Source organism: Phyllostomus hastatus, unplaced genomic scaffold (genome assembly GCF_019186645.2).
Source record: "Phyllostomus hastatus isolate PE091 unplaced genomic scaffold, TTU_PhHast_1.1 phas_contig_86, whole genome shotgun sequence".
In the NCBI taxonomy this organism is placed as follows: domain Eukaryota; kingdom Metazoa; phylum Chordata; class Mammalia; order Chiroptera; family Phyllostomidae; genus Phyllostomus; species Phyllostomus hastatus.
In genome coordinates, this window is record NW_025333977.1 from 76878965 (window position 1) to 77023143 (window position 144179).

General features: G+C 36.0%; 1 protein-coding gene across 1 annotated transcript; it reads left to right on the plus strand.

The window, feature by feature from the left end:
- The first annotated feature begins 2287 nt into the window (after positions 1 to 2287).
- On the plus strand, positions 2288 to 110039 carry DZIP3 (DAZ interacting zinc finger protein 3). The gene is made up of 32 exons (XM_045851904.1): positions 2288 to 2378; positions 4783 to 4880; positions 7556 to 7625; positions 17238 to 17393; positions 22271 to 22387; positions 24184 to 24264; positions 25230 to 25354; positions 28330 to 28444; positions 33470 to 33589; positions 34818 to 34919; positions 36300 to 36392; positions 37177 to 37229; positions 45615 to 45691; positions 47340 to 47957; positions 50284 to 50316; positions 51393 to 51562; positions 52370 to 52414; positions 55399 to 55418; positions 58450 to 58618; positions 60101 to 60196; positions 60359 to 60486; positions 68703 to 68771; positions 71454 to 71550; positions 72947 to 73050; positions 74850 to 74937; positions 79172 to 79273; positions 83281 to 83406; positions 87335 to 87474; positions 88839 to 88959; positions 107881 to 108024; positions 108105 to 108206; positions 109800 to 110039. The coding sequence occupies exons 2-32, from the start codon at positions 4849 to 4851 to the stop codon at positions 109908 to 109910; spliced, it is 3624 nt and encodes a 1207-aa protein (XP_045707860.1). The 5' UTR covers positions 2288 to 2378; positions 4783 to 4848; the 3' UTR covers positions 109911 to 110039.
- Positions 110040 to 144179: the final 34140 nt, after the last annotated feature.

Consider the following 144179-nt stretch of genomic DNA (forward strand, 5'->3'; position numbering starts at 1 on the left):
TTTTGTGCAGAGAGAAGTCCTTTATATGTCTCATTTTAAAATTTCTGGTCTTTCAGAAAGTAGCTATTATCAAGTTCATGAAATGGGTAGATATCTATTCCATGAATTAAAATGTGAAGATGTTTTCTAAGACTGTGGAAAGAGTGTGCACATCTGAAGATATTTGAAACTGTCTTTCAGGGCGAGGAAACAAATATTAGAACTTACTTATTTTAACCTCATTCTTTTTAATATTATAGCTAAGTTACATATAATTCACAAATGAGTTACTATTCATATATTTTCACTGTATTCTCAGGTTAACTGCTTTAGAGATATGTGATAAACATAACTGGATACTTTCCCCAAATCTTTAACTTTGACAGAGTATTTGGACAAGGATTATTATTCATTTTTGTACCACATGTAGCATCTGGCATTGTTCTGATTGTTTTGTTGAACAAATGAATTCTCTTAGCGAAAACTAATGTGAATAGTATACTATGAAATATTAAGATGGCATGGTTAATTTTTATAGTATCGTTTACTGACCAGTACAGTCATATAAATAGTGTTATTTCTGAGTGTTCATCTGTGATTATTATCTAGTTCAGTTCCTAATTGTACACTAAATTTATATAAAGTCAAATATCACACTTAATGGGACATAGTAGAAAGAGTATGGAATTTCAGTTGGTGGAACTTGGGCATGAATTTCTCCTCTTATTGATGTCTAAGGTTCAGTTGCTTAAGTTTTAAAGTGGAACATAGTAATGTTTATCTTTCAGAGTTGTGTGAACATCGAATGTGTATTGTGTATGTAGATACATAGCCCAGAGCCCAGCATATAGGAGCTGTTGAGAATTAATCCTATTTTCAATGAAACCAAGTTAATACACCCAGTTAATTTTATATGAATGGAAACTCTTCATAACTAACAGCTTGATGTACCTTCTCACCTAAACTCTTCTTACAAACGTATGTCTTTCTAAGGTAATGGGGGGCAGCACTTTTCTGATATGGGTGGATCAAGTTGGATTTGGTAGGATAGGCTTTGTTATTGGTGGTGACAGAGTCAAGCACATATTATGTCCTCTGTTTCCTGATTGATTACCATCTCTACATGTGTCATGCCTCAGCATCCCATCTTGTTTTCCTTATTGTCCAAAAACTGTAATGACAACATAATATTTTTAAGTTGCTGAAAATGTTTCACTTTTGGAGAATTTGCTTAGAGGTAACATAGGCTCCTTCCAACAGTTCCTAGCTAAAAATGTATAGGACAACTTCCTGTAACCAAGATTTATCTAGCCCAAAATGTCAGTAGTGCTGAGAAAGAGAGACCTTGATTTTAGTGGGTATAAGAAAAGTTCTCCATAACTAAATTCCTTTCCTGAAAAATATCAAGTATATCATTTTGTTTTCAAGCTAATAGCATTGAGAAAAGTAAATTTCCTTTGTTTTCCTTTACACATTGATATTAACTTTTCTGCTTGGCATTGTGTTATCTATAAGTGCCAGAGCTGTCAAGGGTCGTAAATTCATGGGATATCCTCCCATGCATTGAAATGTAAACTTGTTGGCCAATCAGACCCTCGGCATTGGTCAGGTGGATTTAAAAACAATGTGCTTATATACAATTTAGGGATGTGTTAGGAGTCTTCAAGGTAAATGTTTAAATGAATGATAAAAAAGTTATAAACAAGAGCTGTACCTACTTTGATATCGCTAAACGCAGCTTTATAAATGGGGGGGACCTTTACAATAAAAGAAAAGTTTGTTATAATTTAGTACATAAGAGGAAAAACGGGAGCTGGGAACTCAGAGCAGTAAAAATAGGTATTTCACTATTATCATGGTATGGATGGTAATATCTTATTTTTCAAACAGACTGCGAATAAAATAATGTTGGTTGGTAGATAAAGATGTGCTATAACTTGACGCTGAATTTCAGCTTGCCCTCTGGTTGACCAGCCAGAATCTGAATAGATTCTAGTAGAAGAGCAGTTCCTCAGTTCCAGGAAGGCAGAGTCAGGTTTTAGTTTCCTAGTGATAGGAAAAGTCTATTGAAATGAGTATACCGGGGATAGCAGATTCACCCTTTTGCCCATGTTGGAATTTAAAGGTTCAGCTTAAAGGTTAGCTTAAAGGTTATCTTCAGCATCTAGCTATGGTAAAATCCTTTGGATTATTTTAGAAGCACCGGGGTAATGTTTCAGGCTTGCTACTTCCTTTCTGTTGCTAGGCGCTTACACCTTCCTTCCCAACAGAGGCTGTAAAGTGCCTCCGCCGCCGCCGCCGCCGCCATAGGGTTTGCCACACAGTCTGCTCAGCTCCAGGGAAATGGTGGGATTGATGGTCTCTCCTGGAAAACCTTTCATCACAGAGATTCATCTCAGGTTGTATTTTTAAGAAAGCTGAAAAAGAAAGCTATTAGCTTTTTTAAACTCTTAATTCAGAATCCAAATATCTTCTGATTGACTAATTTTACACCCTTTTATTTTTTTCAAACTAACTACTGAGTAGCTTAACAGAGGCCTTCCAGCCTCTGTACCCTGTGGCCAGAGGATTTGCCTCCAGTCTTCTTATCCTCCCTGTTATCTGTATAAACAACTACTGACTGAAGGCAGGCTCATCAGAGAGGGGAGGTGTTCGTGTCTGAGCTTTTAAATTCTGGAAATGAAGGGATTGTTTATCTAGAGAAGACTTACATTTGTTTGCTCTGAGTATGAAATAATACCTATTATTTTTTATTAAAATACCCAGGGAGGTTATAGAAATCATAAAAGACAGTTTGATTACAATCCTAAAATTCTCAAAGGCATGTGCTTTTCTAGACCTCTGTATTAAAGAAATGAAGCAAATCTGATTTAGTGTGAAAGAAAAAGGCGTATCCAGCCTCTCTCTGCTTGTTATTAGCTTTAGGTTGTATCTTTCATTGGTATTTGAACAGAATGGAAATTTAAATAGGCATATGTCTTTGCTTATCAAGGTATTAAAATAAGAATAAAACTACAAATAATTTACCTAGGAGAACTAGATTCTGCATAGGTTAATACTGACAGCAATAAGTGTTTTGTTAGTGATGGGCAAGAAACTAAGAGGTGTTTTAAATGAGAAGATTTAGATAGAAGTCAGCATGTGTGTGAATCTTTGCATTTGTATTTTGACTGAGAAGTATCAGCTAGCATGGAATTACCTTTGTCTCAAGACTTTCTGTGTAACTTAGAGCTGGTATGAGTCAAATACAGAATATAGATAGTAGTATATAATTAGGGATACTTGTTTTGCAGATGATCCTTTCAGGGCTTTTTTTTAAGATTTTAGACCAGGATACTCAGACCTAAAGGCTTTGAAGGTTTACTTGCTTTTTCTTCTCTAGGTGTTGTCTTTTTTTGGCTGCTGCTGGGAGATTGGACATTTTGTAAAAGCATTGTTTCTTTGAGTAAATATAATCTGAATTCTTAATAAGTAGTTTACAGATGATCTTGTGGAATATGTCTTCTTGATTTGGGAATTTCCTATGCTGAATTGCCTTTTAGTGATGGGCCTCCAAAAGCTCTACTAATCTAATTTATGGGCATATATTAAATATACTTTTAGAGAAACTAGCTATTCAGTTACTGAGATAAGTAAGCAGTCCAGAGGCAACAAATGAGAAACTTTACCTAGTGTTGTGCTTGGTAGCAAGCCCAAGGCACATAAGGTCTGCTTTATTTGTTATCGCTGCCATATTCTTTTCTTTTTCCTCATCATTTCTTACCTTGCCCCAACACACTGAAAAGTAGTTTACATAATGTTTGCTCCAGCAGTTCTTGGGCTTATGTACAATGGGATCAGAACGGTAAGTCAGGCTAGCAGAATGCAGTAGAGTCTGGAGGCTTGAACTCTGAGTTGAAGAGATCATATGGGACTAAATTGGGAAGGGTTGGTCTTGGGATAGTTAAGTAGAGAGAGAAATAAATAAATAGATATACTAATGATAATATTCTATACTATCTAATATTCTAAACTAAGGGGATGATATTCCCCTTTTGTTTTCACTTGTGTTGCCTCAGTATTTTTTTCAGGAAACATCCACAATGTCTATTGATATTTGAACCAGAAGTATGCACTAGTTCTTGACATGCCACCTTTCTTATTTGATGGAGATTGCAATTATACAACTTTGGGAAAAAGTTGAAAACTTTTTTCCAAACAAATAGCACTATTGAGATTGTGTTAAATAAGAACCTTTTTACCTATGGGAAATGACAGTACAAACCTTTTTGAAGGCCATTTAGCAATGTACATGAGGCTTAAACTATTAGTGTCTTTTGACGTAGGAATTCTACATCTGAGATTTTATTATAAGGAAATAATCATAAATATAGAGAAGGCCTTTTGAGAAGTAGAGTTTATCAAAATACTATTTATAATAAAACAATGAGAAACAATATAAATGTCTTACTATTAAGAAATGGTCAAAAAAACCCCAGTCAACCAATTATTGTGTTGCCATTGAGAGTGATTGCTAGAAATATAAAATAACAAGAAAGATGCTTTTGATATACTGTTCATTGGTGATGTAGTGTTCAGCATTGTCTATCAATATGATTATAAATTGGTAAAATATACCTATGTTTGGAAGAATTAAGTATATTAAAATGTAAATAGTGCTTTATTTTTGAATGATGAAACTGATTTTTATTTTCTTTTATAGCAGTTTCAAAATTTTCTTTAATGATCATACACTACTTATACAGTAGGGAAAAAGAATGTAATTCTCCTACCTTTCCATTAAAAATACTACTTTCCTTACAGATTTAAACAGCAATAGTAAAAGTCAGTGTGCACGCATTGAACTTTTGCAAAAGAACATTGCGCATCATGGATTCTCTACTAGAAGAATTTTTTATGAGGTAAGGGATGGATTGACAAAAGCCAACTGCATTTGTTGTATTCCAAAGATATATCAATGATCTCTTCCATATAATTTTGGGAAGCTAGTTTGAATGAGATACCCTTATACTTCAGTTCTGATTAGTGGAGGATGTAGGCTGGGTGAAATACAATTTTAGAAAAAATTTTTAAGGACCACACCCTAGCTGAAGAGCTAAGAATTGAAAAATGTACCACAGCCTGTCATATTCGGGGCATCTCAACAGAGTAATATTTTATTTATCATTTAACAAGCACTTACAGAGATTTACTTTTTCCCAAGCATTTTTAAAAGTACTTTTACCAATGTTAACTCATATAAACCTCATAACAACTCTATGAGGTAGATACTATTATTACCCTCATTTTATAGAAGGGAACCTAAGCATAACACAGAAGACTCTACTGAAGGATTCAGCTGGGTCCAGGCCAAAAGTGCATCTGTCTCCTCCAATCAGGGCAAGTTCAGCCTGCCATACCTCTCCTGTATAATACTAAACAATAGCTTAGTATTGGAGATCTCCCTCCCATCTATAGCTATCTCATATAGTAAGCAATATGACCTTTATTTTACAAGCATTTACTGACCTCCTTGGTATTTAGGGAATAAAGACCAAATAAAATTTGTGTGGTTAGAATTATAATATAGTAGGAATATATTTAAAAAGTTATTTTACATTTAGGCAAAATGCATACACAAGTGTTATATTAGAGATGTTGAACCTATATATAGAAAGGAACAATAATTTTTGAACTGGGGTGGAGTAGGTTTTCACAAGGTGATTTTTCAATGGCACTTTAATGGATAAGAAGTATTTTGATGAGTGTAAAAGCAGAGCAAATAGGAGGTCATTTGGCTAAAGAAATGGTAAGAAAAAGTACTTAAGACAAATTTTGGGGGAGCATTTTGACTGTCCTGCTAAGGGGTTTAGCTTTATTTTGTGCAGAGCCATTGGCGTTTTAAGAGCAGAAATGAAATCTTACACTATATTTTGGAAAAACTACCTCTCTTGATAGTGGAAAGAAATGGGATGACAAAATACACTTGTAATTGCTGAGGAAGAAGCTGATAGAAGCTTGTAATAGTAAGAATAGGAAATGCTAGTAAGAAAGGAGGGATTTATAAATTAGAACTAACAGAATTCTGTGACTACTTAAATATGAGAAAAGGGAAAAGAGAAGTAAAGATGGCTCAAAGGTTTCTAATAACCAGAAGGAAATTGTACCATTAACTAAGATGGTATGTGTGAGAAACAGAGAGGACGGATTATGAGTTCAGTTTTGGACATGAAGAGATTGAGTTCCTGCTAAGATATTTGTTCTTTAAAAATATATTTTATTGATTATGCTATTACAGTTGTCCCATTTTTCCTCCTCTTTATTCCTCTCCACCCTGTATCCCCCTCCTACCATCTTTCCCCCACCTCAGTTCATGTCCATGGGTCATACATACAAATTCTTTGGCTTCTCCATTTCCCATACTATTTTTAACCTCCCCCTGTCTATTTTCTACCTACCATTTATGCTTCTTATTCCCTGTACTTTTCCCCCCATTCTCTCCTCTCCCCTTCCCTGCTGATAACCCTCCATGTGATCTCCATTCTCGTTCTAATTGTTTGCTTAGTTCCCTTTTTCTTTTAAGGTTTGGTCCATTGATAGTTGTGAGTTTGTTGTCATTTTACTGTTCATATTTTTTATCTTCTTTTTCTTAGATAAATCCCTTTAACGTTTCATGTAATAAGGGCTTGGTGATGATGAACTCCTTTAACTTGACCTTATCTGGGAAACACTTTGTCTGCCTTTCCATTCTAAATGACAGATAGAGTCTGTCAAATGACTCTTTGCTGGATAGAGTAATCTTGGATGTAGATCCTTGCCTTTCATGACTTGGAATACTTCTTCTAGCCCCTTCTTGCCTATGAGGTTTCTTTTGAGAAATCAGCTGATAGCCTTATGGGCAGTCCTTTGTAAGTAACTGACTCCTTTTCTCTTGCTGTTTTTAAGATTCTCTCCTTATCTTTAACCTTGGGTAATGTAATTCTGATGTGCCTTGGTGTGTGCTTCCTCGGGTCCAACTTGTTTGGGACTGTCTGAGCTTCCTGGACTTCCTGGAAGTCTGTTTTCTTTGCCAGATTGGGGAAGTTCTCCTTCATTATATTTTCAAATAAGTTTTCAATTTCTTGCTTTTCCTCTTCTCCTTCTGATACCCCTATGATTCAGATGTTGGAATGTTTAAAGTTGTTACTGAGGTTACTAAGCCTCTTATAATTTTTTTTGAATTCTTATTTCTTCATTCTGTTTTGGTTGAATGTTTATTTCTTCCTTCTGCTCCAAAGCATTGATTTGATTCCCAGTTTTCTTCCCTTCACTCTTAGTTCCCTGTACATTTTCCTTTATTTCACTTTTCATAGCTTCACTTTTTCCTCTGTTTTGCTAACGTGGTCAACCATTTCTTTGAGAATCCTGATCATCAGTGTGCAGGGCCTTAGGTATTTGCAGCAGAGGTGGGGCAACAGTCTTTTAACAGTATTTGACACAGTATTTACATTTCTGAAGCTTTCAGACAAAATTTCACTTGAGTTTTTACTATGAAATTTAATTGTGTTTTTTGTAAGGAGATGCGCTGGATATGCCTTTCTTTTTTTATTTAAAATAGGGATTCTCCAGTGGAGGAGCAGACTAAGGAGAAGATTGAGAATAAGGTAGAAAAATCAGTGGATCAACTGGTAAGAGAAGATTTAATTTTCACTGTTAGTTAATTAGTGACTGATTATATAATACTAAATATAATTAGGTTAATTATTTTAAATTTGGGAGGTAAGTTCACATTTGTACCTTAATAAGTAAAACTATGGTCAATTAATTAAAGCTTTTAATTGACACCTATGTCTGAAAGTTATCATTATACGTACCAATCCTCACTGTAAGGTAAAATTAATAGACAGTTGAATTGACTTGCTCAGAAACATCCCAATAGTCAGTTTTAAGGCATCTCTTATTTATCTTTTAAAAGCAAAATTCAAGCAAAGTAAAAACGATATACATACCAAGAAAAAAAATACACGTACACAGAATTTTATTTAGTGAGAAATTCACTGAGTTGTTGCTGAAGTTAATTATTTTCCTTGTTTTTGTCATTTTTACTGTTAGAATGTTCAATACTCAATGACTGAAAAGAAATTATACATTAAGGCTTTTATTGCCAGTGATAATATACTTTATGGTTGATTAAATAGGAATATCACATGTGTATATTTAATGAAGTCTAGATGAAAAGGTATTGTTAGGTTTTGCTCAAGCAATTTTTACCTTCCACATAGTTTTATATAATGATTGTTATCTACTTAATAATGTTTATAAAGTTTATTCAGTAACTTATGAAGAGAAAATATATAAACATAAAATGACCAGAGTATTTACTTGCATTAAGTTATCACTATAAAAATTTTTGCAGAGTAAACACAATATATGCAAATATACATAGGGATGCACAGTTGAACCAGGGCGGCTAGATTCAGAAAAGGCATTTCAAGGTACAGACTTGGAATACGGGAAGCAAGAGAGGTAGGAACTTTGACCTGAATTTGGTTTAGCTGCTAAATCAATTTTGCAAAAATGAAGTGAGCATCAAATATGTTGACAACTGCTTTATTGGAAGATGGTGGCAAGGTAGGTGGGGGCTGAACCAACTTGCTGGTACACCCAACTGGAACACCTAGCCGATCTGAGGAACAGAGTGAACAGCCACTGGAATCCCAGATTATATGAAGTTTGGAAGCCAAAATTGTAGAGGATGTTGAAAAACAGACGGTAAGGAGATTGCATTGGGATGGTAAGGTGCCTGGGACCAGGCACGGGGACCAAGGCTCTGGCCTGGCACCAGGGTCAGTGACTGCTGCAGGAGCTTTAGAGGAGAGCCCAATTATCGTTTGTAACTCTGCAGCTCCCTCCCCTACCAGAGCAAGGAAGGGAACCTCGCACCAGGAGACACCTGGACACTTGACGTTGCTGGCGGGAATAAAAATAAAGTGGAAGATGCACAGAGACAGTGTTCCCCCACTGGGACTGTGGTCTCAGGCTAGGACGCTACCAGAGAAATTATGGAGCTGGATGACACCTGGAGAAGGGAAAAAATTTGGATTGTGAGGAATCCTAACCCAGATGGTCTCCACACTGGTCAGAGATTTGGGCTTTGTGAAAAGCCAGGCACTTGTTAAGAATGGCAGGCTTAAACAAGAGGAATTTACTAAAAAAAAAAAAAAAGTCAGCTGCTGTATAAGGAACCCTTGTGCAGCGGCTGGACCAGCAAAGAGGGAGGAGGAGAGGTGCAATTTGCACCAAACCAGGGCACCTCATGGACTGACCAAAGTGGAGCAGCAGGGGCTCAGAGGGATAGTAGTCACCAGAGATACTTAATCTAATAGGGGAACTAAACCACCTAGAAGGGACTTTGAGAGTGTGCAGCACCCAGGCCAGCAAAGAGAGAGGAGGTGGGGTGCAAGTTGCTTCTAATCAGGCACCTCCAGGCAGCACAACTGATGGATTAAAATTGCCAGCCTGGTGCACATGGACAGTGAGGGCTCAGAAGTGCACAGAGGACCTGGGCTGGAGGCTGGGCACCTGAGAATATTGTAGCCTAGACCTAGCCCCATCCTAGCAAAACCACAGGTCGGGAGAAAAGTAAAGCCCAGCTCCCCTCTGTCTGCAGCAGCCAGGAAGACTAGCAGAAGTCGCATAGCAGGGTTAAATTCAGCAGGAATCTTTTTTTTTCTTTTCCCAAGTGTGAGACAATAAGGCCTGGAGCTGTGAAAGAACCAAAGATAGATCTAGAGAGGGATCACAAGGCTAACACCAAAAACTGAGAAACTGAGACAAATTTCACCTTGCTATCCTATAGAACTTACATGTTATTGTTTATGTTTATTGTTATTATTTTTCAATATTTTTATTTCTTTTATTTGATTATATTTTTTTATTTCTCCTCTGTCTGTTTAGTTTTCTTTGTTTTATGTTTATTTAATTGCATTGTGTGACTGGTTTTCCTTGTTCTTTCTTTCAGATTGCATTTTACTTTTTCTTCTTTCAATTCACTGGTATTTCAGTAATACACTACTCTTGGTCTTTTACTTTGTTCCTTTCATTCAGACCATATATTTCTTGTCATATTATTGTTCTTCCAATATTATTGTAAATAATTGTTGTTCTATATTATTGTAAATACTGTACAGCACTCCTCTCTGATCTTGGTTCATTTCATTATCTTCCTGAGCTTCAATACTGTTGTGGTTGACTCTGTTCTCTACCACACCACACCTAGTTTGTATCCTTTGCTCCCACTGTATCTTACTATCTAACCTTGCACATGTGCTCTGTTTTCTGGATTCAGCTCACATACTTTCTCCCCTCTAATCAGAGTCTTATCTTTTTTTCACCTTTATCAAAGTGTCTAATTGGGTGAAATATCATGGTTATTACTGTGCTTCTCAAAAGGATCTCCAATCTGTTTTATACTTGTTGGTATTTTAAATCCCATAGAATACTCTCCCACTGTCTTAATCCATTTTGCCTTCACCCTGCCACTAATCACATACAAGATAAAGTGGGAGTTATGAACACAAGTGAACCTGCTGGAGGAGAGAACCCACCAACAAAGGAACCACCAACAGGTAAAACCCAAGTACAATGAGAGAGCTCACACAAGTAGAAGAAAGAGCAACCCTAGACTATCCAGACAAGGAGATCAAAGAGACAACACCACTGAATCCCACAGAACTACTACCATAGAATTTCACCCTATAAAGACAGCTAACAAAGCAGAGCATCAGGAAGTGCAGAAGCAAACAAAAAGAGTCACCTAAATGGGGAGACAAAGAAAAAACCTGCAATAAAAAGGAATGGATGACTCCCCACTAAAAGAGCTAAATGTAATGGAGGCAAGCAAACTAGCAGATATAGAATTTAAAAGAATGGTTATAAGGATGCTCAAGGAATTCACAGACAACTACAAGGAGCTGAGTGAGAACTACAACAGTATGAAAAAGGAAATAGAAACTATAAACATGAACCAGGAAAAAATGAAGAATACAATTTCTGAAATAAAAAGCACACTAGAAGGAATTACAAGCCGGCTGGATGAAACAGAGAACCAAATTAGTGAGCTGGAAGACAAGGTAGAAAGAAACACCTCAGTAGAGCAGCTGCCCTAAAAAAGATAAAAAAAAAATATGAAGATAGCTTAAAGAAACTCCAAGACAATATGAAATGCAACAACATTTGAATCATAGGAATATCAGAAAGAGAAGAAGAGTAAGGGATAGAAACCGTGTTTGAAAAAACATGGTTTTTGAAACAATTTTTTTGAAAAAATATTCTGTCATATTTAAAAAAAATGACAGAAAACTATCCGAACATGGAGAGGGGAAAAACAATGCAAGTTCAGGAAGTTTAGAGGATTCCAATCAATATGAACCTAAAGAGGTCCATACTACAAGACACATCATAATTAAAATGCCACAATCTAAAGACAAAGAGAGAATATTAAAAGCAGCCAGGGATAAACCAGAAGTAACATAAAAGGGGAGCTCTGATAAGGCTAGCAGCTGATTTCTCAACAGACACACTTCAGGCCAGAAGAGAACAGCAAAAAATATTCCAAGTAATGAAAAGCCAATGCCTGCAATCAAGACTACTCTACCCAGTGAGGTTCTCAATTAAAATGGAAGGTGAAATAAAGAGTTTCTTAGACAAAAGAAGGCTGAAAGAATAGACTTCCACTAACTAGCACTGCAAGGTATTTTAAAAGGGCTGCTATAAGAAGAGGAAGGAAAAGAGTGAGAGAGAGAGAGAGATAGGAACACAGGTATAAAGGGGGGAAAAGGAATAAATACTTGTCAATAATAACTTTAAATGTAAATGGATTAAATGCTCCAATCAAAAGACATACAGTAGCTGAGTGAATAAGAAAACATGGCCCACACATATGCTGCCTACAAGAGACCCAACTCATAAAAAAAGACCTACACAGACTAAAAGTGAAGTGTTGGAAACAAATATTCCAAGCAAATGGATAAGAAAAAAAAGGTGGAGTAGTAATACTTATGTCAGACAAAATAGACTTCAAAACAAAAGTCATAAAGAAAGACACTGAAGAATCCATCAAGAAGACATAAACATTGTAAGCATATATGCATCCAACATAGGAGCATCCAAATATGTAAGGAAAATCTTGGAGGACTTCAAGAAAGTTATAGGCAGCAACACAATTGTAGTAGGAGATTTTAACACTCCACTGTAAAAAATGGGTAGACCTTCCAAACAAAATATCAACAAGGATATTGTGGCATTGAACAATGCCCTAGATCCAATGGACTTAATAGTATATATATATATACTATTAGATATAGTATATACTAGTATATACTATATACTATTATATATACTATTATATAGTATATATAATAGTATATACTAATTAAAATAATAATTATATATAGTAAAGTAAATAATAATTATATATAGTATATATAATAGTATGGTATATACTATACTATTATATAGTATATATAAATATACTATATTTATATATATATAAACTTTCATCCCCAAAAAGCAAAGTACACATTTTTTTTCAAATGCACATGGAACATTTTCAAAGATAGACCACATAATAGGACACAAAACCAACCTCAACAAATTCAAGAAAATTGAAATCATATCAAGCATTTTCTCTGACCACAAGGGACTGAAATTATAAACTAACCTCAAAGGAAAAACTCAAAGACACTCAAATTTATGGAGATTGAATAGTATGCTATTAAACAATGAATGGTTTAATAATGAGATCAGGAAGAAATCAAAAAGTTTCTGGAAACAAATGAAAATGAACACACAACAGTCCAAAACTTATGGGACACAGCAAATGCAGTCCTGAGAGGGAAGTTCATAGCATTACAGGCCTACATAAAAAGGTAGAAACATTTTAAATAAATAACCTAACCATGCTTCTACAAGAACTGGAGGAACAAAAACAAACAAAGCCCAGATCAAGTAGAAGGAAAGAAATAACCAAGATCAGAGCAGAATTAAATGACATAGAGACTAAAACAACAATCCAAAGGATCAATAAATCCAGGAGTGGGTCTCTGAAAAGAGAAACAAAATTGACAAGCTTTTAAGCAGACTCATTAAGAAAAAGAGAGAGGACACAAATAAACAAAATCAGAAATGAAAGAGGAGAGACTAAAACTAATACCACAGGGATACAAAGGACTGTAAGAAATTACTACGAACAACTATATGTCAAGAAATTTGAAAACCTAAGTGAAATGGACAAATTTCTAGAAAAATGTAATCTCCCAAAACTGAGTGAAGAAGAAGCAGAAAGCCTGAAGAGACCAATAACAGCTGATGAAATTGAAGCACTAATCAAAAACCTCCTGGCACACAAAAGCCCTGGACTAGATAGTTTCACAGGAGAATTTTACAAAGTATTTATGGAAGAGCTAACCCCTATCCTTTTCAGACTATTCCAAAAAATCCAAGAAGAGGGAAGATTCCCAAACTGTTTTTACAAAGCCAGCATTATCCTAATTCCAAAACCAGATAAAGACACAACAAAGAAAGAAAACTACAGGCCAGTATTGCTGATGAACATAGATGCTAAAATCCTCAACAAAATATTGGCAAAGCAAATCCAACAGTACATTAAAAAGATCATACACCATGATCAGTAGGATTCATCCCAGAGATGCAAGGATGTACAACATTCACAAACCAATAAACATAATACATCACATAAACAAAAAGAAAGACAAAAATTACATGATCATTTTAATAGGTGCAGAAAAATCATTTGATAAGGTACAGCACCCATTTATGATAAAAACACTTAGCAAAGTGGGAGTAGAGGGAGCATACCTGAACATGATAAAGGCTATATATGAGAAACCTACAGCCAACATCATACTCAACAGGCAAAAACTAAAAGCTTTCCCATTAAGATCAGGAAGAAGACAAGGATGTCCACTTTCACCACTTCTATTCAATATAGTATTGGAAGTCCTTGCCTCAGCAATCAGACAAGAGAGAAATAAAAGGCATCCAAATTGGAAAGAAGGAATTATAACTGTCACCGTTTGCAGATAATATGATAATGTACATAGAAAATCTTATAGACTCCACCAAAAAACTGCCTGACCTAATAAGTGAATTTGTCAAAATAGCTGAGGTCAAAGTCAATATTCAGAAATCAAAGGCATTTTTGTATACCAACAATGAAAGATCAGAATCAAAAAACAGGAAAAAAGTCCCGTTTGCTATATCAAGAAGAAAAATAAAGTACCAGGAATAAACCTAACCAAGGAAGTGAAAGACCTGTACTCAGAAAACTACACAACACTGAAGAAAGAAATTAAGGAGGACATAAATAAATGGAAACATATACTGTTTTCATGGATTGGAACAATTAACATCATCAACATGTCCATATTACCCAAAGCAATTTATAGATTTAACACAATCCCTATTAAAATACCAATGATGTATTTCACAGATATAGAACAAACATTTCAAAAATGTATACGGAACTGTAAACAACCCCAAAAGCTTTGGCAATTTTGAGAAAGAAGAACAAAGTAGGAGGGATCACAATATCTCATATCAAACTATATTACAAGTAATATACTTGTATTCAAAATACAAGTAATTTGTAATTTGATTACCACTGTAATCAAAATAACATGGTACTTGAATAAGAAAAGACACATAGACCAATGGAACAGCATAGAGAGCCCAGAAATAAACCCAAGTCTCTATGGTCAGTTAATATTTGGCAAAGGGGGCAAGAGTGTAAAATGGAGTAAAAATAGCCTCTTCAACAAATGATGCTGGGAGATATGGACAACTACATGCAAAAAATTGAAATTCGATCACCAACTTACACCATACACAAAAATAAATTCAAGGTGGATAAAAGACTTAAAAATAAGTCGTGACACCATAAAAGTCCTACAGAAGAACACAGGCAGGAAAATCTCAGATATTCCACATAGCAATATTTTTACCCATTTATCCCCTAGAGCAAGAGATGTAAAGGAGAGAATAAACATATGAGTTCTCATGATAATAAAAAGCTTCTGCATGGCTAAAGAAAACAGCATTAAAATGAAGAGATAACCAGCCATATGGGAAAACATATTTGCCAATGATACCTTAGGCAAGGGTTTGATCTCCAAAATATGTAAAGAACACACGTGACTCCACTCTAGGAAGACAAACAATCGAATTTAAAAAAGGGCAAAGGACTTGAACAGACACTTCTCTAAGGACATACAAAGTGCCCAGAGACATATGAAAAGATGCTCAGCATCACTAGCCATCAGAAAGATGCAAATTAAAACCACAATGAGATACCACTTCACACCAGTCAGAATGACCATCATAAACAAATCAACAAACAAGTGTTAGTTTGTGGAGAAAAGGGAGCCCTAGTACACTGTTGGTAGGAATGCAGACTGGTGCAGCCACTGTGGCAAATAGTATGGAATTGCAACTGCCTTTTGACCCAGCAATACCACTGTTAGGATTATACCCTAAGGATCCTGAAACACCAATTCAAACCTGAACCTATGCACCTGAATGTTCATAGCAGCAGAATTTACAATAGTCAAGTGCTGGAAGCAACCTAAGTGCCCACCAGTAAATGAGTGGACCAAAAAAATGTGGTACATTTACACAATGGAATACTATGCAGCAGAAAGAAAGAAGGAGCTCCTATTCTTCGTGACAGCATGGATGGAACTAGAAAGCCTTATGCTATGTCAAGTAAGCCATGCAGTGAAAGACAAATATCACATGATCTCACCTATAAGTGGAACCTAATCAACAGAACAGAAAAGTAAACAAAATACAACCAGAGAAATAGAAATAAAGAACAAACTGACAGCAGAGAGGAGGAGGGAGAGGGATAATAGGGGAAGGGGTATCAAGGAGCATGTATAAAGAACACATGGACAAAGCTAAAGGGGGATAGGTTCGAGGGTGGGAGGTGGGGATGGGTGGATTGGGGGTGCGTGGTGGGGTAAGAATGGAGATAACTGTACTTGAACAACAATTAAATAAATAAATAAGGAAAAATATTTTGACAACTAACGTAATAAAAATTGTAATTATAAGATATATTTAATAAGCATGATGCTTATAGCATCCCATTGAAAAAAATTTATTTATGTCATAATCTTGCTTGTGTATCAAGTTAGTAATTAGGGCTAGATGATTCCGTGGTGACTTTTGATTGCAGAATTGACCTTTAGTTTGAAATATATGCACTACTGGTAGTCATTCTTTATCAGGGCTTGTCCTAGTGACTTTATGGAAGTTATTTTTTTTAACTTTATGAAAAATTTCAAACCCACCAAAAAGTTGCAAGAATAGTACAACATACACTTATACACCCTTCACTGAGAAAAGTGTTTTCTACATTTTTGGATATGATTTTCTTATAATGAAGTACTATAAAGTATAAGATGTATTCGTTGGATATTGTTGAAGATGGATGAATCTGAATTGAAGACTCCAACTCAGAAGGGATGAGTGGACAAATAGTTCTGCAATGGATTTTATTGGCTCCTAGTTATAGTCAGAGTCACCCGACACCAGGGCATTTTCAGTGACTCAGGCCCTCTGTGGCCTCTGCAGTAATAAGCTGTTCTGATATTCAGAGATCAGCAGAAAAATATTTATACTTTCAGAATTTCAGCAGGGTATCTTATTAAGGTTGAAGGAAGGCCATCATTCATCTGCTCTGGGACCCTTAATCATTTCTATTGCCCACCCATTCCTCACAACTAATGTAAAAACCACTATTAGAAATTGTTTTCATATTATGAGTAAAAGAATTTAATATTTTAAAGTTAGCATTTATTATGCTTTAAATGGAACAATTCAGTGCATACTTGGTAATTCTCAAGAGCAACTGTTTTTCAAGGCCTCACTCACATTTAAGCCTAACATTGTTTATGTTTCCTATCCCACCACTCTGCAACAAAAAAAGGTGTCATTATTCCCATCTTTGAATTTCTACTTTGTTTATAACTTTGACATGAATTTATAATGACATTCCTGATATTAAAGCTTCTTGAGTTGTGGCCTTAAAACTTACTGCAATGTTTTAAGTTCCTTGAGAACAGGAAGAATGTCTTAATCTTACTGGAATTTTCTGTAGTCTGTCACAGTGCTCTACATACAGTCTGTAAAGGCACTTTGTTCATTTTTTAAAATACTTTGGCTGATTTTATTATTAGCCAAATATAGTTGTGTAAATTTTTAATAATGTCTTCTAGGATGAACAGGAAAGGGACACACCTGCTGATCTTGTCCCTGTTAACCTACTATCGGAGGTGAAGAAGTTATTGACTGCAATTAATACTCTACCAAAAGGTGTGGTCCCTCACATTAAGAAGTTTTTACAAGAAGATTTTTCCTTCCAAAGTATGCAGGTAAGATCATAATTTGTTCTTGAGGAAGTATAGCTTTCTGTATGTTAGTATCTAGGAATACACTTTATGTTCCCTTACTCTCAGACTGTTACTACACTCAAAACACTCTGACACTAGTAATGTGGGTACTAATAATGTGGGTATTCCCACACTGATAAATTCTCTAAGGCCAGCTGTGTGTTCTACAAGTCAATTCAATTTTGACACTATCTATTTGGAGCCAACATCAGATCCCACAAGTTAAAGACATAGTACCACAAGACCACCCCCACTTCCGAAGTCATTTGCCAGTCCTAGGTTGTCCCCAGTACTTCTGATCAACTGCCTATACATTGGGCTTCTAACAATTCCCTCTTGGTTGCAGTGATTTTCTAGAATAGCTCACAGAACTTGGGAAACACATTTACCATTTTATTATATAATATAGCATATAATAAAGGATATAGATGAACAGTCAGGTAAAAGTCTGGAATGGCCCTGAGTGCAGGAACTTCTGTCCTAGCGGAGGGGACATATACCACCCTCCTGGCCCATGGATGTGTTCACTAAACTGGGAGCTCTCCAAACCTCTTACTTTTAGAATTTTTATGGGTGCTTCATCATGTAGGCATGGTCAATTATTCAAATTCTAGTTCTACTCCCATCTCTGGGAATGGTGGATGGGACTGAAAGCTTCAAGTTTCTAATCTTGGTTTGATCTTTTTAGAGACTAACTCCTATCCAGGAGTCCACCAAAAGTCACTTCATTAGAACAAAACACACTTCTATCACTCAGAAAATTCCAAAGGTTTTAGGAGCTCTGTGTCAGCAGCTATGGTCAACGACTAAATATTAGCAGGAAGTAGGAGCAAAGATCAATATATATGTTTTTTTATAATAATTCTTTTTTTTTAACCATAACAGTGCAGCTACAGTCTTGAAATCTCCCTCTTACTGCTTATGAAGGGCTTAGTGTGAAGCTTGACTATAGACTTTCATTAATTAAATAGAGTTAGTCAGTGCTAGCCTCTGAAGAATAATGGTAGGAATGTTGATTAGTAGTTTGTAAGCTGTTGACAACAAGGTCTAGTATTTATTCTAATTCTATTAATAATGCATAACATAGTACTCTGGGATAGGGGACTGCATTCAGTTTTCCTAATTTTTAAAATGTGGATGAATTTTTCAAAAATGAAAAATAAAAATGATGTTCAAAATGTTTAGATTCATGAGTGAAATAAATATTCTAGAGAATATATTGTAGATTTCTATCTTACAAATAATGGTTTCCCTAGATAATAGTTTGTGAAACTTTCTGAATAAGATGTGTATCAGTTTTTAAATTGAGTTTTCCAAAGTTAAGGAAAGTGATCTGCTATAATTATCTTTGTAGCAGATAACTGGGGAGAAAGGAGCAAAACACCATAGGTGTCTTGAAAAGGCCACATTTGCCTTTTCTGTGAAAAAAAATCATTAATTATTTCCATGAAACAAATTAATACTATTATGATTTAAAAAGCCAAACAAACTTTGAAAATGCCCAAAGACTTTATATACAATTATAAACTTAACTGAGATGATTGTATGAATCTTGTTTGGACTTGATGAAGTAATGCTACTATTTTCCTCTTACCTTTTGGAAATCACCCAAAACAATAATAATAAATAGAAACCAGTAGCCCTTTTATGCAAACAGTCAATTATAGGTAAAAATGAAAGAAAAGTACTTATTTATAATATCAACAAAACAAAGTAAAATACTTAGAAAAACATCTAAGAAATATATAAAATTATAAACTAGTGCTTCTCAAAGTTTTTCCTAAGCCACCTACCTGAGACTATCTGAACCTCATACTAGTCCCAAAGGATCAAAATCTTTGGGGGTAGGTCTGGGAATGTGCAATTTAGCAAGTAGGTACCCACACACAGTGATATTCTTTACATTAAGTTTAGAAATCAATACTCTATTAAAACAATAGATTAACATCTCTAAAAGAAAAGAAGACCTTAATCAAAAGTAGTATGTATAGGAAGATAAAATTTGATAAAGCTGTCAATTTTTTTCTGAAATTGAAATATATAAATGTCATATAATTCAATAAAAGTGACAAAAAGAGTTTTTATTGTTATTACTAAAAGCTAATTCTAAAGTTTAAATGGAAAATAAAAGGACGAATAGCCTAAAAAATTATGAAGAGAAGTATAGAGGAGAAGGGCTTATCATTTACCCACTTAGATATTAAAACTTACAGAGCTTTAATAACTAAAAAACTGTGTTACTTGCATTTTACTCTATAGACAAGTCTAGAAAATAGTCTAGAAGAGAAATTGCAAAAGTAGACCCAAATGCATATACAACCTTTATGTATAATAAGATGACAAAAAGGATAATAGTAAAGGAGAAATATATAAATCAATAATCCAAGTAGGAAAATATAACAAGTCTTTGAATAACTGATAAAACATGGATACAGAATTAGTAGAGTTGTTGCAAACGTGCCATAAACTGATGTGTGTGTGTGTATACACGTCCCCTAGAATACAGATAGAATATACATTCTTTTTAAGTGCACACAGATCATTTTTAAAAAATGACCATATACTAGGTCACAAAGGAAGCCTAATCAAATTTCAAAGAATAAAAACATACAGAGCATGTCCTCTAACTATTGTATAATTAACTTAGAAATCGATAACCAAACGATAAACTAGAAAGCCATTGTTTCTAAGTTAAAATATATACCTCTAATCTAGGTAACCTATGGGTCAAAGAAGAAATCACAGTGAAAATTAATAAATTTTTGAACTGAATAAAAAGTATATATCAAAATTATGTTATTAGGTAAAAGCTGTGCTTTTAGGAATATTTATAGATTGAAATGCATATATTAGAAAAAGATGCAAGGTTGAATACCAATCATTTAAATACAAAGTTCAAGAGGTTAATGGAAGAACAGCAAATTAAAAACAAAGTCTAAAGAAAGATATAGTAAAATTAACTAAAGTAATAAAATAGAATAAAACACATAATAGAGAAAGTCAATAAAGCCAAAACATGTTTTTTGAAAAGAACAATAAAATTGATAAATGCCAGGTAAGAATGTTCAAAGAAAAAGAAACAGGGCAAAAATAACCAGATCGTGAATGTGAACATGAAAATATTAATGTAAATTCCACAATCATCTAAAGGAAAATATAGAATTCTGCTACTTGCAGTGGCTGCCTGGATTGGTTTACAGTATCCTTCCTTTCAGAAGAACTGGAAAAACTGGGCAAAATATTTCTTAGTAATTCTTGTGCTTTATCGGCAGATCAGTTTATTCAGCTAGGATTGAGATGATTTTAAACTTTACTTTTGTTCTGTGAAGAAGGGTCTATTTATGGTTTACCCTTCATAGCAGATACTGTCAGCACCCTGCCCATGCCCCTTGACTTCTGTTGTTTCAGTGCGCTCTGCACAATTTCCAGTTTTCAGTGTCTACATCTGTCTGTATGACTCAGACCTTTGTTTCCCTGTAACAGCAGAGGGCTGTACTCTCATGGCAGTTCAGAAGTTTCAAGGGATTAATACTTGCTCTTCTCCCCAGAAAGCACTCTATTAATAAGCCTTGGGAGTTGTTACATAAATATCCTAGTTACCTTTCCCTTTAAGTTGGGTAATATTGAAGTTTGTATTTTTACTCTTTCTCAGTTTCCCTGTTATATTAACCCCAGTCGCCCTCCGTGGGTAACTGCTCTAATAACACATCCAGTGCTTTAAAGCCTGCTTTCCCTTCCCGGTGTCGCTTCTCCATTCCCCTACCAGTGTTCTCTGCATGTCCCAAATAAACTATGTGCATTCAAATCCTGGTGTTAGGGTCTGCTTCCAATTAGAACCAAAATAGACACTCTTTGGGAATATTTCTTCAGATTTTCAACCAAAAGAATTAGGTTTTTACCAGGGGCCCTCTTCCAGCTTTTCTAGTTTTTGTCATTGAGAGGATTGATCTGAAACTATCTGGACTTTTTGGCAGAGGTGGAACTTCAGCGTTATGTTTTATATGCCTTTTCAAATTCAAGAGATACAGCTGAATAAGTGGTTGGATATATAAGTCTGGAATTCTGGTGATAGTTCTGAGCTGGAAATATAAATTTGGAAACTGTATGTAGACATTGTTTAAAAACATGACAGTGGATTACTTTATCTTGAAAATGTGTTGACGGAGAAGCTCATTAAACTGCAAGCTAGGGAGAGTAAAATAAAGCATCTAGTTAGCTAGGAGAAAAACAAGAAAGTATTGTATACTGGAAACCAAGTTAAGAATGTGTAAGTTAAACTTGCCACACAGATAATACTTCATGACACAAATAATGTAATTTAAGCCAAGCACTTGTGGGCACAAGACATTGGGGAATAGACACAAATATAGGACATAGTCCTTCCTTTTATTTCATCCATGTAAGTGTCAAACTATGGTACATAATAAATTATATATTAGCTTGGTTCCAATCACATTGCAGCGTAAGATGATTTACCTTGGTGTTGGTATTAAAGCTAGCTTCCTGCTTACCACACATTCAGAGTTGGCAGGAAGATTTTAGTTATGTTAGAGAACAGAGAGAATGAGAATGAAATGGAATTGCCTCTTCTCCTAAAGTAAGAGTGGTGGAGGTTGCCAATCCCTCGGCAGATATAGGAATACTTTTTAGTGTTTTGAGGAAATACTGACAAAGATTTGCCAGACTACTTATAAACACATGAATATAAGAAGAGTTGTATCTGGTAGTGTGGATTTTTTAAAAACCATCTTTATATCTATATTCCAAATTTTCAACAGTGAACATATATTATTTGTATAGTAAAAATATGTAGATTTTTTCTAACTTAAGGACATTTTCAACTGAATAATTTTACATAGAGAGAAGTTGCCTCTAACAGCCAGAATGGGGAGGAAATTGTTCCTGCTTTGACTTTACGTTTCTTGATAACACAAGTGGAAGCAGCACTTAGGAACATTCAAGCTACTAATTATACTGTAAGTGTTTTCTTTTTGAAAGTTTGAAATAATGGACTTGGACAACATTTTGCAATGAGAAATGACTAATGCATGCTAACTTTAAGGTGTAGGTCAGTTTCTATTTTCCTCTTTTACCTCTAGAGAAAGGTACATATAAATTGATTTCCTTCTTTTGTCTTGTACTTTCTTATGACTGTGTTTCTTTAATGAGCCTATTCTAGTCCCCTTCCCTAACATAAAATTTTGTTCATTTTAGAGAGAAACTTGAACTAGTAAAAATGAGCTTTCTCAATTAGAAATGGAGAGTCCTTCCTTTCTTCCTAATTACTAATCAGTTCCCCTTTCTTCTGATATTTTTGTATTTGTAAAAACTGGTACAGCTGTTATCTGTCAGTGTGAGATAAAATTGATAAGATATAATTACATATCTTACCAATTTGACCTTGTTCAAGGTCAAATGGTACTGTAGAAATAAATAGAAAAGTCTGAGAAAAATAAATCTTGCATCAAAAATTAGAACCAGTAGTACAACATGGTGAAAGGAAGGATCAGTTATTTGAATAATTTGGATCAGTAACATAAATTAAGTTTTATACCCATATAGGTGATTAGGATTATAGCCATATAGGATTAGAGTTATCTTCAGGAAAGGACTACCTAGGCAATACACAAAGTAGCATAAGACACCAAATTCCATATTATAATGACTACAAACAAGCATGTGAAAAAATCACTCCTATTTAGGACTCTGAGGACGAGGGCTCTAGAAGGTGGTATACACCACCCTAAAGAAGTCCTACATGGAGTCAAAAGAGGGGCAACAAAAACACAACATGTGAATGTGTATGATATTTCTGCCCAGGAAAGCCTAGTAGAGACTTGGTGCCCAAGGTTTTTATTAGGAGTTGGTCAGGTAGGTACCCTTTGCCTAGCATGTATAAAAATTCCAGACTCCCAGAAGGAACTCTCAGGTTTTCAGCATAAACCACATTTTTTGCATAACAATTCAGGCACAGTAAGTCACCCTTGTCAGTCAGAGGACAGTGGGAACATTTGTGAAATCTAGGTTCCCAGACACCAGTAGTGGGTCAGTCTTGCATGCAAGGCCTTTCAAAGGATAGCAGTCTCAGGCCAGCTATGCTAACTTTTATGCATGGTGCGTATAGTTCTATGTCATTTTATTACAGTAAGTGTTTGTGTAACCACTACTGCAGTCAAGATAATAGAACTATCACATCACTACAAAACTCTTTTACGCTATCCCTTTATAGTCACATGCACCCCTTGCTTTCCTTTCGCTCCCTACTCACTAATCTTTTCTCCATCTCTATAATTTGGCATAGACCATTTTTAAATGGAGGGAATATCCTCATATTTTAATTTTCATTGAAGAAGTTACAGGCTTTATGTTTATACTATTATAACAAAATACATAAATGGACAATAAAAGACTGATTTAAGAGATCATTGAATTTTTGAAGCTGGATGGTGGATACCTGAAATACTATAAATTATAGAGAGAGTGAGAGAATTTTTGAAAGGTTTAATATAACAAATCATGGTGGTATTTGCTTTCACTTTTCTTTAATCAAACTCTCATTTTTTTCTCAGGATTATTGACTATCTTCTTCTGGGTCAGATTATCAAATACATCTAAACTGCATTCTCTATAGTTGTTATTAGATGATTGATAACACAGTGATAATTTAGATAATGAGTATTATTAAATAGACCTAGGATATGTAATGAATTTTGCTAAAGTTAGAAGCAGCTTAGTCTAAATAATGAATTAAATATATATTTTGTCTTTATAGGCACATCAGATTAATATTGGCTATTATTTGACATTACTATTTTTGTATGGAGTAGCACTCACTGAAAGAGGAAAGAAAGAGGTATGTAGCATTTGTTGTTATTTGCCCATTATAAATCTTTTTACATTATATACTGGCCTTATTTTAACAAATTAAAATGTTGATTTTTTTAAATTCTCTAAAAATTGAAACTGTTCAGTGACTTTTCTTTCATATACTTATAATATAGAATAATTATGCCAGAGACTATTTTGTGAAAATAAAGAATGTTGGTAGGGGAAACATAATTTTAGCATAGAACTTCAGGTATTTTATTTATTCTTTAAACACTACTTGTGTAAAGCAGAAAATTGTTTAGCTTCTTTTACTTATACAATACATTTTAGTCCATTTTTCTAGTGTAGTTTAATCTCTCTGGTCCTAATCTTACTCCTTTTGTAAAATATGAGTTTTATTTCAGATTCTTTCTTTATTTAATAAAATAAAGTGCAAAGATTAAAATCTGGAATTTAGGTGATTTCTAAGGGTCCTTTTGAATCTAGCATTCTCTTTTTATGGTTTTTAATGATTTCTCATATTTTCTTTGCAACATTGATATTTCCTTAACTTTTTATCTTCAGAACTCTATACTCTTTACTTGCTATTTGAAAAATTAGGAAGCTTTGTGTTCCAATTAGAAAGAAAAATTAGCAAGAATTATAAAGACATACTTCCAGTAGTCATCAGAAAAGCCCTTATTTTACCTAGTAATATTTGTCAGTTTTAGAACCAAAAATTATTGTTGTTGTTTTAATGTTCACTTTGAAATTTTAGTCAAAGAATATCTTAAGTTATATTGTAAATAAATATTTTAAGTACTGAATACATTATCTATGCAATCACATACAGAGGTGCCAGGATTAGAGATGTGAATAAATGACCAAAAGACTGGATTAGCATTAACTGGATCAGTATTCCTCAGCTTCTCTAATTTGGGAAATACTTGTTTATTGTACAAGAAAAAAAATGTCTTTACATTAGCCAAACCCAGTGTTATGTTACTACAGGACTATATAGAAGCTGAGAATAAATTTCTGGTGATGAAGATGGTGACCCAAGAAAATGAAAGTTGTGAAAACTTTATGTCCTTAGTGTATTTTGGACGTGGTTTGCTCCGATGTGCTCAGAAAAGGTAAGGATTCCAAATAATGGGTAAATCTTCCCTGTCAACTACTCTCTTCATTGTGAAATGAGAATAAAGATTGCACAGTATACTAGGGATAATGACGTTCATGCTGGACTGATTTTTTTTTCTTTTTCACCTATTTTTATAGATAATAATTTCTTTACCATACTTGAGAATATTAAGTATTAAACTTAATAGGTCATGACAGTAAGAGGCAGTATAGCATAGACATTGAAACATAGGCTGACAGATCTGGAGCTTGACAGACCTGGATTCAAATACATTTTCTACCACCTGCCTAATCTTTGATCCCAGGAAACTTAATTTTGCTAAGCCTTATCTTTTTTCCTGTGTGTAAAATAGAACTAATAGTAGTACCCACTTTACAAGGATGTTATAGGTGATTAACATAGTGCCCAGGACACAAAAATGCCATTCGTAATAAATAAGTGATGGTTATAGTTACTAATACTATCACCAGTTGGAATAGGTGTTTTAGGTATAAATGAACTCACAAAGCATTGAAAGGGTCCAAATGCTGAGTTTTGGAAGTGTTGGGTATAATATATTTAGTGAGATTGTACAGGGAAACTATGTGGATTAGGAGTCTGTTCACTCTCTATATGGGGATCCTTAGCCATTTGTAACATCATTCATTTTATTTGCTAAACATTTGTCATATTCTAGAGACTGTGTTAGATTAGGGAATACAATTTACAGAATAGACCCTGTTCTCATGAAATTGATAATATTATAGACATTAATCAAATAATCAGTTATGCAAAATAATTATAAACTGTGATAAAGAACTGTGAAGGAAAAGGTAATGAACAATAAAAGACTACTGGAGCCTCAGTCTGGTTCTGGGAATCAGAAGTCTGAGGAAATACTGTTGGGCGGAGATCTGAAGGATGAATTAGACAAAGTTTACTTGTGCACATCTTTATGAAGGATTACTGCTTAGGCCCAGCCATTGGATCTCTAAAAGCCTCACTACCTGGTAGTTCCCTGATGTTTTGATTTATCTTCTATCCTTTGGCATGCTTGTGTTTTACTAAGGTATCCAGAAGATTTCTCACTTTCTGTTCACTAGTATGATGTTATCAATAATACTAGTAAACAATGTGATGTTTTTCAGAATGTCAGAATGATCAAAATCCTTTTAATCTATACTGTGGAGAAAATTAACGTAGCTCTGAGACAAACAAAGAATGTGTACTGCTGCCTTTCCCTCAGATATGTGAACTACTTTGTATTCTCTTTACTAATGGGCATTGGAGAGAATCTATTTTCCAGATCATTGACACTAGAAAGTCCAGTCAGATGGCATCATTTACCTTCATCCCTGACCTATAGAGAACAGCCACCACTGAGCTGCCCTACTCTGTATTTCTTATTTGTACTATGGATGGAGTTTTATCTAGGTCTTTCCAGGGCACACTTTCTAGTGGTGGGTTCTGTAGTCTTATGTATTATGTCCTTTCTGACATCCTCACCTCCCTGAGGTTTCTTTTAATACTCTGCCAAGAAAGTTCCAGCATTTCCACCTTAGTTACTATAGGCCATTGTTATGGCCAAGCCTCACATAATCTTAGCAAGATGTTGGGGCTGCTTCAGGTCTCCTTGCTAGGAAATTAAATCTTGAATTATGGAAAAGTTGTCACATGTCATTATACATTTCCTATGCAGCTGTATATTTGTCCACTCGTTCAGCACTCTTTTTTTATTATATTTTATTTTATTTATTTTTAGAGAGGAAAGGGAGGGAGAAAGAGAGAGAGAGAGAAACATCAATGTGTGGTTGCTGGGGGTCATGGCCTGCAACCCAGGCATGTACCCTGACTGGGAATCGAACCTGCCACACTTTGGTTTGCAGCCTGTGCTCAATCCACTGAGCTATGCCAGCCAGGGCTCGTTCAGCACTCTTAAGATCCACTCCCACATGTGTTCCTGCCAGTACATACAAGTCAAGTTCTGCAATTCTTATGATGAGTACACTTTTTCTTCCTGAACAGAATAAGTTCTGTTTTCCCATTTGGACTTTGCTTTTACCTGATCCTAAATGTATTAGTCTGGAAGCAATGAGTGGAGATAGGCAGGATCTTGGGAAGGAAGGCATCTTTTGAGACTTGTACCTCCGATGATATTTTTGTATGGTCCCTAAGTAAAGGGAATCTGCCCTGCTCTAGCAAGGAAGAGGTCTTTGTCAGCCAGAGGGCTCAGGGGAATTTAGAGTTTCATTGTTTCTGAGCATGTTCACCTAAATGTCCCCATTCCAGGTCTCAGAATCTACCTGTTACCTGTCAGCCCTGATTTTCACATAATGGTTCTGTTGAGACTGTGCTTTTGGTCTTTGCTGTTACTCTACCTTTATGATTAAATACTGGGCCTCATTTTCAACATAGTTTGTCCTTATGTTTAAGGTTGGTAAAGATTCTTTTTACATTACCACAGAGGCCTTTTATCCTGAGTTCATAGTAGTAGTCCTGCCAAGGTTATGCAATTCATCTCTTTTATGGTTTGTTGCACATTGTGATTAAATACGGGCCTGCTTTTTAACACAGATTATGTTTATGGCTACAGAAAATGAGTCTCTTTAAATGCTGCCATAGAGGCCTCTGTCTTTCACAGTGTGTCCTGAGTCCATAGTTGGCTGACCTGTGCCTGTCATTCTCTTTCTTCAAAGCTTCCAAGACAGTAAACAAAAGCCAACCAACTCTACAATCCCTTTAATTACCATGATCCCCATACTTTTCAGGCTTGAGCTACTATATAATCTATTGTCTCCCTTTCTTGCTGTATTTCATCCCAATCTACCACAGGTGAGAGTCCTAGTATTTGCATTTTTATAGCATGCCAGAGGTTATCACTACCCTGCTTAACCACACACATACACACACACACAATGGGTTACTTGTCTTATTTGTAATATTTAGTTACAGAGTCATGTTGAAACTGACCTTATTTAAAATGCATTCTAGATATAATGGAGGACTGCTAGAATTTCATAAAAGCTTACAAGAAACAGGAGATGCAGATGATCATTGGTTTGACATACAACCTATGGAAGATGAAGATTTGCCTACAACTTTTAAAGTATGCAGTTATTTAAGGATAACATTTCATCTCTGACTAATCAGAATCATTTTTTATAAAGTGCAGTTTACGTTAACTATGTCATATTCTACAGCAAGCACATTGTTTAACTGGACATTAGTGTTGTATATAAGAAACAACCTTGATTTCATTACACAATATGGAATGTGAGTGTGATTCAACAAGTAGAAGTGAGTTGGCTGTGTTAGCATTTCCAAATAACAAGATTAAAAGCTTTACTAGTCTAGTTAACTTCTTTTTTCAAATTATACTTACCATTACTTTGTTTTTGATTTAAAATTTAAAAGTACTAAATGCTTCAAAAAACTTGAAAAATGTAAAAATGCCTGAAAACTAAAATTTGTTCATATTTTTTCTTTAAATGAAAAAAACATTGTTAGTATTTTCATTTATATCTTTCCATATGCACATCCTGCTATTGGATATTTAGTTTATTCTAAACATTCCAGTTTTTCACTATTACATAGTCATCTTTGTATATTTTTTTACATTATTTTCTTAGAATGAATTTTTAAAAGTAAAATTATGAAGCAAATGTTCGCACACTTTTAAAGTTGTTGATAATGTATCTCCATATTTTCTCTTGGAAAGGTTCCAGTTTATATTCTTAAGACATTCCTCTTTCTTAACTTTTATTTTAAACCTTTCTGGATCTTTGTATTTTAGCCAACTTTAAGGCCAAATTGACTTCTCAAAGTAAAGAGAGACATTTCATTAAAATACAAAATTCGATTTTCCAGGAAGCTATAACAACTCAAAATTTGTATGTACCTGATAACATCGCCTCAAAATAGATGGGACAAAAACTGATAGAACTGGAAAGAGATATAAAAATCTCCTTATCACAGTAGATTGTTTTAATGTACCTATCTCAGTGATCAATAGAATAAGCAGGCAATTTGTGGCACTTGTCAGGATAACCATATAATTTTTAACATTGACTTAATAAACTAATAATTTTATATATTTTTAAAAAAATATTGAACTTCTGTGCTTATCTAAAGCAATCCCCATTTGAATTTGCTTGTTTCTTCTTTTTCCTCCTCACTTTAAAATATTTTTTTATTGTCCAAATTTTTTAGTGAAGTTTTATACAAAGTAATAAATTTATAGTTTGTCAAATAATATTAAAATGCTTACATATTAAAAGTCTGTATTCCATCATCTCTAATTATAGTTTCTAACTGGAAGCAACTTCTTCCAGCTCTCTAGGCATTTTTGCTTTGATATTTACCTCTATATTTTTTTTAAAGATGTATTGCTATTTTAAGAATTTCTCCATTTTAGCTAACTTCTGACTTCCCTCTGTGGAAGATGAGGGATTAGTAGCTTTCCTATACATCCCTTTAATGCACACACTTCCCTTTCCCCATCCTACTAATAGGTACAGTTTATCTAATTGGCCTTAGGGTTTCCTCTTATTCCTGGGAATATCATTCACCTCTATCCTGTGTAGAATCCCTGTTTCTTGGATCTCAAGATTTCCTCTTTCTAGATGTACTCTCTTGTTTTGGTGTTACAATTCATCCAGTAGCTTCTTAGGAAAGGGTGTTTGCTTGGGAGATAAATTATTTTGAGATGTTTCAAATCTCTAAATAATTTATCCATTGTATACTTTACTTATATCTTGCTTGGGCATAGAATTATACGTTGAAGATCACTTTCCCTCATTTTTAATACAACCAGAGATACTGCAGTAAAGAACAGTCTGACAGTAATCAGAGAGGAAGAGGGAGAGGGATGATACGGGATAATGGGGGAGGCCATCGGGAACGTGTATGAAGGGACACATGAACAAAGCCAGAGGGGGTGGGTTCAGGGGTGGGGAAGTAGGATGTGGTGGGTGAAAATGGAGACAATTGTACTTGAACAACAATAAAAAAGACAAAATTAAGACAAAACAAAGAAAAAAATAAAAGTGTATTTTTATTATCTTCTAGCTTTTGGTAATACTTTGGAGAAATCTAATGTCATTCTGCATCCTGTTTTGCTTTTAACCTGTTTTATTCTTTTCTTTCTGGAAGTTTTAGAATATTATGTGTATCCCTAGTGTTTTAAACTTATGTTTTTTGGTTCTGGGACATTTTCCTGATTTATTTATTTGTTGAGTTTTTCTACATTTTCTCTTTCTTTCTGAAATGTTTATTACTCAGATGCTTGACATCATGGACCAAACCTCTGACTTTCTTATTTTTTCTTTTTTTTTTTTAATATATATTGTCTTTTTGTTCTACTTTCTAGGAGATTTTATAACTTTATCTTTTTGCATAATGCTGTTATTCAGCTAGTATACACTAATGTTATTTATTACAGTGTTAAATTATTTCTATACTGTTTTGAAAGTAGTTGCTGCCATGAGTTTCTTGCCTACCTAGCCACCATTCCAGCTGCCCTGGACTCTGCCAGCCCTCTCTCCCCATATGTCTCTAAAATCCAATAACTAAGGTTTAATGTCTAATAGAGAAAAAGTGCTTCCATGATCCTGCTGTGGCTCTAGGCCAGCATGTTCTTCTCAGTCTGTGCCTGTCAGTCCATCAAAAGTCCTACTTCCCTGACATTGTGATTAGTGTTTTTTAAAGAACCTACAGGGCTAGTCTGTAACCCTTTATCTGACGCTAAGGAATTAATTCCAAGTGGGTACCACCAGAGGACTGCTGTGCCCCAAATGTTTCTGTCCTCACGTGTCTCCTTAAATAGACCTACCCTGGTGGCGGAAGATTGTACCCCTGGAGATGCTAGCAGGGCAGTGTCCCTTCAGTGTTATTATTTTTAATATTACCCTCTTCCTATCCTTCTATTGAACTTTAATTTCAATGGTCATGTCAGCTGTTATCCACCAAAAGTTTTTTTTAAATGATCTTTAAAAAAAAACATCCAGTTCTTTTTTACAAGAATGCGTAATATATTAGCGGTAAATGTAAGCCATGTCATGGAAAGCCCTAAAAGCCAAGTAAGGGGCTCAGGTTGGATCTTAGGGTAATATGAAACCCCTGAAAACTTTTAAACAGTGGGATGATATAATCAAATTATAATTAAATAAGAGTTATGGAATTTATGACATTGAATAGTTTCTGTTTTTAGGGTAAGAAAAGAGTTAAGAAAGTGAAAAAACAAATAAAATTTCAAATTGCAGTTAGTGTTCTAAAGAACAACAAGGGGCTGTGATGGAGAAAATGGAGAACACACAGACACATACTCCTATACCTGCATATCCCCATATTTATCTATGTATATGTATGCATAAATACGTATGTATCTGTGTGTGTGGTAGGTAGGGAAAGCTTCCCTGAGAGGTGATATTTAAGTTGGAAGCAGAGGGTTAAGAATGGAACTAGTTCTATAAAAGAGTAGGGGGAAGAGCATTCTAGGTTAATGGAATAGAGTGCTGAGTTTGAGGAACTGAAAAAAATAGAACTATGAATTTTATAGTGAGTGAGGCTAGAGATGGATTCGAAGAGATGTATCACAGATGGGTAGTTATACTGGGTTGAGATTTTGCAGCAGCTGTAGGACCTTGCAGTCAGTCCTTAGTAAAGGTTCTGGATTTCGTTTTAGGTACACAGGGAAGCCATTGAAGGGTTTTAAGCAAGGAACTGACATGATTGTTTGCTTTTGTGCAGTGCTTTGGAGCAGAGTATTCAGAGAATAGCTGGGACCAGTTAGGCATCTGTTATAGTCATTAATCTAGGTAAGACACCGAGCGATAGCAATGGAGATAGAAATAGAAGAATTTGCCTTATATTTTGGAAGAAGACACAACAGTACTTGCTGATATATTGCATATAAAGGGTGATAGAATCCATATGCAGTGATGACTACAATACTTTTTTTGGCTTGAAGCTGAATGGATAGTGGTAGATGAGATTAATGTCTGAGTGGTAAGTATTAGCCTGCAAAGTTCACTGGTGTATCCGTAACACCCATAGGATACCTTAACATCCATAACAACCTGGCCCTTAACTGGCACTCAGTAAATATTTGTTGAATGAATGAATGCCAGAGACTGGGGGCAGGTGATGAAGAATAAGGAACAAGGATGAGATTTGGCAGGAGAATTAATAGATCAATGTTGAACTGTATTAAGTTTGAGATCTGTGAAACTACAGTAGTTATATACACGCTATGAGTCTTATTCTTTCGTTTTTGGCATCTCCTCTTGGCTATTGGTTGTACTGACAAGATCTACTACTTTGACACTGATAGGCTGGCCCTGGATGCTTCTCTTTCTTTTCTCTATTTAATGTTGATATTTGATCAATTTAAAAGTCAGGATGCCATTGAAAGAATGTTACGAATGATGACCAGATTCATGAAATAGTCTATAGAGGCTTATTTATCATGTTACATACCTTCAGTATATTAGAAATAATACTATTTGAAATCTTGTAACACTACCCCTCTGATAGATAACTAGTAAGGACTTGGTCTAAGGACCAGTTTGACTTAGATTTGATGATGTGTTTCACCTGCATTTAATCAGCATTTTGATATAGAAACTTGTATTCTGAGTTGTAACTGTGAACATAGGAAGCATGTATCTGTACCCTACTCTGCTTATTAAGACAGTGAGTGCCATAGTGCACCACTGCAGTACTTCGACTGCCAAATATTCTCCTGATTTCTAGTGATTTCTTGTCTTTCTGTATATAAATATCAGAGCAGGTAATTCCTGACAGCAGCATGCCAGGTGTATGCTATAAGTTAGGATGTTGATGTGAGGTAGAGCTTCATATATAGACTTTTTTCCTTTTTCCATGTTTATATTTAGTAAGAAATCCAGTACTGTATTTCTATAGTAGCACCTTCTTCTCTATTGTTTACTTTGAATGAAGAAAATACATTCTATTACATTTTTTTACTTTCTTTTTAAGAAAAAATAGAATACCTTCAAACAGATTATCATCAATTCTGAAATCATTTAAAATTATATAAGGTAAAATATTAGAAGTGATATAGCACTATTAGGACTAATTCATGAGCTTTATTTTTATTTTTAAAATCTAGGATCTTCTCAATAATTTTATCAAGACAACTGAAACTAATATAATGAAGCAGACCATTTGCAGTTATCTAGATTGTGAACGATCTTGTGCAGCTGATATTTTAAGGAACACCAATTATAAGGTACTATAATTATTAATTAACTGAATATTTTTAAAAATATAATTATAAAATTAAACTTAGATAAAATTATGTTATCATGTATCACAATAGTGTTTAAAAAGAGTACTTAGTTTAATTACAGCAGTAATGCAGTTGAGAAGTTGAGTATCTCTGAGAATTTAGAATCATAATGAGCTAGAATTATGTATACTCTGAGTCTATAAAAGAATAAACTGGTTTTGCTAAGGTTTTTGTAATATTCACATGTCTCTGAAGTTATAGTTAATATTCCTGCTATCATACAGTGAAAATTATCTAAAATATCCTTTATAGTTAGACATGTTATTTTATGTTTACTTATTTTAAATTTATTTTACTAAGGAGAAAGGTTGTCACTCCTCAAGAATACTGTTGCCGAGTAAGTGATCATTATCTCTGCTATGGGCCTTGGGGGAGAAAAACATATAGCCAGCCTTGATTTGAAGAAATTCAACAATCAAAGTATTTCTAGTCTAGTTCTCAGTGAATCTATCAGAATAAAACTGTGGGAAATCACAAGATAAAATGAGATGTGGTTATCAGTGCCACTCTGATACCAGTTCTATGAGATAATGGAAATCTCAGTTGAAAGGCCTGGATTTCCAGAATGAAGCATGCAGTGGGGAGGGCTGCCTGAAAAACATCTGTTTGTGGGAATGACAGCGGGGAAAGTTTTTATGTGTTTTTTGTTTTGTTTTTGTAAAAAGGAAAACTCAGAAAGACTAGAAGAATACATTTTATATATGGGTTTTTACAAAGAAAGATGGCTATTTATAATGAAAAAAAAAAAAGAAAGGCAGGATGCATATTAAAATAGAGTAAGTGGGAGAGGAGGAGAAAGCCAAGCTCTATTCATTAGGGTAAATTAGGGAGGTGGGCCTGGTGAGGTATAGTGCTTATGGTGAGGCACACTCAGTGTTGGATTAGGTGACATGGTGATATGGTTGTGGTTTTCTAGGGAGGCCTGAGGGTTTCAATCACATGAACAGCATGCAGCGGCAGGAAGTCCTGGCCACAGAATTTATGTTTTTTTGTCATCCGATCAGTCTGCCTGTTTAAAGGAAGCATATCAGTAGTTCCAAGGGAGGACACGCTGGGAAGGACACACTGGAAACCTGTAAAGTTAAAAGTGATTTAAGGTGGTATTTTCTATATACATATACATGAATTACTATGTCCATGTTAATGGCTTACTTTTATTCTTTTCCAGGGATTTTTTCAGTTAATGTGCAGTAAAAGCTGCTGTGTTTATTTTCATAAAATTTGTTGGAAAAAGTTTAAGAATTTAAAATATCCAGGTGAAAATGATCAGGTATTTTTTTTCCTTCAAAACTTTACTACAACATTTCTTTCACCACCCTTTTCTTCTCTTTATTTCTCTTTTCCTTTCACTTCTTCCTGTTAGCATCCTCCTCCTCTATTTTTCTTCCACCATTTTTTTCTCTATTTCCTTTGATGCTTTTCTCTTTACTATTCCTTGTTCATCATCACCATTTACTAAACAGATCTTTGTAGGAGATACTTGATAGTTGCTTTGCTTAGTGATTTCTATCAATTTGTTCCTTTCCCTACTCTTAAGAATAGAAATAATTGTTGCATATATTCATATGAAATACATAGAATCAAATAATAGAATTGCTTAATAAACAAAGGACAATTATATAATTTTAAGGATAGTTTCTATTTTAAGGATGGAGAACAATGATAAATTTTATAGTTTTCAAAACATACTTGTGATTATTTATATTTACCTCGAGTCATGTAACTAAATTGAATTCTTTGCCACTAAAATTAAAGTAAAAATCTGAAACCCATTCTATATTTATTACTCTTTAGTGTGATAATGATCCTAAGTTAGGTCTGTAATATTTAGTTCCATTGTGTTTACATTGTGCAAACAGAAAAGCCCATTAAAGCCATTGTGGTATACAAAAAGCATTCCTTGTGTATGGAGTCTGGATATCTGGATTCAAATCCAGATTGAGCCACTTACAGTCTTTTGTTTGTTTTTACATTAGGCTGATAATTTAACTGCTCTGAGGCTCATTTTTCTAAACCATAAAGGGAAGATAGTAATATCTACTCCATAAGGTTGTTTTGAGGATTAACAGATAAGAAAGACATGAACTTGCATTGTGTTACACTGTAAAATTCATTGTAAAATAAAGCATTATTATTCATTTGTTTAGGCAGTGTATATTTTTTACTTTCTTTGATTGTTAGAGCAATCAATATTGCTCAACTTTAGAAAGAAAACTAAGTAACTTAATAGGAGGAAATAAGGAAAGAACCAGAGAAAGGACTCAATATTTTTATTCTTTCCTTTTTACAAAGTTTGGTATCCCTTTATATGCTTACCTAATTAGTACATTTTACTTGAAGTTGCTTTTCTTGTGCATAGTGACTACATCTTAGGCTGTAATACAGCTACTTGAGGATTTTGAAGTACAGTGATGAGAAAAAAGTGTGATCATACATTTTAAATAGGAAATCTATTGGTACATAAGATGGACTGTTATTGAACAGCTAACTCTCAAATGTTTATTTGCATCTTTTGTTTTACCGTTGAGCAACATCTGCTTCTAACTTTTAAATATAATTAGATTTGCATATCAGTAATTTTTTCTTTTTTATTGTGTGTATTGTTTTTTTCTTTTGATAATTGATTGTTTTTTCCTATTGATAACTTTAGAGTTTTAGTGGAAAAAAATGTTTGAAGGAAGGATGTACAGGTGATATGGTAAGGATGCTGCAGTGTGATGTACCTGGAATTGTTAAAATTTTGGTGAGTATCATTTTCTTATTTTCTTGCTTTTTTTCATTGGAATGATATTTTCTACTTCAGTGCATTTGGGAATCATAATAATAGTATTTTAGTCATATTCTTTTTGATGGTGACTAAATTCCCTGACCTTTCTATTACTTTGATTTCTCCAAAGTAGTATCTAAGTGGCCCTTAAGAATCAGATTTACAATATAAAAATGGGCGCACACGCACACATACCCACCACACACACAGACACAGACAAAGCAGGCCCTGCCTGTACCGATGGGAAGTCCGTCACGAACCAAGGATTATAATCTATCTGTGCCACCTAAGGTTAAGAACACTTTTAGAGTTTCTGAGCCCCTTTTAATCTGTAAGCATCTTCCTATGAAAATATCTATAGAACATATAGTATCTGTTATGTAAAATGTGCTCAAGTGGTATTCATTTTATTTTTTAAATTAATGAAATGTTTGTTGAATTTTCAGTTTATAAATAAATAGACCATAATTATAAATAGAAAGATATATCCTTTCTTTCTATATATCTTTAGTTATGCTCTTTTCGTATTTCAGATTTGGCATTTAAATCTGGTGCTGATGTAAAGTAGAATTTCTTTTTAAAATCAACTCTAGTTTATTATTTGATTAAGATTGTTTAATAGCTCACCATATCACTTGTTTGGTTTTATATTTGCTATAGCTTCATTCTCATCTTTTTTCAAATGTTAAGGATAACTAGTAACATTAAAGAATTTTGAAAATTGAACTACTTTAGGGCTATTTTTTCCCATCACTTGCAGTTTGAAGTTGTGAGAAAGGATGAATATATAACCATTGAAAATTTAGGAGCAAGGTAAGCTTAAATGAAATATATTATGTTTTTTTCTGAGCATGTATATATTTTTCAGTTGCTTCTTCTGTGTTTCTGTCACCTTTTAGAGCTTCATTAAATTTAAAGGTAGTATTAATTCTGTGAAAAAAATACATTTAACTGACATTTATCTCCCCCCTCCCTGCTTTGTGGACTTTTAAATTCTAAAGCAAGAAAGGAGAAATTATGTGAATACTTTTTCCTTAAGTATAAAAATAATCTTTTTCTAAAACCAAACATGTTTTTAAGTTATTTAATAGGTTCTTAAGATATAAAAATTCAGTCAGGCTTCTAAGCTTGTCTGACAGTCAGAATCGTCTTGTTGATTACACAAGAAAACTGGATTGCAGAGGGATGCATAGTATAAACTGGGAATTCACAAAGGTTTAGAATGTACTATTGAAATGAGAAATTTCAATATAAATAGTTCTTCTAACCCATTGATTCTTTTTTCTTTGGTTTAAAGTATAAATGTCTACCATTTTTCAATCTACCAGGGATATTGCATTGATATCTAAGGCACTAGTTTTCTGTTATAATCTAATGAAACCCAAATCTTTATCTCTAGCATAGATCTCATTCCTAAAATGTGGATCTGTTTACCTGCTTGCCAAAGATACCCACTTTTATGTTTCAAAAAGATCTGTAGTTCAGCATGTGTGCAACTGGACTTGGAATCTTTCTTCCCAACACTGCTCTGTAACATTTTGGAAATCCAGTCAATTCGACTTCTTAGATGTATGTATTGTAAATGCCTTCTCATTTCTGCCTGTGCACTTCCATTAAACTAAATGAAATATTATTTCTCACTTGCAATTCTGAAATAGCTTCTAAACTGCTCTTTCTTATGTTTATTCAGTCTGTTGTTTATGTAGACATTAAGAGCACTTTTCCAAAATGAAAAATGAAATATATATATCATTTTCCTGCTTGCAAATCTTTCAGAGACTTCTCATTGCTCTTCATTAAGTTCAGACTACCTAGCTTGGCTCTTTAGTCACTTTGGTTCCTGCTGACCTCACTACTGTCATCTCTTGTCATTCTTTTCTTGCTGTATATACACCAACTGTTGTGGGCTGCTTTTATTCTTGACTGTGCCATCCATTTTACCTCCAAGCCTTGGCTAGAATACTTTTTGGCTTTGCCTGTTTAAACCTTCTGGAAAGACTTACTTACATTAGATTAGGTGTTTCTGCCATGTATTCCTTCTACTTTAAAAAAAATTATTTATTTATTTTCGGGCAGAGGGGAGGGGAAGGAGAAAGATAGGGAGAGAAACATCAATGTGTGGTTGCCTCTTGCGCATCCCTTATTGGGGACCTGACCCACAACCCAGACATGTACCCTGACTGGGAATCAAACCAGTGAAGCTTTGGTTCTCAGGCTGGTGCTCAATCCACTGAGCCACAGCATCCAGGGCTATTTCTTCTACTTTCGCTATTAAAACATTTAGTAAGTTTTATTATATTTTCTTGGCTATCTTCTTCATTTAACTATAATCTCCACAAGGGCAAGAACTTTATCTTGCTGTAATCCCAGAACATAGCATAATGCCTGGCATACAGCATGTATCCAACAAATACAGGACAGATGTAAACATTCTGAATTCCACTATTTTGCAATGGTATGTTATTTTTGTTTTGACAGGCAGTTAACTTGGTTAGATATGAACTGTGAACCCCCTTTTTTGGGTGGTGGTTCCATTCTCAATTTAGATCTTTTGCCTTTAGCTGAGCTGCTTTGGATGAACACATGATTCTACACATGTGTGGTTCATCAGTCAGTCAGAGCTATCACTAGAAAGAATGTGAGATCTCTCTTTCCTTTCTGGAATTCCCCTGCTCTCTTTAGCAGCCATAGTTCCGAGGCTTCAGTTTTCTGGTTCCTTTGGCCAAGGAGACCTTTGTTCTTCCCCAGGTCATACTCACCCAGGCTAATCGCTCTAGTATCGGTGAACTTACAAACTTACAGTGTAATTCTTTCCTCTGAGCATCTGCCCCACCATCAGAGTTGGTCTGTTCCTTCCACACTCTAGTGCCTTCAGGGAGTTGCTTTTTGTAATTTGCCTAGGTTTTATCATTATTTTTGGGGGGCAGATTCCTCTGGTAACTCTTGTGGCTTGTGGTCCCACTCAATCAACTCTTGGGGCTTGTGGTCCTACTCAAGTTAACAAGTAGAATTTTGCTGTCACTCCAGAAGCACTCAACGTGCCACTCTGCCCAGCTTCTCTTCTCCTTAGGTAACTGTCATCCTCACCCTCTATGTTTATAAACTACAGCTTGAGAAACCTAACCTATAAAAAACTTCAGTGTTTAAAAATACTTTTATAATTAGTACATTTATAAAGAACAGTATGGAAATTTCCTTATAAATGTATTTTTAAACACTGAAGTTTTTAATAGGTCAGATTTTTATACATTTGAGTAATCACTACCATAATCAAGATACAGAGTATTTCTGTTATCCCTAAAGGTTACCCACAAATTATTTCTGAAGTCATTTCCCTCCTCCAATCTCCAAACCCCAGTAACCCCTGATATGATTTTTGTTCTGATAATCCTGAAACAAACCCTGATGCTTCTTCCTGACTCTCTTATAGTAGGAAAGCATTTTGCATTCAGATTTTTTTACAAAATGCATAATGTTTTTGAGATCCATCTATGTTATTATTGCATGTGTCAGTCACTCATTTTTATTTGTTGCTGAGTATTTTATTGTACATATAGATGCACAGTTTATTGATTCAACAGTTGATGATGTTTGACTTGCTACTTTTTTTGGCTATTTTGAATAAAACTGCTACACATATTCATATATTACTCTTTGTGTAGACATACGCTTTCATTTCTCTTGGGTAAGTTCCTAGGAACAGGATGGCCGAATCATATGGTATGTATTTAATATGATAAGAAACTGCCAAACTGTTTTCAAAGTAGCTGTACATTTTATCACTCTTTCCAGTATCGGAGAGTTTGAGTTTCTCTGCATCCTCTCCAGCCAGCACTTGGTATTATCAATTTAAAAGATTTCAGCCATGTTACTAGATTTGTAATGGTATCTTATTATGGTTTTAATTTACACTTACCTAATGATTAATGTAGTTGAATATCATTTCATGTATTTATGTGCCATCTGTATATCTTCCTGGTGAATTACCTGTTTAAATCTTTTGCCCATTTTTTTCATTGGATTGTCGTATTTTTGAGTTGCAAGCTTTCTGTATGTATTCTGGATACAAGTCCTTTATCTAATATGTATTTTTAAAATATGTTATCCCAGTCAGTGTCTTGTCTTTTTATTTTCTAAAATGTATCTTTCAAAAAGCAGATATTAATTTTGATGAAGCCTGTCTGATTTATCAGTTATTTCTTTTATCCTACATGCTTTTTGTGCTCTATTTAAAAAAAAAATGTACAGCCCAACATCACAAAGGTTTTCTCCTGTATTTTCTCTGAAAATTTTTATGGTTTTAGGTTTCACATTTAGATTTATAATTCATTTTGAGTTAATGTTTGCATACAGTATGACATAGGGTCAAGGTTCATTCTGTTCCATATGGATATACAGATGTTCTAAAATGATTTGCTGAAAAGCTAATCCTTTCCCTGCTGAATTACCTCGACACCTTTGTTGAACATCACATGACTTTATAACATACATATGCAGTCTATTTCTGAATTCATTTTTCTGTTCTATTCATGTATATACCTGTGCATTCATCAATACCACACTGTCTTGATTACTGTAGCATTGTATTATCATTTTTTTGTGAGCCACATATATGATTTTATTTATTTATTTTGAAATTAGATGATGCAGGTTCAATTTTCTTCCTATTTTTTAAAACTTTTTTTCTGCTCTAATTCCTTTGGTGTTCTTAGAAACAAATAAATCTTGAAACACCTTATCATTTTCTCCACAGTTCTTGCTGGGATTTTTATTGGAATTGTGTTGACTCAATAGATAAACTTGAGTGTGATTTACATCTTAATAACATTGAAGATTTTCATCCATGAACATGGATTTTAATTTCATTCAATTAGATATTTTTAAATGTCTCTTAGGAATGTTTTGTAGTTTCCTGTGTACAGTCTTGTAATATTTTATTAGATTTTTCATATGTATTGGATTTTTTTTGCTTTTGTAAATGATATTTATGTTATATAGAACTGGTTTCTGTATATTGAATTCTTGTATCCTGTGACTGGAGACTTAATAGTGGTCATATCATTTTGTAGATTGTTTGAGGTTTTCTATAGATTCTCATTTCACTGTGGACAAAGATAACTTTATTTTTTCTAATTGATATGTTCTTTATTATTTTTTATTGCCCTGGCTATAATGTCAGATACAAGTGTTAAGAGCAGACATGTTTGTCTTTTCCAGATCTTAAGAAACCTTCAGCTTTTCACCATATAGTATGTTGTTAGCTGTAGATCTTTTGTAGATGCCCTTTATCAAGTTGAAGAAATTCTTTTCTCTTCCTACTTTTCCAAAAACTTTCCTATGAATGCATTTTGAATTAATGTTTTTCTGCATGCATTAAGATGATTACATGGTTTTCATCTTTAATCTGTTATTATGCTGAATTACATTACTTTTAAATGTTGAAATTAATCTTTCTTTTCTGTAATAAATGACAGCTGGTCATGATCTATTTTTCCATATTGCTGCTGTTTTCTTTTTCTAACTTTATTGAGATATAACTGACATAATACTTGTAACTTTAAGGTGTACAACATGATGAATGGATATATGTACATACTGTGAAATGATTACCATAGTAAGGTTAGTTATTGCATCCATTAACACACATAATTAACATTTTTTTGTAGTGAAAACTCTTAATATTTACTTCCTTAGCAACTTTCAAGTATACAGTACATTATTGTAATTATAGTCACCATGCTGTACATTGGATCCCTAGTTTGTTTTGACCCTTTTATCCATTTTCCCCAAACCCCTTCCTCTAATAACCACCAATCTCTTCCCTGTTTCTATGAGCTGGAGTGTATTTTTTTTAGCACCCACTTGTAAGTGCAATCCTTCAGTATTTGTCCATCTGTATCTGGCTTATTTCATTTAGTATAATGCCCTCCAGATTAATAATCCATGTTATTGCAAATAGCAAACTTGCAGTATTCTAGTGTGTATGTGTATGCATGTGTATGTGTGTGTCTATCTGACATTTTTCTTATCCAGTAGTCCATTGATAGTCACTTAGGCTGTGTGCATGTCTTGGCTAATAATATGGCAGTGAACATGGGGATGTGGATATCGCTTCAAAATGAGATTTTGTTTTCTTTGGATATATAATATATACCCAGAAATGGGATTGCTGAATCAATTTACTTTTAATTTTTTGAGGAACCTCCATATTCTTTCCTCTAGTAGCTGTGTCAGTTTACATTCTAAGAGTACACAAGGATTCCTTTTTCTCCATATCCTGGCCAGCTCTTGTTATCTCTTATCTTAACAGGTGTGAGGTGATATACCATTGTAGTTTTGATTTGTATTTTTCTGATGATTAGTTATATTAAATTCCTTTTCATATACCTAATGGCTATCTTATATCTTCTTTGGAAAAATGTCTATTCAAGACCTATATTGATTTTTAAGTTGGATTATTTGGTATTGAGTTTGTCTGAGTTTCTTACATATTTTTTATATCAATCCCTAATCATATATATGATTTGCAGATATTTTCTCCCATTTAGTAGGTTGTCATTTTATTTTGTTGATTATTGCTTTTGCTGTGCAGAAGCTTTTAAATTTTGAGAAGTCCTACCTGTTTGTTTTTGCTTTGTTAAAAAAAATATTTTATTTATTTATTTTTAGGGGGAGAGGAAGGGAGGGAGAAGAGATGGAGAGAAACATCAGTGTGTGGTTGTCTCTTGTGCATCCCCTACTGGGGACCTGGCCTGCAATCCAGGCATGTGCCCTAGCTGGAACTCAAACCAGCGACCCTTTGGTTCACAGGCTGGCATTCAATCCACTAAGCCACAGCAGCCAGGGCTGTTTTTGCTTTTGTTGCTTATGGTTTTGGTGTCAAATCCAAAATTTTTTTGCCAAAACCATTATCAAGGCAATGCTGCTTTTCTGCTGCTTTCAAAGTTCTATTTTTATCTTTTATGTTTGTCCATTTAATTATAATGTGTCTCAATGTAGTCCTTTTTGGGTTCAATCCATATGCAGCCCTTTGAGCCTCATAAATCTAAAGGTTCATTTCCTACCCCAAATTTGGTAAAAGGACATTATTTTTAAAATAAACTTTCCATTCCTTTTTCTTTCTCTTCTCCTTCTGCAATTTCCATATATATATACATTATTTCTCTTGTCCCATAAGTTCTGTAAGTTTTCTTCACTCTTTCTTATTCTCTGTTCTTTTTTTCGCCTCTGACTGGGTAATTTCAAATGATCTGCCTTTGAATTCACTGATTCTTTCTTCTCCCAGATCAGTTCTATTGTTGAAGCTCTCTATTGAAATCTTTATTTCATTTGGTGATTTTTCAACTCTAGGATTTCTGTTTTTTTAAAAATTGTTTCCTGTCCCAGCTGGTGTAGCTCAGTGGATTGAGCGCAGGCTGCAAACCAAAGGGTCACCAGTTCGATTCCCAGTCAGGGCACATGCCTGAGTTGCAGGCCAGGTCCCCAGTGGGGACCACGTGAGAGGTAACCACACATCAGTGTTTCTCTCTTTTTCCTTCCCTTCCCCTCTCTCTAAAAGTAAATAAGTAAAATCTTTTAAAAAGTTGTTTCTATTTTTTGTTGAACTTCTAATTTTGTTCATGCATTGTTTTCCTGATTTCATTTGTCTACCTATGTGCTATTGTAGTTTATTGAACTTCTTTAAAAGGATTATTCTGAATTCTTTGTCAGATAATTCATATCTCCATTTCTTTACGGTCCCTTATTGGAGGTTTATTACTTTTGGTGATGTCATATTACATGAATCTTCATTATCTTTGTATCCATGCATTAGTATCTACCCATTTGAGTATGTGGTCTCCTCTTACAGACTTCGTTTTGGAAGGGAAAGGCTTTTACCAGTCAGCTCAGCTTTGGAGGTACTGGATGAGTTAGCTGGTAGCGTCTATAGGCAGGTGGAGCTTCCAATTGCATTCTCTAGTTATATGAAACCACAGCAGCTCCAAGGTTGGGAGTGAGCTGCTGCTGGCTGGGCTTCAGGGTTGGGTGGGACTTATAGCTGGGTTCCATGTTCAAGGGGGACTACTGGGCTCCCTGGTCAGGGGGGCTAGTGCTAAATTTCCACAGTTAAGTAAGGCCACTAGCTATGCTCTGCAATCACCTCTGGTCAGGTAGGTTCAAAGACTTTGATTCTTGGCAGAGTATTGCTACCATTTGGATCCTGTGATTGGACAGGGCTATAGCCTAAACTCTGCAGTTGCTTCTGGTTGGGTGGGGCCTCAGGTTCTGCTCCTTGGGTAGATGGTACCACTAGCTGGACTTCACATTTACGTGGGGTCACAGGTCAGTCTTCATGGTCAGATGGGATAGGGCTGCAAGCTGTGCTCTGAAGTTGGGCAAGGCTGTAGGCTGGGCTTTGTGATTAGGTAAGCTGTTGATTGCTCTCTGCTGTTGGTTGGGGCTGGTGGCTTGGGTAATTCTTGCTAAATGTGAGCTCTTGAGGACATGGAGAAGGGTGGGGCCTAGCTGAAAAAGAGGTCAGAGGAGTCTTATTAGAGTTTGATTAGGGAGAGAATCTTTATCATTGAATTCAATTTTCTAATATGTTTAATAGATTTCTGCTCAATGTTCTTAAGGGAAATTGATTTTACAGTCTTCTTTTTGTACTGTTTTTGTCTGGATTTGGTTCCAGATCCAGACAAAATGGTGATAACCATTTTGATGGTAACCTTAGTGTTTAGTCCATTTAATAAACTTTGCTACTTTTCCCTTAATTTAAAAAAATGTTTATATTGATGTCATATCTGTTGTTTTTCCTTTTTTAAAAATTACTTGTCATTAAATGAATTGAATTTTCATAGGATAATTATTGGTAAGAAGTGATGGGGGATGACCTGGGAGGAGTTCCAGTTTCAGTGGTTTTTTTAAAAGGCAAAGATTTCTATTTTTCTGCTGCTACACAGCCTTCTTGCAAGTAAGCTAGTTGTGTGACTTTTTTTTGAGATGAAATTTAGAAATTCTACTTTCCTCTTAATTTTAATGAAAATGACAACATGGAGTTGTCATTATTGGTGTTTTTGTTTGTTTGTTCCTTTTTCTCCTTTGCTTTTAAACAATTTCCAGGAGGAGGAGAAGAAAATACTCACTTAGATAGTCATGCTAATACCAGAAATCTTGATTAACTTTGGTAGTAACTGTAACAATTTTTTCCACTTGCAGTTATAAAAAGTTGATGTCTCTGAAAATAACTGATACTGATGAAAGACCGAAGATCAGTTTAAAATATAGTACAAAAGGTATTATTTTATTTTTATATGCTTCCCATTGAAAAGTGTGTTAAAAATTTTGACTTACTCTGTAAAATATCATTCCATTAACAACCATGTGTTTTCGTGTTTGCCATTCACTGGGCTTAGATTACTTGGATTATTTGCAAGTATTACTTTGTGTAGCATAGAATTCATGGACAGAAACATAGCAGGTTTATGGGTTTCACATTACCTTGGTATTCTTTGAAGAGTTTTGCTAGTCCAGTGCATAACTGTGACTTCACTATTAGATCAGGCTTCACCAGATTCCCTACCAACTCCTCCTCCCTTGTTTCGTTCCCTGTTAATGGAGTAGGATGGAAGGAATGGACATTTTAGACTCAAGACCAAGTAGTATAAGCTTAGTTACCAGCTATGTAGGAGTATGTGATAGTAAATGCCACCTGCTCAGCACTTGGAGACCTTAAGGGCTCCTGGTCCCATGGAAGAATAGGTTAGTGGCCTTCCTTATTGCTAAGAGGAATGGATGTCCCTGATTCCAGCTGTCTTTTTACTTGGCAACCCAGAGAAAGCTCCCTGCATCATTTGCTTTGTAACCTTGTTTGCCTCCACAGTGCATGTCAAGTATATCAAGCAAGAATATTAATTTAAAATTCTCTTGAAATAGAATCATGAAGGATAAAATAATAAAGCTTCATTTCATGCTAAATATATTGTTATATTCCTACAATGAATATACCATCATATACCACATTCCTACCACTTTCTAACTCATCTCAACCCATTTTCCTTTATTGGAAGTGATAACCAACCAGAAAAATATGGAATAGTTCGATCTCATGCCTTATTCCATTTTATTGATAAAATACCTACTCAATCATTACTCTCTTTTTTTGAGAGACTAAGAACATGAGGTTTATTAGATAACTGGGTCTCAGACTTTAATAGACTTTAAAGTCTGAGGCTCAGACTTTAATGGTCTTCAACCATCTGGCAATTTTGTTAAAATATTAGGTGCCAACTCATTAGCTCTAGGGTGAGCCTGAGATTCTCCTCTTCTGACAGGTTCCCATGTAGATGCTGATGCTGCCGGTCCATGGCCTACACTTTGTGTAGCAAGGCATCATATCACTTTATGGTTCTTGATACAGTTCTGTGTTATCTAATATGGTAGCCACTAGCCATATGTGGCTATTTAAATTTAAAATTAGAGAAAAATTTAAACTCAATTTCATTGTTAGACAAGCAGCATTTTCAGTGTTCAGTGGCTAGTGGGCAGTGGAAACTAAAACATTTTCATCAGTTCTTAAAAAGTATAATTAAACACTGGCAATTACCATGCTTGACGTTCTTTAGAATTGAAAGCCTAATACTTTTATGCCATTTGGTTGCCAAAGCTCATTTACTTGAACAAAACCCTGGATGGTTGAAAGGCTTCTGTGATGATTAGTCTTTGTGATTACTTTTGCTTGGGGACACAGAGTTTTTGTTTGAATTTTTGTCAACTAGCCAGATAGCAGCATGTGTATTGAGCACTGGCTGTGGCAAAGCTCTGTACTGTATTTCATTTTTTTGTACTAGTCCCTGTCCTGCAAGAGCTTAGCATGTAATACAGGAGACCATAGAAAAATAGCATTAATGTGGAATGTTTTGACTTGTCAAAATTTATTTTCAGATGAAATGCCTATCTTCAAACTTGATTATAATTATTTCTATCATCTGCTTCATATAATTATTATTTCTGGTACTGACATTGTCTGGCAAATATTTGATGAGGCTCTGCCACCCCCTCTTTTGAAAAAAGAGCTTCTTATTCACAAGAATGTGCTGGAACCCTACTACAACCACCTTTGGACTAATCACCCTTTGGGTGGAACATGGCATCTGCTTTATCCCCCAAACAAGGAGCTACCACAGTCCAAACAGTTTGACTTACACCTCCTATTAGCTCTCATAAAACATTTGAATGTATTCCCGGCACCCCAGAAAGGCTGGAATATGGAACCACCATCTTCTGATCTCTCTAAGTCCGCAGACATCCTGAGGCTGTGCAAATACAGGGATATCCTCTTTAGTGAGATTTTGATGAATGGTCTCACTGAGTCACAATTCAATTCAATTTGGAAAAAAGTTTCAGATACTCTTCTGCGCCTCAGAATGAAGCAAGAGGATATTGATAAAGTGAAGGAGAATCCCATTGAGAATATCTCCCTTGATTACAATCAGCTGTCTGTCTACCTAGGCATACTAGTACCAGAAATCATCCAAAGGATGTTATCCTGCTACCAGCAAGGTACAAAATAATTATTTACTTCAACCAGTACACCTTCACTGAGTATCTGCTGTGTCCCAGGCAAAGTGCCAAGGGCAGGAGATTCAGGGTTCACATTCTTGAGAGAATAGATTCATCAAGAAGCTAATAGAAATTATAGTGCTAGAGATGTTCCAGAACACCATGGGAAATCCTAGCCTAAGAGAGTCAAAAAAAAAAAACAACTTTCTGGAGAATATAATATTTGAGGAATTGTTAAATCACATGTAAAAGTTACCTAAGTGAAGAAGATGGAGTAGAATGTTTCAAAAGGAATCAAGAATAAAGGTATAGAAACATAAAAATATAGTTCAGGGAACTAAAAATTTGGCCTTAAAGTAGACTAAGTAGTAAATCTTAAAGATATTAAAGTAGAGACGTATCCATAGAATACATTCAAGAGGATTTCTCTTACCATGTTGAGGTTTGAATTATCATAAAGGAATTGTTGAAGATTTTTAAGTAGAAGAGTTATATTACTTCTGCAAAATTAAGAATGCCTAAAACCATGAAATGCTGGTACTGTGTGTTTCAAGGATACACTTTTAGATACCACAAGTGTATGTTTCTCCTCCTTTCCAGCAGAATCTTGATGTTTATATGTTTGACAGCTACACAGTGGCCATGGGTTATTTAAAAAATTAGAAAACATTTATGCAAGTATCTAAAGTCAGCAGAGTCCATTTCTAGGCACTATATTGATATGGAAAAGACTTTCTACCCTTTCTCCAACATACCAAGGTAGCCTTTCATCATGCAAAGCAGAGTTGGAGGCATGTCAGCATCACCGAAATCCTTGTTGTGCTGTTCTGGGTAATTTTTCCTGATCCCAAGTTATTTTATTAGCCATACTACCTAGTGAGCAACTGATGACCACACTGATGCTGTTTAAATGTACAACTTCCCAGGTTTCTAGGAATTGCTGCACAGGTCTAGATTTTTTTTTCACAGATGATTGCTGGGCCCCTATCCCATTCCTTTAATGCTCTAGGATACCACTGTGTTTTCTTGCTTAACTTTTAAGGGATTTCTTTGAGCATAAAAGGAGAGAATGCCAGGTTTGATTATATAAGAATGTCAGGCAAAGACCTTTGACTTACAGATTACAGGGTTTGTTTTGTTTTGTTTTGTTTTAAAGATTTTATTTGTTTATTTTTAGAGGGGAAGGGAGGGAGATAGACAGAGAGAGAGAGAAACATCAATGTGCGGTTGCTGGGGGTTATGGCCTGCAACCCAGGCATGTACCCTGGCTGGGAATTGAACCTGGGACACTTTGGTTCCCAGTCCGCACTCACTCCACTGAGCTATGCCAGCCAGGGCTGATTACAGGGTTTTTAAAAAACACATTCACTCTGTTAAGATTTTAAACAACAAAAACTTATGAGAATAAAGGTAATATTTGAGAACGTACTTTGAGCACTAACTAAATTCAAGGCATTTCAAGAATTCTCACTCAGGTGGTCTGAAGAGCTTATTGGTCAACACCCTTTAACAGAGACTTTTCTAGCATCTTATATCTCTTTCCTAGTAGTTATTAACAGTTGCAGCTTTCATTTGTGCATCTAATTATTTGATTAGTATCCATTGTCCCCACTAAATATCTATGAAGGTTGTCTTTTTTATATACCATTCATTCGCTAGAGCCTGATATAATATTAATGGGCGAGGAGAATGTAGTGCTTGCTGATCAGGATAATAAACATTGCTAAAAAGGTCTCAAAGTTCCTATGGAAGTTTGCATCGTAATTGGCTATTAAATATTTCATGACTTTCAAATTAAGAACTGACAGTAACCAGAGGCAAGGTGGGAGGGGATAATAGGGGAAAGGGGGAAGGGTTGTCAGGAATATGTGTGAAGGACACATGGACAAAGCCAAAGGGGGTAGGTTCGAGGGTGGGATGTGGGGATGGCTGGGGTGGGGGGAAGGGTGGGGGGAAAATGGAGACAACTGTACTTGAACAACAATAAAAAAACTTAAAAAATAATTGCAATCACACAAAAAAATTAAGACTATAAAGCATTACAATTTGTGGCTTGGTTTAAAGTGCTTATATTCTAGGCATTATCTTTCAAGAACTATCAAAATATTTGTTTACTGACCTTCCTCTAATCATGAGTTTATAACCTTTATGTTTAAACACCATGCCTTGTTTAAACTAGATTCATAAGTGAAGCTAATTATTTTATAATCAATTATAAAATTACTTGGCGCAGTATAAAAACCTCCTTGCTTTTCTTAGGCCCAGTCATATATTTGTTGGTTGCATTTGCAATTGCACCTCTAAATGTTTTCTTTATGTGTCATAGGAATTGCTCTACAGTCAATAACTGGCAGTCAGCGTAAGTATTCTAAAAAACAAAATGCCTAAGTGACCTTTCAATTTGAGAAAGCTAAGGGATTGCTCTTATAGTGACTATAAGAGCAATCCCTTATGAAGTAAGTCTTACTTTGTCAGATAAACTGTATGGCAATTGTTAGAGTCTTGGAAAATTATATAGTCAGATTACTACTGGTCAGCTGAATCTAATTTGAACCTTTTTACTCTGTCTTGGTCTTGGTGCCTGTGCCCCAGGGTTTACTCAAGCATAGTATTTTAACTTTTGACACACAGGCAGAAGTGCCCACCTGCTTGCTCTCGCTGCTCATATATGCTTCTGTTTAGTTTACATACCTTTTTTCTGGTTAGCTATCAATTGTTAAAGCTATATTCTTTTTTGCTGGATGGTTAGTTGCTAATTTTTTTTAATGTTTATTTTTGTGCTATTTTTGTTTAATGTAATTATATTGTGCAATTAAAATTTACTTAAGGAAAAAACACCATGGGTTTTGTTGGGAGTAAAACTATACTTAATAACATGGTGGGTTTTGTTTGGACCATCTGGGATCACTCAGATGAAGTTCACAAGTTTGAGACTGAAACCCTGGGGCAATATCAAGGAGCTTGGTGTCAAAGAAGAAGTCACGTAATAAGGGGCTGATAGCCTTTCAAAATCTTTGATTGTGAAAAATAAGGAAAAGCGGGAGAAAGTAGACATTTTAGCTTTTTCTGTCTTTTAGATTTATGTCCTAAAATAATTCTACTTGCAGTGTAATAGGGTCAATGTCAAGGTTCTCAAAATATAATATTTAGAGTCAACTTAAGTTCTAGAATATCTAATATGTAGCATTTACTTAAGATAACAGTAAGATACTTTAGTATTTGGGTTCATACTAATTGGTTTTGGCTAGATTATGTACCTATTACATGGTTATTAATAAATGGGCATTTTATTTTCATCTAGTAATTGAGCAGAGTAAGATGTCATCTATTTCTATTTCTGGAATAATGTTTTGGAGGGTAAATGCATTTATAATAGTGATAAGAAGCTAAAATTGGGTGCATCTGAATTTTGAGTGTTTTATCTTTAATACTTAGGTAATGAAATAGAAGAATTACAGAATGAGGAAGAAGAACTAAGTCCACCTCTCATGGGGTACAATATAAATGTGAAATCAAACCCTGGAATACAGTTAACAGAAATAAATAAAGATGGGGCATCAATACCCAGTGAATCTTCCACAGAATCTATTAACGATCTCCAGGAAGTATGCACTCTCATTAATGTTTGAGTTAGAAGAACTTAATAATCAGGGCCTTTAATTTGTTGCATGTGCTATGCTTAAAGGATTCCAGACAATCTTGATTTATATTTATCATAACATTCACACAAAGCTTAAATTGGGATGGTTTTTTCACCAGTACTTCACCCCATAATGTTTCCTGCCTTAACCATTCATGTTGCCAATGTTTATTGAACATTTATTATGTGCCAAGCACTATGCTAGACTTCTGAATATATTTCTTTATTCTGATTAATGGGAGTGAATGTGGGAGGCTAACAGAAAGTAGAAGAAAGCATAGTGGGGAATAGAAGAAGAGAGAAAGGAGGAGAAACAGGGATATTTCAACACCATTTGCACGAAGGTAGACTTAAAATCATCCAGGATGCAATTTCTGTATTTCTTTGTAGATAAGTGGTAACAGTTACTATATAGTCACTAAATTCTTCCTAGGCTTATTTTTCATCATGTGGACCTGAATATGTTGACTTTTGAAAAGTGCCTTCCTTCTTTGTTACTCATGCATGCACATGTAGAAGTGAGGATTTGGGAGCTTTTTTCAGTGATCTACTCATTGACGTTATATGTATATGTATAATGTTCCATTATACAACATTGATTTTTTCAGGAGCAGAAGACTGATATTAAATAAAAATTTTCAATAATGTCTAGGAAGAAAATATAATCTATATTACAAGATAAAAGATTTCAGTGGTTAGAGGAAATATATTTTGGAAAATAACCCATTATGTGGTTGGATTTTGTAGTAAATGATTTTTTTTAACTTATCAGGTTAGGAGTAAACCAAAGAAAAAGAAAAAGACTAAGAATAAAAAGGTAAGAGACTATATTAGCATTATAATAGAGGAATGTCTAATTATGAACACTTGGGTAGTATGTGGATTCACCATTAGAATTTAAAATTAATCCAAGTAGACACAGAGCACAAATGACTTTAAAAATGTCAATAGCTTATTGAATATATGATTATAGAGAAGTCCATGTGTGTTAGATCCTGAATAACTTACACTTACAGTGTACCTACTTTACTTCCCTAAATCAAAACTTATACATTTAAATATACAAATAAGAAACAGAATTAGTCACTTAGAGATCCCATTAATTTCTTCATACCACTCTTATTTTAAAAATGCCTGCTCAGTGTTCATAATTCTACTGATATGTTCAGAAGCATTTTTTAAAACCTTAAAAAATTTTCATTTCCTTGTGTCTATAAGAGTCTGCCCACAATGCAATAATGTGCAAAAATGATACAAATGCAGAAACACTGCTTTCATGCCTCTTCCTTGTTTTTTGCCAGTTGAAAAAAAAAAGTTACTGATTATAGCAGTTTTAGCAAGAAGTGTTTTTAAGTGCTTGGAAAACTCCAAGGGAAACTCGAGTCTTTTGGGGAGGACTTAATTTTTTAATTCAGACTTTATTTTCAAATTAAAATTAAGAAATAACTGCAACTGAAAATAAATATAAACATTATCAAAACTTCATACTCTAGTAATAGTAAAAAATTTTTTTACAATGTGAGCAACTGTCTAGGAATTTTTTGATTTTCTTAAACACCTTAAGTTGTTTGCCAATTTATGTTACTAAAAGATGTTAAAGTCCGTTAATATATTTTTTATCAAGATAAAATTTGGACATTTGAAGAGAGATCTTATGTCTTTTATTTAAATTTTAAAGTATAGTACCTAAAAAATGCTAAAGTTTTTGCATATGATCATTTCATATAGAATAGTCACATTCATATGCTCAATTGCTGTTAAGTACAAAGAATTGTCTACTTGTAGTATAAGCAACCAGTAATAACAATCAAGTCAGTTTAATTTTCGAATCAGGAGTTCTCCTCATGAAAAATTCTGGCTTACAGAAATTTGCTTGTGTTAATAAAGTGACAGTAAAGCCCCTCTTTATTAAATTGTGACCTTTGTTAATTATTTGTTTTGGACATTGCTACCTAACAGAAGCTGAAGTCCTAAAAACACCTGTCAGAGGCTCACTGGAAGAACGTGATAAAAAAGTAAAATTTGTGTAGCAAATAGAGCATACAGTACAGATAACTTCTTACTTGTACCTATAGATACTTTGTAGCTATTCTTTATGTTCCCTTTCTTCAGTTAGGAATTTAGCATTTAGCTTCTAATATATGCAAATTGTAAATAACACTTTAGGGTTATTTAAATATTAATTATTCATATGTTACTCTTTCATGAAGAGTATTAATTAGCTAATTACTGTTACTCTTGCTCCTATCCCTACCACCCACCCAGGGGAATTAAGGGTTTGGAATAGAAAAGAGAAGTAAAGCAGATGGCAGAAAAATAGCCTTTGTGATGAAGCTTGGAGATAAAAAGAAACATGGCAGGAAATAAACAGGCCTTCAAACTGACATCCTCTCTAGAGAACAGAAGTTGTTGAGGTGCATCTAAGAAGACAGACTGATATGTGCATTGGCTTAAAGTTATGGAAAAAACTAAAAAGGGTTTCAGAAATACTAATCAAATATATTAGATATGTTCATTATGAACAACCAAAAGTCTTCTCAACTCAGTTTGTGGGGTACACTCGAACCAAGGCAGGAGTTCATAGTTCTTAATTGTAGAATCAAACTGGCACTGCACATTGACCAGACAGTGGAACACAAAAATCCTCTTAGCATACAGACAGTAAAACAAAACAGATTTGTAAGTATTTTAATACATTATGGAATCTGTAGGGAAAGAGACTCTAAAGTTTCTTGTAAACAAGAGATGGTAGAAATTAATACTATAACTCATTTAAGAGTAATGAATACTTTTAGTACTCGAAATAATTTAATATATATTAAATGACATTGGTATTACCTTTATTTAGTGTGTTGCCTTTACATTTCTGTTTTAATGAACATAAAATTTAGGGCTTTATAACATTTTCTCCCAATTGTGATTTCCCTAACATTTCTTTTTAAAAGATTTTTAATGTATAAATCTGCTATTTTGCATGTCAGTTTTCAAAACTCTTATATTTAGTATAGGATTCTGTAAATGAGAATTCTATGTACCATTTCCCAAGATATATCAATAGGTACAAACTCATCCCCAATAGTCACTTCTAATTTCTGAATCAGTGATTTTCAAGTGTGTTTCATTATGCAATTACAAAATTAATTTAGTGGGTCACAACTACCATTTTAAAGGAGGAAATAGAATTAGTAGGAATAAAAAAATTTCCAGAGGTCATCACCCATTGTTTTAGTTAGTCTGGACTGCTGTAACAAACTGTAATAGACTGGGTGACTCAAACAACATTTATTTTTCACAGTTCTGGAGTCTGGAAAGTCTAAGATCAAAGTACCAGCAGATTTGGTATCTGGTGAGGGCTCTCTTCTTCCTTTGCAGATGGCTACCTTCTTGCTGTGTCATCATGTGGCAGGGCAAGAGAGAGGGAGAAGGAGAGAGGAGCCAGTGAGCTAGAGCTAGCACTAGCTAGCTCTCTGGTCTCTTTTTGTAAGGGCATTAATTCCATTGTGAGGACTACAACACCATCTTAACCTAATTACCTCCAAATGGGCCTACCACCAGTTACCATCACATTGGGGTTAGGGTTTTAATGTATGTATTTGGGGGAGGAGACACAAATATGTAGTTTATAACATAATATGGTTTATGTATACTTATGTAAGTGCATTTACATTATTATGTAAAATATATTCCTTATTATGGTTGTGGTCAAAAAAGTTTGAGAAACACTGACCTAAATGTAGTCAGATCATTATGCCATATTGAAAAAGTTGATATAGATTACTAATTGTTGATGCTATTTTTCAGAATAAGGAATCAAAAGGAGAGCAAGTATAAGTATTAGTTTATTTACTTTTAAAATTTTTCTTAGTACTTTCAAAATGTGCTTTGCCAATATGGCACAGCCTTGCTTTGGGAAGTGCTTTCATTAAGAGAAGAAAGAACAACCCCATATCTTAAGAAGTTGTCACCATTTACAGAAAGTGACAAAAAGTAAAATTATCATTTACTTTGGTAGAATATTATTTCTTGCCATTTTTCTACAAGGCTACTCAAGAGTTATCCAATGCTAACCACTTGATTTGAGGACTACTTTGGGTTCAGCATAAATTCTTTTAAAATACAGTATAGATTTGGCTAAAGACAATTTAAGACTTAGCTTTACTAAATAAGACTTATTTACTCAGTAAGACTTAACTTTAAAGGACAGAAAATTATTTGTCCCAATGATTCCTTAATAAGAGTTTGATTGATTTGTTTTGGTTTAATTTGTTTAATTAACCTGAAGGGTTTTGTTTGTTTGTTTGTTTTTAATTCTGGTTGTTAACAGTGAATTTTGAATACTTACTGGAAACTTTTAAAATGTCTAAAGATCAGTGTGAGCTATATTGCACAGTCATTAGATTGATGACAATGTAGAAGAAGAAGGAAGTAGGTAGGGGAGATAGTCCGGTGAAGAGATTATCATACCCACCAAAAATTTGTTAACTGAAATTAGTACCTTTACAGAACTCACTGTGAGAACATGTTATCTTTAATATGGTAACAAGAGCATATATATTTTGTTAACTTTAAAGCCATCACTTGTAGTTGGTATTTTCTCACTGATAATTGATATTATCCACTTGGTAAGTAAATAGTTCACCATCCAGGATAGGTTTTCCCTTTCTCTGTTAACAAGTTGAGCACCTAGAGCAGTGCAAGAATTTTTAAAACACGCAATGCCTGACTACTTAGTCAGAGGCACAGACGATCTTTCAGATCATCAAGTAAAAAAATGACAACAGCCAACACAGCAATAGCTGTCCAGTGTGAATGAATCAAAATTCTACCTATTTTTGTCAGATCAGCAAAAAATATAATTTTGCATTTGCCACAGAATTTTAATAATTAGTTTATGTGTGCCATGAGATGAAAAAGGTGGAAAATCGCTGCCCCAGAGCAATATATATATATTTTTAATTTTTAGGCTGTGTCTAAATGCCATAAAAATAACTTACTAAAGAGTGAAATAGTGTCATCAGTCATTTTGCTCTACAGTGTAGACCAAAACCTGTATGATCATAAAATCACAGGGTGCTAGCTTTTAAACGCAAATTTCCTTTTTTAAAAGAAGATTTTATTTATTTATTTCTAGAGAGGAAAGGGAGGGAGGGAGAGATAGAGAGAGAGAGAGAGAGAGAGAGAGACATCAATGTGCCGTTGCTGGGGGCCATGGCCTGCAACCCAGGCATGTGTCCTGACTGGGAATAGAACCTGCGATGCTTTGGTTTGCAGCCTGCACTCAATCCACTGAGCTACGCCTGCCAGTGCTCAAATGCGAATTTTCAAATGCACACAGAAGTAAAGAAAATAATATAGCTATATTAGTATATCTACCTATCACTTTGATTCAACAATTACCACTATTTTCCACATTTGCTTCATTCTTCCCTTAACATTTTGTTCATTTTTTATTGTTTTTCAAGTACAATTGTCTCCATTTTCACCCTGCCATGCCCCTCCGCCTCACCCATCCCCGCCTCCCACCCTCAAACCCACCCAGTTTGGCTTTGTCCATGTGTCCTTCATGCATGTTCTTTGATGGGCCCCCATTATCCCCTATTATCCCCCTCCCCACTCCTCTCTGGTTACTGTCAGTTTGTTCTTTATATTTCATTGAAACATTTTGTTCTCTGTTGAAGTGTTTTCAATCCCTAAGTTGATGTAATTTTACTACTACATGTCTAGTTTACATGATTTAGTAATATGAACATTTTCTTATCGTATCACAATGCTATTAATCATACTTTAAAAATTTAGGAATAATTTTTTTGAGCTTTAAAAAATACAAATTTATCTATATATTTTTACAGTTGTTTGTGCCTGGAAAATGTAATGTTTTTAAAGTTCTGGTAATTTGGAAAATTAATTTTGTTTGGGAACCAGTGGTATATACAAGCAGTTGATTTCATTGACCTTTCCAAAATATTTGGATCATCCTGAATACCTCAGTGATACCAAATGAGTGTTTTATAGTATTTTACAAATTATTTTATAAGCATTAGGTATTGATTTTTCTAGGTCTCAATGGCATAAAAGAAGTAATGATACATCCCAGAGTTACCTTTTTTCTTTCTATTCACTAATAAAATCAAGTCATTTATATCATGCTGTAAGTAAATAAGTAAAAGTACTACTTTTTGTTACCATTCAATGAGATTAGGAAAGAAATGTATAGCTACTAAATAGTAGGTCAACTGAAAGAATAGTAACATGCATTTAGACATTGGTATAAAAATGGACTAATTGCCTGTGTACATGTAGTATTTTCATTCTTTTGTAGTAGTTCCTAGTGACCAAAATCCATATTATCACTACAGTTTTTATATGGTCCTTTTACAAAGAAGCCTGTATTTAAAAATGTACTTTATGTTGCTATTTGCAATCTTCTATTTAAACATGCAAGGTACCTAGGTACTGAAGTTGACTAAACCAACCTACCTGTCAAGAATGTTGTGATAAAATAATATAGTATGTGTGGAAATGTGTGTCAATATTTTCCAAAGTAATTGATGTTAATAGTTAAAATTTGAAAAAGGAACTTCATGGTCTCATAGTTCTTGAAAACACTGGGATGAGCAGAATAGTTGATTACTTTGATTGAATGCTATTTCAAATATGCCAAAATTCACTGTGCTCTTCAAGGGAAATAACCCAGCCCCCAGCTTGAGCACTGTCTAAACTTTCTTTGACCATGAGCCCTTCTGATACTGATCATCTTATGAGACCAGTGCAATATTAATTTAGGACATAATGGTTTAGATGAAAAACCTATACAGTTCTGAAAGATTACATTGATTTTTGTCACTACTCTAGCCCAAATATGGTAGAAAAGGAAGAGCAATTGAAGACAGAGCAAGAAGCAGATCTATACCCAGTCAGTAACTTTATGAAAGGTGATGCAAGTGATGTTCCAGAAGATTATGCTACTGAAGACAAGGTCTATAGCCTGGGTGAACTGCATATTCTGGACATGATAGAGCAGGTAGGCCCGATTGGAGAGGGTATAGCCCTGCCTTCCTTTTTCCAGAAATAATTATTAACCTTTGTTTTCCCCTTGACTCTTTGAACAGCATGCACCTAGTGGTTTATACTGTGTTTGTGAGGAGAAAGAAAAAAAAAAAAAACAGAAAGGGAGGGACAAAGGGATGATGAAGGAAAAAAGACCTTAGGAGCTAAAACTTTTCACTTTAGCCCTGATATCATTTCCTGGTTTTAATTATTGGGCAGAGGGAATGTATTGATTACAACTATATTCCTTGTAAAGGGTTTGCTACCTTGGAAGAGGGGGTGAAACTAGCGTAATCCCATTGGATTAAATTTCATGAGAAAAACAGTTTTATAAAACAAAGCTACTCTTACTGTTTTTAAATTAAACTTGGTTGTTACCATGTAATGTCTACAAAAAATATCAGTGTACAACAGTGTTTTCTTTGTTTTCTTTCCTGGTAGTACTCATTACCAGGAATGAGACACCTACTTAGAAAGATGCATATGAACATGATTTAAGTACTCTACAGAGCACATAATCAGACAAAGCATATGAAATATTTTTTAAAAAAACTACTTGATTTACCTACCCATAAGAATTCTATACTGAGGTAGTTTTGTGATAATCTGTTACATTGTTTAAACATAATGATGTATAGTATGTAAGAATATTGATTGTCTAAGGGTACAGTTAGCACAAATGATTTCCTGGTTGATAATACAGCATTCATAAATTGTCATACCTTTTTCTCCTTTCCAATTATAATATCATACTATGTATATTTTAACTGAAATGAAATATTCTGAGCTTTGGATGTCATGCTAAAGTTGAAATGTGAACCTTTGGTTTTCATTGAACAGCCATGAAAATTATGAGAACTTGAAAACAGAACAAAATGTCATATACCTTTCAAAAAAAAGTCATACACCTTTTGAAAGTAAATTCATTCTTCTACTCAGAAAACATTTAGCACCTGCTTTGTCCCAAGAGCTGTGATATGACATGGACTGTGTGATAATAGTGTTTATAATATAGTGGAGAATTTGAACAATAAGGTGTGTCATGTAATAATAGTAAGTGCTTGGGCAATTAAGGCTTGTCTACTCACTGTGTGACCTTAGGCAAGTTACTCAGTTTTATCATCTCTGAAATGGAGTAATCACTGTCTACCTCATAGAATTTTCTTGGCAGTAAAAGTGTTACCAAAAAAAAAAAATGCCTAAAACATGGTAAGCATGCAGGTAATGTTATCTAATAGCTGCATCAGTGGACAAGTAACTATGGTATTAATTAGTGAATTCTCTAATTAGGGAAAGGTAGGGTTTATCTAAACTAATCAGAAGGGGTGTTTGCACTGAGACCTATAAAGCATGAATAGGCAATCGATAGTAACTTTAAATCCCCTTTAAATAATTAAAATATCATTACTTTTTTAAATGAAGAAAATAAAGCATGCATATTTCATTTGCTCAATAGGGCTCAACCAACAAGGTATCTGCAGAATATGGAGAAACTGAGAAGGAAAAGCTTGCTCGACAACAACAGCTGTATAAATTGCACTATCAGTGTGAGGTAAGTACTTTTGCTATTAGATCTGAGATAAGTCAGAGATAGTTCAAATTTTAAACTCAATGGCATTTTCAAATGGTACTTTTTTAAAAGAACCCAATTTTTTTCTTTCACTTTCTGGTGACTTGAACAGCATTAATTGAAGTACTATTTTTCTTTGAGCAGGATTTCAAAAGACAGTTGAAAACAGTGACATTTCGGTGGCAAGAAAACCAAATGCAGATTAAAAAGAGAGACAAAATTATTGCATCTCTTAACCAACAAGTGGCTTTTGGAATCAATAAAGTTTCCAAGTAAGTACAAATCTATTAATAAAAAATTCTGGGTTTGCTCCATAATGAACTCTATCCTTAAAAGATAATCCCTAAGTAGCCACTAGGTGGCATTGTGACTGCACATTAGGAACTGCCAGCCACAGGACTGCACTTGGTTAAAAATCAACTCTATTTTTGCCTTGCCAGTTGAATTGAAAAATAAGCAAATGATCACTCTATATATCAAGCTTTTCATGTATTAGATGAACAAGTGTGAAGATAATAGAATTTCATGAGAAAGATAATTAACTTTCAGATCATGACTCTAGTTTGTAAAAATATGCCAATGTTTGATTGTTTCTTTATAGCATATAATAAATATATTCCTCAAAGACAACATGGAATCATGGGCATACTTTTTTATGTTGGTCCCTTAGAGTATTTGTGTTCCAACCCCAAGAGACTGAAAATAAATTAGATTCCTGGAGACTCTTATGACCCCTTCCAATTTCATTTCTCTTATAACCTTAAGTATTAAATTCCTAAGACTAACAATTCTGACTTAATGGGGAAAAACAAGTGTTTTGCTTTATATTTTTCTAATAGTCACTGCCTCCAATGAGTATTAATTGAAAGAGTAATCTAATTTATAACAAATTATTTTAATGCACAGTAGTAACACAAGATACCAGTTGTCTGTGAAGTCTAATTTGAAATAATTTTTTTTAGCTTAGACTGATAATAAGGAAAATAGACAAGTTCTAGGAAATATATTAAAGTGATGAGTCCAAAATACTAATTGTAAAATTGGAGAAATATTTGACAGAGATTTAGGTCTTAAATTTTCTCCCACAAACCATATCATTGAAGTAGAAGGGGGTTTTAATAAGAACTGAATACCATAGCCCTGGCAATATAATGTCAGTTGAAAATATTTTCAGACTTGTTCCTGCTGGACTTAGAGATACCCTTTAAGTTCAGAAGGAGGCAAACTAAGCTGGCTACAATCACTTAAGAAGGATTCAAAATGTTGTCTTTTAGCCTGGAAGATAATGACCAAGCCAGAAATGTGTTACGTAATACCAGAGATCAGAAAAGTAATGCCATCCACGTAGATGAGCATCCTCTCTCCTTCCCTATCTGAGGATATCCCTTCTCAACTCTGATAGCTGACCCAGGCACCCTTATATGCTTGAGACTACAAACAGATCACTTTAGGGGATGCATATGTCTTCACTCAATACGGATTCAGTGTTGAACATTCACCAAATATTAAGTGCTAACTGTGAGAAGAATTATGTAAGGCATGTGTAGAAGATACCAAGACATGTTAGACATTGACTGTGAGCTAACAGAAACTATAGATTACCATGAGGGGATTAAAATTACATATAACAGAGGGACTTCCAGTTCCAGTAGATTTAATAACTCTATTACTTGCAAGTCCTTTCTTACAACTAAAACTTCCTGGAACTGACTTCCAGTCAAGATGGAGGCATAAGTAAAAACAGCTTGCCTCCTTGCACAACCACAACAAAACTTACAGCTAAACTACAAAACAACTGCCAGCCAGAATCATCAGAAAATCAAGCTGTATGGAAGTCCAACAACTAAGGAATTAAAGAAGTCACATTCATGCAGATGAGTCACAGGCGTGGAAAGTAGAGACACGTATCAGGTGGTCCCACATCCATGTATAATGGATAAAAACAGGAGGGATACCTTGGGTGCAAGGGATCCCCACTCCACATCAGACCACCCAGCCCAGGGTTCCAGTTACAGGAAAATAAATTCCCATAACTTCTGGCTGTAAAAACCAGAAGGTTTTTGGTAGAAGAAAACCCCATTGGGGGTTAGGATGGTAGAAGAAATTGGGATTCTCAGGCATCTCCTCTTAAAGGGCCTAAAACAAAATTAGGACTTACGTAGATTCACTCCCTCTGGACTCCAGCACTGGAGCAAAAGGGTACCAGTGGCATATGGGGAGAAATGGAAGTGTCTATCATCAGGGTGAGAGCAACGGGACAGGTTCCTCCTGGACAAAACCTCAGAGACCAGGCAGCAGCCATTGTCCTTTTTCTGAGCCCTCCCATACACAGAGTCATAGAGTGGAGACACCATATCTAAGACTCTGTCAACCTGATTCACAGAAGTTGTGCTGCCCTGGCAATTACCAAAGATTCTGCCCCATCCAACTTTCAGGTGCACTTTTCTATAATAGGCCACACTACTAAGACATGGAGTCAAAGCAGCTCTACCTAATACATAGAAACAAACACAGGGAGGCTGCCAAAATGAGAAGACAAAGAAATACACCCGAGTAGAAGAACAGAGCAAAACTCCAGGAAAAGAACTAAACAAAATGGAGATAAGCAATCTATTGAATGCAGAGCTCAAAATATTGGTTATTAGGATGCTCAAGGAACTCACTGGGTACTTCAACACCATAAAAAAAGACCCAGGCCGAAATGAAGGTTACACTAAGTGAAATAAAGAAAAATTTACAGGGAATCAACAGTGGAGTGGTTGAAGCTGAGAATCAAATGAATGATTTGGAATCTAAGGAAGAAAAAAATTCAGTCAGAACAGAATAAGGAAAAGGAGGGGAAAAAAAAGAAATGAGGATAGGCTAAGGAGTCTCTGGGACAACTTTGAATGTACCAACATTTGAATCATAGGGATGCCAGAAGGAGAAGAGCAAGAACAAGAAATTAAAAACTTTTTTGAAAAAACAATGAAAGAAAAATTCCTTAATTTGGTAAAGGAGATAGACATACAAATTCAGGAAGCACAGAGAGTTCCAAACAAGATGGACACAAAGAGAACCTCACCAAGACACATAATAATTAAAATTCCAAAGGTTAAAGATAAAGAGAGAAGCTCAAAAACAGAAAGAGAAAATCAGTTGGTTACCTATAGAGGAGTTTCCTAAAGACTGTCAGCTGATTTCTCAAACTTTGCAGGCTAGAAGGGACTGGCAAGAAGTACTCAAAGTAATGAAAAGCAAGGACGTACAACCTACATTACTCTATCCAGCAAAGCTATTATTTAGAATGGAAGGGCAGATAAAGAGTTTCCCAGACATAGTAAAACTAAAGGAGTTCATTATCACCAAGTAATTATTATATGGAATATTAAGGGGCTTATTGAAGAAAAAGAAGGTCAAAACTATGAACATTAAAATGGCAATAAATTCACAACTATCAATAATTGAATCTAAAAAACAAACTAATCAAACAAGTAGAACAAAAACAGAATCATAGATATGGAGATCATTTGGAGTGGTATAAGTTGGGAGGGGGAATGGAGAGAATGGGGGAAAGTGTGAAGGGATTAAGAAGTACAAATTGGTAGGTACAGAGTAGACAAGGGCATGTTAAGAACAGTATAGGAAATGGAGTAGCCAAAGAACTTACATGCATGACTAATGGTAATGCACTAAGGGAGTGATTGCTGCGGGAATGGGGGTTACTTGGAGGAGAGGGACAAAAGGGGAAAAATTGGGACAACTATAATAGCATGATCAATAAAACATATTAAAAAAAAAACTTCCTGGACCTTAAACAACAGATAAACATAGGAAGACTCTGAGAGGTGGAAACAATACAACAGTGATTTTCCTTATTGCTTCCCATATATCACAGACAGGGTGCTGCAGAAACTTCCAACATACAATTACCAATAAACACAGGAAGAAAAATCTTGAAGTAAAACCTGTTCCCTCTAGCCAGAAGATCAGGAGGAAGAAATATATAACTAAAAACATTTTGGTACTACCCTTCTGCTTCAGCCAAACACCGATAGCCCACACCACTCCTTGGAAGCAGGGAGTGTGCTCTGACAAAGGGAGATGACAGAACTCAGATCCCTTTGCTGGGTAGCAGTACTGAGCAGGCAGTTTATCTTCCATTCTCCACTAGGAGGTGTAGCAAGTGGTGCTCCAGTTCCACTGCCAGGACAGCATCAATGTGGTCTAGCTGCGAGTTTAGCCTGCACCTCTCTCCAGTATCGGTGAAACTTTACAAACTTATTTGAGGAGAGTCTAGTTAATGCTAGATTTTGTTCCTATTCTCCCTTGGGGAGCTGGGTCTCAATCAGTGAATCTGGTTGGCACTCCTTTTTTTTCCTCTCCCCATTTGGTACCAAAGAGGCCCTACTGGGAGCTCCTACCTCTCTCCACCCTACAGCAACAAAGCAGTGTGAGTCAGCCCTTCTACAACTTGTCTTAAAGTAGGAAAAGACAATAGCATAGGCTATGTATGCATATTATAATATATAGTACAACAACTAAGAAAGCTACGCAGATACTCAAAAACAATGTAAGTCACCCTGGCTGGTGTGGCTCAGTAGGCTGAGTGCCAGACTGCAAACCAGAGGGTCACTGGTTCAGTTCCCAGTCTAGGGCACATGACTGGGTTGCAAGCCAGGTCTCCAGTAGGGGGCACATGAGAGGCAACCACGTATTGATATTTCTCTCCCTTCTTTCTCCCTCACTTTCCCTTTCTAAAAATAAATAAATAAAATCAAGTCAAGATGGAATCCTAAAAATTATTCATATAACCCACAAGAAGGGAAAAAAAGAGAAACAGAGGAAACAAAACCAATAATAAAATGGCACATGTAATTATCAACATATCAATAATTACCTTAAATACACCAATTAACTATACCAATTTAGACCAATTGGTCTAAATACACTAATTAAAAGACAAATTGGAATTTAAAGAAAAGAAACAAAAAGTGATCTAATAATACATTATTTACAAGAAACTCCCCTCAGTTCAGTAACATAGGTAGGTTGAAAGTAAAAGAATGGTAAAAGATATGTCATGCAAACAATAAAAAAAGTAGGAGTGGCTCTATTAATATATGATAAAATGGACTTCAGAGCAAATTCAACTACTGGAGACAAAGAGGGATATTACTGATGGTAAAAGGATTAATCTACCAGAAGGCATAAGCACCTGTGTATATACCAAAACAAAGTTCCATGTGCCAACAACAGAGCTTTAGAATACATGAAGCAAAACCTGATAGAACTGATAGAAAAATGTACAATTTTAGTTGTTGACTTCAACACCCTACTCTCAGAAATTTACAGAACTGCTAGACAGAAAATCAGCAATGATATAGAAGACCTACAATACCATTAACCAACAGGATCCCATCAATATTTATAGAACACTTCACCAGATAATGGCAGACTGCATATGCTTTCAAATGTCCATAGGAAATACACCCAAATAGACTGTATCCTGGGCCATAATAAACCTCAGCTAATTTAAAAGAATTAAAATTATGCAAAGCATATGCTCAGATCATCATATGGTCATACTAGAAATAAAATTGCAAAGATAACAGGAAATTAGGGATCCAAGGGAAATAAAAATACAATGAACTAAATTAGCATGAAAATACAATATATCAAAGTTTGTGGGACCCAGACAAAGCAATTCTGAGAAGAACTAATGTGCCCCAATCTCAAATGAATAATGAAAGTTCCTGCCTCAATAACATGGAAGAAGAAAAACAAAATAACCCAAAACAAGCAGAAGGAAATAATAAAGATTAGAAATAATGAAATTAGAAACAAAAAAATAAAGAAAAATCCATGAAATAAAGCTATTTCTTTGAAAAGATTAATGAAATTGATGAACCTCTAGCAAAACTGACAAAAAAAGAGAAGACACAAATATCACCATCACCAGGAATGAAACAGTGATATTTCCACATCAGATATCAGAGAACTCTGCTGAGTAAAATAACCCAATCCACAAAGCCTATATACTGTATGAATCCATTTCTATAACACTCTTGAAATGACAAAATTTCAAAAATGATAAAAATGGAAAACAGATTAGTGGTCCCAAGCTTATAAGGAGATGGGAGTGGAAGGGAAGTTAGTGTGGCTATAAAAGGGCAAAATGAGAGATCCACGTGGTGATAAAACTGTACAGTGTCTTGAACTGTGTCACTGTCAATATCCTGGTTATTATACTGTCATTTTGCAGAATGATACCATTGGGGGAAGGTACATAAAGGGTTTTGGGATCTGTCTGTATCATTATTTACACCTGTGCTTAAATCTATGATTATCTCAAAAAGTTTAACTATTTTATTTTTTAGGTACTTTTGATTTTTATTGTTGTTCAAGTATAGTTTTCTGCCTTTTCCCCACCAGCACAGCCTTTCCCACCTCCCTCCTATTTCCACCCCCACTTGCTATTGTCCGTGTGTCCTTTATAGTTGTTCCTGTAAACCCTTTACCCTTTCCTCCCCATTACCCCCTCCCCTCTCCCTTCTGTTTTTAAAAGCACATAATTGTCAAATGGAGCTATATTTCATAGGGATTTTGTTGTGATAAGGAAGAGCTTCACCAAAAACATAGTATTGAACCTGGGCTAGGTCAGTTGAGATGGGAGAAAAGACAGAGGACATCTAGGCAGAGGAAAAAAAGAATGAGCACTGTGTGTGTTCTCATATAAGCTTTTGAGCATTTTTTGTTTAACCTGATCTTGTTTGAAGAGTATATGATGAAAATATAAATAATTTTTAATTGTAGTATTGATTTCTTTCATCTTAGGATATGGTGTTTAGTAGGAAGCAAAAAAATTTTTTTTCTTTGGCCTAATTCAGTGTCAATCCTACAGTAAATGCTTGGTAAATATTTGTTGATGATAATTGCAGTTTTAACAAAGAAGATTTACATAAAAACGACATTATGTACACATTACAATAAGCACTTAATAAATTTTAAGAAACTTCTGACAATAAAACCCATATAGTAAACTTAAATAAGCTTGAGAATTTTCAATCTTTTTAAAAAGAAAATCTAATTCTACCCTATCATGTTATTCATGAGAAAAATAGGACTGAGAAGTTATGACTGCCTGAACATATATATAGCTGGTTCATATCCAAGCTGGATGATAAGAACTATGCATACATTATCCTTATTATTTACAAATCCAAGTCGTCTGAATTTCCTACCAGCTCTGTCAGCTCTTACCTCCCACTCTAAACTGGAGCTGGGTAAACCATTGAAATAATGAAGTATACAAAGGAAAGGAAGGTGCCAGTTTTAGAAGTCTTACTACTTTTCAACCCTCTGTCCACATTCTCCTATATACTACAATAACAAAGCTTGTATTTCTCATTGTTTACTTGAAAACATGACCTTTTTTGTATAAAAAGACACGTGGTTTCTTTCATTACATTTTCAGCCCAATAGAACATTGATTGTAAGTCTCTATAGCTTCTAAGGAGCTTAGAGTAAAGGTCAGTGGGGAGTCTCTGAAATCTAGTAGTGAGCAATCCAGCCAGCATTTAAAGTCATTGTGTTAAGGCTTTACCTTTCCAGTAATTTACATTAACCAGAAATGTGCTTTTGCTATAATCTCTTCATATTGAAACAAATTAATGGGGTGATATTAAAGCATGGTTATAAAGAGAAATATAGCAGCTCAGGGAGGAACAGTAAAAATGGTGTGTGAGTATATGTTAACCAAAAAATATTACTTTTGCACTTTTCTTTTATCCCTAGGTTTCATCATTGCTATTTATTTTTAAGTATATTTTATTGATTATGCTACTATAGTTGTCCCATTTTTTTGCATTTTTCTTAATAGCTTCTTACATATTAATTTTAAGCTAATCACAGGTTACGTTTTCTGATTTATGCAAAAATTTTATCCAGATTTCCCATAATTAGGTCATATAAGTGATTTCCCATTTTAATTTATAATTTTTATTAAAAATTCTATTTGTACACAGTTCTAGATTTAAGGTCTGATTTCTTTCAGACCTGAAGTGTTTAATAGTTTGTATGACTTGATAGATATAATACCCCTTTAAGGAACTTAAAGTTCTCAATCCCACCACAGGCCTAGACATCAGAAGATACCATCTCTGTTTTCTAATGGGCAAACTAAATTATAGGGAATTAAAGACATTTTTCCAGGTCATTGTGCTGGGAATACTAGATAAGAAAACTCTCCTCTTTGGCTTTCTATTTTACAGCTTAGTTAAAACTAAGGGGTTAGAACTTATTTCTTTCTTTGAGAAATCAGTAAATCAGACATTAGAAATAAGATAAATTTCAAAAGGACTAGGTAACAAAATTTAGTTATTTTTAGGCTCAACACTTGTGACCCAAAATGTACATACATAATCCTTCTTCATCTGTAAGTAGAGCTGTTCTAACTATATTAATGACAAATAATTTCTAACATTTTATGCCTTTCTTCTTTACTTAGATTACAGCGACAGAGCCATGCTAAAGATAATGAAATCAAGAATCTTAAAGAGCAACTTTCCCTGAAAAGGTACAAACAGCTGTTGCTTTAGTTGAGTGCACTCTGTCTGAAACTATGTATTCTGCTCAGCACACCCTGGCTAGGTAGCCATATAATTTGTCATCCAAAAAGGGGCACACTGAGCCTGAAATTGAGCAGTATTTGTAATTACACTGGGACAACAAGTATAAACTGGAAGTGTCCTAGGCAAATTGGGAGGTACGTTTAATTTGGCTGTGGCCCTAGAACACTGCTGAGACTGAAAACATCAGCCAAATTATGGTCCCACAACACACTACTGTCAGGGACTGGACCTTATCGAGTTCTAATCTCTTTATGCTATTCCTGCAACTAGATGTGACTGCTTTATGAAAGTGGCTTAAGTTTTGTTCTCATTTATACATTTTTAAGTAATTTTTATAACAACTTTTTTGAGATCTAATTCATGCAGCATAAAATTTACCCTGTTACAGTATACAATTCACTGGTTTTTACTATATTTACAGATGTGTACAATTATCACCACTATTTAATTCTAGAACATTTTTAACACCCTAAAAAGAAACCCTGGATTCATTAGAAGCCACACCTCATTCTCTCTTCCCCCAGCTTCTGGCAACAACTAATCTGTTTTTGGTCTCTGTGGATTTGCATATCTGGACATTTCATATAAATGGAATCATATAATGTGTGGTTTCTTGTGATTAACTTCTTTTTTTCAAGGTTCATTTATGTTTGTGTCATCTATGTCACCTTTCAAGGTTCAGCATGTATCTATTCTCATTCCTTTTTTGTAGATAAAATTCCATTGCATGGATATACCACATTTTGTTTATCTTTTCATGAGCTTATGGACATTTGGTTTGTTTTCATTTTTGGCTATAATGACTGATGCTGTTTGCATTAGAACATTTGTATACAAATTTTTGTGGGGACCTATTTTTAATTCTCTTGGGTATATACCTAAGAATACAATTGCTAAGACATGCAGTAAACTCTGTTTAGCTTTTTGGGAAACTGCTAAACTGTTTTCCAGATGAGTTCACCATTTTACAACCTCACCAACAATGGGTAAGAGTTTTGATTTCTCGCAGCCCTGGCTGGCGTAGCTCAGTGGATTGAGCATGGGCTGCGAGCCAAAGTGTTGCAGGTTCAATTCCCAGCCAGGGTACATGCCTGGGTTGCAGGCCATAACCCCCATCAACCACATATTGATGTTTCTCTCTCTCTGTCTCTATCTCCCTCCCTTCCCTCTCTAAAAATAAATAAATAAAATCTTAAAAAAAAGAGTTTTGATTTCTCCACATCTTCTCCAATACTCACTGGATTATCTGGCTTTATTTTTCCCACTGTAATGAGTGTCAAGTGATATATCACTTTGGTTTTCATTCACATTTTCCTATTGGTTATGTGGATCTTTCCTTGTGCTTATTGGCCATTTGTGTATCTACTTAGAGAAATGTCTCTGCACACCCTTCGGCCATTTTTTAAATTGGGTTGTTTATGTCTTTACTGTTGAGTTTTAATTTTTCTTTGTATGTTTTGGATACAAGTCCCTTATCAGATATTTGTAAATATTTTCTCCCATTCTGTGGGTTGCCTTTTTCATTTTCTTGATGATGTCCTTCGAAGTACAAAAGTTTATAATTTGATAAAGTTCAACTAATCTATGTTTTCTCTTATTCTTATAGGCAAATTTTGTATAATATTCAATGGTATAATAATTCTCTTGGTTAATATATCTTCTTGAAATTTTATAACTTTTCCCCTCCAAACACTCTCATTTTAATGGTATTAACAAGACTTTGTTTTATCAAGCTTCTCGTCAGTGTTTGTCAGGTACTCAGGTATCCAGATGTTTCAAATAATAAACAATTGAGGATAGCTTTTGTGAAAGTTCCATATTACCACATTATATTTCCAATTAATTGTTTTCATATAAGACATTGGTTTGTATGCTCTAGGGTTTTGGGGCTCAAGCTAAAATGAGATTTAAAAAAAAAGAGAAACCTTGCAGGTAGCCATTGTCCATCATGCCTTGGTAAATAATGGCCCACCCTCAACTCCCTCCCTCTTAAGCTACAGGATTTGTTTTTATTCTGAGGTGCTGGGTGTAAGCACTGAGATATCCAGTAAAAAGTATTTTCACACAGCGATATACCTTTATGACAGGGATAATGAAAACCTTCTATTTGCTATTGTTGGGATACAAAAAGGCTTATAGAAACTCTGTGTAAAATTTATTCATAATGACAGTACCTGGCATTTATTTAGTACTTACTATGTACCAAAAACAAAGTACTTTATTTATTTTATCTGAATTAATTTCATTGTAGCTCCTTGAGGTAAGTAGTACAGTTTTTTCCAGTTTTACATGTGAGGAAACTGAGGTACAGAGAAATTCAGTAACTTGCCCACAGTTTCAGATTTAATAAATTGTAGTACTCAGATTCATCCTCAGACAACTTGATTCCAGAGCCAAGTTTTAAATCATTACTTCTATATTGACAGCTTGAAAACTTCTTTACCCTTGCTAGTAAAGGATAACAGTTAGGCTTAAATAATGTCTTCTCTTGTTTTTATATGCTGTATACTTTTAAAGAAATCATTAACTGTTCATTGAATAGCTTGTTACCTTCCCTTCTCCTAAATAAAGTAGAAAAGTCTGTTCTTGCTCAATGTTACTGACTCTTTAATGATCATGTATTTCAGATCTCAGTGGGAAATGGAGAAGCTTAATATGGAAAGCACGATTAAAGCATACGTAAGCAAACTGAATGCAGAAACTAGCAGAGCTTTAACAGCTGAGGTGAGTGAGAGAGAGGGAGAGAGATGGTTTGGGGGAGGCAGGTTTTACTTTTGTACTAATATACTAAAGAATTGAAAAAAGTCTGCTTTTTTAATAAAGAGAAGTAAGACATTTTAGGACCAGCTCGAATATCTCAGCTCCATCCTTTGTGCTTTTTTGACTCATTGGCATTTTGTACACTCTTACTTCAGTGTTGGTAATCTTATGTTGTTTTTCCTCAAATGACTCCAAGAAATTGGTCTGCTTCATTATTATAGCAAATACAGACATCTTGGGAAAGTTCTCATAAAGCCAGGTCATGAAGTTTAGTTTGGCTAAACTTTGAAGAAGAACATCTCACTGCTGCCAATATCTTCCTTACAGAGATCTTCCAAAAGCACATACACATCATACAATCCAGTGTCAAAAAACAACCTACCTTATGGACCCAGAGAGTTACCCAGTTTCTCTAAGTTAGCTTAGAACCCCAAGCTAGGATCTCACAAAAGAAATATGACTATAAGTGTGTATGTAATTTTTGTTTATACAAAAACTGGACTTGATGTATAATAAAATTAAAGTTTTGGAGAGCCACTGACATTAGAATCATTACAGATCTTCTCACCTCTGTCAAAATAAGTGCTATTTTTTTAGCAGAGTGCTCAGAAATCCAAAATTCAATAACCAAGGTGTGATATTGGAACCAAAAATGTCTAGAGAGAGTGCTAGCTTTAATAAAAGCAACAACAACAACAACAAAAACTCAGGTTACCATAAGAACTCAAGTTTTTATTCTTTTTTTTTAAGTAAACAGTTTTTTACTGTTTTTAGTCAGGAAGTTTATTTCTACTTCCACTATTAATTTTAGAAACACATGATGCTGTCTAAGAGAATAATAAGCTATTTTCAGTAATGGTGCAGAAGAGATTCCTGCTGTGGAATTGACATTGGACTAGATGACTTCCAAGGTCCAATGGGACTGCATGGTCCTCTGTGGTCTGATTATTTTCTTACCCCTTCATCAGTTGAAAAACAAACAGACAAGTAGCAGGAGTTCTTTTGAGTGTTATTAACTTAATATCCAGGCTAGATCTAGTATCAATTAAATTAGAATCTCTGGGACCAGGTATCATTTTTTAAAGTTGGTTTAAAAACTTTTGGGAGGGTTCCAGTGTATGTGCAAGTTTGAAAACTAACGTTCTAGAATGTTTACAAACCCAGTAACCATTGCATAAAAAGTTAGAATTGAAGATTTGATCAAAAAGCTTTTATAATGTGTTATGAATGGTTCAGAAACTCAGGTGCTATTGGAGGAGATTAGAAAATAGCTTAAAATTTATTCTAAATGATTGAGAAAAGAACTCTGTTCATTTACAAGGACATCTTCAACTTGTTTTTCTTTCTCAAAAATCTGTAGGTGTATTTCTTACAGTGTCGTAGAGATTTTGGTTTGCTTCATCTAGAGCAGACTGAAAAGGAATGCCTCAGTCAGCTCGCCAGGGTGACTCACATGGCAGCAAGGTAACATTTCCCTCTTCCTTACTGCATCTGATCTCAGAGATATTCACAGGTGGCTCCAAGGTTGAACATAATCTGTGCTGTGTTTTACATATGTGACATCGATCTTTAGAGGGAAGGAGCCCTTGTGTTTTTAAACCTCAAAAGTCACGTAGTCACTTTGATGCTTTTACTTTGTTGCTTCTGCTAAAGCACTGAGGAGCCTACTGAATGCAGTACTAGCTGCTGACAAATTTTTCTCTTCCTCTACAGTGAAATATATCAAAAATCTCAGGCAGACACATGTATGAAGACTAGATATTTACAAACCAAGGTGGATTCTAAATGGAAAACTTTCCTAATTCCTTTCTCTTCTAAGGCTTGGTTTTTAAATACCTTTGGAGTACTTTTGGGGGAAATCAGTATTAACACCTAAGATCATATATTAAAGGCAATTTCCTCCTGTGCTATAAATGAATGATTTTCAAATATTGAGAAAGTTGCATGAGATTCCCCTTAAAATTATAATTTTATGAAGTATTACTTCAAATTTCAAAAATTAAATTAGGCCTTGGCTGGCATAGCTCAGTGAATTGAGCTCGGGCTGCGAACCAAAGCGTCACAGGTTCAATTCCCAGTCAGGGTACATGCCTGGGTTGCAGGGAATGACCCCCAGCAACTGCACATTGATGTTTCTCTCTCTCTCTCTCTCTCTCTCTCTCTCTCTCTCTCTCTCTCTCTCTTTCTCCCTCCCTTCCCTCTCTAAAAATAAATAAATAAAATCTTTTAAAAAATTAAATTAGAATCTCTGGAACCAAGGCATTATTATTTTTAGTAATTATTATTTTAATGATTATGATCCTTCATATCTAAAGAATCAGAATCTCTAAGATTTAGCAAGATTCCTAGGATATACTGATGTGCATTCAGGTCAGGGAAGCAGTGTTTTAAGTGATCAGTCTAGCAAGTTTGCTTGCTAGAGGGAGAAAAAATGCTCTGTAAATTAAAATGTTATCAAGCCTTTTTGTGCTCATATAGATGATTCCAATGATAACTTGTTCAGCTCTTTTAAAGCTATTGTACTGGGTGATACCAAGCTGGGAATGTTTTAAGAGCTTTTTGAAAGGCTTTAAAATCTCTCTTCTGCAGATGGCAGACCTAAAAACCTCAAAGCTATTCTATTTAAGTTATTTGGTGACTATGTCTTTCAATGCTGCTGTGTTTGTGCAGTTTATGCCTGCATAGAGGCAACAACCTGATTCATCCTTGCAGAAGAGGTACTTCTTTCTGATTTGCCCTCACATATTGAATATCTTTTTCTAATTTGAGAAAGAGCCTAATAGGCTAATGGTAGCCTTGTGATGTCAGGTTTAATGTGAACATAGTCCAAGATGAGTATTCCAAGATGAGTATTCTCAGCATCGTAATTACTCCCACAGGAGCGGTGAGGGCAATTTCTTTGTTTGGCTTTCACTGCCTTCCTACTTCAATGGAGGGATTCCTGTGCAAAGGATTTATAATATACCCTAAAACCATGGTGAAGCTAGAAAAAAAGAAAACTTGGTTTGCTGATGCAGAAGTATATTTTCTCTTGGGAAACAAAAACAAAAACAAAAAACCTTATGTTTCTGGTCCTTGCTTTTATGTTTAGTGATAAGCCCTCCCATACAACTTTGTGCTCATTTTAAGTAATTCTTGGTGATGGAGGTAATTTTCTTTTATATTATTTACGTATATTCTAGAGAACATAATGGAAATTTTTGGAAATCTAATTGGCATATAAAAAGAAAGAACTTCCTGTTGTGTCTCCTTGTCTACACTAGCAACCTAGAATCGCCTCAGTTAAAGGCTGCAGTGGACAGTTGGAATGCCATCGTGACAGATGTGAGAAACAAGATTGCATTCCTTAAGGTAAGTTGTGAAGTATATTTAGAATACATTGACTGAATGTTATAGGTGGTATAACATTTTTCTTTTTTTAAAATATATTTTATTGATTATGCTATTACAGTTGCCCCATTTTCCTCCTTCCAGTTCCCTCCACCCTGCACACCCTCTCCCACCCACATTCCCCCCTTTAGTTCATTTCCATGTGTCATAAGTTTTTAAGCTTCTACATTTCCCATACTATTCTTACCCTCCCCCTGTCTATTTTCTACCTATTGTCTATGCTACTTATTCTCTGTACGTTTTCCCCCTCTCTCCTTTTCCAATTGTCCTGTTGCTAATTTTCCAGGTGATCTCCATTTCTGTGGGTCTGTTCCTGTTCCGGTTGTTTGCTTAGTTTCTTTTTGTTTTTGTTTTAGGTGTGGTTGTTAATAATTGTGAGTTTGCTGTCATTTTACTGTACATGCTTTTTATTTTCTTTTTCTTAGATAAGTCCCTTTAACATTTCATATAATAAGGGCTTGGTGATAATGAACTCCTTTAACTTGACCTTATCTGAGAAGCACTTTATCCGCCCTTCCATTCCAAATGATAGCTTTGCTGGATAGAGCAATCTGGGATTTAGATCCTTGCCTTTCATGACTTGGAATACTTCTTTCCAGCCCCTTCTTGTCTGCAAGGTCTCTTGAGAAATCAGCTGACAGTCTGATGGGAACTCCTTTGTAGGTTACTGTCCCCTTTTCTCTTGCTGCTTTTAAGATTCTCTCCTTATCTTTAATTTTGGCTAATGTAATTATGATGTGCCTTGGTGTGTTCCTCCTTGGGTCCAACTTCTTTGGGACTCTCTGAGCTTCCTGGACTTCCTGGAAGTCTGTTTCCTTTGCCAGATTGGGGAAGTTCTCCTCCATTCTTTGTTCAAATAACTTTTCCACTTGTTGCGCTTCCTCTTCTCCTTCTGGTGTCCCTATAATTTGGATGTTGGAAGGTTTCAAGATGTCCTGGAGGTTCCTAAGCCTCTCTTCATTTTTTTGAATTCTTATTTCTTCATTCTTTTCTGATTGGATATTTCTTTCTTCCTTCTGGTCCCCTCCATTGATTTGAGTTCCAGTTTCCTTCTCATCACTATTGGTTCCCTGTACATTTTCCTTCATTTCACTTAGCGTAGCCTTCAGTTTTTCATCTAATTTGTGACCAAATTCAACCAATTCTGTGAGTATCCTGATTATCAGTGTTTTGAACTGTGCATCTGATAGGTTGGCTCTGTCTTCGTCTCTTAGTTGTATTTGTTCTGGAGCTTTGATCTATTCTTTCATTTGGGACATTTTTTGTCTCAGTGCACCTGTTACGTAGTAGGGGGAGGAGCCTTCCAGGGCCGGGCAACCCGTGTCACTTTGTTGTGACGCTGTATTTGGGGGAGGGGTTCAAGAGGGAACAATGCCACTTGCTTGGCTCTCTGCTGGATTTCAGTCACTTCCCCTTCTTCCCCCAAGCAAACTGGGCCCTTCTGGTGCTGATTCCTGTGTGGGTTGGTTTGTGTATGTTCTAGGACCCTGTAGGTCTCTCCAAAGAACTCTCCTGTGAGGCTGGGAGTTTCTCCCAGCACCCCCACCCCCATGGGTGTTTTCAGTTGGTGTTTTGAGGCTTTATTTCCCCATGCTGAGACCCTGGGTTGTGTGGTCTGTCTCGCTTCCAAGTTTCGCCTAGACCACCCAGTCCGCCAGCCACTTTGTGTGCTGCACCCCTCCACAATCCGCTGCCTCGCTGGGTCTGCCCACTATCGCCTTGCATGCCTGGGATCCTCCAGCCACCGCTTTGTCGCAACCCCTCTTTGCCTGGCTGCCCAACTCCACGCCTCCTACCAGTCTGGATGAATATGTTTATTTTAACTCCTTGGTTGTCAGACTTCCATACAGTTCAATTTTCTGTTGGTACTGGTTGTTTTTGTTTCTAAATTGGTCCTTATTTTTGTTGTGGGAGGAGACACAGTATGTCTACCTACGCCTCCATCTTGGCCGGAAGTCTAGGTGGTATATACTTAAAGAACACATTAAACATTAAAAACAATTGCTAGAGAAATTTAAGGAAGAACATGTTTTTCATTTCAGTTAAAGTTTATGAGATTTTTGAGGTTTTGTTACCCAACCAAAGTGAGGATTCACTTGTCCACTGCCACCAATAGGCAAGTTCTAGAGGTAGAGGTTGGTGAGAAAGGGAGGATATCTTTATTCAAATGCTGGGAGAATGGCAAACTCTTGTCTGAAAGCCCATCCCCTCTGGGAAACTGAGAAGAAACCCCAGCCATCCACAGCCAAACCAAAACCAAAGCAGTTTCCAGAGTTCCTTCTCCCATTTGAAATACACTGCTTGGGAACCACAGGTGGCCACTAAATGGTCATCTAGGTAGCTCGACTTTTCTCCCAGCCACTGCCTGGCCTCAGACAAGTTTCTTCTTGGAACCCATATGTGGGGCCTTCTGGTCCTGCAAATGCACTGGCCAGTACATTCACTATGTGGGTAAGAGCCTGTCCTTTCTTTTCCCTGGGTTTATATTTATATTCATTTTCCTATGTGGGCTGGACCAGGTGTTTTCTCAGCCCAGATTTGCACAGGCTCTGGGAGAGTCTGCTCACAACCAATTCCTTCTTTCCCCCAGGTTAGACTGACAGGTTTCTTCCATATAACACCTCCTGCTGCCATTCTGACCTCTATGGTGCATGTGCCTACCTTCCCCTGGTCCCATCCCAAATCAGGTACCCGAAGGGGGTAGGAGGGCTTTCCCCACGTCCAGTTGTGCAACTAGCCTTGTATGTGCTTAGTGCAATGTCTCCTTTTGGAGCCATCTTGCCTGGGGACAGATGATCTGCCACCGAGCTATCATTATCAGATTGAGATTGATTACTTCTACATAGTTGGTTGTAGATAGCATCCTGTACTCATTCTGTTGTCAGTCGACAGATATTTCTAAAAATATAGCTATTTACATACAGTTTATTTACATTCTTAGTACAATGAATGCTAAACTCAAACATCCTACCTCATACCTGATGTTCTTAGAAATGTAAAGCTAACTCTGTTTCAATCAGAAATATTAAATGTCTAACTTAGTTTGCGTAATTGTGTGTTTACAGAATTAAAAGCAAGATCAAACAGACCCTTACTAGTTTTCAGTCTTAACTTTTTATGTAATTATTCCATAATGCAAAATAATAAATTTATAATATCGGTTTAATAAAATTAGGACTATGATACAGGTAATGTAAAGAGGTAACCCACTGAATATTTATTACTTTACTAATTTAGTTTTTGGATATTTTTGGATTTATATCTTAAAGTTTATAAATAGTGTTGATTGTTTTGTGATTTCATAACACAAACAATGACATTCAGTTGTGAAAAGCTGCCTTATCACAACAACTTACCTACTTTTTTGTTGGTGGTTTTGGCTGTTTCTCTCCAGACTTTTTCTTACTCAGTCCTTAGTGATCCTTGTTTTGTATCCTTGTTTTCTTTCAAGCACATGTTCTCTGTGTGGAAGTTTCTAAATGTTTTGCGTCTTAAGACTTTCTTTTTCAGCTCTTGGGTTGTTTTTAAGATAATATGTAGAGCAAAATAGGGACAATGTTAAAAGCTTGTTGTTAAGATTCAGAGATTAGAGTCTTTTGACTAAATCCAAGAGAACAAAGATATATATGGAATTGGAGAAAGCTAGAAGTATAACTTTTGAGATAAACTAAATATGAATATTTAATAAATATTCCCTAAAATTTTTCCTCTAGGTTTTAAAATGAACATTTTCAAGTAATTCAACTCTTTGTACAAATACTTTTTCCCCACATTTATCAGTCAGTATATTATTTATAGTTTCTTGAATCTTTAGACTATTCATTTTATGTCAGTGGTTCCCATTTTGGGGCTGAAAATTATGGAAACACTGAAGAACTGTCATGAGGATCTACAGAATATGTGTCTCTGTATTTTGTCAATTAACAGATGCTTCTTAAAATACAATTATTTACATTCAGGAATAATGTTCAATGAAACTGTTTTTATGTTAAAAATTGTTTTTATGTTACTTCTAACAGTAGACTGGGAATCACTGTTCTGTGCTGTATTATTTAAAATTACATTAGGTATTTTGATATGCTATTTTTTTATTTTTTATTTTTTCCATTACCATTTAGCCCCCGTATATCCCCTCCCCTCTGTTATTTTTTGAAGTTGATTTTGCCTTAAAATATTGTTTTACTTTTTCTACTAGACACAATACAGTGAACAAATTAACAAGGTGAAGCAAGGGTTCTCCCTGAGTACCTTGCCTCCAATCCAGCTTCCTCCACCGCCACCCAGTCCTGAGATACTGGTAAGAAATATGACATTTTGAAAAATTCTCATCCTTATCCTGATAAAATGATAAGGGGTGTAAAATACTGAATATGCTATATGTTTAATGTGTGTTCAAAATGTATGGACACACATAACATGCATTATGTTTAATGTGTGTTCAAAATGTATGGACACACATAACATGCATCTCAGTTGTAATTTTGTCCATTTCTGCTGCATCATCTTCAGATGATATAACTAGTTGGCTGGCTCAACGGAGGCCACTTAACATAGGTTGTATCACTGGATTTTAGTGATGCATTTCGTATCTAAAGAGACACTATATTTTTATTCATCCTGTCACTCTCATCTGCATAATGTCAGAAAACTGATGAGTGCTCAGAATTTCCAGTGCCTTACAGTTACCCCTTGATGACTGAAACACCTCAGCATAAGACCCTGGTTGGCTGGACTTCACCCCTCCACTCCTACTTCAGACTTTCTTTTACTTAAATTTTATCTTCTATTCTGTCTTTAACAGCAAGGACAGCTTCCATTGATGCCTCTTCCCTGCTTGTTGTAGGGATCAATGAGTCTTAATCAGACATTCTAATATCTACGCTATACTATTTATGTTATCCTTTTGGAAAATATAGTTCCTTAACCTAGTAGACACATACAGTTTTTCAAAGTACCTTTTAAGATGGAACCATTAGGTAATAATTTTTATTATCGTAACAGATCTGGGGGTAAAAAAGAAAAGGGTATGAGATATTTAGGGACAGATCACTTTCGACATAAGCACTTATGCTTGTAGGAGAATTTTGGAATGTTATTTCTACAAGTAGTTGATAAATTAAAGAACTGAAAAATTATGTACATTGTATGGAGTTTCACTGTGTTTCAAAAGCAGAATCCAAAGCTGAAAATATTATATGACATACATTCCAGTCTTCAGTTTAAAATGATACTATTGCCTTTTTGGTTAATCTGCTTATTATAGGAATGATATATTATGGACATTATTATTTTAGGCTTGGAACACCATCATACCCAACCTCCCTGATAAAGAATGTGTTACATAGATGAAAGAGATACCCCAAAGATTCCCTGTAATTCTACAGTAAGTTATACATACTCTTGGTAGGATTTCTAGAAACTTTGTGCCTTCTGCCCATATTCAAACTACTGCCTCTAGGTTTGTAACTCTCCCATGACTGTAAATATAAAATGGCTCCAAAGACTCAAAAGCTAGATAAATTATTTTTTGGAATTTCCTGGAACCAGACCAACATAAGCTGTCTGATACTAGAGATATTCTGTATCTGACAAACATAGGCAAATCTTGACCTCTACATCTTATTCCTTCAGAAGCTGTTTTAGTTCTGATGTAGCTTCCCAGGTTTGGTCAAGGGCCAAAGCCCACTAGCAATGAGGCCCTATGGAATTCATAAGCATCCTTCTGCTAACATCTGAGAGGAATAAGTGTGTCCTTTGTGCTTCCTAACAGATTCACTGCTATGCTTGATCAGTCCTGACAGTGTGTTAAAATGCAGGCATTGGTGACCATTGAGCATTAGTGGAACAATTTGAGAGCACAAGTGCTAGAAACGTGAATATATTATTTATTGTACTATATATTAAGATGGTATTATAAAGTGGAGATACACTAGAGATCTGGGTTCAGGTCCTAACCCTGAACCCAGTTTGTCTTTGGAAAATGAGTTGTTCTGGACTTTAGTTTTCTCATTTATAGATCAGGAAATTGTCCTAGGTGATCTGATCACTAAAGTCCATCAGTCTCTGAGATCCTAGTACCATAAGAAATGATCATCAGGTTTTCACTGTACAGTAGTCTAACTTGAGAAATCTGTAATAATGGGTACTGTTCCCAGTTTAACCTGATATTTTTACGTTTTATTATATTTTGATTTTTGTACCCTGGCTATCTAATCCTCAAAGTAGTGTTAGGTAATAGTGGTCCTCAAAGAGAGCAGTACTGTTGACTCATTCATTCATTCACTCATTCATTCTTTAAAAACTTTACATTATAAAAATTTTGAAACATATATAAAAAGAGAATAATATAATGAACCTCTGTGAACCCAAGAACCAACTTCAACATTGTCAACATTTTGTCAGTCTTGTTTCATGTCATTTCTTCCTCCCCACTGGAATATTTTAAAGTAAACCTTACATATCATGTAATATCATCTGTATAAACTTTAGTATGTATTCCTAAAAGGTGAGGGCTCATATTATTGGATATAATCATTGCCCTGCCCACGTGGCTCAGTTGGCCAGGGCACATACCTAGGTTGCACGTTCAATCCCCCATTGGTTCTATACAGGAGAAAACTGATCCATGTCTGTCTCTCTCTCTCTTTCTCTTTCCCTGATATCAATGGACATATCCTCGGGTGAGGATTGAAAATAAACCCTCATTTTGAAAAAACAATCTAAGCATGGTTTATACTTTGCATTTGGCTGATTGCTCTGCTTTAAATCTGTAATAGCTACCCAACCCCCTCCCCACTATTCATTTGATTTATTTGTTAAGAAATTCTGCCACTTATCCTGTTCAATTTCCCACATTATTGATTTAACTAATTTTTAGCTAATTATCATTTTATGTGTTCTACTCTTTCATATAAACTTACCATTAGATCCAGAGTGTTGGTTAGAATCTGGTTCAGAGTTTTGGGTAAGAGTACTTTACAGGTGATGATGTACATGATGTATATGTGAAGGCACACAATGTCTTTCCTTTAGTAATGTTAAGAATTGAATGTCAACCTCATCTATTGATTCTAAAGTTCCTCATTAACCTTTCACTTATTGGTTCATTAAGTAATGATCCTAAATACCAATACTGATACTCAGTTTTTTAATTCAACAAATGGTTGAACTCCTATTTAATGCCTGTGCTAGAGCTGACACATGGTAGATTTTCAGTATATCTGTCTCTTCTTTAGTCCAGCCAATAAGATATTTGTCCCATTGGCAGATGCTAAGAAGGGCTTTCTTTCCACAGCCCCGTGGGAAGTGTAGTAATAGTCACGAGCATGTTTACAAGTCACTGCCAGAGGGTTTAGACCCCAGGTGTACCTGGCTTTAGCTATCTACTATCCTTGAAGCTAAACATAAAGTCAGAATTCTATCAGATGGTAAAAGATCCCTCTATTACATAATAGCAAAAGTAATATTATCTATAGACAATTTTGGTTCTTTAGTGGAATTTCTGAGTGTTGATATTGCTTATCAACAATGACGGTACTCACTGAAAATCTCCTTTGCATTGTTCTGTAGTATCCATTTGGGAGGGAACCCTAAAGATCACTTAACCCAACTCTCTTATTTTGTTTTCTTTTTTTAAGTTTTATTTTTTAAATATTTTATTGTTTATGATATTATAGTTGTCCCAATTTTTCTTCCTTTGCCCCCTCCACCCAGCCTATCCCCAATTCCATAGTCATTCCCTACACATATTGTCCATGTCCATGGGTCCTTCATACATGTTTTTTGACTATTCCTTTCACCTTCTTTTAGTCCCCACATTCCCCTTCCCTTCTTAGAACTGTCAGTCTTTTCTATGATTCTATGCCTCTGGTTCTATTTTGCTCATTAGTTTATTTTGTTCATTAGATTCCTTTTCTTAAGTGAAATCATATGGTATTTGTCTTTTATTGACTGGCTTATTTCACTTAGCATAATACTCTCCAGTTCCATCCATGCTGTCCCAACTCTCTTATTTTATAGATTAGTAACTTGGCATCCAAGGTTACCCAGCTAGGTGGAAAAACAGTGGGACTAGAACCCTCTTCTCTTCTCTGTCTCAGTGTTCTTTAGTATATGTCACTGTCCTTTGCTATTTGAATATTCATATATTTAACCAATTTTATGACAACATTGTTTCTGTTGTGCTTTGTAACTAGATTTAAAATCATTGTTTTCCCCAAACATTGCTTCATGAGTTTATATCATTGTCCATATGAATAGATGTGTGTGGGGTTTTCTTTTTATTTTTTATTCATTCCATTTTAGATGCAGCAATTCTTGGGAAGACCCCTCGTGAAAGAATCCTTCTTTAGACCTGTGCTCACTGTTCCTCAAATGCCTCCCGTTTGTCCTGGAGTTATCTCTGCACCTAGCCAACCAAGACCTGCCCTGGTACCTAGCTCTTCTTGGTGGAATAGATATTAACTGGTTATTCATCACTCAGTGGACTTCCAGAATGGATGTCTGTGTTCTCTTTGTTCATTTATTTGATAAATGATAATGACAGTGGTAGTAATGGTAATGATGGTAACTGAATGATAAATTGAATAAATAGTTTCATGTGAAGCACTGTGTTAAAGGTGTTACATGTATTATTTAATTATTACATTACTGATATTAGCTCAGTGTTTGGATACAAATATAAATACATTTTTATAGTAGAGAATCCTTACAGTTACACTTTGCTTCTGCAACAGGCAACAATGATGGGTAGATTGATATTTTAATAGATAATTTATATATAGCATGATTGTTGGGTAGGTTAAAAAGTAAAGAAGTCAGTGGCCAGGATGGAGGACACTTTGCATCTTTGCATAACCAAAAGGACAACAACAAAATTAAAAACAAAAAATAGCCAGAGCTGCCAGAAAATGAACTGTGTAGAAGTCCAACAACCAAGGAGTTAAAGAAGAAACATTCATCCAGACAGGTAGGAGGGGCAGAGACAGGAAGCTGGGGTGGAGAGGACTCACGGCAAAGCAGGGGCTGATGGACCAAAGCAGGCAGTTCCACATCTGTGTGTGGATAAACCAGGAAGAACAGCTGGGGAGCGAGATAGACCACATAACTCAGGGTTCCAGCGTGGGAAGAGAAATCCTCAAAACCTGTGACTAAAAAAGTCTGTCGGGGTTGAGGCAGCAGGAGAAACTGCCAGCCTCACAGAAGAGTTCCTTGGAGAGACCTATAGGGTCCTAGAATATACACAAAACCACCCCCAGGAATCAGCACCAGAAGGGCCCAATTTGCTTGAGGGTAGAGAAGGAAGTGACTGAAAGCTGCTGAGAGCTGAGCAAGTGGCACTGTTCCCTCTCAGACCCCACCCCCACATACAGCACCACAACACAGAGCAGTGGGTTGCCCCACCTTGGTGAATGAATACCTAAGGCTCCACCCCTTATTACATAACAGGTGTTCTGAGACAAAGAAATATGGCCAAAATGAAAGAACAGATCAAAGCTCCAGAAAAAAGTCAACTAAGTGATGGAGAGGTAGCCAACCTATCAGATGCAGAGCTCAAAACACTGGGATTCAGGATGCTCACAGAAATGGTTCAGTATGGTTGTAAAATATTTTAGAAAGTGAAGGCTATGCAAAGTGAAATAAAGGAAAATGTGCAGGGAACCAACAGTGAAGGGGAGGAAACCAGAACTCAAATGAATGGTTTGGAGCAGAAGGAAGAAATAAACATTCAACCAGAACAAAATGAAGAAACAAGAATTCAAAAAAATGAGGAGAGGCTTAGGAACCTCAGGAACAACTTTAAATGTTCCAACATTTGAATCACAGGAATGCCGGAAGGAAAAGAGGAAGAACAAGGAATGGAAAACTTATTTAAACAAATAATGAAGGAGAACTTCCCCAATCTGGCAAAGGAAACAGACTTCCAGGAAGTCTAGGAAGCTCAGAGAGTCCCAAAGAAGTTGGACCCGAGGAAGCACACACCAAGGCACATCATAATTACATTACCCAAGATTAAAGATAAGCAAAGAATCTTAAAAGCAGCAAGAGAAAAGGAGTCAGTTACTTACAAAGGAGTTCCCATAAGGGTATCACCTGATTTCTCAAAAGAATCTTTGCAGGCAAGAAGGGGCTGGAAAGAAGTATTCCAAGTCATGAAAGGCAAGGACCTACATCCAAGATTACTCTATCCAGCAAAGCTATCATTTAGAATGGAAGGGCAGGTAAAGTGCTTCCCAAATAAGGTCAAGTTAAAGGAGTTCATCATCACCAAGCCCATATTATATGAAACATTAAAGGGACTTATCTAAGAAACAGAAGATCAAAAACTATGAACAGTAAAATGACAAAAACTCACAACTATCAAAATTGAGCCTAAAAAACAAAAAACAAAAAAATGAACTAAAGCAAACAACTAGAACAGGAACAGAATCACAGAAATGGAGATCACAAGGAGGATTATCAGTGGGAAGGGGGAGTGGGGAGAAAGGGGGAAAAGGTACAGGAAATAAGAGGCATACATGTAAGTACAAAATAGGGAAAGGTTAAGAATAGTATGGGAAATGGTGAAGCTAAAGAAATTATATGTATGACCCATGGACATGAACTAAGGTGGGGAATGCTGGTTGGAGGCAGGATACAGGTTTGAGGGGAATAAAGGGGAGAAAAAATGGGACAACTGTAAGAACACAATGAATACAATATATTCTTAAAAAGCAAAGAAATAAAGTCACAACTAATTAAATTATGCTGCAAAACTAAAGACAAATTTTGTTTAAACACACACATACATGTATGTTCAATAGGACAGTATTTATCAATAAACAGACAACATAAATAGTATCACCATGGAATGTATTATAAATTGCTAGATAATCCTCATCCAAACCTGAAGAAGCAATAGAGAAATGTAAAACAAATAGAATTATTAGTTGTAATCTTGGCTAAGGTAAACTTTTTTATTAAAAGAAAAATATTGTCCCAGAAGATTATGTTAAATATAATTAATGAAAAATTTTCTGCCCTGGCTGGTGTGGCTCAGTGATTGAGGGCTGGCCTGCCAAAGGGCTGTCCATTGAAGTCCCAGTCAGGGCACCTGCCTGGGTTGCAGGCCAGGTCCCCAGTGGGAGCCACATGATAGGCAACCACACATTGATGTTTCTCTCCCACTCTTTCCCTTCCCTCTCTCTAAAAATAAATAAATAAAATCTTTAAAGACTTTTTTTCCTATTTTGACTTTCCTGTAGGCAAATTGTAGTCAGTTGTTTTTTTTTTTTTTTGTACATATTATTGCTCACAGTCTCCCTTTGAAATGTATTGTCTGAGGGACTCTACTTATTTTTGTAGTGGCTGCCTGTCTGCACACAAATATATAATAACTAGGTACCACATCTTTCTATTACCATGATTTCACAGTGTTGCTCATGTAATTAGCTCCTGCACCATTCTGTAAGGAACTGTGATAAAATTTTATTGAGAAAACATTAAAGTACCTCAACCTTCTAATAAGATTACTTTCTAGTTGCAGGGGGAAAGCTTGACGCTGAGGTAAACCCAAATTTCTTCTCTGACTTACTAGGCTTTGTGTGAGTTATTCAAATGTCTGTTAGTAGTTGCTAGTTTTCATGAGTAATAACCTTATATATGAAAATAACTTGTAGAGTCTTAGGTAAAAGATGCCTTGTTTATAATTATCACAGTAATCAGATTTGTACTCCAAAAGTATTCATCTATTGATACTAATTAACCAGAATCTTAATGGTTCTAATAAGCAACTACCATAAAATATGGGGAAAACTGATGTTTTCGTGGCTCAGAGGTGTCACTATAAAGTTCCTCACCACCTTTGTAACATTCATGAGACATTGGGCAGGCATTCTGGTGGTATTCACATCTTTATTAATTTTTTTGAAAATCCAACTCTATTATTTTTCTAATTATAAAAGTAGTGTAAGCTAATCATAAAAAAATATAGAAATATACAAATATATACAAAATATATAATAAAGAAATGCACAAAGCAGAAAGCAAAATTACCCTGCAATTGAATTTTAGGAAATAATCACTACTTACAGATTGCTTTATAACTTATAGACCTTTTTCTGTACATACAGAAATAAACACCCTTATGTATTTCTGTACACATTTGCAATTAACTGAGACTAGTATGTCCCATTTTTAAAATAAGCATAATATGAACAATTAGAAATACTGTGCTGATTAAGAAAAAACTAAAAAGGGAACACATATGTTAATATCCCTCTTTATTCTATGCATTTTTTGAGGTATGAAAATATTTTGGCATGGAATGTTACTTGCTGGTAATGGAAGCTGCTGGGCTAGAACTGTCTGTTCCTTACAGATGACTGGCATAGCCTGGACTGTGCTGGAGCCGGTGGGAGAGGCTGTGCCTCCCAGTGCAGGTCTGGGAAGTGATCCCCTGCTCATGAATTGGGAGAAGATTACAGACAGACTGAAAGCTGCGTTTCCACAACAGACCAGGTACCTTAGTTTATACTTAGCAGTGAGAACAGACTATATATTCTGTAATCCATAGCCATAATTAAAGCAATGAAATATTTCAGAGAAACCTAACACCCACACACAAGTACAGCTGTTTCCTTACTATGGCCTTTGTAAGGCAAATGAAATGTATCAAGGAGGGATTGTGTTCATTATAAATGCTAAACCTCTTCACCGAAGTTATTAGTGTTAAGTCATGAGAGAATACATTCTTAAATTTAGTTTTGCTCATCTACTGAAAGTGCAACTTATTGTAAACTTATCCAATTTTGATGCTACCAGCTGCAATAACTAATGACCTATTTCCAAAGTGAATTTTAAGTTGACAATATGCCATAGACAGCCAAGCATCATCAGGTCTTACTTTCCTATTTTCTTAGTTTTATTGAGAATCCTCATAGTTTCTTTATTAGGCAACACAGGTGAATGTAAGAAATCATAATTTTACTGTTCTTTCCACAGTTCTGACTTTAGTGGAAAGATAATTAATTCTCCTCCTGCAGAAATGAAGTTTCTTTTTTATCTTTACCCTTGTATCCAAGGCAATAACTCTAGTTTTCACCTGTACTTTTATTTGAAGAGTAATACTTTTATTTAATACATACTGCCATGCTACAGTATAGATTATGAATAGAGAGATAAATATGGATTACAGGATAGATAGATAAATGAATAGATATGATAGATATAATAGATATAATGAATAGATAATGAATATAGAACTGTAAAACAATTGTTATTATTGTACCAAAAATATATGTGCAGGCTTTGTTTGGGTTAATCAACCATGAGGATTAAAAAAAATAACCTATCAATTGAAATATTCCTAGGTTTCTAAAAAATTACTATGTTTTTTAATCTCTGCTTTTCTGTTCTATTTAATATTTGTTTTCTGTGTCTGATTTTTACAAAAGTAAAACTGTTAAGAGTGATAGAGGAGAGAAAGGCCAATAATCATATAGTTAAAAAGGAATATTTAGTCCTAGTCAGAGGGCACTGAGAGATGGGATATAAAAAGCTCAGTACATACATAAGTAGGTGACAAACAAATTCCACACACTGACCTTTCAGAAACAGTTAACATATCTTTTTGAAAAGAAAATAAATGTGAAACTCTATCACTCATGAACTCATTTAGTATCATTAATAAAACATTAAGACTTTTAATTTTGATTTGAGATAAATGTAGATGGACCTATGATCACTGTTTCAGATCAAAGATCCAAGGGCCATGTCAATATGATACATATTAATCATACAACAGGACTTTATGCCTTGTGTGGGGAGCACAACCTCAAGGCGATAGGGAAAATCACCACTGCTCTTTCCTTTATCTTTTCCAGAAAGGACCTTACAGATTTCTTACGAAAATTGAAGGATGCTCATGGGAAGTCCTTGTCTGGGCTGACATTTGATGAAATTGTTTACAAGATTTCTCAATTTATTGACCCCAAGAGATCTCAGGTAAAAAAAAAAAAGAGTGAAAAAACTATATCTTTCTTATCTATGGTAGTTAGCTTTTTAAAAAATATATATACATTTATATTGTTATTGAGGCATACTTGAAACATGACAAACTGTACATACTTAAAGTGTACCATATGATACCTTTTGACATATGTATACACCCATAAAATCATTACTTCAATCAAGGTAATGAATATATCTACTACCCACAATACTTTTCTCATGCCCCTTTAAAATGCATCTCTGCTGCCCCTCCCAGTACTCATTAGGAGAAGCACATTTCTATTTAATAACTCTCTTTGAGTATCATAGAGATTTCTTGGGGGGGAGGTACTTTACTGTCAAGTAGCTTAAGGTGACTTTAGTATATAAGTAAAAACATTAAGGTAGTCTTGAGTTCTAAGTTGTTTTTACTTCTGCTCTATATCTGAAACTAAAGATCTTTTATTTTTATTTTTTATGAAATACATTTGACTTACAATATTATATTAGTTAACAGGTGTACAACATTTAAGTACCTTACAAAACGATCACCATGTAAAAGCCTAGTAACCATCTGTTACCATATAAAATTATTGCAATATTATTGACTATGTTTTCTATGCTGTATATTATATCCCTATATCTTATTTATAACTGGAAATTTTTAGCTATAATCCTATTCTGCTCTTTTGTTCATTTCCTCCTACTTTTCCCCACAACCATCAGTCTGTTCTTTGTGTCTATGAATCTGTTCATTTATATTGCCCTTTAGGTACCGGATATAAGTGAAATAATACAATATTTGTCTTTACTTATCTGACTTATTTCACTTAGCATAACATCCATGTTGTCTCAAATAGCAAGATCTCATTCTTTTTTGTGACTGAGTAATATTCCATTGTGTGGGTGAGTTCTTGCATGTGTGTGTGTCTATAGATAGATATATGCACACACCACATCTTCTTTATCCATTTATCTGTCCATGGACACTTAGGCTGCTTCCATATCTTGGCTATTGTAAATAACACTGCAATGAACATAGGGGTCATTATAGTTTTTCAAATTAGTGTTTTTGTTTTCTTCCAATAAATATCCAGAAGTAGAATTGCTGGATCTGATGTTAGTTCTTATTATTTTTAAAGAAACTTACACCAACAGTGCAGGAGGGTTCCCTTTTCTCCACATCCTTGCTGACACTAATTTGTTGTCTTTTTGATAAACTATTTGATAGGTGTCAGGTGACATCTCATTGTGGTTTTGATTTGCATTTCCCTGATAACTAGTGACATTGAGCATCGTCCTATGTATGTCTTTTTTTGAAAAATGTCTGTTTACCCAAGTCTATACAGTCAATTAATAGTTGAAAAAGGAAGCAGGAACATAAAATGGAATAAAAATAGCCTCTTCAACAAATGGTGTTGGGAGAACTGGACAGCTACGTGCAGAAAAATGAAACTCGAGCACCAACTTACACCTTATATAAAAATAAATTTAAGGTGGATAAAAGACTTAAATATAAGCCATGACACCATTAAAGTCCTAGAGGAGAACGTAGGTAGGAAAATCTCAGATATTTGACGTAGAAACTTTTTTACTGACATGTCTCCTAGAGCAAGGGACATAAAGGAAAGAATAAACAAATGGGACCTCATCAAAATAAAAAGCTTTTGCACAGCTAAAGAAAACAGTATCAAAATAAAAAGAGAACCAAGTATATGGGAAAACATATTTGCCAATGATACCTCAGACAAGTGTTTAATCTCCAAAATTTATAAAGAACTTACATGACTACACTCTAAGAAGACAAGCAACCCAATTAAAAAATGGGGAAAGGACTTGAACAGACACTTCTCCAAGGAGAACATACAGAAGATCCAGAGACACATGAAATGATGTTCAATATCGCTAGCTATCAGAGAGATGCAAATTAAAACCACAATGAGATACCACTTCATACCAGTCAGAATGGCCATCATAAACAAAGCAACAAACAAGAAGTGTTGGAGAGGTTGTGGAGAAAAGGGGACCCTAGTGCACTGTTGGTGGGACTGCAGACTGGTACAACCACCATGGAAAGCAGTATGGAACTTCCTCAGAAAACTAAAAATGGATCTGCCTTTTGACCCTGCAGTTCCACTGCTGGGACTCTATCCTAAGAACACTAAAACACCAGTGCAAAAGAACCTTTGCACCCCAATGTTCATAGCAGCACAATTTACAATAGCTAGGTGCTGGAAGCAACCTAGATGCCCATCAGTAAATGAATGGATCAAAAAACACTGGTACATTTACACAATGGAATTCTATGCAGCAGAAAGAAAGAAGGAGCTCCTACCCTTTGCAACAGCTTGGATGGAGCTGGAAAGCATTATGCTAAGCAAAATAAGCCAGGCAGTGAAAGACAAATACCATATGATTTCACCTTTAACAGGAACCTAAACAACAAAACAAAGAAACAAGCAAAATATAACCAAAGACACTGAAATAGAGGACAGGCTGAGAGTGACCACAGGGGAGAGAAGAGGGAATTTCAGGGGAGAATGGGAAGGGTTTACAGGAACAAATTTAAAGGACACATGGACAAAAACTAGTGGGAGGGTGGTAATGGGAGGGAAGTGGGGAGGGTTGGGTGGGTGGGCTGTAATGGGAGTAAAAGGGAGAAAACTGTACTTGAACAAAGATTAAAATAAAAAAAAGAAAAGAAAGAAAAATGTCTATTTAGGTACTCTGCCTATTTTTAATTGGATTTTTTTTATATTAAGTTGTATCTGTTCTTTTTATATTTTGGATACTACCCCCCTATCAGATATATCACTTGAAAATATCCTCTGCCACCCAGTAGGTTATCTTTTTGTTTTGTTGATGGTTTCCTTCACTGTGCAAAAGTTTTTAGTCTGATGCAGTCCCATCTGTTTATTTTTTCTTTTGTTGCCATTTCCTGAAGAGACACATCCATAAAAATACTGTTAAGAATGATTTCAAGGTGTTTACTGCCTGTTTTCATCCTTAGAGTTTTACAACTTCAGGTTTTACATTTAAGTCTTTTATCCATTTTGAGTTTATTTTTGTATATGGTGTAAGAAAGTGGTTCTGTTTCATTTTTTTACATGTATCCAGTTTTTCAAACACCATTTATTGAACAGATTGTGTTTTCCCCATTGTATGTTCTTGCCTTCTTTGTCACATAATTATGGGTTTATTTGTGGGCACTTTCTTTTTGTCCATTTATCTATGTTTGTGTTTTTGCCAGTACCATACTGTTTTGATTACTGTAGGTTTGCAGTATAGTTTGAAATCAAGGTGTGTGATACTTCCAGTTTTGTCGTTATTTCTCAAGATTGTTTTGGCTATTTGGAGTCTTTGCTGTTCAATACAAATTTTTAGATTATTTGTCTAGTTCTGTGAAAAATCCCATTGATATTTTGATACAGATTGCATTGATCCTATAGATTGCTTTGGTCAGTATAGACACTGTAACGATATTAATTTTCCTAATCCGTGAACATGATATATCTTTCCATTTATTTGTATCATCTTCAATTTCATCAGTGTCTTACAGTTTCCAGAGTATAGGTATTTCACTCATTGGTTAAATTCATTTCTAGGTATTTTATTCCTATGATGGACTTGTATATGGAATTGTTTTCATAATTTCTCTTTTTGATAGTTTGTTATTAGTGTATAAGAATGCAACAAATTTCTGTACATTAATTTTGTGTCCTGTAATATCACTGAATTTATTAGTTCTAATAGTTTGTGGTGGAATGTTTACATTTCTATGTATATTAAATGTCACCTAAAAAGCAGTGAGCTTTACTTTTTCCTTTACAAATTGCATGTTTTCTATTTCTTTTTCTTGCCTGATTTCTGTGGCTATGAGTTCCACTTATATGTCAAATAAAGGCAGGGAGAGTGGGCATGCTTTTCTTGTTCCTGATCTTAGTGGAAAAGCTTTTAGTTTTTCACTGTTGAGTATGATGTTAGCTATATGTTTGTTGTGTATGGCCTTTATTATGTTGAGGGCATGTTCACTCTGTATATACTTTATTGAGAGTATTTATCATAATGGATATTGAATTTTGTCAGATGCCTTTTTTGCATCTCTTGAAATGAGCATATCATATTTACCTTTGGTTCTTGTTAATGTGGTGTATCATGTTAATTGATTTGTGGATATTAAGCCATCCTTGCATCCTTGGAATATTCTGCTTGATCATGGTATATATTCCTTTTAATGTATTATTGAATGTGGTTTGATATATTTTGCTGAGGATTTTTCCATCTATATTCATCAGGTATATTGGCCTATGGATTTTTTGTTAGCATCTTTGTCTTGTTAACATTGGCCTCATAAAATGAGTTTGGAAGTGTTCCTTTCTCTTCAATATTTTGGAATAGTTTGAGAATGATAGGCATTAACTTATCTTTAAATATTTGATAGACTTCACCTATGAAGTTGTCTGGTCCTGGACTTTTGTTTTTTGGGAGTTGGATTTTTTATTTGTTTGTTTGTTTGTTTGTTTGTTTGTTTTTGGTTACTTTATCATTACTAGGAACCATTCTGTTCAGATTTTTTATGCCCTTCTGATTCAAATTTGGAAGATTGTATTTTTTTAGAAGTTTATTCCTTTCTTCCAAGTCATTTAGTTTGATGGCATGTAATGTTTATAGTAATATCTTATGATCCTTTTTCTGTGTGTTAGTTGTATCTTCTCTTTAATTTCTACTTCTTTTATTTATTTGGACTCTCTCTTTTTTTAAAAGAAGTCTAATTAAAGATTTATTAATTTTGTTTATCTTTTCAAAGAAAAAGTTCATAGTTTCATTAATTTTTTTCTATTGTTTTTCAATCTCTATTTATCTCCACTCTGATTTTTATTATTTCTTCTTTCCACTAACTTTGGGTTATGATTGTTCTTTTTCTCATCTCTTTAGGTGTGAGGTTAGACTGTTTGAGACTTTTTTTTCTTCTTCCATGTGGCAGACCTATATTGCTATAAATCCCCCTCTTAGAGCTCCTTTTGTTGCAGCCCATAGATTTTGAATCATTATGTTTCCATTTTCATTTGTCTCAATGTGTTTTTTTTTTTATTTTCCCTTTGATTTCTTCACTGACCTATTGGTTGTTTAGTAGCATGTTGTTTGGCTTCTGCATGTTTGTGTTTTTTCCATATTTCTTGTAATTGAGTTCTAGTTTCATGCCATTGTATTCAGAAAAGATGTTTGATATAATTTCAGGTTTATTAAAATAATTTAAGGTTAATGCAATTCTTTGTTCCTTGTAACAATCTGTTTTTAGCAGTTTTCTTTTTTAAGGCCTTTTAATTGATTTATTTAAAAAAAATTTTATTATACTTCTTCCATTACCATTTAACCCCTTCAGCAATCACCATATTGCTGTTCATGTCCATGAGTCCTTTTTCCATTTTGCTTGATTCCTCCACTCCCTAACCTCCCCCACCAATAGCTGTCATCTGCTATCTATGAGTCTGTTTTTCTTGTTAGTTCAGTTTGTTCATTAGATTCCACATATGAGTGAAATCATATTGTATTTATCTTTCTCTGACTAGCTTATTACAGTTAGTATAATGTTCTCCAGGTCCATCCATGCTGTTGCAAAAGGTAAAACTTTTTTATGGCCAAGTAGTATTCCATCATTTAAATTTCCCACAGTATTTTACCTTTCTTTTAAAGTCTGTCTTGTCTGATACAAGTATTGCTACCCCAGCTTTTTTTAATTTTCATTTGCAAGAATATACTCATATATTTTTAATGTCTTCACTTACAGTCTATGTGTCTTAGGTGTGAGGTTAGTCTCTTGCAGGTAGCATATATATAGCTCTTGATTTTTTTACTCATTTACCCATCCTTTTTCTTTAGTTGGAGCATTTTGTCTACTTAAATTTAAAGTAATTTTTGGTAAGCATGTATTTATTGCCATTTTGTTAATTGTTTTCTGGTTGTTTTGTAGCTCTTCACTGTTCCTTCTCTTGCTTTCTTCCCTTGTGATTTGATTAATTTTTTTAGTGTTATGTATGAATTCCTTTTTCTTTTGTGTATCAGAGGTTTTTGGTTTATGATTATCATGAGTTTCATATATAACAACCTATGTGTATGGAAGTCTATTTTAAGTTGACAGCCACTTATGTCTGAATGCATTTTAAAAGCACTACATTTCTACCCCTGAACACACATTTTATATATTGGCTGTCATAGTTGACACATTTTTATTTTGTGTATCTCTTAATTAATTCTTGGAGGTATAGATGATTTTACTACTTTTTGTCATTTAATATTTATACTAGCTTTATATGAGGAAGGACCCCCAGAAAATAGAATTATCTTCTGCAGCGTGAGCCCCTTGTATGTAGTACAGGCTTCTCTGTTTAACTAGGTGTTCTAGGAGCCTATCCCTATCAGTGTACTAGCTGGCATTGTTCTGAGAGGCTGCATTTGGCTTCAGTGTTTTGTTTTTGAAGACTCTTTCAAGGTGTTTGCCTATTTCATGATGGGTGATTTACCAGCCCATACCACACTGAATGTTGAGCAGCTTTTGACCAAAACCGGCATGACCCTCATGCCCCACACTCCTTATCTGCATATTGCCCCAAGTGACTTTCCTTTTTGTTTCCCCATATGAAAAAAGTCCTCAAAGAGAAACATTTTGCCCATGTGGAAGAGATGAAATAAAAAATGGGAGAAGCACTAAAAGGCATCAAAATCAACGAGTTCCAAACTGTTTTGAGCAGTGGGGAAAAAATCTCAATAGGTGTATTGCATCAGATGGAGAGATCTTTGAAGGTGACTGAAGTTTAAATGTGTAAGAATAAATACACAATTTTTTATAAATAATTTATGGGTTTTTTGGGGGGTCCCTACTCATATGTGGTTAATCCACTACCTTTACTGTTTATTTGCTTTCACCAGTGAAACATTTTCATTCATATATTCTTATTTTAATTACAGTTTATATTCAATATTATTTTGTATTAGTTTCAAGTGTACAGCATACTGGTTATACAATCATATATTTTACAAAATGATCCCCACCTGGCACCATACATAGTTATTGCAATGTTACTGACTCTATTCCCTATGCTGTACTTTACCTTCCCATGACTATTTTGTGACTGCCAATTTGTGCTTCTTATTCCCTTTCACTTTTTTCAACCAGCTCCCCCCCCGCTCTTCCCTCTGGCAACCACCAGTCTGATGTCTGTATCTATGAGTTTGTATCTGCTTTGCTTGTTTGTTTGTTTTGCTCTTCAGATTCCATGTGTAGGTGAAATCATATGGTATTTGTATTTCTCTGTCTGACTTATGTCACTTAGCATAATACCCTCTAGGTCCATCCATGCTGTCACAAATAGTAAGATTTCATTCTTTTTTATGGCTGAGTTATATTCCATTGGACATATGTACCATAGCTTTTTTATATACTTGTCTATTTATGGACACTTGGGTTGCTTCCATATCTTGACTGTTGTAAATGCTACAGAGAACATAGGGGTGTATATATTCTTTAAAATTAGTGTTTTGAGTTTCTTGGGATACTGCACAGAAGTAGGATTGCTGGGCCATAAGGCAGGTCCATTTTTTATTTTTTGAGGAACCTCCATACTGTTTTCCACAGTGGCTGCACCAGTCTGCATTCCCATCAACAGTGCATGAGAGTTCCCTTGTCTCCACATCCTCATCAACACTTGTTGTTTGTTGATTTTTTGATGATAGCCATTTTGACAGGTGTGAGATGATATTTCACTGTGGTTTTAACTTGCATTTCTGTGATAACTCATGATATTGAGCATCTTTGCATATGTATATTGGCCACCTGTATGTCCTCTTTGGAGAAGTATCTAGGTCTTTTGTGCATTTTTTAATTGAATTACTTATTTTTTTTTGGTGTTGAGTAATATGATTTCTATATGAATTTTAGACATTAATTCCTTATCTGATGTATCATTGGTGAATGTATTCTTCCATTCAGTGGGTTGTCTTTTCATTTTGCTTATGGTTTCCTTCACTGTGCAAAAACTTTTTAGTTTTATTTATTCCATTTGTTTAATTTTTTTCTTTTGATTTCATTTCCTGAGGAGATATGTCAGAAAAAAATATATTGTTAAGAGAAATTTCACAGATATTACTGCCTTTGTTCAATTCTAGGAGTTTCATGGTTTCAAGTGTTGCATTTGAGTCTTATTGTATTTTGAATTTCTTCTTATATGGTATAAGAAAATTGTCTAGTCTCATTTTTTTGCATGCCTAATTTTCCCAACACCACTTCTTGCATATGCTGTCATTTACTCTGTATTTTCTTTCCTCTTTTTTCATATTAATTGAACATATAGATGTGGACTTATTTCTGGGCTCTCTATTCTGTTCCATTGATATATATGTGTGCCTTTTTATGCCAGTACCATGCTGTTTCAATTACTATAGCATTGTAATATAGCTTGATATTAGGTAGCATGATAACTCCAACTTTGTTCTTTCTCAAGATTCCTGTGGCTATTCAAGGTCTTCAGTGGTTCCTTGTAAATTTTTGGAATATTTATTTTACTTCTGTGAAATATGCCACAGGTATTTTGAAAGGAATTACGTTGAATATGTAGATTGCTTTGGGTAGTATGGGCATTTTAATGATGTTAATTCTTTCTATCCATGAGCACAGCATATACTTTCACTTATTTGTATCTTCTTCAGTTTCTCTGTTCAGTGTCTTATAATTTTATAAGTACAGATCTTTTACCTCCTTGGTTAAATTTAGTCCTTGATATTTATTTTTTCATGCAATTGTAAATGGATTGTTTTCTTAATTTCCCCTTCTGATAGTTCATTACTGGTGTATAAAAATAAAACCAATTTCTGAATATTTATTTTGTGTCCTGCTATGTTACTGAATTTGTTTATCATTTCCAGTCATTTTTTTGGTGGAAGGCTTCGGGTTCTCTATATACAGTATAATGTCATTTGCAAATAAGGCAGTTTTACTAATTCTTTTTCCATTTGGATTTTTTAAAATTTCTTCTTCTTGTCTGATTGTTGTGTCTAACACATAGGGTACTATGCTAAATAAGAGTGGTGAAAGTGAACATCCCTGTCTTGTTCTAGATCTTAAGGGTAATGCTTCTTTAGATTTTTTCCTCTGAGTATGATATTAGCTCTGGGTTTGTCATATGTGGCTTTTATTATGTTGATATATGTTTCCTGTATTCACACTTAGCTGAGAATTTTTATGATAAATGGGTGCTGGATTTTGTCAGACACTTTTTCTGTAACTATTGACATGATCATATTTTTATCCTTCATTTTGTAAATGTGGTATATCATGTTAATTGACTTGCATGTATTGTACAAACCTTGTGTCCAGGAATAAATCCCACTTTATCATGGCATATGATCTTTTCAATGTTTTGCTGTATTTGATTTGCTAATATTTTGTTGAAGATTTTTGCATCTATGTTCATCTGGGATATTGGCCTGTAATGTTCTTTCTTTGTAGTGTCTTTAGCTCCTTTTGCAATTAGGATAATGCTTGCCTCATAAAATGACTTTGGGAATGGTCCCTCCTCTAGAATCTTTTGGAAGAGTTTGAGGATAGGTGCTAGTTCTTCTTTGAATGTTTGGTGAAATTCACCTGTGAAGCTATCAAGTCCAGGATTTTTGTTTGGGATTGTTTTCATTGGTTGTAATCAGTCTGTTAAGAATTTTTTTCTTCTTGACTCAGTCTTTCTTATAAATTGTATATTTTAGGAGTTTATCCATTTCTTTCAGATTGTCCAAAATGTTGGCATATAGTTGTTTGCAATATTTTCTTTAATCCTTTGTATCAGTTTTTACTTCTTTTTTATTTCTATTTTATTAAATTGCATCTCTCCTCTTCTTCCTCTCCCTCTCTCTCTTTCATCCTGGCTAAAGATTTATCAATCCTGTTTATGTTTTTAAAGAACCAGCTCTTGATTTCATCAATCTTTCATTTTTTTTAGATTCTATTATGTTCATTTCCATTCCAATTTTTATTATTTACCCCTTCTACTCACTTTGAGCTTCAACTGTTGTTCTTTTTCTAGTTCACCTAGGTGTACTTTAAGCTTGTTTGAGATTTTTCTTGTTCCTCGATGTAGGCCTGTATTGGTATGAATTTCTCTCTTGGGACTGCTTTCACTGTTTTCCAGAGATTTGTGGTGTTGTCTTTTCCTTTTCATTTGCCTCAAAATATACTTTGATTTCTTTTCTTGAACTCATTGTTAACCCATTTGTTGTTTAGTAACATGTTTTTTAGCTTCTATGTTTTTGTGTGGTTCAGTTTTTTGTTATTATAGATTCTTAAGTTCCACACCATTGTGCCAGAGATGTGTGATATGATTTCATTCTTCTGAAATTCATTGAGGTGGGTTTTGTGGCATAATGTGGTCTATTCTGGAAAAATGTTTCTTGTGTACTAGAAAAGAAAGTATACTCTGCTTCTTTGGGTAAAATGCTGTCAAAATACCAGTTAAACCCATCTGGTCTAGCATGTCATTTAAGGCTTCTGTTTCTTTATTGATTTTGTGAATGGAAGATTTAACTATTGATATCAATTGGGGTTTTAAAGTCCCCTACTATGACTGTATTACTGTCGATCTCTTCCTTTATCTCCATTAAGATTTTCTTTACGTATTTAGGGGTTCCTTTGTTGAGTGCATGACATGTCTTTTCCATTTCTTTACTTTCAGTCTGTGTGTATCTTTTGATCTGAAGTGGGTCTCTCTTTTTTTTTTTAAGGTATTTTTAGGGAGAGAGGAAGGGAGAGGGAGAAAGAGAGGGAGAGAAACATCAATGTGTGATTGCCTCTTGTGTGCCCCTTATTGGGGACCTGGCCTGCAACCCAGGCATGTGCCCTGACTGGGAATCGAATCGGCAACCCCTTGGTTTGCAGGCCGGCACTCAATCCACTGAGCCACACCAGCCTTCACCAGGGTGAAGTGGGTCTCTTTGAGAGAGCATGTATGTAAGTCTTGTTTTCTTATCCACTTACCTACCCTATTCCTTTTGATTGGAGCATTTACTCCTTTTACATTTAAAGTGATTATTGATAGGTACATATTTATTGATGTTTTATTACATATTTGTGCTCCTCTTTTTTTCTTTCTTTTCTTTAAGAAGTCTCTTTAACATTCTTGTAATACTGGTTTAGTGGTGATCAACTACTTTAGCTTTCATTTTATCTCAAAAGGTCTTTATTTTTCCTTCAATTGTAAATTATAACCTTGCTAGGTAGAGTAATTCCTTGCTTTTCATCACTTTGAGTATTTTGTGCCAGTCCCTTCTGGCCTGAAATGTTTTTGTTGCGAAATCAGCTTATGGGAGTCTTGTGGGAGCTCCTTTGTAGATAACTAACTTTTTCTCCTGAGGCTTTTAAGATTCTCTCTTTGTCTTTAACTTCTGTCATTTTAACTATGTTGTGTCTTAGAATGGGCGTCTTTGGGTTCATCTTGTTTGGGACTCCCTGTGCTTCCTGTACTTGTCTTTTCTTGCACCAGTTAGGGAAGTTTTCAGTCATTATTTCTTCAAATAGGTTCTTGATCCCTTGCTGTCTTTGTTCTTCTGGTACTTGCTGTGATATGGATGTCATCATGCTTCATGTCTCCCAAGAGGTCCCTTAAAAATCCTCATTTGTAATTTTTTTCTTTTTGCTACTCTGAATGGGCATTTTCTGCTGCCTTGTATTTTATATTGCTGATTTGATCCTCTGCTTCATCTAATCTGCTATTGACTTTTAGTGTATTCCTCAATTTGAAATATTTTATTCTTCATTTCTGAATAGTTCTATTTTTATGGTTTCTATGTCCTTTTCACTGCGTTTGAAGTTCCCCCTAAGTTTTTTGAGCATCCTTACAATCAGTGTTTTGAACTTTATCTAGTAGATCACTTGCTTCCATTTCATTTAGTTCTTTTTCTGGGGATTTCTCCTGTTCTTTCATTTGGGACAGGTTTCTTTGTCTCTCCATTTTGGCTGCTTCTCTGTATTTTTTTTTCTGTTTATTAGGTTATTTGTCGTCTTTCCCAGTCTTGATAGGGTGGCCTTATATAGCAAGTGTCCTGTGGGGCTCAATTGTGCAGTGTCACTGATCACCTGAGCTGAGTTCCAAGAATGTCCCTTGTGTGGGTTATGTGAGTCCTATTGTAGTTAAGTCTTGATTGCTGTTGCTTTTCTGTGGGTGGGGTTGACCCTAAGCTGGATGACTGCGCATTGACCACTGTCCAAAGTGTGGGAGCTACTGTGTAGGGGCTGACCCCATGAAGCAGAATTCACCCTAGTAGGGTATGGTACCACCTGAGATCTCCCTTTGGGTGTGCTGCTTGTGGAACTAATCAGGTCATGCTCTGATGGGGTCTGAAGCCAGACACTGGGTGTGTTGGTTCTGGGGACTCTTGTGAGGAGCTCCAGTGCTGGTCAATGTAAGAACCTTTCAGTGATCAGTCCTCAGTTGCTTGTTAAGAGCTACAAGGTAATCCACAGTTGGTGGCCACCTTTGTTGGTCCTAGATGCATGGTGCCCAGGCAAACTTTGCACCAAGGCTGGCTTTTACCAGAACTGAGTCTGGGACAAGTTAGTAGAAACCTCAAGTCACCCTGAGACCTGGCTCTGTCTTCTACCTCCTGTTTGGCTTAGCCACTGAAGGAACTTCCGGCAGTACATGAGTTACATAAAACAGGTTCTGAGCCACCAGGTAGGGACAAGTGGTGTTCACTAGGTTGATACAGATTCAATCTCAGCACCAGTGCCAGGCCTGAAGCCACTCAGCAAAAGCCTCAGTGTAAACGAAGGTCAGCTGCTACCCACCTGGTGCCTGTAGATCTTTGTGGTGGGTGGCAGGGTCTCAGGGAGTCATCAGAGTTCATCAGGCTGTGATAGAATAGGATTTGGCTTTGTGGAGGGAGGGTTCAGCATAGGAATGGTGGCCCTGGATAGTGTACATGAGGGAAAAAATGGCTTTGCCCCAGAGCCACACAAGTAGGTCTCTCCTTGGGTACTTCTGACACTCACTGAGACTGTCTGGACTTCCTTGAGAGCCTTTCAAGAAAGACTGCAGCAGGCCCAGGTTGCTTGCAGATTGCTGATTTCTCAGCAGGGTGCCAGCTTGGCAGGGTGGGGCCATTAGCTATCCCTGGGCTGATTGATGTCATGTGGAGGGGAGTGTTCTACCCAGGAAAATGGTATCTGTGGGCGGTGTAGGAGAGTATCTCAACACAGGGACAATAGCAGCTGTAACTCTAGCCCTCTTCCCAAAGCCACACAACCCAGTCTGTCCCTGTGTGACTCTTGTCATCTCAGAGCTGCCATCCCTCTACTGGATCTAGGGTGAGTGCCCACAAATGAGATTGTGTGTGCCTATAAGAGGGCACCTGGGTTTCTAGAAAACTCCTGTCTGTCCCTGGTGGTCAGAATCCCCACTGATTTTTCACAGCCACATGTGACGTGGGCTCCACTTCTCTGCTTTGGTGCTCCAGGTTGGGAGCCTGGCATGGGGTTGAGACCCCTTGCTCCTCAAGGTGAACCTTTGCACCTGAGGTAATTTCTCTGGTTTCTCAACTGCCACATGTGGGTGCCGGTCCAGTTGTTTTCACATTTCCACCCTTCTTCTATATGTCCTTATAAGACTTCTGTTCAGCTAGTTGTCAGTTGATTGTTCAGGTAGAGTGCTCTATAATTTAGTTTAACTCCAATTTGATCTTGGGAGAAGAAGCTAAGAGCAACCTCCCCCTACTCCACTGCCATTTTGGATCTCCCTGATTTATATATTTTCTTATTTCTAGTTAGCACCTTTTCTTTTTCCACTTAAGGAAGTCTCTTCAACTTTTGTCGTATGGCTAGTTTAGTGGTGATGAACTTCTTTAGCTTTTGCTTGTCTGGGGAACTCTTTATCTCTCCTTTAATTCTGAATAATATCTTGCCAGGTAGAGTATTCTTCGAAGTAGGTTTTTTTCTTTCAGCACTTCAGGTATATTGTGTGACTCCCTTCTGGCATACAAATTACTGCTTAAAAATCAGCTCATAGTCCAGGGGGGGTTCCCTTGTTTGTTGCTACTTGCTTTTCTATTGCTGCTATTAAGATTCTCTCTTTAGCCCTGAATGGTGTAGCTCAGTGGGTTGGGTGTTGTCCCACAAACCAAGAAGTTATCAGTTAAATTCCCAGTCAGGCCATGTGCCTGGGTTGTGGGGCCAGGTCTCCAGTTGGGGGCAATGCAAGAGGCAACTGATTGGTGTTTCTCTTTCCCTCTCCCCTTCTCTCTAAAAAAAATAAATAAACATTTTAAACAAATTTTCTCTTTATCTTTAATTATTTGCATAGTGATTATAATGTATCTTGGTGTGGACCTCTTTGGGTTCATCTTGTTTGGGGCTGTGTGCTTCTTGGACCTGGATGTCTGTTTCCTTCCTCAAGTTACGGAAGTTTTGTCTCTTTCTCTCATCTTCTTCTGGGACCCCAGTACTGCAAATGTTAGTGTGCTTGGTGTTGTCCCAGAGGTCCTTTAAACTATTCTCATTTTTTTGGAGTTCTTTTTCTTTTTGTTGTTCCTTTTCAGCTTGAGTGACTTCCACTATTCTCTTCCAGATCACTGATCTATTTTTCTGTGTCATTTAACCTTTTGATTTCCTTGTGTATTTTTCATTGCAGTTTACTATATTCTTTGGCTCTGACTGGTACTTTCTTATATGTTCTATCTCAGTATTGAAGTACTCACTGTGTTCATTTTTCTCTCAAGTTTGGTGGGCAACTTTATGACCATTGCTTATCTTTATTTCATTTAGTTCTTTCTCTAGGTTTTATCTTGTCCTCTTGTTTGGAACATATTCCTCTGTCTTGTCATTTTACCTAATTCTCTGTTTTTGTTTCTGTGTATTAGGTAGATCAGCTATGTCTCCCAGTCTTGAAGAAGTAGCCTTGTGTAGGTGATGTCCTACAGGCCCAGCAGGGTAATCCCCTCTGGTCACCTGAGCCAGGTGCTCCAGGGGTTCCCTGTTGGGCGGCATACACCCTTCCATTTCAGTGGGCTTTGATGGCTGCTGGCCGGCTGTGTGGGTGGGGGCTGACCGTGTAGCAGGGCTGAAGAGTAGGGGTGTGCAGGCTTTTATCAGAGTGTGCCCATTGGCATTAGGAGGCCAGAGGGAAAATTTTAAAATGGTGTCTACTAGGACTGGCATTGGCACAGCAGAACTAGATCACGAAAATAGCTGCCAATATGTTTCAGATCCTGGGGAGAGTCCCTGTTGCCACCTTCCTCTTTGGCAGCCTTTCTAGGAATATTAAATGTGTCCCCTTCAACTGTGGTCTATGCCAACGAGAGTCAACCAGTGTACCATGGAATACTGCTGTGCTGCAAGAATTTTTAAAACATGCAATACCTGGCTGTTTAGTCAGGGGCACTGAGCTCTTCTCCCTTAGACTGTCAAATAAAAAAATGACAACTGCCAACACAACAATAGCCTCTGGTGTGAATAAATCAAAATTATACCTATATTTTTATCAGATTAGCAAAAAATATATTTTTTGGTGTGCTGCAGAATTTTAGTAATTAGTTTATATGTGCCATGAGATGAAAAAGGTTGAAAATCACTGGTCTCTGTGCTTTTCATCTGGTGTTTTCTCTATGGTTTCCTGATCAAGTGAGCCTGTGCATGAGCCCTTTAAGAGCGAAATTTCTTTTCCCTGCAGTTCTGTAGTGTTCCTGGATGTATTCCTCATTGTTTTTCAAAGCCAGGTGTTTTGTGGTGTCACCTATCTTGTGCATGTATAAGGGTTGGGAGACCTGATGTGGAACTTGAATCAGTCACTCCTCAAGGAAAAGTTCTACACCTTTGAGATCCCTCCTGACATGGAGTACCACAGCTGGGGTATGTTTTTTTTCTCTTAGTGGAACTGTATCTCTCCTACTCTTCTCAGTGCTGTGTCTTGTGCTCATCCAGTTTCCATCTTGAACTCCTTCGAGTCCTTGATTCTAGCAGTTAGCTGTCCTAATTATCTCCATAACATGTTCAGAAAAATAATCAATAATTACATTAATTCATCAGTTAACAATAAAAATTCAACTTCAACTGGACAAATGCCATGGGAAGTCTTTTTGAAATACCTCTGCGACTTCCGGCCAATATGGAGGCATAAGTAGACACACTGTGCCTCCTCGCACAACCAAGATAGGGACAACAACAATTTAGAAACAGAATAACAACCAGAACTGACAGAAAATTGAACTGTATGGAAGTCGGACAACCAAGAAGTTAAAATAGACACATTCATCCAGACTGGTAGGAGGGGTGGAGTTGGGCAGCCTGTGCAGGTCGAGACGCTGCAAGCAGAGAGCGTTGGGACCGGGTGAGTAAGGCATCTGGGGTGCACAAGACCGCAGTGGGTGGACCCTGAGCCTGCAAAGGGCAGCTGGCAGACTCCGGCCAAAGGGTGGCAAACGGCAGACCCAGCGAGGCGGGAATTGTGAAGCAAGGTGCTGCGCGCAACTCAGGATCACAGCACTGGGAAATAGAGCCTCGGGACATTGATTGAAAACACCTGTGGGGGTTGAGGCACAGGGAGAGACTCCCAGCCTCACAGGAGAGGTGGTTCGAAAGTCCCACAGGGTGCACAAGCCCATGTACACAGGAATTGGCAGCAGAGGGGCCCAGTTTGCTCGGGGAAGCTGCAGAAGGGACTGAGGTTCGACAGAGACCGGAGCAAGCACCATTGTTCCCTCTTGGACCCCACCCCCACATACACTGTCACAACCCAGTGACTGGGGTGCCCTGCCCTGGTGAACACCTAAGGCTCTGCCCCTCATATGTAAAAGGTGCGACCAGACGAAAGGGGGGAAAAAAACGATGGCTCAAACAGAAGTGAAAGCCCCCCAACCAATACTTGTAAGCGACCGAGAGATAGCCAACCTATCAGATGCACAGTTCAAAGCACTGGTGATCAAGATGCTCACAGAATTGGTTCATTTTGGTCACAAATTAGATGAAAAAATGCAGGCAACAATAAGAGAAATGAAGGAAAATGCACAGGGAACCAATAGTGATGGGAAGGAAACTGGAACTCAAAACAATAGAGTGGATCAGAAGGAAGAAAGAAACAACCAAACAGAAAAGAATGGAGAAAGAAGAATTCAAAAAAATGAGGAGAGGCTTAGGAACCTCCAGGACATCTTTACCGTCCAACATCTGAATTATAAGGACACCAGAAGGAGAAGAGGAAGAGCAACAAGTGGAAAAGTTATTTCAACAAAGAATGGAGGAGAACTTCCCCATTCTGGCAAAGGAAACAGACTTCCAGGAAATCCAGGAAGCTCAGAGAGTCCCAAAGAAGTTGGACCCAAGGAGGAACACACCAAGACACATCATAATTACATTAGCCAAGGTAAAAATGCAGGAGAAAATCCTAGAAGCAGCAAGAGATAAGGAGACAGTTACCTACAAAGGAGTTCCCATCAGACTGTCAGCTGATTTCTCAAAAGAGACCTTACAGGCAAGAAGGGGCTGGAGAGAAGTATTCCAAGTCATGAAAGGCAAGGACCTACATCCAAGATTGCTCTATCCAGCAAAGCTTTCATTTAGAATGGAGGGACAGATAAAGTGCTTCTCAGATAAGGTCAAGTTAAAGGAGTTCATCATCATCAAGCCCTTATTTTATGAAATGTTAAAGGGGCTTATCTAAGAAAAGAAGATAAAAAAAACACGTATAGTAAAATGACAGCAAACTTACAATTATTAACAACCACGCCTAAAGCAAAAACAAAAAGAAACTAAGCAAACAAATAGAACAGGAATAGACCCACAGAAATGGAGAACACATGAGGGTTAGCAACAGGGGAGTAGGAGGAGGAGAGAGAGGGAAAAAGGTACAGAGAATAAGTAGCATAGATGGTAGGTAGAAAATAGACAGGGGGAGGGCAGGAATGGTGTGGGAAATGTAGAAGCTAAAGAACTTATGACACATGGACATGAACTAAAGTGGGGGAATGTGGGTGAGAGAGGGTGTGCAGGGTGGAGGGGAATGAAAGGGGGGTAATGGGACAACTGTAATAGTATAATCAATAAAAAGAACAATGACTTTTATTTCACTACTAAAAAGAAAAAAAGAATCAAAGGGCAGATAAAGACTGTCCCAGACAAGAAAAAACTAAAGGAGTTCATCATCACCAAACCATTATTATATGAAATTGTAAAAGGACTTATATAAGAAAAAGAAGATAAAAACTATAAACAGGAAAATGGCAATAAATATGTATCTGTCAACACCTGAATCTAAAAAACAAACTGAGCAAACAAGAAGAACAGAGACAGAATCATGAATACAGAGAGTGTTTTGATGTTTGCCAGATGGGATGGAGGTTTGTGGGGGAATAGTTAAAGAGGTGAGGGGATTAAGAAGTACAAATAGGTAGCTACAGAATAGCCACGGGGATGTAAAGTGCAGTATAGGAAATGGAGTAGCCAAAGAACTTACATGCATGACCCATGGACATGAACAATGGTGTGGGGATTGCCTGAAGGAGTGGGGGATGCTGGGTGGAGGGAGGGCAATGGGAAAAATCAGGACACCTGTAACAGCATACTCAATAAAATATAATTTTAAAAAAGAAAAAAAAAAAGAAATACCTCTGATCATTCTAGAATAAACTGACCCTTCTGAAATTTACACTAGGTTACTCTGAATGATTCTAAAAGAGGAATTTTTTTCTAATTTTCCACAAACATTTGCTTAAAAGAGTATATATAGTTATTTTTCTTTTATTTGGCTCTAAGTATATAAATAATAATGCCAACATTTTTGTTCAAGTTTTATCATTAATCTGATTGACCTTACCCTTTTGCTAATCCTTACTATCTTACAATCTGTGCTATTCTATTCATTTTTCCTGTTTTAGGACAATTTTTAAAATAATTATAATATTCTTATTCAGGGTCAAGGAAAATCAGTGCCAAATGGTAGTTGTGTTTCACCCAGCCATACTCCACCTCAGTCCAGTGTAGTCCAGCCCCCCAAACCAGCCTGGAGGCCCCTTGGTTCACAAGGGCCTGTCATGTGGGAAGGAGCCAATAATTTGGTTAGATTGAGACTTTTTAAATCAATTTAAATTTGGGAGAAAGAAATGAGCTGAATACATCTTATGTGTATTTTCCCTAGGAGGATGAGGAAGAGGAAGAGGAGCCTTGTGTGATCTGTCATGAGAATCTCTCTCCAGAAAACCTCTCAGTTTTGCCTTGTGCTCACAAATTCCACTCTCAGGTAAACTTATCATTTTAACATTTTACCATAAATCAAGTATGCAAGATTCACACTGCTTTACTTGAAATCATTTGCATGTATCATTATCCACTGCTGTTTCTTGAGTTCCATTGGATAGAATGCTGGGCTTTTCCATACCACACAGAACTATTTACACCTGTTTTCACATACCTAGCTATGAATTGCATTGCACTTTCTCAGATTTCCACACACCTTACAGGAGAAGGGGATAATGATGGGATTTAAATGATTGAGAGTACACAGTTCACTTGAATAGAATTGGAAAGAATATTAATTGACACGGTAATTCAGTGGCAGTTCAGCAACAGTGCCGCTTCACCTTCACATGCTATAAATAATGCATAGTGTCCTTTGTCCACACCCAATGATGGCCTCTACTGCTGTAATGCATAAGCTTTACCATAGCAGTGTGTCCAAGCATTGGTATTTGCTTTTGAAGATACTCAGACTTGAGTTTTGATGTTAGAAAAATGTGAGGCTGACACATCTTTTGTCAGTTCTTGGCATTCTTATAGATCAACTCCTGGTGTTGCTGCTGTGCAGGTGCTAGTGATATACAATTTATGATCCCAGTCTTCTGTTGCAGACTTGTATACTTTGATACTGGTAAAGATAATATTACACAAAAAAGCCTTTTCAGGGAAGTGAACAGTAGCCAGCTTATTCAAGCCATGTCTGTAAAATATCATTTCAAGGATATGTGATACATGCTACAGAATTATATTTTGCATCTGCTCTGATATAAAGAGATTTACACAGAATGGCTAATTTTAAAAGATCTCCAGAACAGATATTTGGCTACCTGACTTTCCCATTTAAAGTTTTAAAAGTCTGACTCATTTGGAAATTAAATGTTTCACAAAACTTATTTTATTCTTTGCCATTACCCATTGAACAGAAAGTAGGTAATTCATTCAGGTTACTTTTTAGGGTTAGATTTAATAGGATTTATACATGATGCCTATTTTTTATTCTCTTTCACCTGACCTGGCTCTCCATTATTCATACAGGTAAAAGTTTCCTTTTGTAGAGTTAGGTTTCAGGCAAACAACTTAACAGATAGTTCATAGTAAAGAATACTGCCATTGTCACCAAAGAAAAAGCAACCTGAAAACTGCATCTATCATCTAGGGATTTTAACTTCACAACGCCACAATGCCATAAGCACTTGATACAAGGTATTGGTGACCTTTATATGTTTAGTTTTGATGTTTTCTGGATTATAAATGAGAATGATATATGATAAACTAGAAAAAAATATAGCAGCTTTCCTCAACCTTTTTATTAGGAAGAACTGCTAATGATCCTGCATACTGGCATTAGGGGAAGGATCCTGTAGAATAAACGGGCTGAAAGGTGTTCTTCTGTTACCAGCTACATCACTCAGCAAACCATAGAGAAGGTGCCATGATTGCAGTAGTTGGCTTGGCAGTCCACCAGATACGGCTAAGACCTACTGATAGATACGCTGGTTGACAATCCTGACACACAGAGTAATAACTGTGTCTGCTATTAATCTATATCTGCCTAGGCTATATCTGAGAGACTGACATGAGTCTTTTTGCTCCTTAGTGCATTAGACCTTGGTTAATGCAGCAGGGAACGTGCCCAACCTGCAGGCTCCATGTTTTGCTACCAGATGAATTTCCTGGTCACTCCAGCTGGCACTTGCCTAAGATCTGATACAAGGGGTGATTGTGCAAGGGAAGTGTTCAGATGCTGCAATTTAGTTTTGCCTTTTGTTGTGAGCTTATATTGTGAGTGATGTGAAGCACTATACTCAGTATTGTGCAAAAGAAGCTAGCTAATATCAAAGCTGCAGCCAAAGAGGACAGGATGAGTCTTCTGGACTGTGAATGGAATTGAAAGGGCTTAAAGATGATAGAATTTTAAAGGTTATATCATATTTGTACTTATCTTGGTAGGTATTTTCTTCCAGCATAAATATGATAACCATCAGCGTGTATCCTAGAATGTGTTTCTTGTCATTTTTCCTTCTTACCTCACTCATACTTTTCTTTCCCCCATTGTATACTACAGTTTAATTTCCTGAAATAAATTTTTTATTGTTGTGCAATTAGAGTCGTCCTCGTTTTCCTCCATTATTCTCCCCTGCCCTACCCATCGCCACCTCCCACCTTCAATCCTCCCATCGCTGTTGCCTTTGTCCACAGATCCTTTATACATGTTCCTTGATGACCCTCCTGAAATAAATTTAAGCAAGAGAAAAACTGGTATAGTAAGAAGAGAAGTAGGAAAATTTCACAGATTTTAGTGTTTCTTTTAAAACTACTTACAAAAGAATAATTACTTAAATTTTATCTTTATCTTCCCCATTCTTTTATGTTCTCTAAAATGTCCCCATGAAGAGACTATGAGCTACTTGAAGGTGTGGTGTGTTATAGCTGGTTTATAATAGTTTGTGAGAGATGATTGTTAAAGTTTCAGGAATTTTGTTAGCCAGTTATCAAATTGTTCGAAGCTTGAAATTTGCCATAGTAGAAGTATTTTACCCCATAGAAATTGATAAATGCTGTAATTAATTAGTGCTTCTATTCCTGTCAAGGGCTGGTTGTTCAGCATTTACCAGCGTACCCCTGGGACCATGTCTGATCCTTCCTAGTGCTCCCAATGTCTTGCCCAGTAGGTGCTGCATACATGTTCCTAGAATCAGAAATAGGAAGTAGTAAGAAAAAGAGTTATACTGTGCTAATTAAGTTACTTGCTTAGTTGAATAATTGAGATCTTATGTCCATTTGTAAACATTGTCATTGGGCCTTATCATTTATACTTTGTAGGGATATTGTTTTTCTGCCTTAATTGTCTAATTTCACTTTCTGATGCTGGGGGTTGTGGGGAACTGTTGTGTATAGTTGCTTCTTGTGACAAATTTAATACCCACTGGGCTAAGTTGCATATCTAAAGCTTTCATTCTTAGAAGTGAAAATCCTATTTTGAAACTAGTATTGTATAAATGTGGAACTGTTTTACATGTCTCCAGTTAAAAAATTAAAAGAATTCAGTTACCTTGTAAGGCAAATGTTACTTGGTTCATATTTGTTTTCCATAATTAATGGAATAATTGAGATTGTGAATGTGTTCCCTGACTCAGCAACTATTTTCTTTCTGTATATTTCAGTGCAAATGTATTTTGAAGTTACTTCAAATCTCTATTTAAACCTGCTATTTCTGTAATGGTATGCTAAATGTTTTCTTCTATAATAAGAAAAGACTAAAATGTAAAGGAAATATCAAAAAATGAAGGCAGTCATCTAGACACGTAAAATGCCAAGATTGTATCAGAATTGCAAAATTCAGAACTTACAGGGCCTTTAATAATTTTCTTGTCTAACACCTCAAAGTCATAGTCATATAGCAAATTACCTTGTAAAACAAATGTTTCTTAGTTTATGTTTCAACTGCAACTTCACTTTCTTCTGGGAAAGAATAAATGTTTCTTAATTGAACACCTATTTTATCTGTGTATGTCTGTTTAAATCTCTATTTTAAAGTCTATTTCTGTTTAATTGTGCTTAAACTTTTTCTTCTGTTATGAGAAAGGGTAAGAAAATATCCAAGAAGTAGGCAGTTTACAAGTCACCTAGACTTGCAAAATGCCAAGGATGTCAGAGCTTGCAGGGTCCTTAACGATTCTCTAGTCTATCCCCTCATTTTACAGGTACATCTTGCCCAAGGTCATGCAGCTAAATAGCGGCTGAGGCAGTCCTAATACTTGAGGGTCCTGATACTCAGTCACATTCTTTCTCTACAAACTCATGCTGCAAGATTGTCTTGGTGCTAAACATGCTATTCTTGGCTCCAAAGATGGAGCCAGAGGACCTAACACCATAGCTGATACATAGTGAGGATGTAGTAGTACTGTGCTCTTGAAAGCCATGGCCAGTTCTGTAGATGCTGAAGGTAATGAGGTTGTTTTTTCTTTGTGAGTTATAATTTGATAATAAAGACAACTGTAATGCTCATTATACTAAACAGTCATCCCTATTACTCCTGTGAGTACGAGGGATCCAGAATACCATCCTGCCCAGAAATCCAGTGAGGGAGGTGGAAATATTAATATCAAAACACCTGTAAGTAACTAGTAATGCCACTGCAGCTTCTGTCAGAAAATATGTCTTGTAATGTTTTCCTTCATATTTATTATCCATGTATATAACATTTTCCAACTTTTATGGGGCATCTTCAAATGAGTTTGTTACATAACTCTGATATCCATATTATCCTCCTTATTTTACAGCTGATGAAACTGAGATTCAAGTGAAAGGGAAATAATTTGTCTTAGGTCATAGCTACAAAGTAGCATTCTGGGATTTGTAGTCCCTTTGCTGGTATTGTCTTTCAGAACTTCAAGCTGCATCCCCATTTTGGATTGATTTTGTGCACACTAAAATATAGGGTTTTTTTCCTTTTAAACAATATGCTTCAAAGTAAGAAAATGAAGCAGATGGTAAACTTGGAGATTGGTTGGACTAGGAACATGGTACTGAGTGTATAAAGATATAGTATATTAATGGTAGGACAGGAGGAGGAAGGTTTGACTGACTTTTCTCTCACATGTCTCAGTTTGCTTGGGGTAGTTCCAGTTAATGCCTGTTGTCTTGACATTATTATTAATAGTTCTCCTTTCACTCTCAACAGTGTTCTGGTCCGGATGATGAATTATACCTTATGGTTAATTCAGGGAAGGTAGGCTTATTTTTCACATGATTGAAATATAATAAGAATCTTCTGCATTTATAAAATGCTCTTGAAATACTTTATCACATAGCCTATTGGGTAAGAATTCTAGGACCACAGTAACTGAGAAAATTCTAGTTTATAGCCAGATAAAAATAACAACTAAATGCTAATTTATTATAAAGCTATATGATCTTTGATTTTTTTGAGGAGACAGTTTTCAAACCTAATGGGCTCTTGTTCTTAAATAGGCATCTTGGGCCACATCACATTTACACAGTGTGTTTATAAAAATGCATTTTCCCAAAGGCCATCTGGGACTCTGCATTTGGAATGAACATTCCAGGTATTTTGAAGACTTGCTAAAATTTGAAAATCATTGGTATTAATGTGACTTTCTCACCCAAATCTAGGTATGAATTTTTGAATGCCATCTCTGGCATGATGTGTGATCATAAACAAATTGCTTAACTATTCTCAACCAAATTCTTCTCTGTAAAAAGAGAGATGCTATTTGCCTGACAGTTATTATTGTTAAATGAATATAATCTTTGTTTCTAAAATAGCAAACCTCCATTAGTCATTTAATCTGTTTGATAAAGTTCTTAAAGGTCTTTATCTGAAACTACTGTTAGTAAAATGAAGGGAGGAGAGAGTATAACCATCAGTCTGACTTCCAGTTCCACATGGTCCCAGAATCTTGAGTAGTAAACTTATTGCCTAAAATATCACCTTCTCATAACATTTGATTCATGTTTTTGAACTACATGAACTTTAATACTCCTTTACACTATCTTAGCAAGGTTGAATAACTGACAACAATCCAGATGACTCAAAGTTTTGAAGGTACATAGGAAAGATGCTGTCTCCATTTGGTAGACAAGGTCACACAACTACTGAGTAGTAGGGCAATGAGTCTAATCTAGATTCTTGATATCAAAATTTCTGTTTTCTCTCCATAATATCATATTGCTTTAAAAGAAATGAATTGACTACTTGAAAATCACCAGGTTGTTCCTTTGGATAAATGTGGAAGTAAAAAAAGTTTAGAGTAGTCTTAGCGCTAGAAGACATTTTTCTAACTCAGAATAGAGCCAAAATTATAGTATTCTAACTTTCAGGTTGATGGTATTCAATCAATATTTTTACAAGACAAAGTAAAGATGTTTCACCTTTTCAATTTCAAACATCATATTGGTGTTCATTTAGAACATGTCTTCAGGGTTGTATTATTTTCTTTTTCTTTTTTCTTTTTGGTTTGAAGATGTTTATATTTATTTATTTTATCTTAATTGTTGTTCAAGTATAATTTTCTATCTTTTACTCCCATCCCAGCCCACCCACCCAGCCCTCCCCACCTCCCTCCCATTTCCACCCACCCCTAGTTTTTGTCCATGTGCCCTTTACACTTGTTCCTGTAAGTCCTTCCCCTTTTCCCCTGAAATTCCCTCCCCTCTCCCCTTTATTTTCTTAAACTATGAAACTTTACAGCCACTGTTAGGATTCCAGTGTTGCATAACACACTTCTGCAGTGTGACTAATCTCTGTCAGTGTACTGTCTCACCTCAGGGAAAATTGCAACAGTATAGGAAACTGGTTGTCATCAGCCTTTGACTTCTCTCTTGAAATACTATTATATGACAAAAGGAAAGACTAATTACAAACTGCAGTTATGAAGTCTGCATTCTCTTAGTGTAAGAAAGACGTTCGATTCTAAAGGCCTAAGACAAAAGCCATTTCTGATCAACGAAAGGTGAAGTACTTTATTTGTAAATCAATTAAGAAGAGTGGATTGTTTTAATAAATTATGAACACATTCAACATTATCAATTCATTATAAAGTATACCTAATAAGTTTCAAACCAACATACATTTATGGGTTATATATTTTTAAATAGCCAGAACCTCTCACTACTCTTTGATCAACTCTACCTTCAGTCAAGAGTTGATGTGCTCCTTGAAGGCATGACAGCAGCATAGATTGTTATACCAGGTGATGGTCATTGTGAGTGTTTATTGAATACTAGCTACTTGGGAGTACTCTTTTGGACTTTGAGTATATCAAGCAGCATAGAAAACTCTCCCTGGCCTGAAGGAGCTCAGTCTTAAGTGGAAAGCAGACATCTCAACTTCTCAAGACAACTAGTATTATAATGCAACATATATTCAGTACCAAATGAATCACAGGGACAAGTGCTATTGTAAGTGTTTGGTCATTGCAAGCTGGAGGATCAGAGCTTCTGATTAAAAATGGAGGAATGGAAGTAGATCTTGCTGACAATGATATCAAGATCCTACCTTAGATGCTCTCCACCTGGAACATGGGACACTCTTTTTATAGTACATGTACCACTCTCTTCTTTCAGTTCTCTGCTCAAATGTGACCTCAGTGTAACTTTTTTTGACTGTGAGGAAATAGACTTCTTCCCCCCAACATATAACACTTTCTCCTTGTTATCTGCAATTCAGTCGTTTGTTTATTATCTTTCTTACTATTCATCTGGTATGTTTTGTTTACCATTGTCTATACATTGCCTAAAATATCTGGCACAAAGCAGGTATTCAACAAATAATAGGAGTTGGCAAAAGTATGTTTATAGTTGTGATTTCATGAAACACAAAGCTTTTCCTGTATTATAATTTATTTATTATTGTATTATTTTGCCTTGTCTTTTATTATTGTTATTATTTCATATCTGTACTTATGATTTTCTTTTAGGCAATGATGCAGGTAGTTTCACCAATGACCAATGAAAGTGAATACTTAAACAAAACCTGCTTTTGCCCACCCCTGTGTTTACTGAATAAATGGGTCTTGTGAACCAAGTAGAATTTACGTAACAGGACAGAGTAGCCATTCTAGGCGAGGACAATGTCTTGAAAAACCTGTGTTCTTTAGAGAGTTTTTTCCTAATCGCAATCTATATATGACTTTCAACTCTATGGAAGTTTCAGTAACAGCTGGGAAAATGATAAATATCACTGATAGACAGTGCCAGTAATTGGGGTTATTACTATAATAATAATCCTGAGTCAGTAAGCCTTTTCCTGGGTCTGCCAATTTTTCCTGAACACATAATAAAACCTTTCAAAAAGGATTTGGTTGGGCCCCTAGAAATAAGGTTATTTATCCTCTATTCAAGGACTTCCAGTGATAGAGGACTTTCTATTTCACAGGACTACACACTCCACTGTTGTATAACCCTATTGCTCAAAAGGTTTTTGTTACCTTGAGCCCAAGACATCTAACTTTCACAGACTGGTAGTACTATCCTATTTCTGATTTATGAGACTATATAAAAGAAGTATTCAGCCCCTTTCAAAAGACAGGTTTTTGTTGTTATCAATTGTTGGAAGATAGCTAACATCACCCTTTTCCTATATCCTCTCTTCTCCATTATAAGGATCCCCAGTTATATTACTCATTCATGTATGTCATGATTTCAAGTCTCTTAACCATCCTGGCTTTTCAGCTGATCAGTAAACCCATAATATGATGCTTTGTCACCTGCCTTCTTACCTGCTCCCATTCATAACTAAATCAGAGAGATTTACTCCTATTCACCACCCCAATAACTTCTTCCACCGAGTCCTTTGAAAGTCCTATTAATTTGGATATCTAAGGTTATTTAATCCTGATACTCTAATTCCTAGGGAATATTTGCCCTCTCTTGAGTGTATTGAGTCATTGCCTGCAGGATCTTGCTCCTTCAGTTGTTGGATCATGAGAGGAGAAAGGATGATCACCTATGACCATGGTGTCATTCATATGTAAAATACTCTGTATATTTGGACTAACATGCAATAATTAGGATGGGTTAATTCTCAAAGTGGTCTGAATTTGTGCCAAAAGGGACCAGTCAAGAAGGTGAAGATAGGATAGGAACTTGAATTTAAGTTACTGACCTTACTGTGAAACTGGCTGCAGGCTTAACCCCATGGAGGTTGGGGTCAAAAAAATTACAGTGCAGGTCAAGTTTATTGGAGAGATATTCATTACTAATATGTGCTGAAATGCCAAAAAAATTTAAAAACACTAAATTTGCATTTAATGTTTATATAATAAAATGTGATTTTCATTTATCTTCAGTTAATCTAGAATTATTAAACAAATATATAAAACGTAAATAAAAATTTTTCTTTTAAAATAACAGAAACATGGATATCACTAAAAAAGTACAACCAAAAAATGTCTTTAATTATCAGAATCTTCAATAGCTGGCTTTGCAAAACCTCTGTAAAACCGTCGCAAACAATATTGCTGTGCTCAAGGCATAAATACCTTTCACAACACTTGCAAAAGTATTTTGATAAGTTACTCGTTTTGGATTCATAGCACCTAATGCATTTTTTTCTTTTTCTGCTTGTCAAGGAAGCTGCATATACATCATCATTATAATTTCCTTCAATTTGTGTTTGAAATTGTTGAAGTGTCTCCACAATGATGTGAGACAGCCAATTCCTTACAATAAACCTCAGTCAGTCTCTGTCTCTCTCTACACACACATCCAGACATCCTATTGGTTCACTTTTTCTAGTGAATGGCTAAGAGAGTAGAAAAGAGAAAGCTTTCTCAAAAACTACCCAAAGTAGACCTTTGCCAGCCAGGGTAGAGTAACAGGACTGGGTTTATCCTCTTGTCCAAAAAAACGAAATAAACTAAATATATTGTATTTAACAACAGTTCTTAAGACATCAAATACTTAAAGACAGTGAATGCTGAGAGATGTCAAACAAACAAGGTAAACTCTCTAATATCCCCATATCTTACTGCCTAAAAACAGTTTCAAGGCTATCCTTTGGGGAGAGGATGCCCAGATAGAGCCTGGCAAACTCCTTGCTTGGGAAGATGTAGCTGGAATTCCACTGAAGTATAGGCAGTTGGATTTCACAGATCAGAATGCTTGAGAGGTAAGAGGTACATGCAGAGAGAAGTCCAGAGTACCACCCATAGAGTATTCATTTGAGTAATTAGCTAATACACCTGAAGAAATAATCTAAGTCTGGGAAAAGAACTGCCTGACAAAATGGAGTGAAATAATCTCCAAAACTCACACAGGGCTTGAATAGAATAAACAATTCACAGGGCACAGGGTCAGATACTTAGAATGGTTTCGCTTCAGGAATGGCTTAAATTACCAAGGTAAGCCTTATTCTTGACCATAAACAATTTTCAATCAATTAAAGAGGATACAAGTTACATGGAGTATGCTCTAGGATCACAATGAAATTAAATTATAAATCTATAACAGAAAGATATCAAGAAAATCCTAAATATTTAGAAACTAAATAAACTTCTAAATTACCCCTGGGTTAAGAAAGACAGAGAGAGAGAGAAGAGGAAGGAATAGTGTTTTTTACTGAATAAAAATAAAAATACAATATATCAAAAATAGTGAAATGTTGAAAAACATGCTAAGTATGAATTTAGTGGTCAGAAGGTAGCACTAAAGGCTTATATTAGAAAGAAGAAAGGGATGTATTGTAGTTAATGACCTCAACCTTTACTTTAAAAAATTATACAAAGCACACAAAATGAGAAGCAGAAAGGAAATAAGATCACAATAGAAAGTGATGAAATGAAAAACAGCAACACAAAAGAGGAAAATCAATAAATGTGGAAGTGAGATCTTTGAGAAGATCAATGAAATTCATAAGCCTCTAGCCAGAGTGATCAGGAAAAAAGAAAAGACACAGATTACCATTATCATGAATAAGAGCTGACATTGCTACAGTTTTAACAGATATTAACAAATAAGAGAACAGTAGAAACAACTTTGTGCTATTAAATTCAACAACTAGATGAAATGGACACATTGTTTAAAATACCAAACTACCAAAGCTTCCTCAAGAAAAAGGGCATAACCTGAACAACCCTATATCTATTTTTTTAAGTGTATATATAATTAAATATATTCCCACTAAGAGAACTTCAGGCCTAGATGACTTTACTTGAGAATCTACTGAACATTTAAGGAAGAAATAGTACCATCTGTGCACACACTATTCCAGAAAACTTAAGAGGATTGAACCCTGCTGAACTTACCTAAGAGACAAGAATTATTCTGATACAAAAGCCAGTTAAAGGCACTTCAAGAAAAGAAAATTAGGAGCCTAAGCTGACTGCTGAGGAGTATAGCTGGAGGCTGAGGAGAGAGCTGAAGGGTCAGCTGCCAGGATCCCAGTGCTGAATCATTCCCCTTACTGCAGAAGTCATCTTTCTCAGGCAGAATATTCCCTGCCATGCTTCATCAGCCTGAGGGAAAGCAATAGCCTCACCTGCAGTAATCCCTCTTGCTCATCCTGTGGAGCTTAAGCCTGGAGAAGTACAGCTGGAGGCTATTTCAGTGGCAAAGGTTAACAGAAAACCTGCAGACCAAGGAGGATCTCTGAACTCCCCCAGGCACACTGTGGGCAAAATCCAGCCTTGGTGCCCAGTTTGGCTCTTTCTGCACACACAGTCCCAGCAGACTAAACCACCTGCTGGGGAATCACTGATAGCTCCAAACAGGTTGACCAGGGCCACTTGCAGGCAGTGTTTGAATCAGACATGCACCAGAATCTGTGCAGATCTACCTAATATATAGAAACAATCTCAAAGAGGTAGCCAAAATGGGAAGACAAAGAAACAGAATCCAAATGAAAGAACAAGGAAACCTCTAGAATTAAATGAAATGGAGGTAAGCAATGTATCGGAAATAGACTTTAGCATAATGAATACAAGGATATTCAACAGCATGAAAAAAGACAGCACTAAAAAAGAACCAATCAGAAATAAAGAATGCAATATCTGAAATAAATAATACACTGGAAGGAATAAAGTATAGGTTAGATGAAGCAGAAGATTGATTGAATCAACAATTTTGAAGATCAGTAGAAAAAAAAAACCTAAGCAGAGCAGAAAAAAGTTTTTTTTTTAATGAGAATTTAAGAAACCTATGGGACAACATGATGCATAACAACATCTTTATCATGGGAATACCAGGGGAGAAGAGAGTAAGCAAGTGTTTGAGAACTTAAATAATGACAGAAAACTTCCTTAATATGGTGTATGGTGAGGGGAAAAAGTCACACAAGTCCAAGAAGAACACTGAGTCCAAATGAGATGGACCTGAAGATGACTGCAATAAGACACATCATAATTAAAATGGCAAAGCTTAAAGACAAAGAGAGAATCTTAAAAGCTAGAAGACTACAAACGAGCTTCCATTAGACTGTCATCTTATTTCTCACAGAAACATTACAATCCAGTAGGGTTTGTCATGAAATATGCAAGATGATGAAAAGCAAGGACCTATAATAAAGGCTACTTAACCCAGCAAGGCTATTACTTAAAACTGGAGGGCAGATAAAAAGCTTCCCAGGCAAGGAAAAAAACTAAAGGAGCTTGTTAACACAAAATCAATACTGCAACAAATGTTAAGGTGCTTGCTTGAAGGAGGAGGAGGAGAAAGAGGAGAACAAGGACAGGGAGGGAAAGAGGAAGGAAGAGAAAAAACACAAAGGAAAATAGTTAAAAATGAAATGGCAAAAAACATATCCATCAATAGTCACTTTAAATGTAAATTGCTTAAATGCTCCAACCAAAAGACATAGGATAGCTGAATGGTTAAGAAAACAAGACCTAGCCCTGGCTGGTGTGGCTCAGTGGATTGAGTGCTGGTGTGGCTCAGTGGATTGGCCAGCAAACCAAAGGGTCGCCAGCTTGATTCCTAGTAAAGGCACATGCCTGGGTTGCAGGCCAGGTCCCCAGTAGAGGGTGTGTGAGAGGCAACCACACACTGATATTTCCCTTTCTTTCTCCCTCCCCTTTCTTCTCTCTAAAAATAAATTCTTAAAAAAAAAAGAAAACAAGACTAATACATATGCTGCCTCCAAGAGTCCCATCGCAGATTGAAAGGTACGCACAAACTAAAAGTAAGGGGATGGAAAAAAGTATTTTGTTGCGCGTGGGTCACCAGCCAGCAGTGACCACAGAACGCTGTGGATGGCTCGCCGAAACACGTGAGAAAAAACAACATGCACAGAGACAAATTAGTTTCTGTGGGAAAGTAGGGACGAAATGGCCACCCCCCCTAGTGGGGAGCGCACCGATTTACAGTCCATACCTGCTTTTATTGGGCTCATTTTGCATAATAATTCAGGTAAAGTACAGTACTCATTAGGGGGAAGTAAGGAACCATAGAAAACAAAGAACTCTGCCAGTCTATTAAGTCAGGGTAAAAGAGCTGTAAGACTGAGGAACAAACTAACTTCCTCCTAAGACCCTTCTCATTCAACTGAGAGCATTCTAAACAAAGAAGGTTTCACAGTAATTTACATGTTCTTTCTTAGGCCTGATCACCCCGGGAATCCGCACTTCTCAGTACAGAGCTGCACCACCCTGTCATTGTTTCAGGCTTAGGTGGAGCAAGGGAACTAAGGCAACCGAGAGACAAGGAGGTTTTCTCCCAGACACTGAGAACTCAGGCTATGTCAAAGCAGAGGAACGAGGGTCCATCACCCCCTTTTGCTGCAGCCCCCCAAGTCCTTCTTTTGGGGGGCCTCCCAAAGTGATCGTGCCTGTCTTAGGTCGTTCCCCCCCATGGGGAATCTTACCCGTCTTTGGCTAACCGACCAAGCTTTTTGGGGTTCAGTCATGAATAAAGCAGCAGAAGCAGCATTCCTGCCAGGGAGGTAAGCTTTTGTCTCCTAGCTGGCTTACGGTTCCAAGGGATTCCCTTAGCCTTAGCCTAGGCGGGGGTTTCAGCTTCTGATACCAGTCAGGGCGGTTCCCAACAGTATTTCATGCATATGGAAAGAAAAAGTGGGATAGCAATACTTATATAGACAGACAAAAAAAGATTTTAAAACCAAGGCTATATAGTAAGAGACAAAGAAGGATGATACATAATGATAAAGGGAACAATCTAACAAGAGTATATAACTCCACTAAAGATTTTGGCATCCAACATAGGAGCACCTGAATATGTAAAGCAAATCTTGATGGACATAAAGGGAGAGATTGACAGAGATATAGTCATAGTAGGTTATTTTAACACACCCTTGACTTCAGTGGATAGATTTTCCAGACAGAAAATCAACAAGGAGTTGGCAGCCTTAAACAAAACACTAAATCAAATGTATTTAATTGATAGTTAGAATATTTCATCTCAATGCAGCAGAATATACATTCTTCTCGAGTGCATATGGAACGTTTTCTAGGATAGACTACATGCTAGGACACAAAACAAGTCTCAATAAATTTAAGAAGTTGAAATCATATCAAGTATCTTCTCTGACCACATGCTATGAAACTAGAAGTCAATCACAAGAAATAACTGAAAAATTCACAAAGAAATGGAGGCTAAATAACATGTTATTAAACAATGATTGGGTCAACAACCAGATCAAGGAAGAAATAAAAAAATACCTTGAAAAACATGAAAAGGAGAACACAACAACCCAAAATCTGTGGGACTTATGGAAAGCAGTCCTAAGAGGGAAATTTATATAGCATTACAGTCCTATCTCAAAAACAAAACAAAACAAAAACAAGAAAAACTCAAATAAACAATCTAACCTTATACTTAAAGGAATTTAAAAAAAGGCCAACAATCAAAACCTAAAGTAAGTAGAAGGAAGGAAATAATAAAGATGAGAACAGAAGTAAGTGATATAGAGTCTACAAAACCAATACAAAACAATCAATGAAGCCAAGTACTGGTTCTTTAAAAAAAAAATGAACATGATTGACATACCTTTAACTAGACTTCTCAAGAAAAAAAGAGAGAAGACCCAAATAAATAAAATCAGAAATGAAATAGGAGAAATAACAACTGACACCAAACAAATACAAAGGATTGTTATAAAATATGTTAAAAGATATAAAATATTACAAATTGGACACTGTGGATGAAGTGAATAAATTCCCAGAAACATGCAATTTTACAAAACTAAATAAGGGAGAATCAGAGAACCTGAATAGACTGATTACATCTAGTGAAATTGAGCAAAAAAACTCCCAACAAAAAACAGCCCTGGACTGGATGGCTTTGCAGGTGAATTTTACCAAACATTGTGAGAAGAGTTTACTCCTCCCCTCTAGGAGACCATTCTTCATGGCATGGGCCCAGCCAGCCATGTCACTCTTCTTCTCAAAGTATTCTAAAAAGTCAAGGGGGATGAAAGACTCCCAAACTCATTTGAGAAGGCCAGCATTATCCTAATTTCAAAACCAGATAAAGACACTACAAAACAAGAAAATCATAGTCCAATATCCTTGATAAATATAGATGCTAAAATCGTCAACAAAATATTAGAAAACTGAAAATAGCAATACATTTTTGGAAATACCAAGTACATACACCCATGATCATGAGATTTATTCCAGGAGTGCAAGGTTGGCACAAATTCGCAAATCAATAAATGTGATTCACTACATAAACAAAATGAAGGATAAAAACCACATGATCATATCAATAGAAACAGAGAAAGCATTTGATAAAATCTAGCACCCATTTATGATGAAAACTCTCAGCAATGTGGGAATAGAGGGAACATATCTAAACATAATAAAGGCCATATATGAGAAACCCACTGCCAGCATCATACTTAATACGGAAAAACTACAAGTGTTCCCCTTAAGATCAGGAACAAGACAGGGATGTCCACTTTCACCTCTCTTAGTCAACATAGTACTGGAAGTCCTACCCATAGGAATCAGGCAGGAAGAAGAAATAAAAGGCTTCCAAATTGGAAAGGAAGAAGTGACACTGTCTTTATTTGCAACTAATGTGATAGTGTACATAAAGAACCCTGAAGATTCCACATAGAAACTGCTAGAATTCATAAATTAATTCAGTAGAGTAGCAGGATACAAAATTAATATCCAGAAGTCAGTTTCATTTTTATATGCTAATAACAAACTAAGAGAAAGGGAAATAAAGAAAACAATCCCATTCACAATTGCTTCAAAAAGAATAAAACACCTAGGAATAAACCTAACCAAGGATGTAAAAGACCTATGCTTGGAAAATTATAAGACCCTGAAGAAAGAAGTTGAAGAAGACACACATAAGTGGAAGCACATACCATGTTCATGGGTAGAAAGAATTAACATCATTAAAATGTCCATACTACCCAAAGTATAGATACAGTGAAATGCCTATCAAGATACCAATGATGTATTTCACAGAACTAGAGCAAATATTTTCAAAAATTTTTTATGGAACCACAAAAGGTCCCACATAGCAATAATGATCTTGAGAAAGAAGAACAAAGTTGGAGGGATCATCCTACCAAATATCAAACTATACTACAACCAAAGTAATCAAAATAGCATGGTACTGGCATAAAAACAGTCACATAGATCAATGGAACAGAATAGATATCCCAGAAATAAACCCACATCTTTATAATCAATTAATTTTTGACAGAGATAGTTAAAGATAGTTTATTCAATAAATGGTGTTGGGAAAAGTGGACATACATGTGAAAAAAAAATAAAATTAGATCACCATTTTACACATACACAAGAATGAATTCAAAGTGGATTGAAGACTTAAATGTTAGACCTGAAACCATAATATTCCTAGAAGAAAACATAGGCAGTGAAATCTCAAACATTGCTTGTGGCAATATTTTTTCTGATATATCTCCTCAGGCAAGGGAAACAAAAGAAAAAATAGATGGGACTACATCAAACTAAAAACTTTTTGCAAAGCAAAGGAAACCATGGACAAAAACACAAAGCACTGAAAGGCAGAACATATTCACTGATACATCTCTAAGGGGTCAATATCCAAAATTACTTGTTTAATGAACTTCTACAACTCAGCACCCAAAAAAGTAAAATCCAATTATAAAATGGGTAAATGGGCGACTTCCAGCCAAGATGGAGGCATAGGTAGACACACTGTGCCTCCTCACAAAACCAAAAGGACAACAACAAATTTAGAAACAAAAAACAAGAACTGACAGAAAATTGAACTGTATGAAAATTCAGCAACCAAGGATTTAAGAAACATTCATCCAGACTGGTAGGAGGGGCAGCCAGGTGAAGAGGACTCGAGGTCAGGCTGCAGCTGGCAGACCCAGCAAGGCAGTGGATTGAGAACTGGGCGGTCTCACATCACATGTAGATAAATGGGGAGGGACAACTGGGGAGCAAGACAGACAGTGCAACCCAGGGTTCCAGTGTGGGGAAATAAAGCCTCAAACCTCTGACTGAAAATACCTGTGAGGGTTGAGGTGACAGTGGGAGAAACTCCAAGCCTCACAGGAGAGTTCATTGGACAGACCCACAGAGTCCTAGAACATACACAAACCCACCTACCTGGGAATCAGCACCAGAAAGACCCAATTTGATTGTGGGTAGCTAGGGAAGTGACTGAAAACCAGCACAGAGTGGAGCAAGCAGCATTATTCCTTCTCCAACCCATCCCACATATACAGTGTCACAACACAGCAACATGGGTTGCCCTTCCCTGGTGAACACCTAAGGCTCCTCCCCTTACTACGTAACAGGCGTGCCAAGACAAAAAAAAAAATGGCCCAAATGAAAGAACAGATCAAAGCTCCAGAAAAAATACAACTAAGTGAGGAAGAGATAGCCAACCTCTCAGATGCACAGTTCAAAACACTGGTAATGAGGATGTTCACAGAATTGGTTGAATATGGCTGCAGATTAGATGAAAAAATGAAGGCTACACTAAGTAAAATAAAGGAAAATGTACAGGGAACCAACAGTGATGGGAAGGAAACCAGGACTCAAATCAACCAGTGTAGACCAGAACAAGAAAGAAACATTCAATCAGAACAGAATGAAGAAACAAGAATTCAAAAAAATGAGGAGAAGCTTAGAAACCTCCAGGACATCTTTAAACATTCCAACATCCGAATCATAGGGGTGCCAAAAGGAAAAGAGGAAGAGCAAAAAATTGAAAACTTATCTGAACAAATAATGAAGGAGAATTTCCCCAATCTGGCAAAAGAAATAGACTTCCAGGAAGTCTGGGAAACTCAGAGAGTCCCAAAGAAGTTGGACCCAAGGAGGAACACACCAAGGCATATCATAATTACATTAGCCAAGATTAAAGGTAAGAAGAGAATCTTAAAAGCAGCAAGAGAAAAGGAGACTGTTATCTACAAATAGAATAGTCTTATTTCCCATAAGACTATCAGCTGATTTCTCAAAAGAAATGTTGCAGGCAAGAAGGGGCTGGAAAGAAGTATTGGAAATCATGAAAGGCAAGGACCTACATCCAAGATTACTCTATCCATCAAAGCTTTCATTTAGAATGGGAGGACAGATAAAATGCTTCCCAGATAAGATCAAGTTAAAGGAGTTCATTATCACCAAGCCCTTATTATACGAAATGTTAAAGGGACTTATCTAAGAAAAAGAAGATCAAAAATATGAACAGTAAAATGACAACAAACTCAGTTATGAACAACCACACCTAAAACAAAACAAAACAAAACAAAAACTAAGCAAACAACTAGAACATGAACAGAATCACAGAAATGGAGATCACATGGAGGGTTATCAGCAGGGAGTGGGGATGGGATGGGGGAAAAGGTACAGGGAATAAGAAGCATAAATGGTGGGTACAAAATAAACAAGGGGAGGTTAAGAATAGTCTGGGAAATGGAGAAGCCAAAGAAATTATATGCATGACCCATGGACATGAACTAAGGTGAGGAACGCTGATGGGAAGGGGGGACAGGGCAGAGGGGAATAAAGGGGAGAAAAAATGGGACAACTGTAATAGAATAATCATTAAAAAAGTAAAACCACAATGATAAATTACCTCACACTGGTTAGAACTACTATCATTAATAGATCAACAAGCAACAAGTGCTGGTGAGGATGTGGAGAAAGGGGAACGCTTTTGTACTGTTGGGAATGCAGATTGATGCAGCCATTTTGGAAAGTGGTGTGCAGTTACCTCAAAAAATTAAAAATGGAACTATCTTATATCCCAGTGATACTACTTCTGTCAATTTATCCAAAAGAAACCAGAAACACTAATTCAAAAGAACATAAGCACCCCTATGTTCATTGAAGCATTATTTACAATCACCAACATATGGAAGCAGCCCAAGTGTCCATCAGTAGATGAGTGGATAAAACAACTATAGGACATTTGCATAATGGATTACTACTCAACAGTAAAAAAGGAGAATATTTTACCCTTTGCAGCAGTATGGATGGACCTGGAGAACATTATTCTAAGTGAAATAAGCCAGTCAGAGAAAGTCATGTACCATATAAATTCACTCATATGTGGAATCTAATGAACAAACTGAACTAAAGCAAAATGGAGACAGATTCATACATGGAGAGCAGGCTGACAGCTCTAGAGGGAGGGTGGGAGCGGGCAGAGGGATCAGCAAAAAAGGAAAAAGGACTCATGGTCGTGAACAATAGTGTGTTGATTGTGGGGGGATGTAATGGGGAAAATGTAATAAAAATGCAATAAAAGGTAAAAATAAATTAAAAAGAAAATTATAAATCAATATTCCTCGTGAACACAGATGCAAAAGCCTTAACAACATTTTATGAAATTTAATGCAAAAGTATATAAAAAGTATCATGACCAAATGGGTTTTATCTTAGGAATGCAATTTTGAGTTAGCATTTTTAAATCAATCAGTGTAATTCATCATGTTAATAGACAAGAAGAAAAGCGCAATTGTTGCAGAAAAGCATTTGGCAAAATGAATATTCACGCCTGATAAAAAATACTCAACAACTAGGAATAGAAGGATACTTAAAATCTGATAAAGACCATTTATTTAAAAAAAACAACTTACAGTTAACACTAAATTGTGAAAGCCTAAGTGTCTTTCTACTACGGTGTTCTTCAGACCATAAGACACACCTAGGTTTTAGAGGAGGAAAATAGGGAAAAAATTTTAATAGAAAAATATGGTAAAATATTTAATAACATAATATTTATGTTATTTGTAAATGTAAGTGTAAACAGAACTCAGCAGCAGCATTAACAACCATTATTCCTCCCAAATGGGGGGTGGGGGCGGCCGTCTTATAGTCTGAAAAATATGGTATATTCTGGAAAGAGGCAAGGATGTCTTCTGTCACAACTGTATTCAACATTGTACTGGATATTCTAGCCAGTGAAATGTAGGGCTAGAAATAAAAGGCATTCAGTTTGGAAAGGTAGAAGTAAAACCCCCTTTATACACAGGTAACATTATTTCTTTGTATAAATCTGAAGGGTTCTACAAATAAACTATGAATTTAACAAGCTTGCAGGATACCAGGTAAACAGAAAAATCTATTGTATTTTTGTACAATAGCAATGGCCAACTAGAAGTCAAAACTAAAAAGCAATATACTCTAATAACAAAATATATGAAACACTTGAAAGTATAAATCTGAGAAGTGATATGTAAGACCTCTATAATAAAAATACAACTGCTGAGAGAAATCAAGAATACTTAAATGTATGAAGAGAAATGACATCTTCATGGATTGGAATACTAAATATATCAATTCTCACCAAATTGATTTATAAATGCAATATAATCACAATGAAAATCCCCAAAGCCTCTTTTTTCTTTTTTTTTTGTAGAAATTTACAAGCTGATTGTAAAGTTTATTTAGAAATTCAAAGGACCTAGAATAGGCAAACAATAATGGAAAAGAAGATCACAGCTGGAGGAATTCCATTCACTATATTCTGCACTAAATTTAAAGCTACAGTAACCAAGATAGTGGAGTAGAATGTTGAAATAGAAAAATACATAAATGGGAACAAAATGGAGGCTACAAATAAACCCAAACATTTATGGACAACTGGTTTTTGACAAAATTCAAAGGCAATTCAGTGAGGAAAAGTGTTTTCAACAAATGGTATTGCAACAATTAAATATCCATATTAAAGATTTTTTGATTTATACTTTGCAACTGAATTGTAGATGGATCCAACTTAAAACTGTAAAACCCAATTTAAATTTAAAACTAAAAACTCTAAAATAAAATATTGAAGATAATTTTTGTGCCTTTGGGTTAGGCAAAAGGTTCTCAGATATGACACCAAAACCACAACCCACAAAGGGAAATACTGATAAGCTGGACTTCATTTGAAAGTAAAAACTTTTGCTCTTCAAAAGATGCTATTAAGAGAATAAAAGAAAGGCTAATATGGACTGGGAAAAATATTTGCAAATCACATAAACTGTATTTATCTAGTATGCACAGAAAGGTAATAAAGGAAACAAATGCAATAATAGAAAACAAATAACTCCATACACACACATACATTCCAAATAGGTATGCTCAACATCCCAGGGAAATACAAATTAAATCCACAATGAAATGTTACTATATATTGCCATTATATATTTATTAGAATGTATAAAATTAAAAAGATTGAACATATCAAGTATTGGTAAATATGTGGGACAAATGGTACTCTCACATGCTGCTTTTTGGAATATAAAAATGCCACTTTGGAAAACAATTTGGAATTTTCTCAAAAAGTTAAACATACACCTTTTATATGATAAATTTTACCTCCAAGTCTTTATGCAAGAGTATTGAAAGTATATGACTATACAAAGGCTCATATGTGGATATTCACAGAAGTTTTATTTGTATTATCCCACCACTGGAAATAACCCCAAATATCCTCATGAGCTATTTTTACTCACTACACTTCTGCTACAAAATGTATGGGTTTTTCTACACCAACAACCAGTTTTCCATCTCTCAGAACATCAGCTGGGTGTCCTGCAATTCAATTCTGACACCAGTAGCCTAGAGTTAGCACAGAACTCACAGATAAAGGACTCAGACCCACAAAACTACACCAACTTCAGGTGCCAATCACAATTCCCTGGCCTTTCATATTTCTGACAGACTGGCTATGAATCGGGGCTTTTCTTGACTCCCTCCTCAGGGTTATTAATTTGCTAGAGCAGCTCACAGAATCCAGGAAAGTGTTTACTTACTATTACAGGTTTGTTATTAAAACATAGACCTCAAAAACAGCTAAATGGAAAAGATGTATTGGGTAAGGTATGATGGAAGGAGCACAGGGCTTTCTTACCCTGTCTGGGCTTACCACTCTCCCAGCATCTTGCTGTGTTTGCCAACTTGGAAGCTCTCGGAATCTCGTCATTTAGAGAGCTTTTATGGAGGTTCCACTACATAGGTGTCATTGATTAAATCATTGGCTATTGGCAATTAATTCAATCTCTAGTCCCCCATTCCTCTCTGGACATGGGGGTGGGTGGGTTATGGCTGAAAGTTCCAATATACCTTGGTCTTTCTGGTGATTGGCCTTCAACCTGAAGCTATCTAGGGGCCTCTGGGCCCAGCCATTTCATTGGCATGTCAAAGACATCCATCACTCAGAGCCTTCCAAGTGTTTTGGGAGCTGTCTGTCAGGATCTAGGAACGAAGATCAAATATGTATTTCTTATTATATCACAACTTCTCACTAGGTAAATAGATAGACAATAAAAGGAACAAACATTTGATACATGCTATAATTTTGATAATCTCAAAATAATTATGCTGATTGAAAGAAGCCAGACCAAAAAATAGTATATATTGTATGAGTCCATTTGTATAAAACCTACTTGAGATGCAGTCATTATCTATATTGACGGAGAGCTGATCGGTGGTCACCTGAGAGTAAGAGGGACAGGAAAAAATTATTACTAAAAAGCACAAGGAAAAAGTTGGGGATGATATGTTAATGAACATACCTTGATTGTGGTGTTTTTATGAGTGTATACATACATCAGTATGTATCAAATTGTATGCTTTATATATGTGCATTTATTGTATCTCAATTATATCTCAATTAAGCTGTTTTTTAAAGTGAGTTTTAAATTACACATACCAGTATGCTCCTTCTATCCTAAGGAGGTTACTTTAGTCACTAGAGCAAAGATGCTAAGATAAGGCCCCACCTAGAACCACCACCTAATTGGGTGGGTCTGGGCTTCTCTAGTTTTCTATTCTAATATCCTTAGAAAGCTTAGTGTTTGGATCTTTCCCACTCCATTCTGATGATACTCGCAGAATGACCATGGAAATGGCAACCACCCTATTTCTTCCTATCACTCCTGAAAGTGTGCTACCACTTAAAAAAATATAATATACCTGCCAATGATAACTTGGACAAGGGTATGATCTCCAAAATGTATAAGGCACTCACACCAGGAAGATGAACAATTCAATTAAAAAATGAGCAAAGAACCTGAACAGACACTTCTACAAGGAGGATATATGGAGAACCCATAGACACATGAAAAATTGCTCATCACTAGCCATCAGAGAGATGCAAATTAAGACCACAATGAGATACCAGTTCACACTGGTCACAATGGCCAACAAATCAACAAACAACAAGTGCTGGTAAGGTTGTGAAGAAAAGGGAACCCTAGTACACTGTTGGTGGAAATGCAGACTGGTGCAGCCACTGTGGAAAACACTGTGGCATTTCCTCAAAAAACTAAAGATGGAACTGCCTAAGAACCAATGCACCCCAGTGTCTATAGCAGCATTATTTACAATAGTCAAGTGCTGGAAACAGCCTAAGTGCCCATCAGTAAATGAGTGGATCTAAAAACTGTGATACATTTATAAAATGGAATATTACAGAGCAGAAGGAAAGCAGGAACTCCTACCCCTTCATGACAGCATGGATGGAACTGGAAATCATTATGCTAAGTGAAATAAGCCAGGTGATGAGGGACAAATACCATATGATCTCACCTTTAACTAGAACCTAATCAACAAAAGAAAAAAGCAAGCAAAATATAACCAGAGACATGGAAATAAAGAACAAACTGACAGTGACCAGAGGGGAGGTGGGAGAAGGATAACGAGGTAAAGAAGGGAAGGGGCAAGCAAAACATGAATAGAGGACTCATGGGCACAGATAATGGGGGGGGGGTTGAAGGGGGGCAGGGCAGGGGAGAGCAACAGGAAAAAGGTGGGATGACTGTAATTGAAAAATAATTTTTAAAAAGCTAAAAAAGAAACTTAATTTATAAAGAATGTCTACAAAATGCCTACATACACATAAAATTGAAAACAGAAAGATTTTCTCCTCTAGTTAGGAATGAAAAGAAGGTGAATCAACATTTTACTCAAAGTCCTAACCAGTAAAATACAAAAAATAAATAAATAAAAGCAAAACTTTGTGAAGATATATATATATTGGGTGGCACAGCAGGAGATGAGCAATGGTGGCCAGGGAGGGGAGGGTACCAGAGACTGAGCTTTAGTGTGAGATGTACACCCTTATCAGCTACATAACCTTGGGCAAATCACTAACTCTCTGAACTGCAATTTTTTCATTTAAAAAATATTTAACAAGTATTACCTCACAGGGCTGTGCTGAAGGTACATACATAAAAGAAGGAAAGAATGAAACGATGCTGGCTAGATGTGGAGCTCAGTAAGGAATACCTCTCTTCTTTCTACTCTTGTTTGAAGTTCCCTCCTTACCCAGGGGTTCTTCTGTGCATTTCCATTGTCTTCCTGCTTTCAGAACTTCAGATGAAGCCTCAAGTGTAAACTGCAAAGAAGGTTCTAAGCTACTTGTTCTCAAGGCTGGCTTCATATTAGAATCATATGGGTTTTTTCCTTGCCATTTTGTTTTCTTAATGGGGTCTTTTGAAGATCAAAAGTTTAAATTTTGATAAACACTACTTTATTAATCTTATCTTTTATAATGTCTTCTTTCTGTAGCCTATATAAAAATCTTTGCTTGTCCAAGATCACATGGATGCTTTATACATATACATATATGTATAAATAATATTTTATCTTTCAATTACAGTTGATATACAGTGTTATATTAGTTTTAGGTGTAAAACACAGTGATTAGACATTTATATAACTTACAAAGTGATCATCCTGAAGTCTAGTACTCATCTGACACCACACCTCAGAAATAAACCCATGCCTATCTAGTCAATTAATCTATGACAAATGATTCAAGAACATACAATGGAGTAAAGACAGTCTATTCAATAAATGGTATTGGGAAAACTGGACAGATGCATGCAAAAAAATGAAAGTAGACCACCTTCTTACACCATATACAAGAACAAGCTTAATTGTAAGTCCTGAAACCATAAAACTCCTAGGGAAAAAAGATAGGCAGTAAACTCTATGACATTGCTCTTAGCAATATTTTATTTTTTGATGTGTCTCCTTGGGCAAGGGAAAAAAAGAAGAAAAATGGGACCATACCACACTAAAAAGTTTTTGCACAGCAAAGGAAACCATCAGCAAAATGAAAAGACAATCCACAGAATGGGGGAACATATTTGCTATTGATCCATCTGATAAGGGGTTAATATCCAAAATATATAAGGAACTCATACAACTTAACACCAAAAGAACAAATAATCCAATTAAAAATTTTGTAAAGGAACTGGATAAGACACTTCTCCAAGAAAGACAAACAGATGGCCAATGGACATATGAAAAGATGCTCATTGTCTCTAATCATCAGAGGAATGCAAATTGAAACCATGATGAGTATCACTTCACACCTGTCAGAATGGCTACCATCAATAAATCAACAAACAAGTGTTGGTGAGGATGTGGACAAAGGGGAAACCTCATTAACTGTTGGTGGGAAGGCAGACTGATAGAGCCACTCATGAAAGCAGTATGGAGGTTTCTCAAAAAATTAAAAATATAACCACCTTATGACCCTTCTACGTATTTTATCCAAAAACCCAAAACACAAATTCAAAAAAATATATGCATGTCTATGTTCATTTCAGCATTATTTGCAATAGCCAAGATATGTAAGCAACCTAAGTGTCCATCAATAGATAAGTGGATAAAGAAAAAGTACATATATATGTTGAAATATGACTCAGCCATAAAAAGGATGAAATCTTGCCATTTGCATTAACATGGACGGATGTAGAAGGTTTTATAGTAAGTGAATTTAATCAGACAGAGAAAGACAAATACCATATAATTCACTTGTACGTGGAATCTAAAAACAAAATGAATGAACAAACAGAACAAAAACAGACTCATAGATACAGAAAACAAACTGATGGTTGCCAGATGGGAGAGGGGTTGGGGGATGGGTGGAAAAGCTGAAGGGATTAAGAAGCACTCGGTGCCAGTTATAAAAGCATTCATGGGCATGTAAAGTACAGCATGGGAATATAGTCAATAATGTTGTACTCCTGGAGGTTTTGATTTGAGTCTGTGGCACAGCTGGGCAGTGAGATATTTCAAAACTTCCCAAGAGATGTTAATTTAGGTTCAAGGCTGTAAAACAATGTTCTAATGCTTCCCAAATTTTAATGTGCATTGAATTACTGGGGATCTTGTTAAAATCCAGATTCTGATTCTGCATTTCTAATAGGCTCCCAGCAGATGCTGATGCTGTTAGTCCTGGGCTGTTAGTCCTGGGATGACACTTTGAGTAAAAAGGCTCAACCCAGGTGAGTATCAGAATCACCTTGGGCTCTTCTAGAGCTGAGGATTTCCAGGCCCTACACTGGGGTGGGGTCCCAGCACTTCCCTTATTGAGAACCATGGGTTTAGTCTGACCTTGTACACGTGAGGACAATCTATCCCCAAGAAGCTGTGTGACCTTTGTCCTGATGTAACCATCTCCCAGGAAAGTTCATTAGTGAATGAAACATATTTTCAACCAGAACATTTTCCAGTGTATAGGTCCCCAAGTGCTGATTGGAGACTACAATCTGCAGTGTGAGTGGAGCGTGACGGTCTCATTAACATACAGCTCAGAATCTAGCCAAGTAGCAGCCTGGGTGATGAATGGGATCCCGGGTTCTACTTGTAGCATTATCACATCATATATCAGTTTTATGTCACATGAACTGATGGTTTTATGGCCTTTCTATTCAATTTGATAGGCCCCTTGTCTCGGGCTGTTTTTAAGATGGTTAGAGGGCATTTTTTTTTTTTGGTGGTGATGTCATAGTGATTTATAAAACCCATTTCATGACTTGGCCACACATATGTAAATCAGAAACATTTCTTTCTGGGAAAAATTGTCATTGCCATCATCTGATGAATAGGTGTGTATATTCATTGAGCAGGCATTCATCAAGACACAGATTTGTATTCACTTTTGTACATACTACACGACCAAGCAATTAGCACCACATCTAGGAAATTGTCTTGTTCAGCAGGATCCTTCTAAAAGCGGGACATGCAGCAGCTGAGCTTGGTGCCAACTTGACCCTCACTGTGCTGAAGCAAGGTGGCTGGGGCTCAGCTGGAGATACCAGAGCATCAGTCTGGAGGTAAGGGGGAAGAAGGAAGGAAGCAATTTTTTAAAAAATCTAAATTCCAGGATTGTGACATTATAACATTCTTTACCTTATTTAGTCCTCAAACATGCTGCAAGATAGGAATTATTATCTCCATCTTAAAGAGAGAAAAATAAAGTGAGAAGACTCATCTGAAACTAGAAGCCAGGTCAGCCTGACTCAAGAGGCCATGCTCCTTCTGCTACACAACAGTGTTGTCGGCAAAGGAGGAGCAGCCCCTTCAGGTCAACGGAAGGGAATACTATCACTGGGATACCAGGTCTGTTCAGAGCAGACTGCATCTGCTTCCTGGGCCCAGACTTGAACCTGTGGAGTGCCACACTGGAAGTGCTAATGCTATCACATGAAAGGGTTAACAAAATGTAGCTCACAAAAACTCACTGATGGATGAAATCAAATCTGTTAAATATTCTTGGCTGCTTGTGTGAAATAAAATTATAACTAAATTTAAGACCTCCTAGCAATAATTGATAAAAGAAATATAAATAAAATACATTTGAAAGAAACATATTTTATTTTCTAAGTATGTGTGCAATTTGTTGAAGGCAGACTTACAACATTTCTCCACAAACTTACTAAGATATTTTACCTAAGAAAGACCCAGATTATTTAAAAAAATAATTGACTTCTATAAAACTTTCGTCTGTAAGTCACTTTGACAAATATCACATGAGCCTCATGATATTTCTGCGATGTTGGCAAGTTTTTATTTAATCCACTTTTAGATGAGGACATCAAGGTTGAGATCCATACATTGGGATCCCACCCTCAGAAACAGTCACACGGCCAGCAATCAGGGCACAGGCCTCCACACTCTTATCTCATAGGCTTCCCACTGCTCAAGGAAATACCTTTTCTATTTTTTAAACTAATTTTTAATTCCAGTTGACATGCAGTATTGTATTAGTATCAGGTGTCCAATGTAGTGATTAGATATCTTTATAACTTATGAAGTGACCACCCTGATCATTCTAGCACCCATCTGACACCATACGTAGTTGTTATAATATTATTGATTATCTTCCCTATGCTGCACTCTACATCCCCATGACTATTCTTATAACTGGCAATTTGTATTTCTTAATCCCTTCACCTTAGAAAATATCTTTAAAACCTACTGTTCTGCTTTCCCAAATTTCCATATGAAAACAAGGAAACATTTTTTCTAATAGTTACAGAAACAAAATATAGCCTTTCCGTCTTGGAGAGGTAAGAGATTAGATGACTCAAATATTTGGGGACTTCCTATATATTTGGTGTCCAGAATGTGATCCTAACTGGATATTTCAAATCTCTGTTTTCCTCATTTCATCCTTTCTTTTCCTAAAGGTAAAATCAAAGGTAGACAAAAAAAGCAGAGGCTTCTGACCTCCAAATTTAGTCAGAGAAAACATATAATGTAAACAGGCTGTCCCACAAAATAAATCAGAAATGGAGACGAGAGTTCATAGGCAATCTCTCCATGCTGGAAGATGTGGCAGGGAGCAAAGAGCTGAGAGGGCTGGTTTTGGGAAGTGATTCTGGGACTTTCTTGATGTCACAGATGTTTGGTGGTTTTATGCTGAGGTTACGAGGTCACTGGGCGCCATGGAATGAGAGTGTTTCTAGTCAATATCCTAAAGGAAGTGAATTCAAGCTGTGCAGAGAGGAGGGAGAATGGTCAGGGTTTAATTGCCTAGCAGTCATCCAGAGCACATAAGGAACAAGGAAACCCTTCCAACAGTGGAGTGGTGTGGAGCTTATGGGAGAGTGACCATGTGGCATCTCTAGGTGAAGTTGTTGGTGGGACCCACGTTCCAGAGGTGCTGGGAGCAATCTGTAAACCATCTTGTTGTATGAGACACCAGGCTTCCAGTCTTCTCTTGCCACTATTTTCAGCCAAATGGATTACTAGTAATAATTACTATTATAATAAATAATAATAACAATGACAATATGCTAAATTTAGGCCAGATATCACATGGATTTTCTGACTTTATTCCCATGGCATATTTATGAAGTAGGATAATTACCCCCATTTTTTTTTTTTACAGATGAGGAAAGAAGCTTAGACAGATGAAGAGCCTCTCCCCAAACTCTTGTGTAGAGCTGGAGTTCGAACCTAGGCAATGTGCCTGCAGTGGGTTCAGCAGGCAGCTCTGAAGTTGAGGCCAGACTGGAGAAACACACAGTTACTGTTTTTCCTATATGACTTTTCTTATCATAGGCTGGTGGCCTGGAAAATACCTGTTAATAAGCAAATATCCATTTAATGGGCAAAGGCAAAGAAACAAGCCTATTTTCACACAAACAGACAATAGAATTAAGTAAATACGAACACCTGGTAGAGCTAGCTGGCTGGAGAGGCTTCAGATATGAGCTGATAACATCTACAGTTGTAGCTATACGCTGGAATACCTGTATTCTCATTACAAGGGAAAGTTACTTTCTTGGGAGCCCATTCCCAACCTCTGATCAGGGTTTAATCACCTAGGTATTTACTTCTTCTCTAACATCCTGTCCGCCCACTTCCTCAGTCCTCTGACTTGTGTTTGTTTTGTGTCTGCAAGCAGAGCTGTCTTTGTCTGGTGTGCCTGTGGTCCCTGTCGAGTGACAGAGTTGTGTGTATGGTAGCTCTAAAGAAATGTTTGTTAACTTGAAATGGAAAAATGTTACAGAATTTTGGGTGAACTGGAAAAATTTGTATAGATATTAGGTGAAAGGCAATAGATTAGAAAACTATCTGATGCTATAATCCGATTTTTGTAAAAAAAAATCGTTCTATAGGTATAGCAACACACTAGAAAGCTATATTCTACACTATAACAGTGGTTTTCTGGATGGTAGATTGTAGATGCATTTCATTTTCTTTTTTTTTAAGATTTTATTTATTTATTTCTAGAGATGGGAGGGAGACAGAGAGAGAGAGAGAGAGAGAGAGAGAGATATCAATGTGCGGTTGCTGGGGGTCATGGCCTGCAACCCAGGCATATACCCTGACTGGGAATCGAACCTGCGACACTTTGGTTCGCAGCCCGCGCTCAATCCACTGAGCTACGCCAGCCAGGGCTTCATTTTCTTTTCTTTCTTTTTTTCTTTTGCTTGATTGTAGATTTTAGTGATTACCATGTTTTGCTTATGTAGAAAGAAAGTCTCAGTTAATACACCATTTTTATACTCTACAGAGTAGGACTGAGTCTTCTTCAGATGTGAAGAAGGATGAATGAGTGCTCATCTGACCCCATTCCGGTGGATCTCAGAGAAGGAAGCAGGCTCTAGTGCAGGGCAGGTAAGGAGGGGGAGAAAGGAGCAAGGAGAAAGAAAGGAAGGTGATAGAATGAAAGAAGGGGAAGAGCATTAGTGAGGGAGGGAGGAATCCAATTCTCTAATCACTTAAATAATCAAGGGACAGAGTCAACCCTTCTTAATAAATCTTAATAGCTACAGAGATATTTTGATTTGTTTTTAGGTTATTAAATGAGGTCAGCTCAAGGCAAAATGATGGAGTCCTATGACCTACTGGCCTTGTTAAATACCGCTGGTGTCAACTTTTTATCAAAAGGGTACATATTTCTAGAATGTGGTTCACGCATCACATAGGAACTTGTGGTTTCTTAGCTTTCTTAATTAAATTCTAAGATGGGGAAATAAACTTCAAATACCACAATTTCCCCTAACATTTAGGGATTTGCTGTTTAATCCTCACATTTGCTATAGAGGATTTTTAAGTAGTGATTCTGAGCAGAGAAACATGAAAAAAATACTAAGAAAAATGGCTGGCTCTAACCATTTGGTGGGTCACACAGGGAAATGATGGTTTCTTCTCATTTGCTTACCTATAACCCCACTGTAAAAAAAAAAACAACTAAAGTTGAGAGACAAAAGCTCTCACTCCCATTTCCTTTGAAACAAGAGTCACAGGAGCCATTTAGGTTTTCATCAATAAATGGAAAATCTTTTACAAATATTTTGAAAAGTGTTTTAAAAGAGAAAGAGGCACTGAAAGTGGAAGGCTAAATCCCATCTTTAGTCATCACGTGGGACCTGGGCTGCAGTGCCCACGAGTTTCTTAATTGATGAGAAAATGGTTATAGCTCCTGATCACTGAGAACCTGCTATGAGAGAGACCTTATACCAATTTCCTTACTTAAGTTGTTTCTCATAATCACAGCAGCTCTTTCATGTGGTAAAATCAATGACGGGTCGTGGTTGATCAATATAGAAAATTTCAGAAACTGTTAAAGAAAAAAAGATCTATAGTCACTCAATATTTTTCTTCTCCATAAGACATTAAACTCCTAGGCAGGAGAGATTTTGCTTTGCTCATCAGCTACAGAAGGTCTCATTTTCTTTAGGATTCTAACACATAGAGTCACTATGGAGCTCTTGCAATTAATCAAAAGAGATGGGAGAGTTATCTGGCACCTGGCAGGACAACTACCTTCGCTTTCCTAAGGCATGCTCATGTCTATCCCCACATTTTACACCTCCACCACAGGGACCAGAGGCCCAGGGAGTTTAAATAATTTGTTCAAAGCCAAAAACTAATTAGCGGCAGAGTCGAGACTAAAACTCAGGTCTTTTGTCTTCTCGTTAGTTTATCACTGTCTCCTGTAATCTGTGTCGCCTCAGAGCTGAACACAAATGATGACTTCTATTTGTGAATTTGCTCTTTATTCTCCACTCGAATTGCCGTCTTCGGGTTGATGGTAGCTCTCCAAGCAGATTTTCAGCGCTTTGAGAAAAGGAATCGTGCCACTCTCGGTTGAGTCTTCACTCCGCTGTGCCTGACGCGGTGTTGCCGGGCCAGCAGCCTTCAGCAAGTACTTGCTCGGGGGAGGCCCTGTGACACCAGCTGCTCTGAAACCCCTTGCAAACCTCCCATCCAGTTGCTTTTTAAAATATCAAAAATCAGGCACATTTCCAGTAATTTTGCTTCAGAATTTGTTCCTTTATTTTAATCTGAACATTAGGAGATTATTTTTTTCTATTCCATTGGTTTATTTTGAACTTTAATGGAAATTGTTTTTTTTTCTTTCTGCTGAGGACTTTCAACAATAGTCACTGGGTGATCTGGAGTGCACTGAACTTGGTCGGAGCTTCTTCATTTGGTGATTAAAAAAATAACATTATTAAAATCTGTAGTGTGGGAAGAAGTCGGTCCAGCAGAGCTCTTCCTGGTCACCATGGATGAGAAATAAGTGGTCCCGGACACAATCTTGCTGTTCCAGCAGGAAAGGGGGTGGCGATTCCCTCTAGTGGAGAATGCCCCCAGCCCTTCTCTCCCAGGTGGCTTTTATTGGGAATGGTATGTGTAGGGGTATACAGCATACATGCATAGCTCATCAATATCAAAAGGCTACAGTCATACAAAAACAGGTATTATTTACAGATAACAATTGAAGAACACAGAGATTTGTCATAGGTCAGAGTCTATTATTCATGCTGATGCCAGAGGGTCTTTAAGACTTGTTTCATGAGATAAGGAGTTTACTCCTTGTGCCTTGAAGATAAACAACCAGTTAACATTGACAGGGCTATACCAAGCAAAGCAAGCTTCAAAGGATACAATGTATTTATCAGGCCTGATTCCCACAGGAACCCTCCGTGTTAGAGTCGGGTCATGTCTGCCACCTGCATTACCTGGTTTTCCAGGGAGACTTACTAGTCCCTTTCAGAGTATGCTCTCACAGGGCTGCAGTCTCTGAAACCACACAGAATGGTCCCCAACACTACAGTATTTTTCCATAGAGAGCAATTGATTAAAAAAAAAAAAAAGAAAAACTCATTCCTTTCCAGTCACTAACAAGACAGCTTAATCTAAAATGAAAGAAAAAAATGTTTCTACTGTGACCAACACTGAAAAGCAATTCCAATTTCCTTCTAACACTGTAGACCGACATTTAAATTACCAAAGGACACTAATTTCTCAAAGAAGGAGGAAAGAGAAAGCTAAACACCACCAATAAGGGGTTAAAAACAATTCCTCTAATCACAATTGCTTTTCCTGAGGGGAAAAAAAAAGAAATACCCCTCCTGAAAACAACCCAAAGCCAACAAAACAAACTGACCAGAGAACTTCCTGTTGGTAGCACTCCTATTTCCTGTCTGAATTAGATGAGACATTTTCTCCAGATAAAATACCTGCAAGTGATTTAGAGTAGCCAGTGCTGCTTCAGCAGTTTTGATGGAGTGTTAATTCTGGAATCTCCACAGCTCACCAGGCCCTAGCAGATAAAAATCACCATTATTCTTCATCTCTCAAAGCCCAGGTATAAGTCCAAGCCTGGGGGAGCTTAGAGTTATAGGTGATGTAATTTATGAATTCTGGGCTCATAAGTAAATGCTTCAGAAATGTCCTCTTTATCTTCCCCCCACTGATAGGTGTGCAGATCCGTGGCACAGCTCCACCTCTCCTTGCTTGGTCTCCTGGCTCTTGATGAAGGCCTTATTCTGCCAGAGACCCACTCCTGTTTGCAGTAGAAAAGGTGATGATTTGTATCGAATAAGAGAGAGAAGATTGATGTCAATGGCAGGGCAGAGTAATATTTTTGAAGTAGTACGTTTGGTGACATAAATAATACTCTGGAGCACTTATTATATACTAGGATTTGAATAGGTACTTTGGAAAATAATATCTTATATAAACAATTAAAACTAATATTTATGTAATATCTTACATATGTTATCTGTTTAATCCTTTTAACATCCTTGTGAGGTAGGCATTATTATTAACCCCATTTTATAGATGAGGAGACTAATGCATAGAATGATTATACAAATATCTCATATCTTTATGCTTTTGCATATCTTTCTTTCAAATCAAACACATTTGAAAGAAATTTGTTTATATTTTTATGTATGTTTTATTTCAGAGTAGTCAATGGGAAATGATCCCTTGGTCATTCTACAGGAAAACCTTAGTTATAATTTTACAGCTGTAAAATTATTTCAACAAGGCCTAAGGCCAAAGACTCGTACCATGACAAAGCGTTAAATTGTATGACAGGGCATTCCTAGCAAAAATGAAGAAGGGACATCTATCCAAACCCACTCGCTATAGGACATTTTATGAAGCCTTTGCCCAAGCCCAGGGCTTTTTGTTCACCGGCATTCTTTGTTATCATAAGATGCTTGCAGTTACATTTGGTCATCATTCCTGTTACTCTGCTCTAAACCGTGGTCTGGCCACTGAACTGAGAGTGACCTGGAGAGGGAGGTCTAATGCCTGTTTGTACACTGGTAATGTTAAGTGTGTGATATTTCGTGAATTGACAAGTTTCTGCATCAGAGCCCATTTTCTTTTGAAGGGCTACACGTGGTTATGATTTACAACCAGGTGGCGATTTCCGCTGCCCCAGTACCTGGGAGCACTGCAGAATTTGATGTTGCTCAATTACCTAAATCCAACCAGTTTTCTGATGCAACTGGGCTGGAAACCAGTCTGTGATTCACCTGCCATGAACAAGTTCATAGTTGCGAAAGATACCTAAACACTGTTACTTTATTGAACACCTTTATTGATAGGGTCAGTATTATTTTATGTTCTGTGTCACTTATTACTCCCATGCATAAAAGGAACATTCTGTGAATGCTATCATATCCTTCAAGGCAAACATTTAGGCAGCCAAATAGCAGGTGCTTACTTAAATTTTACCCCAGTTTTTCAAGTGTCATGGCAACAAATTCAGTCCAATTCCTGATTAGTCAGGGCATTTAAGATATTAGATCAGTACTCAATAACATAAACATTTTAAGCTCAAGAATACGGTTTAAATATATTTGAGTCCAGGATCTTTCAAGTTTACCTGTTCAGAAATGCTCTGCTCAGATGTCAGTCACCCCTCCTCTAAGATTGAAGGGCCAATGGAAATGCTTAAAAGTGGTGCAGATCATGAAGAATTCCTTCAGTGGATATGCTAGGTCCAATATATATGAGACCCTGATAAATCTGATCAATTTTAGGTGTTTGTAATTGCTTGTGTTTATTCTAATAAATTCCAGTTCACCCTATACCCTAACAGTCTGCATTTATTTCAGTCAAGATTACTTGATGCTTGTTGGGACCAAACCATACATTTATTTATAGGGCACTTGTCACCATGGTGGAAGTCCTCAGTGTTCACCGGGCCACTTTTGGTGGTTGGTGAAATGAACACAGCAGGGTGAGAATTTTCCACTGTGCTGATTCCAGACTTCTGTCTCATCACATGGCCGCCTTCCAGTTGTATCCTCCAAATAGAAACTGGGTGTATTTTAAATGATCTCAAAGATCAACCCCACCAAATAAGCAGCCCGCTTACTTAAGGCCAGGGTACAGGCAGCCCCTCAAAGCTCCCATGCAGTTAAGAACAAGATCTTTCAAAGAGATCCCTTCTCACTCTAGATGGGTTCTAATGTCCTCAGTGTTTTGGTCAGATTTTCATGTCCCTCATGTTGTCTAAATCACGGGTGAAAAGTTGTGCTATGCTAGTCTATAGCTGGATCCCATGAATTCTCTGTTAATCTTATCATGTCCTAAACAGCAGTGTATTTCTGCCTCCATCCTGGAAGTTTGTGTGAATAAGTGTGTTGTACTACCAGTCAGACTCAAAGATGCCCGTTTTGAAAGCCAAAGCTGGGAGATGATCACTTTGTTCTAAGGCTGCATTGTCACTATGCTCGCATTGGAGATTTTTCAGGTATAAATGTTGTTTGGATGATAAGTTAAAAAATATATTGATTACTGCAGTATTGAATTTTCTCACATCTCTCAGTTTGCATTAAACCTTTGCCAGTAGATGTCTACTTGAGTTGAGCACAGGCTGTGCTTCCATCAGTCCCTCTCCTCTCTGTGAATCCCATTTCTTGCCTGTCCCAGTGCTACTTAGGGACTTTATAGACTTCTTTGATCCTTTCCTTGCTTTGTGTATCCTCACATAAGCCTCACTCACCAGATTGTTTCCCACAGATAAGTTCCCTTAGTCT

Bases quoted from the DNA above. Each gene is read 5' to 3' on its own strand.
- DZIP3 (XM_045851904.1), top strand. From the start codon at position 4,849: ATGGATTCTCTACTAGAAGAATTTTTTATGAG. The intron at 24,265-25,229 runs GTATGTAGCATT...ATGTTACTACAG, and splicing joins CTGAAAGAGGAAAGAAAGAG to GACTATATAGAAGCTGAGAA. The intron at 60,487-68,702 runs GTAAGTACAAAT...TTCTTTACTTAG, and splicing joins GGAATCAATAAAGTTTCCAA to ATTACAGCGACAGAGCCATG.